Source organism: Tachysurus vachellii, chromosome 6 (genome assembly GCF_030014155.1).
Source record: "Tachysurus vachellii isolate PV-2020 chromosome 6, HZAU_Pvac_v1, whole genome shotgun sequence".
In the NCBI taxonomy this organism is placed as follows: Eukaryota; Metazoa; Chordata; class Actinopteri; order Siluriformes; family Bagridae; genus Tachysurus; species Tachysurus vachellii.
In genome coordinates this window covers 31,379,236-31,523,414 of record NC_083465.1, presented here as the reverse complement: position 1 = coordinate 31,523,414, position 144,179 = coordinate 31,379,236, and the positions used below count along the sequence as shown (strand labels likewise).

General features: G+C 40.3%; 3 protein-coding genes across 4 annotated transcripts; 1 reads left to right on the top strand and 2 right to left on the bottom strand.

The window, feature by feature from the left end:
* Positions 1–40,956: 40,956 nt before the first annotated feature.
* Positions 40,957–64,821, bottom strand: cxxc4 (CXXC finger 4). Of its 2 annotated transcripts, none has more exons than XM_060873285.1 (3): positions 64,570–64,821; positions 62,117–63,039; positions 40,957–42,876 (listed from the first exon to the last, which is right to left on the bottom strand). In XM_060873285.1, exons 2-3 carry the CDS (start codon positions 62,933–62,935, stop codon positions 42,832–42,834), a joined length of 864 nt encoding a protein of 287 aa, XP_060729268.1. In that variant the 5' UTR covers positions 62,936–63,039; positions 64,570–64,821; the 3' UTR covers positions 40,957–42,831. The 2 variants fall into 2 exon arrangements, with proteins under 2 accessions (XP_060729268.1, XP_060729267.1); XM_060873284.1 differs by having other exon boundaries at positions 64,574–64,821.
* Positions 64,822–88,216: 23,395 nt separating this feature from the next.
* On the top strand, positions 88,217–111,797 carry tet2 (tet methylcytosine dioxygenase 2). The gene is made up of 10 exons (XM_060873278.1): positions 88,217–88,639; positions 100,584–103,370; positions 103,561–103,651; positions 103,745–103,838; positions 103,939–104,147; positions 104,379–104,529; positions 104,636–104,725; positions 104,887–105,024; positions 106,401–106,752; positions 106,898–111,797. The coding sequence occupies exons 2-10, from the start codon at positions 100,628–100,630 to the stop codon at positions 108,286–108,288; spliced, it is 5,259 nt and encodes a 1,752-aa protein (XP_060729261.1). The 5' UTR covers positions 88,217–88,639; positions 100,584–100,627; the 3' UTR covers positions 108,289–111,797.
* Positions 111,798–111,961: 164 nt separating this feature from the next.
* On the bottom strand, positions 111,962–117,641 carry ppa2 (inorganic pyrophosphatase 2). Its single transcript, XM_060873279.1, has 12 exons — positions 117,435–117,641; positions 115,882–115,946; positions 115,065–115,109; positions 114,879–114,932; positions 114,571–114,690; positions 114,384–114,470; positions 113,721–113,847; positions 113,522–113,649; positions 112,835–112,920; positions 112,676–112,745; positions 112,499–112,538; positions 111,962–112,401 (listed from the first exon to the last, which is right to left on the bottom strand). The coding sequence occupies exons 1-12, from the start codon at positions 117,604–117,606 to the stop codon at positions 112,373–112,375; spliced, it is 1,023 nt and encodes a 340-aa protein (XP_060729262.1). The 5' UTR covers positions 117,607–117,641; the 3' UTR covers positions 111,962–112,372.
* Between the last annotated feature and the right edge of the window lie 26,538 nt (positions 117,642–144,179).

Genomic DNA, 144,179 nt, shown 5'->3' with positions numbered 1-144,179 from the left:
CTCAATTGCGATTTATCTTGAGCTAAACTCCAACTCCTTACCCTTTGACACCTTTATTAATTTGTTTTCCCAGTGCCCGCTGCTAGCTGGTTAGCACCGGTTCCGCTAGTACACACTACACTCTAACTCCCTATTTTTTTTACACAGGGCGAACACATCTGCAATACTTCTTAAAACCTAGAATAACCGCGCGATATACATTTTGATATCGTTACATCCTATTTATTTGTTTTCCCAGCGTCCGCCTCTAGCCGGCTAGCATAACTAGCCTGTTAGCCGAGTATCGCTAGTACACCTTTCACACCAATTATCTCTGTTGCTCTTAATATATAACACCATGTCGGTTACGTCTCTGCCTTTGAGTGCAGGTGAGGACACGTTCGAGCTGCACTCGGTGAAACTGGAGCTGGAGGCTGTGGAGAAGCAGATCCGCGACCTACAGGTGAAGCAGGCCGAGCTGCGGGAGCGGAAAGCATCGCTGGAAGCCCCCCGGTCTCAGGTAAACATTTACATTTACATTTACATTTACAGCATTTGGCAGACGCCCTTATCCAGAGCGACGTACATAAGTGCTTAAATCTCTAACATTGAATACATTAATGCTGGATCACTAAGTTACATACTTAAGATACCATGAGTTTAAAACATTTGTTCAAAGTTACAATGAAAGTGTCAAAGGTGTGTTTTTTTTTTTTTTTTTTTTTTTTTAAATGCAAAAGATAATGAAAGTGCTAGTTGAAGTGTTTCCTGAATAAGTAGGTCTTCAACCGCCGCTTGAAAATAGCCAGTGACTCAGCTGTCCGGACCTCTAGGGGAAGTTCGTTCCACCACCTTGGTGCCAGTACAGAGAAGAGTCTTGTAGTATATTTGCCTCTTACCCTGAGAGATGGTGGAACCAGTCGAGCAGTGCTGGTAGATCGGAGGGTGCGGGGTGCAGTGCGAGGAGTGATGAGGGCTTTGAGGTAAGAGGGAGCTGGTCCATTTTTGGCTTTGTAGGCCAGCATCAGTGTTTTGAATCTGATGCGTGCAGCTACCGGAAGCCAGTGGAGGGATCGCAGCAGCGGGGTGGTATGAGAGAACTTTGGCAGGTTGAAAACAAGCCGGGCAGCTGCATTTTGGATCATTTGCAGAGGACGGATTGCGTTCATAGGTAGACCTGCCAGCAGTGCATTGCAGTAATCCAGTCTAGAAATGACAAGAGACTGAACAAGTACCTGAGCAGCCTGTGTGGACAGAAATGGTCGAATCCTTCTAATGTTGTAGAGAAGAAACCGACATGAGCGAGTCACATTAGCAACATGAGAGGAAAAGGACAGTTGATTGTCCATGGTTACCCCAAGGTTGCGAGCTGTGGCTGAAGGGGAGATCAGATCGTTGTGCAAGGATATAGCAAGATCATGACCTGGGGATGAATCACCTGGGATGAAGAGCAGCTCAGTTTTGCTAGGATTAAGCTTTAACTGATGAGCAGTCATCCATGATGAAATTTCTGCCAGACATGCAGAGATCCGGTCAGAAGCTGTGGCATCTGCGGGTGGGAAAGAGAAGATAAGTTGTGTATCATCAGCATAGCAGTGGTAAGAGAACCCATGTGAGGAAATAACTTCACCAAGAGAGTGAGTATACAGGGAGAAAAGAAGAGGACCAAGTACTGAGCCTTGTGGGACGCCAGTGGAGAGTCTGCGTGGAGCAGATGTCACTCCCCTCCATGTTACCTGATATGAGCGTCCTTCCAGGTAGGAAGCGAACCATTCCCAAGCTGATCCGCATATCCCAAGACTCCTGAGGGTGGCTAAGAGAGTCTTATGGTTGACCGTATCAAACGCTGCTGAAAGGTCAAGGAGGATAAGGACAGATGAGAGATTGGCTGATCTAGCAGCATGTAGTTTCTCAGAGACATCTAAAAGGGCTGTCTCTGTGGAATGAGCTGCTTTAAAGCCAGACTGGTTGGGGTCTTGGAGGTTGTTCTGTGAGAGATAGACAGACAGTTGATTAAAGACAATGCGTTCAAGAATTTTTGAAAGAAACGAGAGAAGTGATACCGGTCTGTAGTTACTGATGTCTGATGGATCCAGAGCAGGTTTCTTCAGGATGGGAATAACCCTTGCTCTCTTGAAGGTAGTTGGTACCTGACCAGATGCTATGGATCTATTGGTGATAGTTGTAATGAAGGGCAGAAGGTCTTGCGAGATGGTCTGCAGCAAAGTGGAAGGGAGTGGATCCAATGGGCAGGTGGTAGGATTGCAAGACTGGATGAGTTTTAGAATCTCTTCTGCTGTTACAGTTGAGAAATGTGACAACAAAGGTGTAGGGGAGTCCATACTCTGAGATGTAAGTGCAGTCGGGGCTGAAGTGAAGGTCCGGCAGATTTCCTCAATCTTCTCCTGGTAGAAAGAAGCAAAGTCTTCTGCAGTCAGGGAGGATGAAGAAGGTGGAGCCGGGGGGTTGAGCAGAGAAGAGATGATGTTGTGGAATTTCCGAGGGTCATGTGAGGAAGCTTCAAGCTTTTCCTTGTAGAAGGAAGTCTTGGCAGAAGTCACATCTGAGGAGAACTTGGCCATGAGTGTTCGGTAAGAATCAAGATCTGCATCAAGTTGTGATTTCTTCCACTTTCTCTCTGATGATCTTAGCTCTCTTCGATTGTTGCGCAGCACATCTGAAAGCCAAGGAGCAGAACAAGAAGTTTTCTTGGGTTTAGTGGACATAGGGCAGAGGAAGTCCATAGTTGAGGAAAGAGATGAGAGGAAAGTATCTGTGGCCGAGTCCAAGGGCAGTGAGGAAAAAGACTCAGGATCAGGAAGGGAAGAAAGAGTGCCAGAAGCTACAGAAGAAGGGGAGACAGAGTAAAGGTTGCGGCGGGTTAGAGCGAGGGGGTGAGAGGTAGTTTTAGGTAGGGTAGGGAGAGTGATGGTAAAGGATACCAGGTGATGATCAGAGACGTGTAGTGGGGTAGCAGTCACGTCTGTAGCTGGAGAAGGACGGGTGAAAACCAGGTCCAGCACATTGCCTCCTTTGTGTGTGGGGATGTAGCTGTTGAGTGTGAGTGTGAATGAGTCAAGAAGAGACAGGAGGGAAGAAGAATGTAGCTTGTCAGAGGGGAGGTTGAAGTCACCAAGCACTGTCAGGGGGGAGCTATCAGAAGGGAAAGCACTAAGCAGTGTGTCCATTTCTTCCAAGAAGTCACCTAGGGGACCAGGAGGGCGGTAAACAACAATGATAACAAGGTTAATTGGAGAGGTAACTGAAATGGCATGGAATTCAAAAGAGGAGATGGTTAAATGAGACAAGAGGAGAGGTGTAAAGCACCATTTCTTTGACAGCAATAAACCTGTACCACCACCCCTGCCTGTTTCTCGTGGTGAGTGAGAGAAAGCATAGGCAGAGGATAAAGCAGCTGGTGTAGCAGTGTTCTGTGGGGATATCCAGGTCTCTGTTAGCGCAAGAAAATCAAAGGAGTAATGGGAAGTTAAAGCAGAGATAAAATCAGCTTTTTTCACAGCAGACTGGCAATTCCAGAGCCCACCTACCACCACTGTAAACTCCCGGCATTTAATTACTACTCCTTCCACCTCTACTCCGTGTGTTTCTCTGTCCAGGCCCAACGCACCCAGGAAGTGGCCTGGCCAGGGGCAGTTCACTCCAGCGCCGGGGCGCCGCGGATCCTGGGTGCAGCAGCGGAGGACACGTGCCAGGCCCCGGTCGAGGACCTCTCCCCCTCCACCACCGCCGGTCTTCGAGATCCCCACCCGGAACCACTTCGCCCCCCTTCGTGAGACGGACCGCGACACTGTGATCATCAGAGACTCCATCGTCCGCCACGTCCGTGCTACTGTGGCTAAAGGTAAGGCTCGCACTCACTGCTTACCTGGTGCCCGTGTTCTTGATGTCACTGCACAGGTACCTGTGTTCTTGATGTCGCTGCACAGGTACCTAGGGTCGTGAGCAGAAACACCGGAGCTGTGGTTCTTCACGCAGGCTCGAACGACACCAGCCTGAGGCAGTCGGAGATCCTGAAGAGAGACTTCAAGACCCTGGTGGAGACGGTTCGCAGCAGAGCGCCCACGGCGAGGATCATCGTGTCCGGACCACTTCCAACGTACCAGCGAGGAATTGAAAGGTTTAGTAGACTTTTTGCTTTTAATGAATGGCTTCAGTCATGGTGTCCGGCTCAGAGTCTACACTTTATTGATAACTGGAATGTTTTCTGGGAGCGTCCTAGGCTGTTCCGCGCTGACGGCCTGCACCCCAGCAGAGTTGGAGCGGAGATCCTCTCGGACCACATCTCCAGGGCGCTGCACACCTTCTGACTGGTAAACTACGCCTTAAATTTAAATTTCAATAGCCATCCTTCACCTCAACACATCGATACAAATGCACACATACCTCTCCCCATAGAAACTGTGTCTGTTCCCCAAGTAGTGAGATTAAAAAGTAATTATGTAAGACGTTCTCGAAATAATCTTACTGTAATTAGACCAGAAAAATGCCAAAGAAACAAACAAAAACAGTTCCTAAAATTTGGGCTTCTGAACATTAGATCACTTGCACCCAAAGCACTTATCATAAATGAAATAATCTCAGACAATAGCCTTACTGCATTCTGCCTCACCGGAACCTGGATTAAACCAAATGACTACATCGGTCTAAATGAGTCTACACCATCAGGTTATATCTATAAACACGAGCCTCGTCAGACTGGTCGTGGAGGTGGTGTCGCCACTATCTTTAATGATTGCCTTACTGTTACCCAGAGAACACAGTATAGATTTAAGTCTTTTGAAGTGCTTGTCCTTAATGTTACACTATCGCACACGCACACGAAAAAATCCCTGATGTCTCTTGTGCTAGCGACCGTGTATAGACCACCAGGGCCCTACACCGATTTTCTTAGAGAATTCACAGATTTTCTTTCTGACCTACTGGTTAGCTTTGATAAAGCATTAATTGTAGGAGATTTTAACATTCATGTTAACGACACAAATGATGCGCTAGGACCCACATTCATGGACTTACTAAACTCACTTGGGCTTAAACAAAACGTCACTAGAGCAACTCACCGTCGTAATCATACGCTAGATTTAATAATATCACACAGAATAGATGTCACTGATATAGATATCATTCCTCAAAGTGATGATATCACAGACCATTATCTCATAATGTACACACTACCTGTAGAACAGGCTAACTGCGTTTCACCACATTATAGTTTCGGTAGAACTATTATTCCGACCACTAAAGATAGATTCACAAATAACCTGCCTGATCTGTCTGGACTTCTTGCTGCACCCTTAAACACAGACGATCTAGATGAAATTACTAACAGCATAGGCGCTATATTCACTAGCACACTAGACACTGTTGCCCCAATCAGATTACAGAAGGTTAGGGATAAAACGCTTGCACCATGGTATAATAGTCATACTCACACCCTCAAGAGAGAGACCCGTAACCTCGAGCGAAAGTGGAGAAAAACTAAATTAGAGATTTTTAGAATTTTATATAAGGAAAGTATGTCCAGCTATAGACAGGCTCTAAAAGCAGCCAGGGCTGAGCCCCTGAGCAAACTCATAGAAAATAATCAGAACAATCCCAGGTTTTTATTTAGCACAGTGGCTAGACTAACAAAAAAGCAAAAATCTGAACACACAATTCCATCACAGTTCAGTAGTGACAATTTTATGAGATTCTTCACTGATAAAATCGAAAGTATCAGGAATAAAATAGGTGACGCTCAACATATGAGAGCAACTAGCATCCCGGTCTCACCTAAGGTTCTAAACACACAACTACATTGCTTTACAAGTACAGGTCAGGAAGAGTTAGTTAAACTTATTACTACAGCTAAATCAACAACTAAACTAAATCAACAACTAACTAAACAACATTCCAACTAAATTACTGAAAGAAGTGTTATATAAAGCCGGTGAGCCTCTTCTTAATATTATTAACTCCTCGTTATCTTTAGGTCACGTCCCTAAATCCTTCAAGTTGGCAGTTATTAGGCCACTCATTAAGAAACCTAATTTAGATCCTAATGGACTTTCAAATTACAGACCGATTTCACACCTTCCGTTTATGTCTAAAATACTAGAAAAGGTTGTGTCTGTTCAACTGAGCTCCTTCTTACAGGAGAACAATATCTTTGAAGAGTTTCAGTCAGGTTTCAGGCCCCATCATAGCACAGAAACTGCACTTGTTAAAGTTACAAATGACTTGTTCTTAGCTTCGGACAAAGACTGTATGTCACTATTAGTTCTACTTGACCTTAGTGCTGCATTCGACACTATAGATCACAACATTCTCCTAGATCGCTTACAAAATTACACAGGTATTCATGGACAGGCTTTAAGTTGGTTTAGATCCTACCTGTCTGATCGATACCATTTTGTAGAATTAAATGGTGAATCCTCCAGTTTATTACCAGTTAATTATGGGGTCCCTCAAGGATCAGTTCTAGGACCTCTGCTTTTCTCGATATACATGCTTCCTTTGGGAACATTATTAGAAGGCATGGGATTAGCTTCCATTGCTATGCTGACGACACACAGTTATACATCTCATCAAAACCAGATGAAATAACTAAATTGTCGAAATTAACTCAATGCCTTAGAGAGATAAAAGACTGGATGAGCTGTAACTTTCTGTTGTTAAACTCTGATAAGACAGAAACACTACTTATAGGCCCAAAAACTAGTACACAGAAACTCTCACAACTTAATTTCCAATTAGAGGGATGTACTGTTACTTGTAGCTCGACAGTGAAAGACCTGGGTGTTATATTAGACAGTAACTTGTCTTTTGAAAATCACGTCGCCCAAACCACAAAAACAGCCTTCTTCCACCTTAGAAATATTGCCAAGCTGAGAAACATCCTGTCTGTATCTGATGCTGAGAAGCTAGTTCATGCTTTCATGACCTCTAGACTGGACTATTGTAATGCATTACTAGGTGGTTGTCCTGCATCTTTAATAAATAGGCTACAGTTAGTCCAAAATGCAGCGGCCAGAGTTCTCACTAGGACAAGAAAGTATGACCATAATATAACGTTAAGTTTAGAATTGATTACAAACTGCTGCTACTTACGTACAAGGCTCTTAATGGTTTTGCTCCCATGTATCTAACTAGTCTTCTAACACGTTACAATCCTTCACGCTCTCTGAGATCACAAAACTCAGGACTCCTGGTAGTCCCCAGAATATCTAAGTCTACTAAAGGCGGAAGAGCGTTTTCTTATTTAGCTCCCAAACTTTGGAATAGTCTTCCTGATAGTGTTCGGGGCTCAGACACACTTTCACAGTTTAAATGTAGATTGAAAACTCATCTCTTTAGTCAGGCGTACACATAATACATCCCATAAATATTGTGCACTATCACACTAGACTTGCACATTCTTATGAACAGCAGATAGGTTAATCCCTCTGCACTGCTCTTCTCTTCTCTTTTTCTACCCATGCTGAGACACCCATGCTATGATCGTCTTCCGTGCGTTGAAATTTTTGGACCTCCACTGAGACAAGGCTGACTCTGTGAGAACCCTGAGACATCTACAGATCTACCGGCTCCAGTTGGACTCTGTGATACTTGTATATTTGTAACCACACCATCTAGTGTCACCCATATGAGGATGGGTTCCCCTTGAGTCTGGTTCCTCTCAAGGTTTTTTCCTTTACCAATCTAAGGGAGTTTTTCCTTGCCACTGTTGCCTGAGCCCCTCAGACTTGCTCATTGGGGACAAATACACATACACACATACATACATACATACACACTGTGAACTGTATATATCTTGAATTTTTATTATATTAATTCTTTATACTTCTCCTTATGTTTATCTTTTGTTCTGTTTTTATGTTCTGTAAAGCTGCTTTGTGACAATGTCCATTGTAAAAAGCGCTATACAAATAAACTTGAATTGAATTGAATTGAACTTGAATTGAATACTTCAAAAGGGAGTGAAATGGACCTTCAATCTTCCCTATGGTGCTCATTATGGAGGGATATGGGAGAGGGATATGGGAGAGATTCGCATGGGCAAGAAAATGTTACTGTCTGTAACCAGCCATCAACCTTTGGATGATGAAGGCCTTCAAACAGTGATGTGCGAAATTGAGGACATTCTAAATAGCCATCCACTTACAACAATCTCTGACAATCCAAATGATTTAGAGCCGCTAACACCCAATCATCTTTTACAGCTTAAGTTTCAGCCTGTGTTACCTCCAGGGTTGTTTGTAAAGGAAGATTTGTATGTCAGACACCGCTGGAGGCAAGTGCAGTACATTGCCGATCTGTTCTGGAAGCGCTGGGTCAAAGAATATCTACCTCTTCTGCAGACGCGGCAAAAGTTGGCCCGCGTCAGACGCAACTTCCAACAAGGAGACATTGTACTGGTAGCAGATGTCGCCGCACCACGAGGATCATGCATGTTAGCCCGAGTCACTGAAGCCCTCCCTGATTCTCAAGGCTTGTTTCGCAGTGTGCGACTTCAAACCCAATCAAGCCAACTTCAGAGACCCGTCAGCAAGATCTCCTTGCTGGTAGAAGGCCAGCAACCTAAAGTTGACTAGGCCAATGTGGATTTGCGCACATGCATACACTCACACACATGCATACACTGATTATTTGCATACGATAAATTGTAATTTGTAAATAGATCATGGCTCTTTAGAGAATTTGCATTTGATTTGATTAATAGCTTGCTTCCCACGGTAGCTATAAAGGGCGGGATATGTAAGAGCCATTTTTTTGGTTAAAGGTAAAATACGTACCAATACGTGCTATAATAATACGTAATACGTGCTATACGTGCTATAGGAGCACCCATACCCTTTATTTGATACTTTTATTTTGAATAGGACTTTTAGTTTGATGGAGCTTAAGATGGCCTTAAAGTTAAGATGGCCGCCGTTCACCCTGTAGTGTAATCTAGAGCAGTGGTCTTCACTATTTTTTTCATGTGAGCCACACTGATAGGACAAAGTCAATAGGAGAGCCACTTTCACCGCAAAGTATGCCAAGTTATTCAGTCTTAAATAGCTTATCTGCTTAAATACAATGTACAATATTGCAATACAATAATTACTCGAGTTGCGGATGATGCATGCTCCCCATCAGTTACCTCTTTTGTCACTGTCACATTGCTTTTTTTGCTGTTCATTTTGTGCACGGGATTGTTTGATAAAAAATCGATCCATTTTTTAGTCCATATGTAAAGTAAACACAAGTTGTTAACTAGCATGAAACACAAACTAGCTTCTGGCAGGCCGCCAAATACTGGCTATTGCGCAGAACGCAGTGAGTCAGTGATGAGTCAAATAATATATATAAATATACATTATTATTTGTAATAGAGCACATTAGTTTTTATATGCTTCCCTGATTGTTTTTAATGTTATTTAAATGAAAAATACATTTTAACCACATGATCATATCATCGTATTATTTACTGCCATGCGAGCCGCATATTAAAGCTTGGCGAGCCGCAGGAGGCTCGCGAGCCACGCAATGAGTAACACTGATCTAGAGATCAAAGGAAAGACGTGGAGGCATATAGTTCTTTACAAGCCTTTTGGAGATATTTTAGTTTATTTTGATCTCTCATTGGATATACTTTGTACCACTTTAACCATTTTGCCTGCTAATCATTTCTAAGCTATTGGAGCATCCTTGTTTATTCATGTTTGCCTGCCTGCCTGCCTGCCTACCTGCCTATCTGCTATCTGCTATCCTACCCGCCTGTCTACCATCCATCCATATCACCCCTTCGAAGGTACAATTTATAATTTATTTGAAAGCTTGTCAAAGGACTGACTAATGTCAAACACATTTGAAATATGACATAACAAACTGCCTTTCCACTTTTCATCCACTTCAAAGCCTTCCTGACTTCATCCTTTCTAATCTTATCTACTTTCTGTTCCACAGAGTTCACCCCTTCTACTCTTTTTTTCCCTCTCATTTTCCTCATTCATCAGCTCCTCAAAGTATTCCTTCCATCTCCTCTGTACACTCTCCTCACTTGTGAGCACCCTTCCATCTCTATCCTTAATAATTCTAACTTGCTGCACATCCTTCCCATCTCGATCTCTCTGCCTAGCTAAGCTGTACAAGTGCTTCTCTCCTTCTTGTGTCTAACCAAGTGTACAACTCGTAATATGCCTTCTGCTTGGCCTTAGACACCTCCCTCTTCACGCTGCACTGTAACTCCTTGTATTCTTGTCTATGTTCTTCAGTCCTGTCCATGTCCCACTTCTTGGTTAATCTCTTTCTCTGGATACTATCCTGAACTTCCTCATTCCACCTCCAAGTCTCCTTATATTTTTTCCTCCTTATCTCAGCACCTTTCTCCCTGTCTCCCTAATCACAACTGCTGTAGTTTCCCAGTCATCTGGCAGCACTACCTGACCACCCAGAGCCTGCCTCAACAACTGTCTAAATTCCTCACAACATTCCTCCTTTTTCAGCTTCCACCACTTTCACCATTTTCTTCTCTATCTTTGACCTCTTTGTCTTACAGACCATCAGAGTCATCCTACACACCACCAGCCTATGCTGTCTGGCTACACTCTCTCCCACTACCACTTTACAGTCACTAATCTCTTTCAGATTGCCTCTTCTACATAGGATTTATAGTCTACCTGTGTTCTCCTACCTCCACTCTTGTAAGTCACTCTATGTTCCTCCCTCTTCTGAAAATAAGTGTTAACCACAACCATGTCCATCCTCTTAGCAAAGTCAACTACCATCTGTCCTTCAAGGTTCCTTTCCTTAACTCCAAACTTGCCCATCACCTCCTCATCACCTGTGTTCCCCTCACCAACATGTCCATTAAAATCCGCTCCTATCACCACTCTCTCACCCGTGGGAATACTCTCCATCACCTCATCTAATTCCACTCCAGAATCTCTCTTTCTCCACTAACTCACAACCTACCTGTGGGGCATAACCACTAACAACATTCAACATCACCCCTTCAATCTCTAACTTCAGACTCATCACCCTGTCTGACACTCTCTTCACCTCCAGAACATTCCTCACAAACTCCTCCTTCAGGACCACACTTACCCCATTTCTCTTACTATCCACACCATAATAAAACAGCTTGAATCCTGCTCCTATTCTATGAGCCTTGCTACCCTTCTACCTGGTCTCCTGTACACACAGTATATCCACCTTCCTTCTCTCCATCATATCAGCCAGCTCTCTACATTTCCCTGTCATAGTACCAACATTCAGAGTTCCTATTCTTAGTCCTACACTCTTACCTTTCCTCTTCTCCCTCTATCTGTGCACTCTCCTCCCTCCTCTACTTCTTCGACCAACAGTAGCCCAATTTCCACCGGCGCCCTGTAGGTCAACGGCACCGATGGCAGTTGTTAACCCGGGCCTCAACCGATCCGGTATGAAATTCGTACGGATGATTCACATAGTTAAATTTGGCAATGTTTTCAATGGATACCCTCTCTATTTATCCCGGCTTGAGACCGGCACAGAAGTCACTGGACTGTGACCCCCATGGCTAGATTCTGCTGAAACAGTTCTACACTGCCATAATTGAATCCATCCTCTGCACCTCAATTACTGTTTGGTTCAGCTCAGCTACCCAATCTGACCTCAGAAGACTACAGAGGGTAGTCCGGACTGCTGAGCGAACCATTGGCACAACTCTCCCCACTGTCTAAGATCTGTACTTCCCCAGAGTGTGCAAAAGGGCAAAGACAATCACTCTGGACTCCTCACATCCAGAACACTCCCTCTTTGAACTGTTGCCATCTGGTTGACGCTACAGAGCCCTGAGCACCACAACTGCAGACACAGAAACAGTTTCTTCCCTCAGGCAATCCATCTGATGAACACTTAACATACGTGGAACACACAACACTATTCTTACACATTATTTACTTTAAACACATACTATTTATATTTCAATTCCACATTTCACACTCGTACATTTGTACATACAAATTGTATATTTTGTATATGTCATTCTGTTACACTGTGGAGCTTCTGTCACTAAAACAAATTCCTCACATGTGAAAACATACCTGGCAATAAAGCTCTTTCTGATTCTGATTCTGATTTCTGGTTTGTTGTTGGGAAAACACCTTACAGTCCTGGTAGGTACAGTATTCTCCACACAGAAGTTGATATAGTCAGTAATACAGACTGTTAGATTGTCAATATCCTCCCCATGAGGATTGCACAATTCCTCCCACATAGTTGTTTCAAAACAGTCTTTCAGAGCCTCACTGGTCTCACCATGTCCTCACTGTGCGGGAGGCAGCTGGTTGCCTGCATGCAAGGGGTTTGTACACAGGTTGAAGATAATCCAGGTTGTGATCCGATGTTCCCAAGGGGGGAGGGATGCTGAAGTGTAAGCCTCCTTTGAGTTTACATAAAATAAATCCACTGTTTTATTGTCTCTGGTGTGGCATGAAAAATACTGGGTGAATGTGGGCAGAGTGGTGGATGGAGAGGCATGATTAAAATCTCCAGAGATAATGAGAAGGGTGTTTGGGCTCTGTGTTAACAGTCTGTTAACAAAAGAATGCAGGACATCGCATGCTGATTTACCGTCAGCAGAGTGGGAAATACATACGCAGCTATCTCAATAACATGCGAGAATTCCCTGGGCAGATAGTACGCCCTAATGCTAGCGGCTAACAGCTCAATGTCCTTACAGCAGATCTGTTCTTTAATAGTTATATGACTAGATTTACACCATCTAATATTCACAAAAACTGCCAGTCCTCCTCGCTTTCTCTTACCGCTCTCCATCATTCTGTCTATGCGCAGTAATAGAAATCCATCCAGAGCCACGGACGTATCCAGTGTTAGCTCGGTTAGCCATGACTCCGTGAACAGCATGATGCTACACTCCCGGAATTCCCTCTGATGCCGGGTAAGAGCCGCTAGCTTGTCCATTTTGTTGGGTAAAGATCTGACATTTCCCATAAATATGGACTGAAGAGTTGGTCTGTAACGTCCCTTTTAGTCCGACACAGAGCCCAAGCACGGTTCTCCTGTCATCTCCTTCTTAGCTCGCTGGGAATATCCAGTTTTTTCTGCAGTATCATCGCCGTGTTGCAGAATGCTAACAGCTGATCCCTGGTGTAAACAATAGGACCGCGGCTGTGAACAGAGTTTCCAGACACAACTGTGAATAAAGTCCAAAAAAGCAGGAAAAGTAGAGCATACTCGGTGACTTTGTTTATGTCCATTGTGCAGTTTACAATTACCCACATATTCACTGAAAATGAAAAAACACAAAGTGCCGGAACACTATAAAATAAATATAAAGAGTACAAACATAAAGTGAGCTGCTGCAACAGGCTGCCACTTGGGCAGTAGTGATGGCCAGTTCGTGAACGAATCGTTCTTTTGAACCAGTTCTTTTTAGTGAACTGGATGAACTGGTTCACCAAATCGGACTGATTCATTCTAAACAGTTCGCGTCTTGAGTCAGCGCTGATCCACAAGTTACTAAAGTTACTCACTTTCGGTCATGCCTGACAGTCGGTCCGACTCTAAATAAACTAATATCCCGGAGTATATGTAACTCCTGTACACTGAACTGAGACATGTTGTGCTGAGAGAACTGTGAGCTCGAGCTTTTGATACTGTGCATGCGTGAATTTCTGAACCGATACAGCGAATCATCAGTACAGAACTGAGAACTGCTTGTTTCGGACGCGTCCGAGAACCGATGAGCTGTTGATACTGCGCATGCTTGAATAACTGAACTGATACAGTGAATCATCAGTACACTGAACTGAGAACTGTTTGTTTCGGACGCGTCCGAGAACCAATGAGCTGTTGATACAGCGAATCATCAGTACACTGAACTGAGAACTGTTTGTTTCGGACGCGTCCGAAAACCAATGAGCTGTTGATACTTCGCATGCTTGAATCGCTGAACTGATACAGCGAGTCATCAGTACACTGAACTGAAAACTGTTTGTTTCGGATGCGTCCGACATACTGAGAACCGATTAGCTGTTGATACTGCGCATGCGTGAACCTTCAGAGCAAATTATACATATTGGGACTAGTCATAACTAGTCATAGGCTATTAAACATTTTTATAAAAAAAAAAAAAAAATCATACAACTGTTCACTCAATATGTCAGTTAATTTTACTCTTGACCATTGTGCAGGTTAGTCTGTATTTTTATATGCCGCACGTTTGCACATCAATGCCTGTACTGGGTGTTTTAGTTGCAAAACTTAAATGTAAGAAACGTATTCAACTTCAAGTTATGATTACAAAGAACTTTTCGAATGTGTTAAATTGATTGTATTAATATCTGCCAGCAGCGGGATGATGGAATTTGTGTCATTACATCATTGTGAATGACGTAATTACGTCAGGACATAAAAGAACTGGTGAACTGGATTTTTGAACTGGTTCATTAAATCGAACTGTCCGAAAGAACCGGTTCGCGAAAAAAGAACTGAACTTCCCATCACTATTGGGCAGCGCCAAGCTACATCATATCTCAGGAGGCAGACTTCCTGTCGAAGCAGGTGTGGAGGCCTGGGGTGTGGCATCTCCAACCCCACGTGGTGAATTTGGTGAATTTGGCGAATTTGGCAGATTTCAGCCAGGCAGAAGTGGATCTGTTTGCCTCCAAGGAGTCGACCCACTGCCCTCTGTGGTTTTACCTCTCTCATCCAGCCCCTTTGGGCCTGGATGCCTTGGATGGATGTGGCCTTTCCCCGGTAGCTCTGCTAAGTACTAACCAGAGTGTGCGACAACTGAGTCAACCTTCTCCTAGTTGCTTCTCATTGGCACTCTTGAGTTTCGTTCATCTGAGTTGACAGAGAAAATACTGATTGGTAGGGCTCCCTCTACTAGGAAGCTATATGCTCTGAAGTGGAGGCTTTTTCACCTCTGGTGTGATTAATGCTGTCAGGATTCAGTTCACTGGCCGGTCAGTACAGTGCTGGAGTGCCCCGGGCTTCCGCTCGTGCTTCCTTCAGACAAATAGAAGCTGGAGTAATGTGACCTTATAGATGCCCTTATATGGACTTAGTGCCATGTAACACTTTGTCAAGTGTCCTTCCCGAGCCAATAAATTGGCATGTGTGCACACAGAGATTCAGACAGAAACATTCACATAGCATCCGTCCTGAAGCCGCTTCTCGTTCCCTTCTCAGTGACCCAGGTTACGTACGGAACCTGGTGTAGTTTTTTGTCTTTAGATCATGAAAAAGCATGCTTCTTCATCAATCTCTGCAGGGGGAGGGCATTATCAGTGGGAGGAAGGAACACTTCCAAACACCACTACTAACAACATTGGAAGATGCCTCTAACAAAGCATTGTATGAAACCTCTGTCAAAGTTGTGTATTGAGGTTCCCTGTCAGAGCAAAAAGTCACACCAGTCAGGAATGTTGGTGAAGGCTCTTCCCCAGGATGTTTGAGGTTCAGGGGTGGTTTTAACATCTTCTTTGTTATTTTCTTTACACCTGTGCTTTCACTGTTGTTTTCAAAGTCTGGAAGATCCTAAATGTTAATTAAACAGAATATTTAAAAGTAAAAATCCCTGTCTTACTATCTCTTTGTTACTCTCTTTCTGTCTGTCTGTCTGTCTGTCTGTCTTTCTCTCTATATGTTATATCATGTCTGTCTCTCTCTATGTTATATATGCTTTAGTCTTACACACTCTATTTAGCAGCTCAGCATTTAGCAGCACACAGAATAACATGTACTCCAGCACTCTGTGTTGCATTTTGATTTATTTCTTTTATATTGTTCACAATGATTTCTCCCGTAATGAAACCGTGACACGGTTTAAAGGATAATCAGACCAAGAGCCACACCTGCAACACTTCACACAAAGCTGATTGTTTAAAAAGGAGGAAATCTAATCTGACTGGCGCATCAGGTCTGAGAATGAACTTTAGTGCTGAGCATTTATTATTTTTATTCAGGAGGTTTTAATCGCACACATAACACTTTCTATCAAGGGCAATTAAGGGCTCTCTCTCTCTCTTTCTCTCTCTCCCACATCAACTGATCGGACTTTAATGTGTTACAGGAGTCTAAGTATCTAGGTCATGCTTTCCACTTACCCATCTCACACACAAACACACTCAGAGTTGTATCTCAATAGATGATGGAGTTGCAGGATTCTGCACTTCTGCGGTTCCATGCTAATCCCTCACACCACTAACACACTTCACTAACTCTACAAACTGCTGTGTGCGCACGCGCACGCCTGTTTGTGTGTGTGGGCACATGTGAGTGTGTGTCTGTCTGTGTGTGTGTTTGTCTGTGTGTGTGTCTGTGTGTGTGTGTGTATTTGTGTGTGTCTGTGTGTTTGTGTGTGTGTGTAAGCGTGTTTGTGTGTGTTTGCGTGTGTGTGTGTGTGTGTGTGTGCACTGTTACATTTTGAAACCTTGTATTTAAATAAGCACCAACTTGCTAATGGTTGAAACAAAACTCTTTACTCTAATAAGAAATCATTATAAGTTGATTTTATTACAAACTCTATTCTCTGTAGAATCTCCATCTCATCTCTGTTTTCGTTCTCAATGATCCCTGTTCTGTAAAAATAATTGACATGAACACAGCAGCATGACTGTAAGAGTGTCAGAAACAGAAACGAAAACATTATTGACGTATTATTTTCTATTATAATATTTTAATAATCCAAATATAAGATTATTAAACTGACTATTTCTAAATATATTTTACACATTTTCCATCTTGTCTTGTTTTATTGACAGATAGTTTTCTAGAGAGAAGAGAAATAAGCTGCCAAGAAAACATAGATCATTTAAAGGAAATTTATAAGAACAGGGTGACTTCTGTTTTTATTTATAATCGTCTCAGAAAAATGTATAAATTTCCCCATATTCATGATATTTTCAGTCTGTAAAATGTCGCAGCAGTGAAAGGCTACAGCCAGTGTGTTTCCCTTGAGTCTCAGTTGAGAGATGTGTGTATGGTGTGATGGAGTCTTCAGTGTCAGCACTGTCTAGCAGACAGCGGTGAAGCTGGAAGTTTACGTTTTCTACATCTTCAGGACAGAGCAGTTTAGACTTTGCAATAACTGTAATGATGCCGTCTTTATTAAATAAAACCTATAGGAAGATGAGTAAACCTGAATAGAGTTTATGAAAAGAAATTCACAGAAGGATGTACTGGAGCTCAAGCTTTTGTTTAATTAATTAATTCATTTATTGTTTTATTCATGAAATATTTACTCCTCAATAACTCAGATCTCTGATTCTTCTCATGTAATTGCTACGGTGATGAACAGTGTTTGATTGCTTCTGAAAATATAAAGTTCTAACCGAGACATTCGGAGGGCTGAAATAGGAGATATGTTCACTGAAGTTTTCTTTCATATCAAACTGAAGCCATGGGTGAATGTACTGCTGTGGAAGCGTTTCCTTCTACCTGAGAACAAAAGGGTCTTCTGTTTGCTTGAAAAAGCGTCAAACCTCCAACAACCCACTACAACACTTCTAGGCTGTTACTAAGCTGCTATTGGTTATCAGCTGTTATTGGTTTAATCACTGTAGAAGCTGACTGACAGCAGCCTCCAGTGACACATCAGTAACTTCTTGCCCTCTGCCAGACCTTTTCAGAGACAGTTTTGAGAAGGTTTGTTTTGTTTGTTTGAATTAAGTGAGCAGTTTAATTTAAGTGGTTATGTTTTGTTTTTATAATAGCACTTTACATTAACACTTCTGACTAACGAATAATGACTAAAAGCAGAACTGAACAGACACACTGGGTTTCAGATTGATGCAGAGAATAAACAGAAACTTTTTTGTGCTTTCCTTTTCAAACATTCTGTTTTCAGTTCTCGATTCTTTCTTTCTTTCTTTCTTTCTTTCTTTCTTTCTTTCTTGCTTTCTTTCTACAGTTTATATAAAAACTGAAAAACAGGACATAAGACAGAAGCAGGAGCAGGTTTAGGATAAGGATGAGCTGTGGTGAAGACAGGATGCCTCAGCGCTGTGACTTTGCTTTGAAGATGAACTGATTGCATCGTGTCCTCGTTCGTGGTGCCATCAGAGCTGAACAATATCACTTCTTTTGTGATTGCACATATGCTCTGATTGTGTAATGCTAGGCTGCGTTTATAACTACAGGAAGATGTTAGCAAGTCGCTATCAGTGAGTGTAGACGTGGACAACATCATTGAGGTAATGAGAAAGTGGTAGAAGTTTAGTATGAACACAACCTCAAAATGCCCACATTCAGCATTACCTGCTGGGTTCTGGACTGTGATTGGTCAGAAGGAGAACCTGAAAATAACAGGTTCATATTTATTCACTCATTCTAATATTTTTATTAAACTCCATATAACCAGATTAAAAATGTGTATTATCTTTAACATGGTGAAAATTTTTTTTTGTATTATGTGGTGAAGGAATCTCCAGTGTGAGCTCTGTGTCTCAGTCAGAGGTGAAGCTAAAACTCTTCAGAACAGTTTACACTTCTTTGTGTTTCTCAGTAACACAACAAGCTAAGATTTTTCTCTTATTAACTTGAAGAGAGAGAATAAAGAGAGACTACTGAGGGGATGAGGGACTTTTTTTTACCAACATTAAACTATAATTATTAACTATAAAATGTGTTGTACTTTAACAAATAATAAAAAAAAAGAAACATTAAAATAAAAATAGTAAAGTGTTAGTAAAGTGTTATGGTGTGACAGTAATAAAACACTTGTTGATATGAGGTTCACCTTTAATTTTACAGTAACTCCACATTTAAATTTTATTTACTAGCTGAAACACACATACACACACAAACACACACACACACATCTATGTATGTGTATATGTGTGTGTTGCTGTGTCTTAAAATCAATATTTTTGTCAACATATCTGTCTGTCTTCCTGTCTCTGAGTTAGATAAGCATAACAGAAGGATTTCACCATCACCATCACCTAATCAACACCAATCACAACCCAACTTTATCAGTTGTGTGTGTGTGTGTGTGTGTGTGTGTGCGTGTGTGTGTGTCTCTGGGGATTATGAATGTATGCATAAACCTTCTCATTCATCAATTACCCAGAATTCCCCAGTCTGTGTCAGGATGAGCTGGAGAGACTGATGCACACTGAGAGCACCGTGGCAACGGAAAAGAGATAACCAATCAATCACCAGGGTAAGCAGTCAATCTAACATGCAGGAGCTGGCAGGAGGATCCCCACTGACACACACATATACACACACACTGAAAAATATACATTATAGAAAGGTCTGTTAATATGCTAATCCATTAAACCTGTAAATAAACATTATTGATATTAACAGTAGGGTATATGGGTGTACAAATTCCTTCCTGTACCTTATTGTATCTCTGTATCTTTTCTTAGTGTAATAAAGTTCTTAAATATGAAGACAGCAAATTAATGCTGAGAAACTGGCTCCAATGAAGGATGCTTGATCACCTGATGATCACCTCACATCTTCTTTGAAAAGGTGACACAGCATGTTACGACCTATGTTGTTGTATTTGGTATGTGTTTGTTTTCTTTTCTCTTTTTTTCTTCTGTCGTGCTCTAATAGGTCGCCCGATGATTTCCTCTCTCTCTATTGGCGGTTCAGAAGAGGCTTGTTCCTTATAAGGGCTCTTCCGGTGTTCAACATGGAGCTCATTTCTGGTTCGGCTGCGTTTGGGTAGAGAGCTCCGGGATCCCTCCTCCGGGCGATGATCAAACTTGTTATTCCCCCAGTGAAAATGTGCCTTTTGAACAACTTGTTGATCCTCTACTTTTGTCCTTAAAGTGATTCCTCAAGCACGTGGAGCGTAGGGGTGTCCAGCCTATTTATTTTGATATCTTGGTTTGTACTCTGTTTTTCGTTAGGGAGTTAGGGAAGTTAAATGTATTTTATTTTGTGTTCATTTAGGTCACTTAGCCCCTTTCTCCTTTTGCTTTTGAGAGTTGTTTTGTTTGTTGTTTTGGCCTTTGGTCACCCCGAAGAGATGCTCCTTTTCACCTGTCACATTTATCCTTAATAAATCTAACCCTATCGCTTGATTGGTTTGGTGAATGTGTCTGATTATCGGCCGGAGTGATTTATAACTGGGATCCCACTATTTCAACCTAGTAGGTCGATATACATGGAATTTAGTATAGAAGCGTTTAGACAGGCTCCTTCACGAGAAGTCCTGGAGTCGTGTCGAAAAACTGATTTGTTTTTAATCTCTGATTTTTATGACATTTCTCTGTCACGGACTGCTAAGAAAAACGTAGTGCGGGATGTAATTGATGCGGCATTGGTACGAAGCGGTATTCTATACCCTAAGCCTAATTCTGATGCGGCAGGTGACGAAGTTAACATCGATGCTCCGGGGTCTGGTCCTATGATGCGTTCACTTAGCGGTGTGAATTCAGAGGATTTGAAATTAGCGATCCAGTTAAAGCAGTTAGATCTGGAGATTAAACATCAGGAGCACACTACTCAGCTGCTGCGTTTTAGGCAATGCGAATTAGAGATGCAATCCGGCCGTGTATCAGTAGGCTCAGTTAAGGCTCACGTTGCTACACCTTCTAATGTCGATACTCCTCCACCTTTTGTGCCTTTGTCTGGAACTTCTAGTAGGTCTGATGATTTTGATGTTAGTCGCCATCTTACTCTTGTGCCTACATTTAGGGATAATGAAGTGGATTCATATTTCGGCGCTTTTGAACGTATAGCGGCGGCACTGCGTTGGCCGAGAGAAGTTTGGCCTCTCATGATACAGTGTAAATTATCTGGAAAAGCTCAGGAGGTCTGTTCAACCTTGTCTGTTGGGGACAGCTTGGATTATGATAAACTTAAAGGCGCTGTGTTAAAGGCTTACGAGCTAGTGCCGGAAGCATACCGGCAAAAGTTTCGTTCTCATGTTAAAATTGCCAGTCAAACTTATGTGGAGTACGCTCGGGAAAAAGGCGTGCTTTTTGATAAGTGGTGTAATTCCAGTAAAGTCGCTAACTTTGAACAACTTCGTGAGTTGATTTTGGTCGAAGATTTTAAGAATTCATTGTCGGACAAAATTGTTATTTATTTGAATGAAAAGAAAGTCTCGACCCTAGCTGAGGCAGCTGTTTGTGCAGATGAGTTTACTTTGACTCACAAAAGTGCGTTTGTTGCACGGTGAGAATTATGTTCTTCTATGTCCCTAGAGAAGAGTGCTAAAACTTTGAAATGGCCTAAACTAGTAACACCCGTTGTAGCTCGTGAATGTTTTTACTGCCATGAGCTTGGTCACTTGATAGCGGCATGTCCCTCATTGAAAAAGAAGAATAAAGGGAAGATCACTAAAAGTGTTGGTCTTGTCCAGAAAGTTTGTGAGCAACCTAGGTTGGATATTGACGCAGTATATGATCCATTTTTGTGTCAGGGGATGATTTCTCTTAGTGGACCTGAAGGTTTAGTTCCCGTAACCATGTTACGTGATACAGGGGCTAATCAATCATTTGTGTTAGCCAGTGCACTGCCATTTTCTGAAAAAAGTTATTGTGGTTCTGATGTCCTTATTCAAGGGATTGAGTTAGGTGTGTTGAAAGTACCGTTACATAATGTGTACATTCGATCCGGTTTAGTAACAGGCTTTGTAAGGTTGGCAGTGCGTCATGCACTGCCTGTGAGTGGTATTGCCTTAATCGTAGGTAATGATTTAGCTGGTGAAAAGGTACTTCCAGTTCCTGAGTTTGTTGAAAATCCTGTGTATGATTCTGTTACTTCCGGTGAGTTAGCGTCAGAATTCCCCTCCGTTTTTACTGCGTGTGTAGTTACGCGCGCTCAAGCGCGTAAGTTTAGTGATGCTATCAATATTTTGGGATTCCTTTCTGGCAACTGACGATAGAGTTGAAGGTGAAGGTTCTGTTCTGAAATCTAAGCTGCCCGTACTTAAGTCGCTGTCTATGAGTGGTGGTGCTAAAACGGAATCAGAGTGGCCGTTGTCCGTTGATAAGGCTCTGATTTCCGTTAAACAGAAGGAAGATCCTTCTTTATTGCGTTGCAGAATTGTTGCGGTATTATTGACGGGCATTGAAAATAAACCAGTGGGTTATTTTTGGGACGGCGACGTGTTAAAGAGAAAGTGGACTCCTTTAAGGTCGGATGGTTTGGGTTGGGATACTGTCTACCAACTGGTTGTACCTAAATGCTTACGCAACCAGGTTTTGAGTGTGGCTCATGATAATGTCGCTGGACATTTAGGCATTACTAAAACGTACCAACGAATTTTGCGTTATTTTTTCTGGCCTGGTATTAAGTCTGACGTGGTGCAGTATTGTCGTTCGTGCCACGTATGCCAGGTCGTAGGAAAACCTAACCAAGTAATTCAGCCCGCACCACTTAAACCTATCCCTGTGTTGGGAGAGCCCTTTGCGCGAGTAATTTTGGACTGTGTTGGGCCGTTACCGCGAACAAGGTCTGGACACGTTTATCTGCTTACGCTTATGTGCACGACTACACGCTATCCGGAGGCGGTACCGTTACGTACATTAAAAGCGAAGGCAGTGGTGAAAGCTTTAGTTATGTTCTTTTCTACCTTTGGTTTCCCTCGAGTGGTCCAAACGGATCAGGGAACTAATTTCATGTCTCGCCTGTTTAAACAAGTGCTTTCCCAACTGAAAATCCAGCATGTTATATCAAGTGCTTACCATCCTGAGACCCAAGGAGCTTTGGAGAGGTTCCATCAAACTTTAAAGTCCATGTTGAGTAAATATTGTGTTGAATCAGGAAAAAACTGGGACGAAGGGCTGCCTTTACTTTTGTTTGCTGTCCGTGAATCCGTTCAGGAGTCGTTGGGATTTAGCCCAGCTGAACTGGTTTTTGGACATACAGTGAGGGGACCGCTCAAAATGCTGAAAGAGAACTGGTTGTCTGAGCAACAATCTGAGTGTAATTTGTTGGATTATGTCAGTTCTTTTCGAGAACGTTTGCATAATGCTTGTGAATTAGCTCAGACTGCTTTGAGTGGTACGCAGTCAAAAATGAAAAAGCGTTTTGATAAGAAAGCTGTTGCTTGTTCATTTTCTGAGGGTGATAAAGTTTTGGTTCTATTGCCAGTTCTGGGTGCTGCATTGCAAGCTAAGTTCTCTGGACCGTACGTCATTGATAAGAAGTTGAGTGACACTAATTATGTTGTTCGAACCCCTGATCGCCAGAGGAAAACTAGCGTGTGTCATGTAAACATGCTGACGCGTTATGTTAATCGTGAGGAAGACCTAGAGTCAAAAAGCTCTGGTATCATTCCTGTAGCTTCAGTTGTGGCTGTTTCTGACAGTAGTGTTGACGTCGATGAAGATGGGCTGAGCTTGCATAATACCCTAGTTTCAGGTGGTAGACTGAATAACTCCAAGGTTTTGGAGCGTTTAGATCCTTATTTGATACATCTATCCACCCCTCAGAAAGCGGACATAATAAAGCTGATAAATTCTTTCCTAGGATTGTTCTCAGATGTTCCCACTCGCACTCAAGTCCTGGAACATGATATTGGTGTAGGTGATCACCCACCCATTAAGCAAGGGGCTTACAGAGTGAACCCTGCTAAACGTAAGATTATGGAGTCTGAGGTAAGGTACCTTATTGATAATGGACTCGCAGTCCCTAGCTCTAGCGCCTGGAGTTCACCGTCCTTATTAGTTCCGAAATCTGACGGCACACAACGATTTTGCACGGATTACCGAAAAGTGAATGCCGTGACGAAACCAGATTAATTTCCCCTCCCGTTAATGGAGGATTGCATTGATAGGGTAGGCTCTACATGCTTCGTGACAAAATTAGACCTTCTAAAGGGATATTGGGAAGTTCCCTTGACGGAGCGTGGGACCGAAATATCTGCTTTTGTTACGCCGGATGATTTTCTGAATTATAAGGTTATGGCGTTTGGGTTGCGTAACGCTCCGGCTACATTTCAGCGCTTGATGAGTAAAGTGCTGAATGGGGTTCAAAACTGTAAAGCTTATTTAGACGACATTGTTGTTTATTCGAATACGTGGGAGGAGCACCTAACCACTTTGGGGGTGGTGTTTGATCGATTGTTTAAGGCATCTCTCACTCTTAATTTAGTTAAGTGTGAATTCGGCAAAGCCACGGTTACCTATCTAGGGAAACAAGTTGGGCAGGGGCAAGTCCGACCTGTCGCTTTGAAAGTGCAAGCTATTGCAGATTTTGCAGCACCCCGTACGAAACGTGAACTTAGAAGATATTTAGGAATGACTGGGTATTACCGAGGATTTTTAAAAAATCCTTTTTTAAAGGATTTTTTACAAAAATTTGTAAAAATTTCTCAGATGTTGTGTTGCCTCTAACTAATATGCTACGTATTTCACAAAACTTTGAGTGGACTGATGAGTGTCAAACTGCATTTGATTCTGTTAAAACACTCTTGTGTAGTGCCCCGGCCTTGGCTGCTCCAAGGTACGAGTGTTCTTTTAAACTGGATGTTGATGCGAGTATGACTGGAGCCGGTGCTGTCTTGCTGCAGGATGATGAAAATGGAGTTGAGCATCCTGTTGGGTATTTCTCAAAGAAGTTTTTGAAACACCAATTAAATTACAGTACCATTGAAAAGGAGGCGTTGGCCTTGCTACTGGCTTTACAGTATTTTGAGGTATATATTGGTTCTAGCTCTCTTCCTGTGAGTGTATTCACCGATCATAACCCATTAATCTTCTTGTCCCGTATGAAGAACTCTAATCAACGGATTATGCAATGGTCCCTCTTTGTCCAGGATTTTAACCTGGAAATTCGTTATAAAAAGGGCAAAGATAATGTGCTTGCTGATGCATTGTCGCGGTCGTTTAAGTTTGAGTAAATCTACAATACGTAGATTCATTGGGTGTGGGAGTGTTACGACCTACGTTGTTGTATTTGGTATGTGTTTGTTTTCTTTTCTCTTTTTTTCTTCTGTCGTGCTCTAATAGGTCGCCCGATGATTTCCTCTCTCTCTATTGGCGGTTCAGAAGAGGCTTGTTCCTTCTAAGGGCGCTTCCGGCGTTCAACATGGAGCTCATTTTTGATTCGGCTGCGTTTGGGTAGAGAGCTCCGGGATCCCTCCTCCGGGCGATGATCAAACTTGTTATTCCCCCAGTGAAAATGTGCCTTTTGAACAACTTGTTGATCCTGTACTTTTGTCCTTAAAGTGATTCCTCAAGCACGTGGAGCGTAGGGGTGTCCAGCCTATTTATTTTGATATCTTGGTTTGTACTCTGTTTTTCGTTAGGGAGTTAGGGAAGTTAAATGTATTTTATTTTGTGTTCATTTAGGTCACTTAGCCCCTTTCTCCTTTTGCTTTTGAGAGTTGTTTTGTTTGTTGTTTTGGCCTTTGGTCACCCCGAAGAGATGCTCCTTTTCACCTGTCACATTTATCCTTAATAAATCTAACCCTATCGCTTGATTGGTTTGGTGAATGTGTCTGATTATCGGCCGGAGTGATTTATAACTGGGATCCCACTATTTCAACCTCGTTCCCTTATTACGCCTTTCGGAGGTTCCGATTTCCCCTAGACTAGGGGCGTAATACAGCAATTGACAGCTGACATGATTTTACAGTCTTAAAGGAAACCAGTGTTTAAAATAAGGATCACACATTTCCTGTACAAGTGCAACGCATTTCCTGTATGAGATTCCCACAATCCCTGTAGATGGACCATACAGTTCTTAATGAGGTCACAATAACAAGGTTAATAAAAACTCTTCAATTTGCAAAACGTGTTTATTTGCCATACTTGTTGCAAAATACTCTATGGACCCCAAAACAAGTTGCACTGCTGCATTTCAGATCATTTGCAAAGGATGATTTGAGTTCATAGGTAGACCTGCCAGCAGAGAGATGCAGTAGTCCAGTCTTGAAATGACAAGAGACTAAACAAACACCCGAGCAGCCTATGTGTATAAAAATGGCTGAATCCTTCTGATGTTGTAAAGAAACTGACATGAATGTGTCACATTAGCAAACATGTGAGTGAATTAGTTGATTGTACAAGCTTACCCCAAAGGTTGCAGTGGCCAAAGGGGAGATCAGATTTTTTTGTAGTCATTGCAGTATCCTGACCGATCCTGACCTGGAGATGAATCAGCTGGGACTGTCATCCATGAAGATATGTACACCTATATGCTGCATAGGATGTGAAGAACCCTTGCTCTCTTGAGAGGTAGTTGGTACATGACCAGATGTTAGGGATCCATTGATGATTGTGGTTCTGAAGGGCCTCTGAAGGAGGTCTTGAGAGATGGTCTACAGCATAGTGGAAGGGATTCAGTGGGCAGGTGGTAGGATTGCAAGAATGGATGAGTTGTAAAAAGTCTTCAGCAGACATGAAGGACGAAGCAGGTGGAACCAGCAGGTTGAGTAGTGAGTAGTTAACACAGTTCATGTACAAAGGATCACACAGTTCCTTTTCAGGAACCATGCAGTTTGTCAGGACTCAGCCCGGACTTTGGCCACGTGTTCTTGTTTATGTTCCCTGTCATGTGTCTGCCTCGCCCTTGTGTCTGCCTCGCCCAAGGCAGTTTGAGTGCTGGTTCGGAGCCTAATTTAAAATCAGTTCTTTCTTTTTCAACACCTTTTTCAACGGCTCTGAAGCAGGAAAAGTGGTTCTTAAGTAGTACCAAAACATTGCTGGTCTAGACTTAAGAACCACTTGCATCAGAGGCTGAGGGTGGGGTTACTGTGACCAACAAGACAAAAAAGAACGTTGTTAGTGCAATTTGTAAATCAGCAGCAGCAAAATACAATGGACATGAAAGCTAAACAACAGTGGTCCGTAGAAGAAATCAACTGACTGCTCGGCAGAAGTCCTGAAGAAGTTGGATTGAGCTTCGAGAACAAAACCTGTCTTACAACAAATTCAGCGTGAGATGGCTGCAACGGAGTTATCTCAAATAAAGTTAAATAAAGTTATAAAAAGGAATATAGAGACCAAAAAAAGGACCTTGGTCGAAGCAGCAGTGGTTGGCCACGTTGTAACCCACATTTTGATGTCCTCGACTCTGTCCTCGGCGACAGACCAGCCTGCCAGGTGACCGGGGCACTGAACTCCGCAACAGTGATCATCGATCGAATGGTGAATGATTTGCTTGAGCAAAGTCACACTGATCATGTTAAGTTCTATGTTACACTGCTTTTGTCCCTGGCCAGATGTTTGGCTAGGTACTAGCTTCTCGGATCATTCTCGGAGAATTTACAATGCTGCTAGCTAGGCTATGCTAGCTAGGATAGCAGTAGCTGTGATTTCATTGTATAAAGTATCTCTGAATGTTGCATAAGGTGTAGTGGACAATAATGTTATAAAGCAATGTTGTCTTGTGTTTTTTTTTTAAGAATTGTCCACCATCAATGACGGTGATGACAACATTTAGTTACCACCACCACTGGGCTGCAGCTCTCCCTCACTGCCGAGTAGCAGCTCTGGAGATACTTGTCCATCATCTTCAGCACAGGACAAACGTGGTAAGACTTGCAAAGAAATGTCACACCATACATCACACAACATTGACATACACGTACTATCAGGTGCAAAAATAATGTTTAGTTTGTTTCTTCATTTATCTTCAGGACCATTACGTTGTTTTGCTATGTATCATTCATCAAATTAGATTACAGTACACAAGGCAAAGCAAAAGTAATGTATAGAAAAAGCATAAGTTTAAAACAATAAATATAACATTAGCTTGGTCATTTACTATTTAATTCTTACATGATGACCTTCTATGAGATGTGAGCACAAGATGAAGTGCAGTGATATAGTATGATGCTATAGTTCAGTAATATAACATATAGTATTAGATACCTGTCACAGATAATATTTTATCACTGTTTAGCAGATGCAAGTTTTTGAATTGATTATCACACACTGATGATCTGTCTTTTGCTATTCTTGATGTACAGGAAAAAAGAAGAGAGACAAGGAAATGGACAATGCATTGCTGCAAGAAATGAGAGCGGACACACGTTCCCTGCTTGGATTCATGTGGCACATGGTGAACGTCATGGAGGCACAACTGCAGAAATAATTGTCGCCACTGTTTCTGTTTATTGTTGTTTATTGTTTTTTAAAGTTTGTCTTTTTATTTACAATCTTTTTTTAAATGCACATTTAATGCACTTTACATGTTTGCAAAGTTTTATAAAAAAAATTTATTAGCTATGCTTTTGAAAATAAACACATTTTTTAAATTTTTTACAAATGTCTGGTTGTGTTTCTTTAAGCAATGGATGGGAATATAATACAATTTATGACAGTTTGCATGTCCTCAAACACAACTGGTACTATTACAAAAATTAACACTGATGTGGTACAAAGCATTTTAAAGAATCACTCCTCTGTTAAAATGCATCATTAATGTAGCTCTAATGTCAGCCCCTTCTGCATTACCATGCTCGGGTACTGCCTGAACAGGAGGCTGAATGTTTACAGTCCTGTCTGTGTGCTCTTCAGTGAAATTATTACCGTGTTCCTCACAAATTTTATGGAACACACAACAGGTCAGTGCCATTTTCTTGCTCAGTTCCAGCTTGGAGTCATTTCTTTTTAGGAGGCACCACCATCATTCTTTTAATCTCTCAAAACACATCTCCACAAACGACAGGCTCAGCCTGTAATTCTAGGTGTATTGTTCAGGGTTCATTCTGCCAGTATCTGAAAAGAGCTTTATCAGCTAATTCTGCATGGGGTATTCAGGATCACCTATCAGGTAATAGCCAACATCATAGCCAGATATGGTCACTTTAGTTTGCCCTAGTAATTCCCCATCACTTAGGACCACCAGAGAGTGCTCAGATAGTGGGTATGCCCACATTGCAGGTGTCCTAAACCTTGCCTTCAACTGCAAGATTGCCTTTAAGATAAAAATCGGTTGCATGTTTAATTTTCTGTAATGGGGCATTTACCATTACATATTACATTACATATCCATTACATATTACAATTAGATATACAGGGCAGTATAAATACAAACTATTTGACATGAATTTGCAATGGTTCATTAATGTATCTATATAGAAGTACCACTTTACAGGCAGGTATACATTATTTTATGTATGAATAAAGATAGGGTGGCTGTATATAACTTTTTGTTAGGATGTCTATTCAGATATTCAGATTTGTTTGTAAGGTTTTGACATTTACATACACTGCCTTCACATTACTTGCTGAAAACCATGTATTAATGTAAATTTGGTCATTTTTAATATAAAAACAGTGTGATGTTTTGTTGTTAATTGAACTATCCAACAGTATATACAGTAGCTACAATAGGAGTACAATGCAACATAGACTACACATTAAAGGAGCATTAATATTAATCCAGAAACAAAATATAATATGCTAAAACAGGGAGATTGGACCTATTTGTCTGCAGATTAAGTACCTTTGGATTCAATACTGTACATACCCTTTGCTTATGCTACAGACATTTACTTAAATATGATTTACTTCCACTGAAGTATTTCTACAGTAAGTAATGTAAGTAAAGTAAGTTTTGATAATGTACCTTAAGTATACTAATATTTAATACATTTTTAATTTACCGCAATATGATAAATTATTGCCCTGCAATGGGTTGGCACTCCGTCCAGTGTGTATCCTGCCTTGATGCCCGATGACGCCTGAGATAGGCACAGGCTCCCCGTGACCCGAAGTAGTTCGGATAAGCGGTAGAAAATGAGTGAGTGAGTGAGAGAGTGATAAATTATCAGCACACATGATAGTAGGTAGCTACATGCTAAAGCTAATTTTGTTCTATGTTAATGTTAAATAATGTTATATACTTACCATTATTCTCGATTGCAACCTCTGTTTATACAAATTATGTCGAGCTGCATGTACATGTTGGATTCGCCGCATTCAGATGCCAATGTAGGTTTGCAACGCCAGTTAACAGTACAGCAACATATGCCATTGTAAAACTTGGCTCTGTGATGGCTGTCTAGCCCATGGAAAGGCAAACCAGTTCTTAGAAGTCTCGCAAGTGGAACCAACTTCGAACCAGCACCAGCACTATCTCTGAACCAGCACCCAGTTCTTCTGGTGGAAACGGGGAATCCAAGATTAACACAGTTCCTGGACAAAGGCAACACAATACCTGTATGAGGGCAACACTTCCTTTTTGATAATGACACAGTTCCACAGTCAGCAAACTTGAGAGAACATGTGAGCATGGTAAGCATCCGAACATCCGAGTTCACCAAACAAAGAGCAACATAGAATTTGTTTACGGAGCTCACAGTTCTTGTATGGAAGCAATGCTATACCTGTATAATGGTAACTTTGGTCCTGTTTAAGGTACACACAGTTCCTGTAAAAGGATGTAGCAATTTGCAACTGCTATAGGCTAAACACATAAATGCAGGAAATCAGGGAAATGAAAAAGTGCTCTTTTATTTAAATTCTTTAAGATGGAGAGAGTTAAAAAGTGTTTAGGTGGAGGTGAGCAGTGCTGTCTTTTGCAGGGTGCTCTCTGGTAGTGTCTTCCAGGCAAGGCTGAGCTGGGTAGAGCAGGTTTGTGAATAGTTGCCCTCAGTGGGCCTCAGTCAGCCCCAAATGGCACTTCTTGATTAACCAGGAGTAGTTTCAGTCTCCCTTAAGGTGTGAATTCTGGACAAGGTTTACTCATCTCAATTTTAGGTTCTCTATTTTTAAGTATCCCTAAAACCTCTAACGCATTGTAAATAAGTGTCTAGTACTGTTTTGATCTATTCTACCAAAGCATATTTTAAATCTCACTCTTGGTTGACTGCAAATATGTGCCTCAAACCCATCTCTGTAGTTACCTCTTACTGTCGAAGGTGCTCTCATCCACAGAGCAGAGGTCACAAAGAGTCTCTGAGACTCTGAGTCTCAAACAGTGGTGGTTAGGTGGGCTCTGGAATTGCCAGTCTGCCATAAGGAAAGCTGATTTTATCTTGTCTTTAGCTTCCCACTACTCCTTTGACTTTCTTGCGCTAACATTCATTCATTCATTCATCTTCTACCGCTTATCCGAACTACCTCGGGTCACGGGGAGCCTGTGCCTATCTCAGGCGTCATCGGGCATCAAGGCAGGATACACCCTGGACAGAGTGCCAACCCATCGCAGGGCTCTTGCACTAACAGAGACCTGGATATCCCTACAAATCACTGCTACACCAACTGCTATATCCTCTGCCTATGCTTTCTCTCACTCACCATGAGAAACAGGCAGGGGTGGTGGTACAGGTGTACTGTTGTCAAGGAGAAGACATTTCACACCTCTCCTCTTTTCTCATTTAACCATCTCCTCTTTTGTATTTCATGCCATTTCAGTTACCTCTCCAATCAACCTTGACATCATTGTTGTCTACCGACCCCCTGATCCCCTAGGAGACTTCCTAGAAAAAATGGACACACTGCTCAGTTCTGTCCCTTCTGACAGCACCTCTCTGACAGTACTTGGCAAATTCAACCTCCCCTCTGACAAACTTCAATCTTGATTATTATATGACTGCTACCCCACTTCACATCTCTGATCATCACCTGGTATCCTTTACCATCTTTCTTTCCTCAACCATGGACTTTCTCTGAACTCTGTCCACTATACCCAAGAAGACTTCTTGTTCTGCTCCTTGAATTTCAGATGTGTTGCACAGCAATCAAAGAGAGATAGGATCATCTGAGAGGAAGTGGAAGAAATCACTTGATGCAGATCTTGACTCTTACCATACACTCCAGGCCAAGTTATTTTCAGACGTGACTTCTGCCTTCCTTCTACAAGGAAAAGCTTGAAGCTTCAGCACAAGACCCTCATAAGCCTTCTCTTCTCTACTCAATCCCCTGGCTACACCTGCTTCATCCTCCCTGACTGAGGAAGACTTTGCTTCTTTTTACCACAAGAATATTGAGAAAATCTGCAGGACATTTACTTCTGCCCTGACTGCACCTACATCTCACAGTCAGGATTCCCCTACTCATTTGTTGTCACATTTCTCAACCGTAGAAGCAGAAGAGATTTTACAAATCATCTATTTTAAAATCCTACCACCTGCCCATTGGATCCACTCCCTTCCACTATGCTCCAGACCATCTCGCAAGACCTTCTGACCTTCATAACCACGATCATCAATGGATCCCTAACATCTGTTTATGTACCAACTACCTTCAAGAGAGCAAGGGTTATTCCCATCCAGAAGAAACCTACTCTGGATCCATCAGACATCAGTAACTACAGACTTCTTTCTTTTCTTTCAAAAATTCTTGAACACTTTGCCTATAATCAATGATCTGTATATCTTTCACAGAACAACCCCCAAGATCGCAAACAGTTTGGCTTTAAAGCAGCACAGTCAACAGAGACAGCCCTTTTGGATGTCTCTGAGAAACTACATGCTGCTAGATCCGCCAAGTTGTCATCTGTCCTCATCTTCCACAACCATTCAGCAGCATTTGATATGGTCAACCACAAGACACTCGTGTCCACCCTTGGGAGTCTTGGGATTTGCAAGGGAATTGTTTGCTTCCTACCTGGAAGGTTGCTCATATCAGGAAACATGGAGGGAAGTTTTTTACGTCTGTCCGGTATTCAAGCATAAAAGGAATGGAATTAAGTATAAAAATATAACCAAAAGGAGGTAGATGAATAAAAAAGTAACTATATAAAATATATAAAAAATATATGTGAAAAGTATATGTATATACATAGATGCGTATGTTAGATCTTTGCATATACATAAATATCAATAAATGCATGTGGTTTTAGTGATTGTCCTTAAAGTGTCCATGTGCAGTATGGTGTGGTATAAAGTAGTGCTGTGCTGTGCAAGTCAAGAGTTAAAGTTACAGTCCAGACTTAAAGTGTCATAGTGCAAAAAATGGTTGTGCAGAAAAAATGAAAATGGAAAGAGAGGTCCAGTACTAGATCCTGGGTGTTTCCTGGTTTAAACTCTAATGGCCTGCGGGAAGAAGCTTCTCCTCATTCGATCTGTGTTTCAAGGATCAGAAGCATTTCCCTGAATGCAACAAAGAAAAGAGTCCATTCTTGGGATGGCTGAGGTCCTTTACAACCTTGCATGGTGCTGTTCCCGAACCAGGAAGTAATGCTACCCATCAGGAAGCTCTCAATGGTGCAGGTGTAGAAAGTCTTTAGCACCTGAGAGGGTAGTTTGAAGTCCCTTAAGCATCTCAGATGGGACAGACGCTGCCAGGCCTTCTTCAGCACCCTCAGCCAGGTTACCTGCACCTGTGCATTTGGTGTGTTGGAGTAAAGAGCATGTAGAGAACTGTGATTCAGAGAATGTGATGTGATGTGATGAACTGTGATGTAGAGAACTGTGACACGCCTTCCTGTGTGATGTGAACATTTAGGTACTGGAAACTGTTGATGTCCCGTTGATGTTTAGCGGTTGGTATGACTGCTCCTACTTCGTGTTGAAGTCCACTATCAACTCCTTAGTCTTGCTGATGTCCAGAAGAAGATTATTCTCCTGGCACCATCTCTCCAGGTTTTTAGTCTCCTCTAGGTAGGCTGTCTCATCATTGTTGGAGATCAGGCCAACCACAACAGTGTCATCAGCAAACTTGATGATGGTGGTGGAGTTGGAAGTGACCACACAGTCATATGTGTACAATGAGTACAGCAGGGGGCTCAGATCACAACCCTGGGGAGCTCCAGTGCTGAGGGTGAGGGTGGATGAGGTGTGTTTGCCCACACGTACGGCTTGTGGTCTGTCTGTCAGGAAGCTGGAGATCCATTGACACAGTGGCAGGCTGAGTCCCAGGACCTCCAACTTGAACATGGAGGGAATTATCGTGTTGAATGCTGAACTGTAGTTCACAAACGGCATTTTTGCATAATTCCCTTTTCTGCAGTCCTGGTGGCTCATCGTAGTGTGGAGAAGATCCAGTGTGTCTGGTAGTGATGCAGTGATGAAGTCTCTGACCAGTTTTTCAAAGCACTTCATCACTACTGAGGTCAGGGCTACAGGGCGTTAATTGTTGTGGCAGGCAGGCTGGGGTTTCTTTGGGACAGGAACAATGGTGGACTGTTAAAGCATGAGGGGACAACAGACTGTTCCAGTGAGGCAGCATGGGTCAATGTTTTTCAGAGCAAGTAGTTCCTCAGTGGCAATATGTAAGCTCCTGGGTCACTGCCTGAACTGCTGCTGAAGGCTTGCTTTGAAAATTTGCTTAAGCATAGGGTCCATCTCAGTATTTTGTGGAGGGTCTCTATTTATTCCCAAATTCTCCACCAATTTAGTACCTCGCAACGTAATCATGGCTGAACAAAGACACTCAAGAAAAATTCTCTTTAAAGTCTTTAAAGTTTTTAAAGGGTGCTCTGTGGTAATGGCTTCTAAGCAGGGCTGAGCAGCGATGAGGCAGGACACATGAGGCAGCTTTGAGTGGTGCAGCAGATTTGGGCAGTGTTGTCTTCACTGTCTTCATCAGGTTCTGAAAAGCAGAGGCTAGTGTGTGCTACAAACTACTGTATAATTCTCTCCCTGATTCTCAGTGACAGTGAAGAGGCTTTGTTGTGACTCTGATTGGCTGTCAGCTATGAGCGCTTATGCCACCCTGCCTTGCAACCATGTCCTCTCCTGCTTGCCACAACAATAGGGTGCTAAAGTAAAGTTGTCCTTTCGGCACTCTGGTGTTGTTCATACAAGAAGCAAGTGGATGAAAGTGTGTGCTCCAACATCAAGGAGGGCAACACTGTTACTGTGTGAGGGCAAAACAACAAAGTTTACAAAAACACTTTTACAAAAAAATCAGAAGAGATGTCATTATTACTGCAAAAATACTTGGACCTTAAAAATTGCCATTCTTTATTTAATTATTATTTTTATTGTTGTTTTTGTTGTTGACCTTAATTATCAGCTGTTTCTTTGAGCTTTGGACCCGATACATATACAACACACACAGGACATATAAAAAACCAATATGTATTCAGAGGGCAGCACATCGTCCTAACTTCCTGTGAGTGTGTGAGGGTCTTGCTAGTTTCAGAGATTACTCTGTGTGTGTGCGTGTGTGCATGTGTCTGTGTGTGTGTATGTGTGATTGCGATGCTCAGTCTGTCACACCGCATCAGCGGTTTGCTGATTACTTCCAGCTCGTCTCCTTCGTCAGGAAATGATTCTGACACACATTTCACACACACACACACACACACACACACACACACACACACACACACACACACACAGCTCTCCTCACATCAATATGCGCAGTGTGGAAAAACGACAGGCAGGAAATAAATAATGAAAAAGGACGAGTGAGCATTTCTCTCGTTTTCTCCCCTTTTTCTATCTTTCTTTTACTATTTAATATCTACAGTTTTCTGCCCATCAGCATCTGTCTTACCCTCACTAACCTCAGAAAGCTTTACTGCCATTCAAAATTAAAACGTTAATAAAATGAATATAAAATTAGACGAAATTTATAATATAAGTCAATACCACTACCCCCAATTATAATAATACTAATAATACTAATAGTCATGGAAGAAGAAGTCAGAGTATACCTCCCTTTCTAATAAACAACGTTCTTCTGTGAACCATGTTATTTTTCCACAGAATATTCAATAATGTGTGTGTGTGTGTGTGTGTGTGTGTGTGTGTGATTTATTTATTTGCACCTTCATAATATGATAATGATATGAGCAATTGAATACAATATAATTAAGGCTACTTAGCAATCGAATAATGTGTGTATGTGTGTGTTTGTATGTGTGTGTGTGTGGGTGGGTGTGTGTGTGCTTGTGTTGATATTTGTGTGCTTTTCCTTTTGTTCAGAGGAAACTAAAGATCTGGATCAAAACACTGGAGGTTTGTGGTGGAAACACAGTAGAGCACAGTTCCTATATTTAGTCTAACCACTCACTTACAACTTCTGACTTGACACAATAACTACTTGTATTTAACTCCGCCCCAAATCTATATGATCACAATCAGCCTCCAAGATAACTGAGAAAAAGCTCTCAAGTGTTTGGTCAGGAAAAATTAAATCCATGTTCTCTAGTCCTCTATTTCTGTTCTCCGTGGTTTTTTTTTTTTAAATCTTTTTCCATTCTGGAAATAATGTTTATGGATTGTGCTTCAGAGCCGATGCCCACCTGCGCTCGGTCCTGACTGATAGTTGGATTATTGAAGGTGATTGGTGGAGGAACTGAACATCAGGGATACAGCAGTAACAGTGAGGTTGGTGATGTCAACCACTGTGAGTCACTGTGAGTGTAATTGGAACTGAACAGACTGGTAACCAATAGAGATATGCTCATTTTAATAGAATGGATTGTTGGTTTCCATCATTGGCTACTGGAGGCTGATTTACACTTACATCTGAACGTATATTAATATATGATGTATACTTATTTCTATGGCGTGGATAACAACAGGGTTTACCACAAAACTGCTGAGTGTTTAATATGATGCTCCCTGACAATAACAATCTCCCTCTTTTCAGTGAGGAACCAGAGCTGGATAAATGGTTCAGGTTGCTCGCACTATATTATTGACACCTGGCTGTGTGACATGACTACCAGGAGTTGAGCCTTCAGCTAACAACGAAACGGTTTGCAGTCTAACATTCACAGCATCACAGCCAGGCGAAGAAACTATGAGTACACTGAAACATCTCCACCCACATCTCCAACCCTCTGCCTACACCCCTCCAGCTCCAACTCCACCTATACCTCTTCACCCCCACCTCCTCACTTACACATCTTCACCTACACCTCTCCACCTACACCTCTACCTCTCCACCTCCACCTATGCCTACACCTCTCCACCTACACATACAACAGAGCAAGATACATCTACACCTCAACATCTACACCTCTCCACCTACATCGCTCCACCTACACCTCTCCACCTACACCTCTCCACTTACACCTACACCTCTCCACCTACACCTCTCCACTTACACCAACACCTCTCCACCTACACCTCTTCACTTACACCTACACCTCTCTACCTACACCTCTCCACTTACAACTAAATCTCTCTACCTACACCTCTCACCTACACCTAAACCCCTCTACCTACACCTCTCCAAAACCAGGTGATCATAAGTTGGTGATGGGGCATTCAATAGGATGATGGCACTGTATCATTATCTTCCTTCAAGAAGGTTCATATGGCACACGTGCCGAGCCTCAAGCTGCTAAACTATACAGTACAATGGAGTGCAGGGAATCTAGGATTCTCCACAAAACAGCTCATTATAAGATAACGGAGGACACACACTGCTGGCATTGCAGCAGGTCTATGGCATCTTTTTTAAGATACATTCATCATTTATATCCTGAATTTATAGATTTCTGTAAAGCTGCTTTGTGAAAATATCCATTGTTAAAAGTGCTGTATGAATAAAGCCGAATTGATTTGAACACTCTGACTGTCAGAGCTTTCCCAGAGGAAAGGTGTACCACTCTGCTGTCGTGTTACAGTGAAGCTGGAAAGTGGAAAGGTATTTTTTCAGTAAATTCTTACAAAGAAAATCGTCCTGGTGGTCTGAAGCATAAAGTGGTAGAACATCGGATACACCCTGGGCATCTACGTCACTGTGAGCATGTGCATGTTTGTGTGTGTGCATGCGTGTGTGTGCTTGTGTGTGCGTTTGTGTGTGTGCATGCGTGTGTGCTTGTGTGTGCGTTTGTGTGTTTGCATGCGTGTGTGTGGAGGATTAGTGTCTCTGATGTGCTTTAATCTGAGTGTATGGTGCATTATCGCACCTTGTTCTTTCTCTCGCTCTCTCTCGCTCTCTCTCTCTCTCTCTCTTTTCTCCTTTGCTTCCCTCTCTTCCTTTTCTCGCCTTGAATAATTCTTCCTATTTTTAATATCTTCACTTTTCCCATTTTATCTCTCATTTTTTGTCCTCTGATCCTCTTTTACACCTCTAATTTATTTTTTAAGTATTTAATTTATTATTTTTTAGCCTTAACTCTTTAGATTTTCTTTCTCTCACTCCTCACCTCTTCTGTTCTTAACGGTATCGTTAAAAACACCCCGAAATGTGTAGAAATGTATATATGAGAGGGTGGTGATGATGGGGGATTAGTGTTTCTGGTGTGCTTTGGAATGGGGATGAATGTTTGTACGACGTTAAATCCTGACATTAAAGATCTTATAGTAAAGTCTGTCCATTTGGCAGCCATCTTGGTGTCTTGGCTCCCAGGAAATTATTTCAGTGCATCGAGACCAGGAGAATATCTGCTTTTGGGAAAAGACCCAAAAACCAAAAAAAGGATAATCAGAGTAGTACAACAGAAATGTGTTCACTTACTTTATCTACAGCATGTTCACTACATACAGTACATTAGGACAAAAGTGAATGGCTTCTGAACAGAAACATGATCATAAAGAAGATGACGTGATTCTACTTTACATGGCTCCGGGTTCAGAAGAAGGTTCCACATAATTTCAGACTGAACTAGTTCCTGAAAATGTTCCCATTCAGTAGGTTAAGGCTATCAGAAGTTATTCATGCTGAGAAGCTACTAAACTGGTTCATGTCAGCTGATGTGTATACATTTTCAAATCTAATTTTTATTTGACACACACACATACAGAGTACAGACATGCAGTGAAATGATTTTTGCGTCTGTCCGGTATTCAAACATAAGGGATGCAATTTGGGATAAAAAATAAAACCAAAAGGAGGTAGATAAATAAAAAAGTATAAACTATGTAAAAAAAAAAAAAAAACTATATAAAATATGAAAATATGAAAATATAAGTGAAAAATAATGTGTATACATAAATATACATAAATGCATATGGTTTTAATGATTGTCCTTAAAGTGTCCATGTGCAGTGTGGTGTGTATAAAGTGTATAAAGTGGCACTGTGCTGTGCAAGTCAGAGATAAAGTGTCAGTCCAGAGTTAAAGTGTCATTGCAAAAAAGGTGTGCAGAAAAACAGTGAAGATGGAGGGAGAGGTCCAGTGCTAGATCCTGGGTGTTTCCTGGTTTAAACTCCGAATGGCCTGCAGGAAGAAGCTTCTCCTCATTCTCTCTGTGTTTGCTTTCAGGGAGCGAAAGCGTTTCCCTGAACACAACAAAGAAAATAGTCCATTGTTGGGATGCTGAGATCTTTTACAATCTTCCTGGCTCTGGTCCGGCACCGCGTGCTATAGATGTCCTGCAGGTCAGGGAGCTCAGTGTAGATGGTACGTTCAGCTGATCGCACCACCTTCTGGAGGGCTCGTCTGTCCTGCATGGTGCTGTTCCCGAATCAGGAAGTGATGCTACCCGTCAGGACTCTCTCAGTGGTGCAGGTGTAGAAAGACTTTAGCACCTGAGAGGGTAGTTTGAAGTCCCTTAAGCATCTCAGATGATACAGACGCTGCCGGGCCTTCTTCAGCACCCTCAGCCAGGTTACCTGCACCTGTGCGTTTGGTGTGTTGGAGTAAAGAGCATGTAGAGAACTGTGATTCAGACACAAGTTCCTCAATCACAAATGCAACTGAGCCTGCTGTGGGAACTCACTCATCCTTCTAGAGTCATGATGAGTGATACATGGGCCTGTTAGCGATCACTGCAGCACAAAGAGTACTAGTACTACTGAGTAGTTGAACTACCTGCATCTATCTATCTATCTATCTATCTATCTATCTATCTATATAATCTATCTGTATATATAATATAAATTTGTTTTTCTTTCTATTTGTTTTTCTTTCTCTGATGCTCTTTCTATTAGTCTTCTCGTTCCCTTCACACCACACACCGCTCACACACAATCTTCACCCCCATACACACACCACTCATAAACTCATTACCCCCAACACACACTCTTCACACACAACCCCACACACCACTTACACACTCAAACCCACATATCCCTCAGACACACTCTTCACTCCCCTCCACACACACATCTCACACACTTAACCCCACACACCACTCACAAACACATTTCACCCCACACACACCACGCACACACTCTTAACCCCAACCACACTCTTCACCCCACACATACCACTCACACACACATTTCACCCCACACACCCCTCACACCCTCTTCTCTGCACACATCCCTCACACACACACTTCACCCCACACCCTTTACACATTCTTCACCGCACACACCCCTCACACACACATTTCACCACACACACAAAAAGTAGGTCTTCACTCGGCGTTTGAAGACATCCAGTGACTCAGCTGTTCGGCCCTCTAGGGGAAGTTCATTCCACCACCATGTGAGGGTGCGAGGTGCAGTGTGAGGATTGATGAGAGCTTTGAGGTAAGAGGGAGCTGGTCCATTTTTGGCTTTGTAGACAAGCATCAGTGTTTAAACGTGTTCAGCTACAGGAGCCAGTGGAGGAGCACAGCAGTGTGGTGGTGTGGAGATCTTAGGACATTATAGAACATTATGGATCATTTACAGAGGACAAACTGTGTTCATATGTAGACCTGACAGAGAGAGCTGCAGTAGTCCAGTGCTGAGATCCTGAGACTGAATCCTTCTGATGTTGTAGAGAAGAAACCGACATGAGCAAGTCACATTAGCAACATGCGAGGAAAAGGCCAGTTGAGTGTCCAGTTACAGATGAATGTTCACACACACTCTTTACTCCACACATTCCTCACACACACTCTTTATCCCTGCAATTTATGTTGAACTTGTAGAAGTGTGTTACTGTACTTAGTTCTTAGTTCTGTGGTTTTATGAATCTCTGTGTTCTGGAGGAACCTTTTTCATTTCACTGTGTACCGCACCAGCTGTATATGACAATTAAAGCTTCCACACTCTTGGCACACGCACACACAAACACACACACACGCACACACAAACACACACACACACACACACAAACACACACACACACACGCACACACAAACACACACACACACGCACACACAAACACACACACACGCACACGCACACACAAACACACACACGCACACACAAACACACACACACACACACAAACATAAACACACATGGTTTGTGATTGTAATGTTTAATTTTACATGTGAGAATAAAAATTACATCAAATTATTTGTTCCAACTTTTTTTGGTCTTTTTTCCTTTCATTTGAACACATAAAAGCATCACAACGACAATATACAAACTCAGTAATCTTTAAACCCAAAACACAGATACACATGCAACAGCAGGGCATTAGAGCTAGCATTAGCACTAGCGAGATACATTGGTCACGTTTTTAACACCATAATTTTAGTTTCTGGGGTTTACGTGAATACAGATCTGATCTGTTATACCAGACAAGTTTAACCTTTTAAATCATTCATAAATATCTTTTAACTTTAGCCAGCTTGGAAACACAAAATAATCTGACAGAATTTCTTTGAGGAATTTTTAAATCATGATAAAAGGTCGTAACATTAAGTGCTAACATTAGCCAGCTAGCTATAATGAGCTGATCTGGCAGAGATTCTGAGAGGAAATTTAAGCTCTAGAGTTACTGTTTTCTTTTTCTCTCTTCATTACACTTGGTGGTGAGAGCTAGTAGATATTTTAGCAATTTAGAAATGTAACTTTAATTGATTCACTTGTGCCTCAAACCTACAGAAGTTCAGAGAAACTGTGTGTAATTATAAAGTATTCTGCCCAGGTATTGCAAGTCAGGTGATTAGTTGTGAACGTCTAGCTACTCTGTGTAACAAGACCTTGATCTATAAAGCAATAAATGAGCTAGACGTTTAGTTTCTACACTAATAACTTTAATAAAAATTACTATTCAATTTAATTTTATTTCATTTTGTAACCCATTTTGCTAACTTCATCTCAGAATAGATGAAACTTTAGCTGCTAATTAACTTCAAAGTGAGGATCCCTGGGCAGAGAAATACATAATAAATACACAGCCTTCCTTTACTCCTGTACAGCACATTGTTACTAATTAATTTCACCCAAAACAATCAAGTATCCAGTGTTTTTCCAAAAATCAAGACATTTCACATCACAAATTAAAAATTACAACACGTTGTTAGCAAGACAATATGCCCTGCATAACATCAGAACAATGAAAAATTAAAGGAAAAAGTACAGAACTGTTATTGGCTGTGTCTCTCATCCCGGTGCGTAAAATCAACTGAAACTCTGAAGAATTTCGTTTTCTGATTATTGCTGCAGGTCTGGCGTACAATCGCATTTCCTCCTTCTGTATCGTCCGACAGCAGTTTGTCGAGGCGACTGATCGTATCTGTGTGTGATATCATATATATGACATCATTACACTCATTCGATAAGGTCAAATGACAATAGTGGGATGCTTTAAGTAGATCATGAATGATCATCCTCTACCTCTGATCAGAACTGGTTTATTCCAATCATAGGTAGAAAGATGGATGGAGAGATGCAAGGATGTGCACACAGAGAGATGGACAGAGACAGATAGAGAAGATAGAAGGACAGATAGACAGATGAACAGACAGACAGATTGTATCTGATCCTCCCCAATCTCTTCAGGAGTGGTTTATTCTAGCTTCATAGATGACCTCCTGTTGTTGAATGTCCTTCAGTCACCTCGACTCACAGCTCCAAGACATTCAGCATGATCACACCATCCTCTGTGTGAATGGTATATTCCAGGTAAATTGTATATTCCAATTGCATGGTTTATTCCAGGTGCTGATTGTCTATAACTTAGCATACGTAGCTTGATCAGCTACGACACTGAACACGCAGAGACAATGAAAATGTTGCTAATTACACAAGAAATAATCAAATTACATAGTTAAACCTTCTCTTGTCCACCCTCCCTCTCCCTCTCCCTCTCTCTCTCGTCTCTTTTCCTTCTTTCTGTCTCTTGTTTCTGTGATTTTTGTTGTTGTTCAGGTGAGGTTTGGTTTCAGTTCCATGTTCTGGAGCTTCTAAATCCACTTTTTTGAGTCTGTTATTGAGTAATGTGGCATGATGCTGTGTTTCTTTGGCACTAGAAGAACCATCGAAACGCCTCTCCGCTGCTCACCGGCGTCCTCTAGAGGAAGAGCAGAGAAAACAGGAAGTGACATTAGGAAAAATAAATGCACATTACAGTAGTTAATGGAGATGGAGGAGAAACGTCACTGCTTTTCCGAGTGACAGTTCCGTTAGAGTCTGTTACTAAAAGCGCAGACTGTCCTGTGTTCATACTGGCAAGTGACAAAGCTGTACTTTTCGACGTATAATTGACACTGTGCTGCGATTTTAGCAAGAAATTTACTTTTTATCATTTTTATGCAAATTAGGAAACAAGCTATTAGGAGACAAACGTTTGTCCTGAATGATTCCTCAGACGGATCGTTTCTTTAGGATAAGTTTCATTTAAACATGGTACGTGGTTAGACGTAGTTGTCTTAACGTGGGTTCAACATCTACTGTCATATACAAGCTCTCACTAAATAAGTGTAAATTGTATAGTGAGCTGCAGGCTGTATGTTTTAGCTTTTATCAGGACAGGCCACACCTACAAGAGACAAACAGCAAGCTGTGTGAGAGACTCCTGCTAGTGTGAACAAGAGACAGGAGGTTCTCAGGAACCTGGAATGACGCAACCACCTTTGTGCCGGTGTGCAACATCGTAGAACACAAACAATAATTGTGTGCAAAGATCCCTGCTTTTAGTCATCACTGGAATTAGGAACAGTTTGTCGATGTACTCGTCTGTGCCTGGACTCAAATCAAAGATCAGCGATTACACATCTTTTTAATGTAAATGTTCTTGAGGAGCGTCTGCTGTCCCTGTAAAGGAGATGTTACTATAGAAACCATAAGGTATCAGAGCGAGTGTATTATTATAAACCTGTGCTACAGTCAGAGCTGTAAGACGTGACATCCAACCAGAATCTAGAACTTCACCTCTTTCTCTTTCAGTTACATTAACATTAAATAATATCAGTTTTCAAAATATACCTGTCAAAAATGATCTAATTACCTTTAATCTACAGCTATTTTATTTGTATTTGTAGGTTGGGAATTTATTTAAATATTAAAATACAATATTTAAAGAAAACACACACACAGAACTGGACATATGGCCTTTTTTTTTGAGAAAAGCAGAGTTAAAGTAACGCGTTAGACGGTTTTTGACAGATGCCTATAAACTGTCCCCAAAAGCGGTGTTTATGTCCTCATTTCAGTGCGGTGAGCTCTGATTACAATCCTGACTGCAGCTCCGTCTGTGTTTAATTCAATCTGCTGAAGACTGGAGGAGCTCTGACACGCCAAAATAATAATTACTGCGCGGGAGCCGTGAATTCCCAACGAGCCACAATGAGCCGTTTAATTACGGCGTCTCCATTCGTGCCGGAGACGAACGGTGCTCGCCGGCTCAATAATCGCCGCTAAAGAAGAGAAATCGCTGCTCTCCGAACTCATTTGGCAGTCGGGACACAAAATAGCGAAGTTCCTGGCCAATTAGCGCCCCGGGGGATTAGAGCGGCGCTGACGGGGATTACTGAGTGCTGATTGGGAGCGGGATCGCTGTAACGTCTCTGAACGCTGATGGAAATCTAAACGCAAAAAAAAAGAAAAAACCCAGAGACACAAAAGAACAGAATCACGGCATTTAAAATGAAAGGATGGCTGCATTCCTGTGACAGTGTGAGCGCTAGAGAGGATTTAAAGGATCTCACCGCATATGATTTACATTTATACACCAAATACACACCTGAGAGAAGGATAGAAGTTAAATAAATAAATAAAATAATAATAATAATAATAATAATAATAATAATATCAGCAGTAATCTGGAATGTTGGGATCTGAGCTCACATCCTGCTGTAAACACTGATGTTTAACATTTTGGAATAAAGTTCTTCTAGTATTTCTGACATAATGTACAGGAAGATGAGCTTCATATTCACAAAGCACACTGATCAATCTGCACACACTGTAATGAGTCTGAGGTGTATGTGCGTGTGCGTGTATGTGTGTGTATTGGTGTGTGTGTGTGTATTGGTGTGTGCGCTTTGTTAAGCTCTGCAGTATCGATCATATTCAGTCTTCCTGGTCAACACTTTTTTCTTGTTGCAGAACACAACACAAGAAAGCTCAATTAACACACACACACACACACACACACACACATGAACACATTCGAGCCATCACCATCTCTCTATCATCACTGCTGAGAGAGAAGATGTCGATAAGGAGACAGAGAGAGAGAAACATGAGGGGTAGCCAGTGTAGAGATAAAGGCAGATAAAGAGAGAGTGAGACAGATATAGACAGAGACATATAGACAGTGAGACAGCTGGTGGAAGGACAGTAAGGTGTTGTCTCTAATCAGTGAGTCTCAGCCTTGTCTCATTCCACATCCTCCTTATGCCCTCTCGTCCCCGCATCAGACCTGCAGCATCCTGAATCAATCCGGCTGATTGAGACCTGTGTGTGTGTGTGCGCGCATTGGGGTCCTGACAGCCATTGACACTGATTGTGGGTGGCAGGTGCGCTTAATGGCGAGGCTTCGCATGTCCCACACTGATTGAGAAGCATGTGTATGTGTGTGTGTAAGGGGTGGACAGATGCTGCTGACTCATAATCAAGCTCTAATCTGAGAACACACACACACACACATACACACACACACACACACACACAGATCTGTTTATTAAATGTTGTTTTATATAGTAGCTACTGATAATATCACTTCACTTTAGCTATTTAGCTGTTTATGTTAATTACGAACATCAACAACACAAGCTCACAAGTTATTATAATCGGCTGGTCTTACACTGTTAAATAGGTGTGTGTATAGTTATTGTACTATTGTATTAATTAAGGAATACAAACTAGCAGAATTGTTATTAACCGCGTGACTCATTCCAGCCAATGGAATGGTTTTAAAACAATGCCATCCAGACATAAGCCCATTACGTCATCATTCAACTCTCTTCCTCTGAGTAATATCTGCCAAATCAGACGGGTCTAATTACCCACAATCCCTCAGGAGAGACGTTTTATTCTCCTGTCTGAAAATGCAGAGTTGAATAACCTACTGCAGGAAAAAGACAAGGAGAGAAAGAGAGAAGAGAGAAAGAGAGAGAGTGGTTAAGCATCTTAAATGCCCCCCCCCTCTTATTTCTCTCTCTCTCACTCTTTCACTCTCTGAGTGCCATTCTTTCTTCTAATGTCTCTTTCTTCATAGAAGTCAGAAAAAGGACAAAAAGAGGCATCATACAAAGTCTGAATAAAAGAGACGGCCAGAGGGAGGATGCAGCAGCACAGAGAGAGTGTAAAGAGGTATGGTATTGTTATTCCAAAGTACCTGTCTCTCTCTCTGTGTCTCTCTCTGTCTTTGTTGTTTCTGATTTAATAATGGTTTAAAGCATTTGCAATATTTATCACTTTAAAAAGAAAAATAATCATTACATTTCACTTTATCAAGTGTCTATTTGATTTCCAAACAAATTAAATGCACAAATACCTGAGCTAACCAAGAGTATGACAGGACTAATCAAGAGACAGAACCCTAATGACCAGGACTAACTAAAAGTCAGAACCCTAATGACCAGGACTAACCAGGCATCAGAACCTTAATGACCAGGTTTAACCAAGACTCTAAGCCTTAATGACCAGGACAAACCAAGAGTCAGAACTGTAAAGACCTCGGTGTTATTAGATATTAAACAGCAACTTGTCTTTTTATCATCTCTACACTGGCTACCTGTTAAGTTTAGAATTGATTACAAACTGCTGTTACTTACGTACAAGGCTCTTAATGGTTTAGCTCCCATGTATCTAACTAGTCTTCTAACACGTTACAATCCTTCACGCTCTCTGAGATCACAAAAATCAGGACTTCTGCTAGTTCCCAGAATATCTAAGTCTACTAAAGGCGGTAGAGCGTTTTCTTATTTAGCTCCCAAACTCTGGAATAGTCTTCCTGATAGTGTTCGGGGCTCAGACACACTTTCCCAGTTTAAATGTAGATTAAAAACTCATCTCTTTAGTCAGACGTACACATAATACATCCCATAATATTGTGCACTATTACATCAGACCAAATGCACATTATCATCTAGTACTTGTTAATATTATGAACAGCAGATATGTTAATTCCTCTCTACTGCTTCTCTCTTTCTACCATCTCGAGGCTTCCAGACATTGTACCAGCTCTGATCGTCTTCTGTGTGATGGAGATTTTGGACCTCCACTGAGACGAGGGCGACTCTGTGAGAATCCTGAGACATCTAGAGATCTACCAGCTCCAGTTAGACTCTGCTATACTAAAGAGGAGTGAACTCCATGTGATCTTTTACATCACTACAACATTTATCAGACTGTATATTTATAATCACACCCCCAGTGTCACCCCTTTGAGTCTGGTTCCTCTCAAGGTTCCTTCCTTTACCATCTAAGGGAGTTTTTCCTCCCCACAGTCACCTGAGTCACCTCAGACTTGTTCATTGGGGATAAATTGAACACAATGTGTGAACCAAATCTATCTAATACTGATCTTGAATTTTGTATTATATTAATCTTTATATTATTCTTTATATTAACCCTTTGTTCTATGTTTATGTTCTGTAAAGCTGCTTTGAGACAATGTTAATAGTTAAAAGCGCTACAGGTATACAAATAAACTTGAAATTTTTAATTAAAGACCAGGATTAATCAAAATTCTATGATATTTATCTGTTTGTTAATAATATATAGATATTCCACTAATAATAATGGTAGTAATAATAGTACAAATAAATACAATTTAAATAATAGAATAATTCATTAAAAAAAAATCTCTCTTTCTCTCACTGACTCTCAGAGAGGATATAAGGATGTTGCTCGTTATACTCCTCATCCCTCCGTCACCCTCACACACTCATTATTTATTAACTTATGGACTGAGATTCAGGACGCCTTCCACAACCGCAGCACAGAGCTTTGGAGGAGATTCTGACAAGCCTTTTTTTTTCAAATAAATAAATAATCTCTCTCTATGTCCTTTTCTGTCTCCCGCACCCTCCTTTTCTGTTCTGTCGCTCCTGTTTTCTCTTTTTCAACCCATCTCTGCCTCCATGTCATAATTACAAACACATTTCGCACAAATTTTCTCAAGTACGCTGTAAGGTCAGCCAATCCGTCTGTGTTTTAATCCACAGCTTTCCTCAATCCTCTGCCATGACAAAAGGCCCTCTGTTGTGAATTAAAATGTCTTCAGGCCAAAAACATTATCTTGCTGAGACGCAGTATAGGTACGGAGAAATATAAAAGAGGAAAAAGATGCCTGAGAGATTTTTAAATGCAGACATAATTATGGGTATAATTAAAGGCTTTACCTAAAGGAGTTAATGTTGCAAACTCTAGCACCTCCCCCATGATAACTCCACTCCCACATCATAACTCCTCCCCTTTCCATATTTAAGTAAGTAATAAACATTTGTGTTGCTGTGTTTCGTAGAAATAGTGGTGTTATGAAGCAGAGTTACTCTTACCACCACAGCTGTGATTATTTTCCACTAATTGCACATCCCCATGTCTTTTATTCCTCCTATACCACAACAGTTGTAAACTTTACAATTGTAAACATTACAATTAGTTATTAAAGAATATAATAAACAAAATGTTTACAATACACAACACTAAACATTCATAAATTTAGACATACACTAAAGCAGCTTGGACTCTCAATTTTGCAACAGGATCCCAGACAATGCGAGCGATCCGGTCAGTGCTGTGAGAGCTGGCAGGCGGCCAATACATCCAGCGCTAGAAAAAAATAAGTTCAGTGTGTGTGCTGGTCCCTAACTGATGGGTTATATATCGCCTGTCAGTCGATTCCGCAGGAATATCGTGGCGTCGCTGAGCTCGACGCTGGACGGTGTAGTAATCCATCACAGGCACACTGGGAGAGAAATCTCATCTCAGCACGGTGAGCCAAGGCTGAACCCCACACACACTCGCTCATCTATTCACTCCGCAGGTGATTACTTTAGCTTTGCAGCGTCTTGAAAGCACCGCAATCTAAAACATCCAGGGAACCGTAATGATTAGAAGCATTTATTTTCAATAAATCGACTTTCCTGGACTGCTGAGGAGCACAGGAGGTGATTGTGGAGCTGAGATTTTGACCTGGATTAGCCGCTCATGTTTTTAGAACCCTGCATCTCTGCTGATGAAACCACACAGGAAATTCATCAAATTTGTCAGGAAACTTCCTGTACAGCTCTGGTTTAATACCACGCAAGCTCAAACCCTTAAACCATTTTAGAGCAGTGATACAATCTATAGTCCTGGCTACGGATTGATTTCTCTCCATTAACACTTCTGACTCCACTAATTATCTGCTCATTAGGACCATTTAACGAGATGAGATGTTTGAAAGCAGGGAAAAGCTGCCGTGGTTTAGAGCAGCAGGTAACCTCAAATTCCCCCCCAGTGCCCTACTCAGTGCCACTCTAATGGCCCACTGAATGCCCTCTAAGTGCCCTTGGTGTTCATGCTTTATTTTTCTGCTCAGTGTTATTCAAAAGCTCTCCTAGTTCTTTCCTACTGTCCCCTAAATAGCCTCTGAATGGCCTGTAGTGACGTTTAAAAGCCTTCTGATGCCCTACCCATGACCTCTATGTACCCTTGGAATCAACTGCCACCTGTCTTTTTGAGTTTTTAAGTGCCCTTTCAGTGCCCTCTTACTGCCCTTAGTGCCTTCATTGGCCTCCCACTCATAGAAGCATTCACTAGACAGTGCTGTGAGGATGTCGGCCAGTTGGGCGATTAAACGAAAAGACTGAAGTAAATCCTTCATTAGGAAATAAACCTGTGCAGAACAGTGACCCAGCAGCATGTCTGAGTCACCAAGTCTCCTTGGTTTTAAGTCTGCTGTTTGAATCTCAGACCAAAACCCTAACTTGTACTTATTTTTGTAAGCAGTAGAACGTGGAGGAAAACCTCAGTGATGCTGCTGTAGACATCCCATCCTCTATCCAAATGAAGTGTGCAGAGTGACGCTGAACTTCTTCCCTGCTGCACGCTCTAAGGTTCAATATCAGAGATCTCAGATTTGTTCATGTTAAAAATGTAATGTCCATAACTATTGCTGATATGCAGATTTATTATTTTGCATTTTCACTGCATTGTGTATGTCTGTTAACTGAAATCTGATGCTTTTGTTGCTGCAAATCAAACTGACTATAAATTTGTTGTTGTGCAAATCCTTTCCAATGCAGCCATGTACATTGCCCTTCACCAGTCCTTATGTGACCTGTAAATACCCCATCTCCTCCTTGTTAAAAATGTGCTCATGTTCCCCATCTTCACATTTGACCTTGTGTCACAAAGCTGTATTTAAATATCACTGAGACGCTCAGGACACTGAATAATACCATATCATGTAATATACATAGAATAATTATACCTCCGGAGGGGCTTTAATCTGCAGCACTCCTACACAGACCTGTTACTGAACCTGCACCACAATTTAGAGTCCCATCAGCATACATGAATATGTAAATATATTACAAGACTGTTAGACTTCAACATTGATGGACGCAGAAAAGTTTTCTCCTTCACTTTTACCTCTGCAAGAGGTTCTGTGAATATAGTAAAAAAAATTGATAAAGGTGATATTTTTGTTTTAATCACACATTACTGTAATCACTTGTTACAGCGACTTACATTATATCATTTTTATTCAGCTGAGCTATTGAGGGTTAAGGGACTTGCTCAGGGGCCCAACAGTGGCAGCTCAGTGGACTGGGGATGGGACTCACAACCTTCTGATTGGTAGCCCAACACCTTAACCACTAGGCTACAACATGCCACATGAAGGTCTCTGAATACTGCAAGATTCATATCCATGGTAAATTTTACAAATTCCAGTAGAGCTTGAAGTGCAATATTTCATGTTTTTACAGAAACATGTGGTGATTAGAAGGCTGTAAAACAGAAAACTGTACATGCTAACGTTAGCTAATACGCCACCATTCAAATCTGACAAAGTGGATAGCTTCTCTGCTTGAGACTTAGCTTTTGATTTGATCCATTTCTAATATAAAACTCCCATTTATTTTGTTACAGAATTATGTTAGTTTAAGGTTGCATCTACTCCGTCCAGGGTGTATCCTGCCTTGATGCCCAATGACGCCTGAGATAGGCACAGGCTCCCCGTGACCCGAGGTAGTTCGGATAAGCGGTAGAAGATGAATGAATGAATGAATGAATAAGGTTGCATCTTTTTGATGAGCACCTGATATTCCACAGAATGTTTTAATTTCAATAAATTTTTTTATTATTATTGTTAATTCGATGAATATAACCATGTCCATCCAGTCCTTTTTGATGTTTCTCCTCTTCAGAATCCTTTTTTGCTCAAACACCTTTTTAGAAATTCACCCCACACCAAACACCCCCCCTCCCCTCCCCCAACCTCGGGGTATATGAGGTGGAAAAGGCTGACTACCTGCGCTGCGTTGGCGTAGCGTAGCACGCTAATCGAGCGTGGTGAGCAGATTGCCTGCTCTCTGAAATGTTAAATCAAAATGCAAAGCAGCAGCAGCGGGTTCGCCTCGCTCCTCTCGACAGATTCTGCAGCATATGTGTGGGAGCTGCCGTTTTCTCGGGGGCCTAAATTGGAAGCGCTGATATTTTAAGGTAATAAGCACCAGCGCTGGTGTTCGGCACAGCTCACAGCTCGTCTGTGTGGACACGGACACACACACACACACACACACACACACACACACACACACACTGTGTAATCTGGGTTTCTCTTTCTGGCCCCATGTGTACAGTCAGGTCAGTAACGCTGCTCAGATATTAATGATGTCAGGAATGTTATTTCCACAGAGACTGCATTGAAGTTTTCATGCATGGATTTAAAAATAAAAGACTCTAGTTGATTTTGCACTTTCTCTTTTCACATGAACTAAAATGTTTCTTTCTCCACTGATTTAAATTGTATTTTGTATTTTTTTTGTATTGTATTTCACTAAATCCAATGAGTATAAATCTCTTTATACCCTTTCTATAACGACATGCTAACAGTGAGGTTGTAGTAAGTATATATGCTTTAAATACATTTGTAAGAGCTTGTTTTCGGGTTGTTTTTGGTGGATGCTTCATTCATAAAAAAGAAGAGATGACAAACTGTCTATGGCTCACTGAATGTAAACTTTAATCCTGTTGTAATAGTTATGTGTGGAAAAGCAGGTTTGTTTTGGGTTGTTCTCCAAAGCACTTTGAGACTAAATATCCAGTGCCCCAAAAAACACATCTTTATATACATAATAATGATCAGAATTTGATAGTTGGTGGACCTGGGATTCAAACTTAAGACCTTCCGAATAGTAATCTAACAGCTTAGCCACTTGGCTACTGTAACCCAACAACTACTAACTGGTAAGTAAATATTTCTTAGCAGTGAGAACTGAAAAACAAATGCTTTATGATTAAAGTTTGAGATTTATCCCAGCCTCACAATTCTACTTCAGTGTGATAAAGACAATAGTAAATAGTCAAACGGAGGTCAGTCCTGTTCGTTATGTTCGTCAGTCTTGTTCAGTCATGTTCGTTACTGCAGATATTTTAGAGATAAAATTCAATTCTGCCCCAACATACTGCCCTTAAACTCTCACACCTGCCCCGTATCTGGACTTAATGAATGCTATCTCACTCAGACACTAATGAAGAAGAGATGTGCTCATTAGGAGCTGCTCTTACTGAGTGAATGGATAGATACAAAAAAAAAATCTGACTGTTAGAAAGCACTGACTCTGGTGACTCTCAAGGCAGGATACACCCTGGACGGAGTGCCAACCCAACGCAGGGCATACACACACTCTCATTCACTCAGGCACTCACACACTACAGACAATTTTCCAGAGATGCCAATCAACCTACCATGCATGTCTTTGGACAGGGGGAGGAAACTGGAGTACCCGGCGGAAACCCCCGAGGCACGTGGAGAACATGAAACTCCACACACACAAGGTGGAGGCGGGAATCGAACCCACAACCCTGGAGGTGTGAGGCTTACAGAAAACTTCACCACATCATTCATACTTTTAATCCAATTATTATCAGTGGAGAGTTCATTATAGACGTCCTGGTGATATAGAAACAGCAAAGTATTTGAACAAGTGTTTTGATACAATTAAATACAATTAATATAAACCTGTGATTCTCAGCTGAACTTCTGCCTTCTTACCACATGTTTGCACTCTGTTGTGTCATTCATCTGGCTCTCAGATCATTCTTACTAAACAACTAAACCTAGATGGCGGAGGAAAAAAACACAGAAGATAAAAAAGTTGCTAGCTAAAGTTAAAGACAGAACCAGAATTGTGCTTGGACCCCTAAGCATCGCTGTTACTGGTGAATTTTCCTCAGATGTATTAAAGGATAAATGATTAAGTAATTATGATGACATTGCAGATGGATCAGTGTAATAAACACAAATCAAATTCAATATTTAGTTTTTACACAAACGCAAGCAGTGCAGCAACGCCTCTAGTCCAACATCATGAGGACTGTGTGCGTTAACAGAGAAGATCTCAGTTTTAAATTCTATTTCTGTGGTACAGTACGTAATACAGCCTTGAAGCTCGGTGTCGTGTTTTTTTTTCCCAAACAGTGTCTCTGTAATGACAAGATACCTTTTAACTTCCCAGCCAGAGCCGCCATCAATTATTCACACACGTCTGTTTAAAATTTAAAGTGCAGCACATTAGCGTTCACCGCACTGCACTTTCACACCGTCCAATTCCCTTTCACGCCCGAGATGGAGTCGTTAGATCAGAACCGCTCTGAGGACACAACAGCATTGATTAAACACCACCACCAATAATAATAATAATAATAATAATAATAATAATAATAATAATAATAATAATGATGTATATTCGATCTCTATATTAAATAATAAAACTCTTGTTATCACATTAGGCTACTTTTTTATATCATGAGGCAGTAAAATTAATAATTATATCCTTGCTTTAGATTCAATTTTATTGCAAACTTTCCATAAATTTAACTAAATTTATTTTGTTTTCATAAATTATTTGATATTCGTCTCTCCACATTTAGATCAAACAGCTTCAGGGTCATATTCAGGATGTGGGAGGAAGAGGAACGTTCCTGATGTTCAGAGTCACTCCACATTCAGATTATTACCTGTGTGTGTGTGTGTGTGTGTGTGAGATGGAGTTTTACATTCAGATCACTGGCTTCATACACAAACACTCACCTTCACACCTGAGAAAAAGTTCAGTGATAGAAAATACTGACTGAAAAAAGAAAAGTGTTTATAATATTGTATTATTTATATAATATCATATGGGGGGGGGGGGTGGCTGCATGGTGGCTTAGTGGTTATCACGTTCGCCTCACACGTCCAGGGTTGGGGGTTCGATTCCCGCCTCCACCTTGTGTGTGTGGAGTTTGCATGTTCTCCCCGTGCGTCAGGGGTTTCCTCCGGGTACTCCGGTTTCCTCCCCCAATCCAAAGACATGAATGTTTGGTTGATTGGCATCTCTGGAAATGTGAGTGTGTCTGTGTGCCCTGCGATGGGTTGGCACTCCATCCAGGGTGTATCCTGCCTTGATGCCCGATGACGCCTGAGATAGGCACAGGCTCCCCGTGACCCGAGGTAGTTCGGATAAGCGGTAGAAGGTGAGTGAGTGAATATCATATTATAGCAAATGCAAGACAAAATTTAAAAATAGGAAAGTAAAAGTCAAATGTGGTGATAGATCTGTGACGATGAGAAATCTAATAGAAGGTTAAAAGAATAATATGATCTCATCTGTGATCACTCACATTTATCATTTTATCCTTAAATAAATAAATCTCTGTCTCTGATTAAGGCAGGTCTCCTCTGTGTGAAAAAAACAACACTTTTGTGTGGACTTCAAAGGGAATTGTTTTAATTTATACATTTAATACATTTTTAATACAGTTTATATTTCTGTATTTAATTGAATACCATTTCATGAGACACGCCCCGTTTCATCGAAACTCCGCCCCCTCTTAAATCTCTGCACGGCTCTGAGTGCTGCTGTGTGACTTCGCTCGCAATACCACTGTATTTTAATGTTTTAGGAAGAAACTAAATTTGTTATTATTTTAATTAGAAAATTTAGTTAGAATGAAAAAATATGTGAAAATATATGAATTTTAATGCATCAAGTGACAAAAGGTTTAAGCAACACATTTGATCTACGTTGTGCAAATGAACCTTAAGCTTTTTAGTTAAATGTAAACAATATTTTATAAAATTTCTTTTTGAATTTTGTGTTTTCAGCTGTGAGGCTGCTGAATATCACAGGGTTTTATTTTCAGTTAATCTCAAAAAATTTCTCAGACTAGAAGAGGACTAAAAATAATAGGGAGGGAAAGTCGAGGGGCGGTTTGTGTCTCGTCAGTGCCAAAGCGTGAGATTGGCATAATTAAGCAATCTCACATCGTCTTGACAGGAGCTTAAGGTTGGCCTTTAGGTCTGAGACACGTTACGCGACCCGGATATTTGTTTTTCTCTCTCTCTCTCAATTGTCGGTTAGATTAGCCTGCAAGTTTAGAACGTGAATAAATCCACCAATCGGCACATCTAAGGCTGCCTGTCCCTCAGGCCTGCCTTTCTTTCCTTCCTTTTTTTATCGCCCTCCCTCCTGTCTTTTTTCTCCTTGCTTTCCTCGTCTCCCCCGCTGAGATTGGCTGCTAGCGTGCAGCGTTATCTCCAGGGAAGCAAAGGTTGAGGAGGAAGAGGGAGGAGGAAGAGCGGGACTGGAAGGCCACACATTCGTCCTTATCTATTCTGAGCACACCTAAAACAAATTAGTGCTGCCTGCGGACGCTTATTCGGCTCCTCCGCTCTCATTAAAGCCACCGCTCTTCAAGGTCCTGTCACCAACCGTTTATTTATTTATTTAAAAAAAAAAAAAAGCTCATAGCTGTGAGAGCGCTGTACAATGGCACCGTGACCTTTTCATTACAACGTGCTCCCAGTGTGAGCACAAAAGCACCGAGCATCTCCCACGTCACCCATTCAACCGCCTGACATCAGCAAATCCTACAGTGCTCGTTAATTGTACTCTGTTTTTCAGCATCGGGAGATTTCTTTTCCTGTTTCCGTCCTTGCCCGGCAGTGTCACTCTGTCAATCGGATCACAAACCCTACCGTTCCTGGACTGTCAAGGCCATGCCATCACTTATTGTATTAGCAATGCTATTGTGCATTGAGTATTTTTCCTGCTTTCAAAAAATCTGAATTTTTCCTCCTGTGGAAAAATCTGAGGTGCAGAGAAATGAGAGGGAAAAATGTCTGAATATGAATGTTACAGTCATATTATACATCTACACACTGCTGAGTTCTGGACGTCAGGTGTTGATTAATTCTCTCTAACAGCAGCTCTGACTGTAGATCAGGTTTATATTAATGTACTGATTCTGATATGGTTTCCATAGTAACAGCTCCTTCATAAGGAGATGTGTGTGTATGATGTAGTGAAGGAGTCTCCAGTGTCAGTGCTGTGTATCAGTCAGAGGTGAAGCTGGACAGTGGAATTTACACTTCTTTACTGTTTCTCAGAGATTTACTCTTATTAACTTCAAGACAATTGAAGAAAGAAGAATTTTTAAGGCTCCACACAGGCCAAACCCTTTGATCTACACAAGTGTGTGTACACGGTGTGTGTTTAATTTATTCCACAAAATCCTCATCAGAGTCAGCAGCAGACATCAGAACACAGGTAGCTTTAGTTAAACAGAATAATCTATAATCATAAACTGGGAAAATAAGTGAAAATCAAACCAGGAAGAAGGAGATTTAGGATGCTCGTGGCTCAGCCATGCCAGTGGAGCATCAGTGTGTAAAGTTATAAAGCACTAATGCAAAACACACGGGAACTGTGACACAAAGCAGGAACCGTTAGCTAAAGCAGTTACTTTAATATCCTGCAGCTGTACAGGAGACCCTCAGGGGCGTGTCCTCGGACCACTTTTTTCACTATAAAACACCGCTGTGAACACAGAGGTGAGGGATCCACTCACACAGAAGTGATCTACATCATGTTTGAAGTCTCTGGCGTCTCCAAGATCAGTGGCAGCAGCAGTGTAATACCTACTGTCAGGATGTAGCCCGGACTTTTTAACATGTTTTTTGTTTACGTTTTGTGTTCACGTGTCTGCCCCACCCTTGTCTGATTACTTCCTGTTCCTTATGTGTCTAACTGTCTTCCTTATTTATTCGTGTCTTGTTTTTTGAGTTTTCTTTTCCACAATGTTTCCCGGTTTTGTTTGTGTTCTGTTTTTATTTAATAATTCATGTGTTTTTAGCTATCCCCGCAGCGGGGTCTAAATTTTATCCACAAAGACACCTCCGTTTCTCTGACAACCTACACTGAACACTCCATAATCACTTCACACACCGTCCCTTCAGCAGCTGCACTTTCTTTTATATTTTATACCAAAATTCATTCTTTCCTCCAAAGAGTCAGCTGTGTATTTCATCCTGCCGTACTCTTCCTCTGTCGTCGAGGGGAAGTCGTGGCCTAATGGTTCTAGAGTTTGACTCATGACTCATAAGGTTGAGGGTTCGAGTCTCAGGCCGGCAATACCACGACTGAGGTGCCCTTGAGCAAGGCACCGAACCCCCCAACTGCTCCCCGGGCGCCGCAGCATAAATGGCTGCCCACTGCTCCGGGTGTGTGTTCACGGTGTGTGTGTGTTCACTGCTGTGTGTGTGTTCACTGCTGTGTGTGTGTTCACTGCTGTGTGTGTGAACTTTGGATGTGTTAAACGCAGAGAACGAATTCTGAGTATGGGTCACCGTACTTAGCCGTATGTCACGTCACTTGTTGAGTGTTTCTGTTTTCATGCTGCTGACTTTTACCTGGTCTGAGTTTCACCTGAGCTTCTGATCATCAGTGGTCTCGAACGCTGCCTCGGCACTCATCTAAAATTCACCAATGAAAGGACAGCAAACTCAGGGCACAGTGACACCAGTGAAGGAGTTAAGTAAAGGAAACCTGCTGAGACATCTCATCAACTCAGACTCACCAAACAATGTCTGTTAGCTTTAGCTGCTACACTCACCAGTTTTGTTCCTGAAATTGTTCTTGTGTACTTGGTTCTGCTGTTCTGTTGTGTTTTGGTGTCACTGTTGAGTTCCTGAATTTAAAATCAGGTTTGGAAATGTTGACAAATTTACTTCCTGCTGATAGACACTGCTGTACCTTTCAGATCTCTCGTATAAATAGAATTGCTTGTAATCTTACAGCCGGAGATCCTTAGAGTTCGCTTCTCAGTTGTCCTCCTCCTGCTGATCCAGTTAATGAATCGTTGATCATAAACATTAAGAACAGGACCAAAACAGAACAGGTTCGGAAAATTTTGATGGTTTGAGGGTTGTTTTGTAGTCCGTTGCTATGTCGACACTATAGTGATAAAGATGTCAGCTGTGTTAAGAAGCCGAGCTGCTATCACGATATTGTGAAACGTTAATGTCGACTGTTTAAGTGGCTTGTTTGTGTGTGGGAGGTGAATGCAAATCAAGCCCTTGGAAAAATGCACTAAATCTTCACCCTGACACATACACACACACACACACACACACACACACACACACACACACAGACAGACATATGTAGAGATCTGGTTATTAGACATGCTGTAAGTTTCCCTCTCATTTCTTAAACATTATTTCTCTCGAGTGTTTGAACCTCAGTGCTCTGCACATTCTAATCCTATTTTAGAAGGATTTTTAAAGGACCTTTAATTAACTTTAATTAACTGTGATGTTGATTATTTTATTGTTGAAGCTCACTCAAATATTTAATGATTCATCAGTTAATTTTAACGAAAATAAAACGGAAGCACTAAACACTCTGTAACGCTGTTAGGAATTTAGTAGGAGGGATTTTATTCCTTAGTTACTGTGGCAAATAATTAAATTTATATAATTATTAAAAGACAACAACATACATTTTTATCATCTGAAAGACAAGAAAGTTCCTTTTCTCTCTAAAGTGACAATCAATCTCATCTTGTCATGTTCCCATAGAAACACAAAAAAGTGTAAACTCTGCTGTCCTGAAGATGTGGAGAACTTCATGTCCCAGCTTCACCTCTGACTGATACACAGCACTGACACTGGAGACTCCTTCACTACATCATACACACACATCTCCTTATGAAGGAGCTGTTACTATGGAAACCATATCAGAGTCAGTACATTAATATAAACCTGATCTACAGTCAGAGCTGCTGTTAGAGAGAAATAATCAACACCTGACGTCCAATCAGAGTCCAGAACACACAGCAGCTCAACACATAAAAACACTAGACCCCAACAGAGCCACATAAGTAGAACAAAACCAACAGGATGCAGTAGAGAAACCACACATTCCATTAAACTACCACAACAGACCATTACAGACCATCAGGAACCTATCAGAACCCATTAGAAGCTTAAATGATTACAGTTCATATTATTCTCAGCATAGTAGAACCTTGGTAAACATTCACTAGCTAGATATCAAACAAACCAGCTCACACAATTATTTATTTCTATGTTTGTAATGCTAGCATTAATCACTACACACGGGCTAGATGTTAATATCAAGCTATAACAGCTCCATTCTTTAAATACTCCTGCTAGCTGTACACAATACCACTAAATAGTTATTTAGATTTGATTAACATGTGCTAATGACGTGTGATGTAATGCTATGTGTGATGTAATGCTAGATCACTAACTATATTTACTACATATTAGCTAGCTGTTAAAATTAACACACTACAGCTCCTTAGCTAGACACTTAATGCTAAACTTTGCTAACAGATGTCTAATTAAAATGTATGTCAAACAATCGGATATCTGCAATGCATTTTGGGATGTCCTTCTCTATCCTCTTAATACATGACCATGTAGTATGGCTAAGAATGCTAATGCTAATGCTATTCTCTGATTGCTAATCAGAGGAGCGAGTGAGTCTGTGCATCCACACTCGGGTTTGAATCAGAGTTTTTTCCTCTTACAAGGGAATTAATTTCTCCTTAAACAGTGGAGTGAAATTCAAATCAGAATCTTTACTCACAGTCTGAAATCGGAGAACTGATTTACTCTAATTCTGCTTTAATTTAGAGCGCTAATGCAGAACCCAGGAGGACTGACCTGTGTCCTTCATCTCTCTCTCTCTCTCTCTCTCTCTCTCTCTCTCTCTGTCTCTCTCTCTCTGTTTGTCTCTCCCTCTGTCTCTCTCTCTGTTTCTCTCTCTGTTTCTTGGTCTCTGTCTCTCTCTCTGTATCTTTCTCTCTGTTTGTCTCTCCCTCTGTTTCTCTCTCTCTCTCTCTCTCTCTCTCTCTCTCTATGTCTGTTTCTGTTTATTTCTCTGTCTTTTATAAATAAGGTCACACTCTGTGTAAGCTTCACTAAACTATTTTATCTTTATTTCTTCTCAACATTATAATTTATAACTTTACATCCTGTTGTGTAAAATCACTAAACTCTACAGGACCAGTTTATAAAGTGTGCATAACTGTTGTGTCAAAGTGTTATAAAGTACAGCAGTAAAGCTGCAGAAACACATGATGAAGGAAAAGCACACTGTGCTAATCTAATCTAATCAAATCTAATCTAATCTAATCTAATCTAACACATAAATCAGATGGATCAGTGTGTTATTTAGATTGTGTTCATGGACAAATAGATGAACATATTGATTTAATTAATAGTTTTAAGTTTTTATTTTTATCACATTTTTGTCTTCAGTTATATATTTTATTAAGAATTTGTTCATTTGGAGGTAAAATGTGTGTCAGTAAATCTCCCTATCTGCGTGTTTACTGCAGCAGTGCATCACGGGATACCGATCATCACGAAGCGGCATCTGTAATTGGTTAAAATGGCCGAGTGCAGAGAGGAAAACCGCTTCCCAGCTCCGACCTGGACATCAGCCAACAACCTCGGCTTTTTTTCTCCAGCTGAATTCCAGTCTCAGGCTGACTGGCAGCAATTACTGCGTCTGAGCCAAAGTTACGCTCAAACACACACACACACACACACACACACACACCCCTAATTACTGCCAATTAGACGAGGCGTGCAGAGAGAAAAGAGAAGCTGCAGGGACGTTCAGGCTCAAGGGGAGGGGTGAAGGGGGGTATTGGGTAAGTGTGTGGAAGGGGGCAGGGGTAAAGGGGGTTACAAGGCTTTAGATACGTGACTGAAAGAAAGAGGTTACTGAGGGAGATAATGAGAAATGATAAACAAGTCTCAGAATGAAGGTTCAGCGGCATGCAACTCCAACCACAAACCTCCACCTGCTGCTGCTCCACACACTCATTATCGTTCACAGTAACATAACTGCAGTAGGATTAGTAATAAAAAACAGTATTAATAAGATTCACTTTATGTTCATGAGTAAAAGAAACCTTTGCTGTAACTCAGAGAGACAGTGAGGGACGATGGTGTGACAAAGTAAAAGATAGCATGAAAATTCTGTTTAATTTCATTTTCTCTGTACAGAACCTTTAAGAGCGGACTCATAGCAGCTCGACAGGAATATATCGATTCAGAAGATTAATTCTACATTTTAAATTTAAATTGATCCCTATGACAATGTCAGAGATAAATATGTGAGTAATAATATTTTTATTAGAAGTAGTAGTATTATTACTTTTGTTGTTGTATTAGTTATAATATCATTACTGTTATTATTATTACCGGTGAAATATTAGTCCTTCTGTGTCACGATAACTAGCTAACCTCTGTTGTATTATTTAGCTAGGCTAGTTTGGTTAGCTAACAACCTCCAGTAACAGCCCCTCGAGTAGGTTACCTTATGCACTGCTAATGCTAATGTCTCACAGTGGCTACGTTTCTTTAACAGAACAACAGATCCGCTTTACTTTACTCCTCAGCAAAAATGTTTTAAAGTAAAGACACTTAGATACAACTAATTATTATTTTTTTTTTAATATTAATGCTTTAATCAAAAAAGTCTTCTGTTTAAACCAGAGAAACAGCAAATAATGTTATGGATCAGTGACCAAAACATTTCTATGATTTTCAACCTTAATTCTTAATATAATTCTTCATAATAATTATTTTATTTGCTAGCAAAAAGCAGGAACTACACAAAGTGCCTAAATCTCTTTTATCAAAAACAGATAATAGAACAGTTCATAATCTTAATGACAAACACACCGATCTTTACTTATACTTTTGTGTAAATAAAAACGACGACCCAGACTCTTCCAGTTTTGTATTTAAACCTGAATCATCTCAGAGGGTTTAGTCTTACCTCAAGTGATGAGCCTGGTTTCTTCTTCAGCTCTTCACATTTGCGGAATTTGCAGATCTGGTGTCCAGTCTTGCGGTTTCGGCAGCTGCTACAGACACCGCAGTTAATGAGCCGCCTGCAGGGGGCGCACACTCCACAGCGCTTCCTCTTTTTTTTGGCGGCGTTTCCTCCGGACACAGGAGAAGAAATGTGATTACTGTGATTACTGTTATGCTGCTGGCAGTCTGCCAGGTTGGCGATCTGAAAGGCGCTGTCTGTGACGGCAGATGCAGAGGCAGGAGAGTGCAGTGCTGTCATAACGATGACCCCGGGAGGTAAAGAAATGCCCCCCAGAGCTGGGAGTGCAGAGAATGTCGGGTTTATTATTTCCGCTTCAGCACCACCGCCGCACTTCAGCTTGTTGACGCAGTCCCCCGCTAACGGCCTGCAGTGCTCCGATGATAACGTAGACAGGAAGTTACTGTTTGCCATCTGCAAGGTCTCGGGTTTCCCGGGCCGCTGAGACGAGTCGCTCCTGGTTCTGTTTGGGTGGATTGGTGCTGACTTGCGTCCCCAGAGCACAGCATTGTCACAGTTCCACGGCGATACACCGATCCGTGCACTGGGGAAGATGGGTGTGGTGATGCGGGCGATCTTGGCACTCTGTGGAAATGCTCCATTTGTTTTGTAAAAGTTTGCAAAAGAGCGATAACGTTCAATTTCTGCGTTGTAATCCAACAGCTGGTTTAATCCGGCTTCCTGAAGGGCATCCTTTTGTAACAGAGACACATCTGCGTTAGCGCCGCTCTCAATGCAGAGCCCACTGTTTATGTTTGACATGGCCGCTCGTTGGTTTTGGCGCTGAGGTAGAGAGTCGGTCCTTTTTCAACAATAAACTCCTCCGAGACTAATGCCTTGGCATCCTGCGATTATTCCACTGGACACTGAAATAAGAACACAATAATTACACATATGTCACAAAGCCATCCGCCACTTCACTCCTCCAACATTCTCTCGTGTTACGAAGAGGTTGTGAGTGACTGCAGCCTACGACATGAAGACAAAACAAAAACCTGTGCTGCTTCACTACTGCACTGCTCCATAACTGATTTCTACAAAGAAAGAACAAAAAGACTGCGATGATAATGACAATAACGGAAAGTGGCATGAACTCAAAAAAATATCCAGTCATAACAAAGTGAACATGTTTACACACAGAAATGTGTTACATGTGTTTTAATGTTAATGTACACACAAACTCCGAACACAAGGAAAATGTGAAGAAAAGAAGAAAAACAAAGAAAGTCAAGATTTTTGATGTCAAAGAACAGGTTTTTGTCAAACAGGGTTCATACTGTAAAAAACTGTGATGAACCGATTCAGATGTTATTGTGATGTCAGAAACATTTACTAACTTAGTGACAGCTTGAGATCCATCATAAGAAAACAGTGTGATGTGATTCTATTTCTGTTATTATGTTATAATCATGTGATATGAAACGTTATTATGGGAGAAGCTGGCAGATAGTACGCTTAATTTGCACAGGTCCCTCCATCGTGTGTGTGTGTGTGTGTGTGTGTGTGTGTGTGTCTGATTGAGATGGAGGAAGTGTGCATTTCATCCTCCCCCCTCCCTCCCCCCTCTCTGGCTGCGTCTCATTTCCACCGATAAAAGCGCGTTAAACACATTTCCCCCCGCTTACGTTACCTTCCTCCGGCTGCTCGCGCTTTTTAATTAACCGAGCTACGGCGTCACGAATCGCTTCCGTGCTCGGGGCAACGGGCTATAAACACACACACACACACACACACACACAGAGAGAGAGAGAGAGAGAGAGAGAGAGAGAGAGAGAGAGAGAGAGAGCAGCCTGGGTGGGCTCAGAACTCTGTTCTAGTTTTTAGTATTTAGCGACACAATATATTCATTGAACGTCTACAACATTCCCACTTACGGGGAAGAAGTGAGATGTAGATAAGAAAGAGAGAAACATAAGAGGAGGGAAAGCAGCAGAAGAGGAGAGAGAGAGAGAGAGAGAGAGAGAGAGAGAGAGAGAGAGAGAGAGAGAGAGAGAGAGAGCGAAAGTAGCAGTGAAGGGTTCTTCAGTTCCTCTGTGAGAAGTGGTAAGATGTTCCTCTTACAGAACCACTTTATACAGCTGAGAACCTTTAATGTAAGCCAGGGTCACTGAGAGATTAATAACACACACACACACACATATACACACATACACACACACACAGAGAGAGAGAGAGAGAGAGACACACAGAGAGAGACAGAGAGAGAGAGAGAGTGAGAGAGAGAGAGAGAGAGAGAGAGAGAGAGAGACAGAGAGAGAGAGAGAGAGAGAGAGAGAGAGACAGAGACAGAGAGAGAGGGTGAGAGAGTGCAGCGTGTGAAACTGAGAGAAAGAAATAGAAACAAGAACAAAAATATATTACTATAGACTATTAAAAAGCGCTCGCGCATCACGTACCTACCAAAATGTGTGTAAGTGAGAGAGAGAGAGAGAGAGAGAGAGAGAGAGAGAGAGAGAGAGAGAGAGAGAGAGAAAGTCCGGACTCCAGTTAGCGGCTCATGATGGACAGATGAAGGAGAAAAGCACAGGACAGAAGCGCCATCCTCCCGCTATGAGACAAATCCAACAAGAAAAAGAAAATAAAGAAAAGAAGAAAAAACGCCTTAAAGCCGAAAACGAGAGAAAAATAAAGAACTATGGCGGCGCGAGCTCGTGCCTGTCTGTCTGTCTGCCTGCCGCGCGCGGCCGTGAATAAAAGCGGCACAACCGAGATGTGTGTGTGTGTGTGTGTGTGTGTCTGATCGGTGCGCGCGGAGCCGCAGAAGCTGCGATGCGGACACCTACTGATCACCCGCCGTAACTCTCTCTTTCACTCACACACACACACACACACTTTTCTCTTGAACTTTTTCCTTCTCTCTCTCTCTCTCTCTCTCTCTCTCTCTCTCTCTCTCTCTCTCTCTCTCTTGTAAGCCTGTTATCGTTTATTCACATATTTTATTATTTAGAAAAGGTTATATTTTATAACTTTCTTTTAAAGCAGCTACTTCTACTAGATAAACGACACACACACACAATGCTGAAAGTGTCACTTGCTAATTCCGTAGTTGTTGAAAAACATTTATTGTGTTGTTTTTTTTTTATATAATATACATGTAGTATTAATGTTTATTTAGTTGTGTGTTTTTGTATTTTACTCTTTTGGTTAAAATGACAATAAAAAGCTTCTTGACTCTTGACTTGACTCAACACAAACATGCTGACTGCATTCAATCTAATTATTAATTTGTTATTTAACAGATTTTAATTAGTATTTAGTTATGAAATATCGGTAGAAGTGTATTGTTTATCAGCTCATACTATTAACATTCACTCATTCATTTTCTACCGCTTATCCGAACTATCTCGGGTCACGGGGAGCCTGTGCCTATCTCAGGCGTCATCGGGCATCAAGGCAGGATACACCCTGGACGGAGTGCCAACCCATCACAGGGCACACACACACTCTCATTCACTCACGCAATCACAGACTACGGACAATTTTGAGATGCCAATCATCTTGAGATGGCAATCAACAGAGATGCCAATCAACCTACCATGCATGTCTTTGGACCGGGGGGAGGAAACCGGAGTACCCGGAGGAAACCGCCGAGGCACGGGGAGAACATGCAAATTCCACACACACAAGGCAGAGGTGGGAATCGAACCCCCAACCCTGGAGGTGTGAGGCCAACGTGCTAACCACTAAGCCACCATGCCTCCACTACTAATATTATTTACTGAATATATTTTATTAAAAATAATTGATTAAAAATGTCTGCCTGTACTAGTCAGACTTTATTTTGAATTAAGAAATAAATTGCAGTCAAAAGAAACATGAGTGCAAGGCAGAAAAGTTCATGTTCATCCTCCCCGTGAACACTTCACTCTCAGAAAACAAGATACTAAACCCTGCACTTATCACTAGGATCTTCTATATCTTTAGTAATCTTCAGTGTTGAAAATGAACCTTTTGTCAGGACCCAGGGACATTTCAAGACCCCACAAAATTGTCAGAATCTTTGGAAACTTTCTTTGCAGAGTTTCAGAAACCTTTTTATTTTAGTTATGTATTTAGAAAATGAGAAACATTTTCATGACCCTTCAAACTTTTTAGGAATTCAGGAACTGATCAGAACCTCAAGTATGTGAAGAATATTTTCAGGACCCAAACAAATGTTTCTGTGGGATTACATTACAGGAACCATGTGATGCAATGGAAAACAATCTTCTCCTGCATGCCTTGGATACCATGAATGATCTGCAACCTAGATGAGCAAAATAGTCACATTATGAGTGAAACTTCTTCTGGGCCCAGAGAGCATGCTATCTGATGATAAAGGGGTGCTGAAGTCATAAAAATGTTTATAGTACTAGGGATTAGAAATTAGGAGTTTTGGCTGCACTAATCCTGTCAGACAGACTGAGGAAATTCAAGACCATTGTTACTTTCCCCAGAAGAGGTCAGCAAAGATCATCCCAAGATCAGTATCAGTATCAGTATATCACAGAGGAACCCAGAGGAACTTCTAGGCCACAATACTTTACTCCAATACTTTACTCTTTTACTTTATTCCAATAGTAATGATGTGGAAGGATCTGAAGTGTAGTTTTGAACAATAGATCTTCTAAGCTGCTCTGGCTGCTGCTGGGTGAGTATGGAAACATGCCCTATTGAACCTGCTTAAACATGGAGATATTAGAAACGATGCTACTAGGTAAAGCAGGATAAGAATAAAAAATATTCTTCTTCCCCTATTCTCTATATTATACACTGTATAAGAGACAAGGAGAGAGAGACAGAAAAAGACAGAGACAGACAGAGAGAGACAGAGATATCTTAGAGAAAGTCCAGAAGAGGCAAACAAACAACAAGAGAGGAAGAGTGACAAGACAAGAGTGACATGAAAACTGAGAGGGGAGACAGAAAGGCTGACAGACAGGCACACTGACAGAGACCAGGCGGCCAGATAGAATATAGCGAGACAGTGTACGGTGAATCAACCTTGGACTGTTTATTTAAAAGCGTGCCTCATTTCCTTTCTGTTTTCTTACACATCTAGCACATTAGCTATTAGCCTATCCACGCTCTCCCTGTCTGGCTCTGCCATGCTTCACTAATTGGAGTGTGTACACACTTCCTAACAGAGCAGCACTCTATCTCTCTCTCTCTCTCTCTCTCTCTCACACACACACACACACACACACACACACACACACACTGCTGTATGTGTAAAATTATAACGTACCATCATATATTTTTACCTTCAACACTTATCAATACAGCAAAATAAAAGTCATATACTTTGACAAAGGAAAGTAAGTACATTCGATTTTCAACTAGTTACAGTAGAGAGAATGCTGTTACTGTTGCTAAGCAACCAGGAAGAAGAAAAACCGTGAAAGCCAAGTGTAGGCTAGCTACTGACTGAGGATAACGATGTAGGGTGCAACCTTATACAGCTTATACAGGTAGTCAGAGAAAGGAGAAAGAACATCAAAATTTACTTCAAACGTGTTGCTAAATTTGTTTAAATTAATTTAAAGTATAGTTATAGATGACTGCTTAGGTGAATAGTTATAGATGACTGCTTACCAGCTATGTAATTAGGTTAATGAATGGTTCAAACCTTTGAGGTACTGAACAGGACCAGGTCATTAATGGTGCTATGGTGACAAAACCATCCACGGCTTCTGGTTGGGAAACGTTCTGATATTCAACCTCTCACTGGAGCAGTCTGTTGTCCCCTCATGCTTCAAACAGTCCACCATTGTTCCTGTCCCAAAGAAACCCCAGGCCTCCTGCTTCAACAATTACTGCCCTGTAGCCCTGACCTCAGTAGTGATGAAGTGCTTCAAAAGACTGGTCAGAGACTTCATCACTGCAAACACACTGGGTCCACTACAGTTCACATACCGCCAGAACTGCTCTATTGAGGAAGCCATTGCTCATCATCTCCACACCACGATGAGCCACCTGGACTGCAGAAAAGGGAATTATGCAAAAATGCTGTTTGTGGACTACAGTTCAGCGTTCAACACCATAATTCCCTCCACGCTCACCTCTAAGTTGGAGGTCCTGGGACTCAGCCTGCCGATGTGTCAATGGATCTCCAACTTCCTGACAGACAGACCACAAACCGCATGGGTGGGCAAACACACCTCATCCACCCTCACCCTCAGCACTGGAGATCCCCAGGGTTGTGTTCTGAGCCCACTGGTGTACTCACTGTACACATATGACTGTGTGTCCACTTCCTACCCCACCACCATCATCAAGTTTGCTGAAGACACTGTTGTGGTGGGCCTGATCTCCAACAACGACGAGACGGCCTAACTACAGGAGACTAAAACCCTGGAGAGACGGTGCCAGGAGAACAATCTTCTCCTGAACGTCATCAAGACTAAGGAGTTGATAGTGGACTTCAGCACGAAGCAGGAGCGGTCATACCAACCTCTAAACATCAACGGGACCCCAGTGAAGAGAGTGGACAGTTTCCGGTACCTAGGTGTTCACATCACTCAGGACCTGTCTTGGTCCTGTCACATCAACACCCTGGTGAAGAAGGCCCGGCAGCGTCTGTACCATCTGAGATGCTAAAGGGACTTCAAACTACCCTCTCAGGTGCTGAAGACTTTCTACACCTGCACCATTAAGAGTGTCGTGACGGGTAGCATTACTTCCTGGTTCGGGAACAGCACCATGCAGGACAGGCGAGCCCTCCAGAGGGTGGTGCGGTCAGCTGAACGTACCATCCACACCGAGCTCCCTGACCTGCAGGACATCTACAGCACACTAGGGCCAGGAAGATTGTAAAGGATCTCAGCCATTCCAACAATGGACTCTTTTTTTTGTTGCGTTCAGGGAAAAGCTTTCGCTCCTTGTAAGCAAACAAAGAGCGAATGAGGACAAGCTTCTTCCCGCAGGCCATTCAGAGTTTAAACCAGGAAACACTCAGGATCTAGTTCAGGACAACTATCTTTTTGCACTATGACACTTTAACTCTGGACTTGCACAGCACAGTGCCACTTTATACACACCATACTGCACATGGACACTTTAAGGACAATTACAAAATCACTTTTAATTTTGTATGCCAATATCCTTTCACATATATTTTCATATATTTTATATAGTTTATACTTTTTAATTTATCTACCTCCTTTGTTTTTATTTTTATCCTTAATTCCATTCCTTTCTATGTTTGAATACCGGACAGATATAAAAAGCATTTCACTGCATGTTGTACTCTGTATGTATGTGTATGTGACAAATAAAATTTGATTTGATTTGAGTTGTAGGATTCATGAATTCCCCTCGAAACAAAGCTAAAACTCAAGCCAAATACACTTTAGGAGACATTCCCAAAGACATGCCCAGAGACATGCCCAAAAGCAAAGTGAACAAATACAAATGAGAAAGGTAAAAAGGAAGAAGCATAGAGAAGCTAAACGGGAAAGGAAAGAGGAAAAAAAGCAACTGATGTTTGCTAAAAAACTTCTGAAAGTAGAAAACTTGGTTACAGAAATGAAACAATTGAATATGAATTAAATACAATTACAATTACAATTGCCATAAATGCTACTGCAAGATTGCAGAGGATCAGACGCTCTACCTAGACAGCTGGAAGAAGATTTCAACTGACTAAAAAGATTTATGCGATAATAAGTTTTATTTATCAGAAGTTCAAGAAAGCTCTGTTCACTATTATTTACATTTATATGTACCCTTTTTTCTATAATTGAAATATATATTTTAAATGTTGAATGTGGCTAGAAGAAAATAGAACAAGCTGTTCCATATAACTACAGGAGGTTGTAAGCCTCGCTGATGTAAATCTCTGTTGTGCAAGATATAACGTGTTGCATAGGCACTGCGATGGCACATGCATTGCATGAATAAGGGAAATAGATAACCTTAATAGACACCGGGGCCTATCACTCTTTTTCAAAAGCCTGTGCACAGTCCTAGATAGTGCCAGGCAAATGCAAGGCACATGCCAGGCAAATGCATGGGAAGTGCAGGGCAGATACTCCGCAAGTGCCAAGCCCAAAAAAATATATATAAAGCTTGCTGTATTGAATAACGGGTGTACATTCTACTATAGGCAAGCTTATGCTTAGTTACTGTACTACATTTGCATTGCTTAAGTATTGTGCATCAGAGAACAAATGCAGGCTAACACTTGGATAGTGTTTCTTGGTTTGTTACTATCTTTGCATTTTAATTACTTTTACTTATGCTAGAATTGTTTGATTATTTGAAGGAGATTTCATTTGTAATTTTATTTTACTTTCTTTACATATATTACATACACCTATTTGTATTACATTGCTTTAAATAAAAACAAGGCCTCCCATTGTGAGGACCCTGAAAAGACAAGAAGGTCTAAGTCTGACTCCTTCATCGAAAGTTCAAACAATAGACTTGGTAGAAGAACTTGAAGAGGATCCTTTGAAGACGCTGAGGCTTCGAAGGACAACCCACTCCAAGGTAAGACCAGTCTGATTTATACTGCCATGATAGCTGCTTACTTGTGCAAAACATAGGACGCACTCCTTAGTGGGTCTGTCGAAGCTTTGTTTAGGCAGGCCAGGAACATTTGTTCATGCCTGCCTAAGCACAATTACTTTACACAATTGCTTTTGTTTATGTCATGAGGTTCCTGGAGTCCTGGGGCAACAAAAGACTGAACAAATTTCATTATCTTCTTCTCTTTTGGCTTTTCCAAATATGAGTCTGCAAATAGTTTGGCTAGTGTTCTTGAGGACTACCGCTTCAAAGAAGAGGATAGTCATGCCGTAGTTGTAGATAATGTTCATTCATCTTCAGGAAAATATTAAGCTGATGATTATGGAGGGGGAAGAAACTGGAAGAAACTCAATTAAACATAGGGAGAGCTCTCAATTAAAGATTTTCAGAGCTCAGGATAAAACTGGGAACCTTGAATATGTGATGTGGACAGGAAAGGTTAAAAAAATAAACAAGGAAAGTGTCACTTAATCAATGCAGCTCTGTCAGTGAGGCAAGGCTTGGCAGTGGGAGGTGATTTCTAGGAGGCCTGTTGGTCATCAGCAAGCTTAAGGAGTAGTGTCCTCCATTTGTACCTGAAACAAGAAGTCGTAAAGGGAGAAGAACCATTGAGTCACTCTGGCATTTGAGTCTTTTGCCCTGGCCATCCATGGTCCATTACTAGAGTGAAGTGGCAACCCATGAGGTAGTTTTTTGAGCTCCTACATGGCACATTATATTGCCAGGGCATCCAGTCCAACCGCAGAGTAAAGTTTACCAGCTGGAAATAGCTTCCAGCTAATTTATAGGACTGGGTTTTCCTCCCCTTCGATGACCAGTGATAGGACTCTGTGTAGCATCTGTGTGCACGGGGGATGGGAGCTGAAGGTGGGGTTGCAAAGTTCAGGCATGCTAGTTTGGACCTCTTTGAGTTATTGGAATGCCTGCTCTGTCATGTATGTTCTCTTCAGCCATCTGGTTGTCTTTTCCTTGTAAGGTCTGAGGGGGGGAAGCTATAGAAGAAAAGCATGAATCTATGTTAGTATCCTGCTAACCTCACAAAGGCACCTGTTTTTTGTGACAAGGTGGGGGTATCCACGGACCGCTTTTGCCGTCTTCTCCTGGGGCATAAAGAGGCTTTGACTGATGCAATACCCCAGGTACTTTGCCTTCCGGAGAGCTTCCAAGACCTCTCCCAGGTGCTGAAGGTGGTCAGACCAGGTCGAGGATTGACAATTGCATTTACCAGCTAGGTGGCATAGAAGCAGTGTGATCATAGGGAAATATCTATAAGCCTCTGGAACATCACGGCCACTTAATATAGAGCAAACAGGAGGACCCGATACTACCAGTGGGTCATTTCCATTTTTGAAGGTGGAATGCTACCTGCTAGTATCTGTTGGTCAGATCTAGGGTGGATATAAATAGGGCCCAAACAAGTCTCTACACAGGACATTGACACGGGAGAAGGGGTAGCTGGCAAATACCGAAACCTGGTTGAGCCTGTGGAAGTCATTGCATAGACAGAGGTAGCCGTCAGGCTTCGGCACAATCACGATTCTGCTTCTATGGTGTGCAAGACGGGGCCCGATACGGCCGCAACTTGACCAACACTCCTGGAGATGGTTAGCCCTAGAGAGGACCAGAAGATGTAAGTGTACTGGTCCACCACCTCTGTCAGCTGTTTATGCTGGGATGGAGTCCCCTCTTTCAGCCCCTCTTTGGACCAAGGTTTGCTCCATGGGACCTGTTGGGGTAATAGCAAGCGCAGATACCACAGGAGCCAGTTTTCTCCAACGTTTAAGCAAATTAATGTGATATATTGAGATGTCTGTTCAGGCGGTAGTTAACTGGCTTTAACTTCTAAAGGTAAACAGGCTCTGCCACTTTGTGAGGAACCTGTAGGCTGCATTTCAGATAAGGAGTAGTACTTGATGTCCAGGGACAAATTCTCTTGTTTATGCTGACTGGTTGTATATGTGTTGCTGTTCCTGCTGGGTGGCTTCCATTTGGTTCTTGACAGGAGTCACCTTGTTGATCACCAATTGAAAAGCAGTGCAAATGGTTTGAAGAAAGTTGATTCTTGGTGTGTTTCTTGGATGACAAACAGGACATATGGCAGGAGGAGGTCTCAATTCCTCCATTCCTCGTCCACAACTAGCAGGTTGCATGCTTGGCAACACTGCTCCATGTGCTGGTAGAGCAAGCTGTTATGAACCAGGAAGTAAGTGGTGGTAGGGTTGCGACCCGGATGCACTTTTTCCACCTCAATCTCCAACACATGTTTCCAGCAGTGCCTAAACCTATTGCCTGTGCTGCTGGCGGGGTCTCCTGGTCACCATGCCGGCAGGGAACCCAGTCCAGTCTTTACCTAAGACTAGGGGAACAAGAAGGTCAGAGATTAGCCCTACATGAAGTGACCACTCACCTTTCTGATTGCTTATGGTTGGGACCTTGCAGACATCACCCTGGAGACTGATAAGTTCCCTGCTGACTTTACTGTGTGGCCTAGTTATTTTCACATCCACTGTGGGGCCTCTAGGGGCCAAGGGTGCCTGTAGGGCACACCACGTGATCCAGTGCTTGCTGATGCTGGGGTGTGAGGGCATATCAGGCTCAGTTGGCATGGGCTTGTCTCGTATGGGGTCCCCAGTGGGGTGGATCTCCAAAAACTCTTTCCAGCTGGCAACACGCTTGAAGGTTTGGAGGTAGGTTTCAATGTTGTCTTCATTGCTCAATTTTGGGAGAGCATTTTGAGGCTGCGTTTCATAAGATGCTAAAACACCTGTTCTATTGGTGAATCAGAAACTGGTGCTGTGTGCGAGGCAGAACACATACGGAACAGGATCAATTTAAGGTCAAGAAGAGAGGTCTATTATCATCAACTTCAGTGAAATATGCATGATCAGTTAGCCAGCTTAGAATATTTTAAAGGTCAGCAAAAAAAAGTGTCACATTCAAAATTTTAGGACAGTGTCTGCACACCTCCATGCAGCTTCCTCTTCTCCAAAATGGTAAAGAGTTGTCTGCTCTGTTTTGGTTGCCCATTGCGATTCTGGCATGCTTTTTCTGTCTCGTCCTGCTGCCATGTGCTCACTGGCTATCCAAAACACATGTGGTGCCGAAATGGCTCTGTCCATTCAGCACCAATTCAATTCAAGTTTATTTGTGTTGCGCTTTTTACAATTGACATTGTCTCAAAGCGACTTTACAGAACATAAACATAGAACAAAACGTTAATATAAAGAATAATGTAAAGATTAATATAATACAAAATTCAAGATTAATATTAGATATATTTAGTTCACAATGTGTATGTATTTGTCCCCAATGAGCAAGTCTGAAGTGACTAATGGTGGTAGCGGAGGAAGTGCTAATCCGTCTTTTAAAGGCACATACATATATACATACGTACATTACATACATACATACATACATACAATTGTATAATATTATTTATTTTATTTTATGTTTCTTATATTTTGTAAAGCTGCTTTGAGACAATGACCATTGTTAAAAGTGCTATGTAAATGTGAATTGAATTTCTCTGGTGTTCTGTGGATGAATGCGTGATGAAGATCTGAGATTGAAGAAAGGCGATCCTCTTCCTATAGCCATGGAACTTAGCTTGAAATTGTAACAGTGCCATCTGCAGTACAGGAGTACCAGCAGATTAAAATGATGTGATAATTCGGATATTTCATTAAAGCATATCGATATAGTTAATAAAACCATAACCGCATATCACAAATTATCATGTGATATTAGTGTACTTGTGAGTCGGAGAAGAGGTACGACAAAATATTGTAATAGAGAATCTATGTGTGTGTGTGTGTGTGAGAGAGACTAAGGGGCTGCACTACGGTGATATAATGAGAAGACTCTGCCTCCTTTTTTTCCTGTGGAGCGGCAATTAATTGCGAGGGCGATGATGGCGGGTCATTACCACTCGGTTCCTCCAGGAGCGCCGCAGGGCGCCACGGACACACTCACTCTCTCTCTCACACACACACACTCACACTCACACTCTCTCTCTCTCACACACACACACACACACACACTCACACTCACACACTCACTCTCACACACACACACACTCACTCTCACACACACACTTACACATTCACTCTCACACACACACACTCTCTTTGTGAGACGAGGGCGGCTTCGGCTTTTCAATTAGCAGATGGAAATTGCACTTCCGACTCCCTGCTTCGCCCTCCTCCTCCTCCTTGCCTTGAATTTTCCATGCGTGTAAAACCTCCTGACATCTCAGGATTATAGAAGCTCTGCTCCGTATTAATGTGACTTTAACCTCCACCGCCATCCTTACGGATATATTGCAGCTCATTTGGATGATAATGCATCTCACTACTGTTCACAATATTGCCAACATTCAGAACACAAACTGATCTATTTGCAATGATGATTTATAAAGACATTTATAACGTATAAAAGAAAACCTTTTAAATGATAATGTCACATGTTGAATACAGTTTATGGAATTATGTTATTATGTTTGTATAATTAAGACTTTTTAATGTTTTAATGTACTTTTTTTAAATTTAGCCCAAATATTTAGTAATAAATTGTGTGATGAATATATCCTATCTAACTTATACTGATTATAACACAGTAACCCTTTAAGTGCAGTGAAATCTTTCTGCTTTTCTTCAGCTTTGTTTCTGTTTCCTTCACATCATCCAGCTCTGAGGTCTTTTCTGTTTTTCTTTGTGTTACATGTTTCTATCAGTTCCATCTCAATCCAGTGTACACATTGCCCCCTAGTGATCCATTATAAAACAACAGTAAAAATAGATATTGAGATCATAGAAATGGCATCAAATAGAATACAGATGAAAGAATAAATAATTTGTGTTTATAAATAAGTAAAATTAAAATAATGTAAAATAGTATTAAGATTCAAAATAGAATATAAACTAAAGTGTTATAAAGTTTGATGGGTCATTTAATGTCACCCTCTTTGTTATTAAAAACAGCTTGAACCAGATGTTAGTCACAGTTTTCTGCTCAGTCAGTCATTTATCCTGTTCTTCTCTCTAAATCTCCTGTTAAGGAGTTGTCTTTTCTTAAGTTCATACTGACCCTCAGACAAAACCACTCCTGTGCCTGTCACTGTCCCTGTCTCTTTCACTGTCACTGTCCCTTTCACCGTCCCTGTGACTGTCCCTGTCACTGTCCCTGTTCCTGTCCCAGATTCTTCCACATTCATTTAACTAACCCGAGTTCTATATCCTTTACTCAAACTTCTGAATAAACTCTTTGTCTCTGTCACTTTCGGGATCACTCAAGATCATGAGGACCCAAGAATCTCTCCACTCATCCCTAACAACGTTGATAAAGAAAGGTGTGTGTGTGTTTGAAAGAGAGAGAGAGAGAGAGAGAGAGAGAGAGAGAGAGAGAGAGAGAGAGAGAGAGTATTTAAGAAAAAAATGAAAAAATAATTAATGAGAGGCAGACGATCTGAACTCATTTTACACAAATTACAAAGCACCACCAGGGGGCAGTGTAAGTGTGCACCCCCACAACACACCACAAGATGTCAGAGTTACTGCAATTAACATCATAATAAAGTTGTTATTGTGCAGAGCAAAATATATAGCAAAAACAAAAACAACAACAACAAAAACAACAACAACAACAACAATAATAATAATAATAATAATAATAATAATAATTACAAACTGTTTTGAGTAACATGTACTTTTCTTTAGCCTCTGGAGATCAGCAGAATCATACAGATGTAAAAAAAAATATAAATAACTCACAGCGCTTTACAAATTGTTGCATGCATATATATATATATATATATATATATATATATATATATATATATATATATATATATATATACACACACTGAAGTTGATTATTTTCTTATAACTGCACACCAAGTGTTTTATTGAAATCAAGTCAAGTCAAGAAGCTTTTATTGTCTTTTCAACCATATATAGCTGTCCTCACTATCCACTGCAGAGACTTAGGTTTAGAGTCTGATGAATTAGCATAACAGAGATGTGATCTGAGTAGCCGAGGTGGGGGCGGGGCTCTGCACGGCAGGGGGCGGGGCCCCACACGATACGCGTTTGTGTAAACAATATCCAGCGTGTTTTCCCCTCTCATTGCAAAGTACACATACTGATAGAATGTCAGTAAAAAATTTAGGGGTGAAATTTGATGCACATTTAACATTTGTTCCCCATGTTCGGAACACTGTAAAAACATCATTCTTTCATTTAAAAAACATTACCAAATTGCGTCCTATGCTGTCACTCCCGGTGGCTGTAAAGTTAATTAATATCTTTGTGTTCTCTCGTATTGATTATTGTAATGCTTTGCTGGTCGGGGTCTCAAACGTTACCCTAAATAAATTACAGCTGGTTCAAAGTTCAGCCCCCGAATCCTGACTGGAACCAGGACAAGGGATCACATCACTCCAGTCCTGGAGTCCTTACATTGGCTCCCTGTCAGATTTTGGGTGGATTTTAAAGTTCTTATGCTTACCTACAAAGCTTTGGATGGTTTGGATCCTCACTACCTTACTGAGCTTTTAGCCCCCTACACACCTGTGTGTGCTCTCTGCTCTTCGGAAACTGGCCTTTTAATCATCCCACATACCCGTTTAATATCTCTGGGTGAAAGGGCATTTTGTTCTGTAGCTCCAAGACTCTGGTATTCCTGCCTGTTCGGATTAGGCATGCAGGATCCCTTAGTGTCTTTAAATCCTCCCTTAAAGCTTATTTCTTTAGGGTAGATTTTAGTTAAAATTGATTTTTTAACTTATTTGTTTTGATAGTATGTTCTTATTTGCCGTGTTTTTATATCTTACTTATTTTAACATATTATTTTTATAATTGTATGTTTCCTTTGAGCTGCTACTTTTAAAGGTGCTATAGAAAATAAAGTTTATTATTATTATTATTATTAGTAGTAGTAGTAGTAGTAGTAGTAGTAGCAGTAGTAGTATTTGTATTATTATTATTAAAATTTTGGGAGCACTGATTTGAGATTTGCAAGATTGAAATCTCCAGTGATGATAAACAGTCAGTCGGGGTAAACATTCTGTAGATCGCTATTAGCCCCATATAGTTCACATAGAGCCTCTTTAGCATTAGCGCTGGGGGGGATGGAAACGCCGACAATGAACACTGTGGTGAATTCCTGTGGTAAATAAAATGGCTTGCATCTAACAGTCACAAACTCCACTAGCGATGAGCAGTAACTAGAAACAAGCACAGAGTTCTTACACCATTCTGTGTTGATGTAAACACACACCACAGAGCTGCATTTCTGTCGGCACAAAACGAGGTGACCCATCTAGCTGAATGACGGCGTCCAGAACACTGTCGCTGAGCCATGTTACCATGAAAACAAAGACACAGCAGATTCTAAACTCTCGCCGTGTAGAGCGTTCGAGTCGGATGTAGTCCAGTTTATTGTCCATGGAGCAAACACTAGAAAGTACCACAGCAATTTACCAACTAATACATTTGATGTTTTTATTAAGGAATGGTACACATATTTTTATCTGTTACTATTTACATTTACTGTTCTGTAAACAGGTTCATTTCTTGCTAATGCTAATAAGACAAAAAAAAAAAACCCATAAAATATAAATGTCATTTTGTCATGTAACATTGTCATAGAAAAGCAAAGAAGTGTAAACTCTTCTGTCCTGAAGATGTGGAGAACTTCATGTCCCAGCTTCACCTCTGACTGCTTCAACACAGCACTGACAATGGAGACTCCTTCACTACATCATACACACACATCTCCTTATGAAGGAGCTGTTACTATGGAAACCATATCAGAGCCAGTACATTAATATAAACCTGATCTACAGTCAGAGCTGCTGTTAGAGAGAATTAATCAACACCTGACATCCAATCAGAGACCAGAACACACAGCAGCTCTAGGGGTAAAAAATAATCTATTAAATGCAGGTGACCACTAGAGGACAGTGTTAATAATAAAATATAAACATGTTTCCATTACTTTTTCTTCCTCACGTTAGTTTATAGATCTAGTTTCACCAAAATTAAACAAATGTTCATTTGTTGTGTGTGTGTGTGATGTGGTACAGAGTTTCAGTGTGATAGCTTCTTTTTCAAATTTGCTGATGATAAATAAAGCATTATGGATTATTTTTAATTTTCTGTTCAGTTAATCTCTCATGCACTCACTCACTGTTTTTTGCCTGTTTTTGTATTCCAGGACGCTTCACACACATGATCTTTGACCTTTCTGGTCATCGAGATTAGCTTATTGGCTGATTACTGACAGGTGAGCAGAGGGGGGTATTTTCACTCCCTCTTTTCTCCAGAACAAAGAGTTTATAGAGCACAGAGGGCAGTGAGGTCATCACCTCTCAGGCTTGATTAAACACAAACCCTCTCTCTCTCTCTGTCTCTCTCTGTCTCTCTTACAGCTGTGAGAGAAATGAGGGCAGAATGATTTTATTCCACTTCCACATTGTGTGACTTCATCAGCTTCCACCGATTAACACAAACAGCGTGATGATAAGGAACTAAACTTCTCAGCCTCGTTTATCTGAGTTTAATGTTTCTGTTGACGTGTGGATGTGGAAAAGTGAATGACTTCAGACTAACAGAATACATGTTGAACTTAATCCTGAGATCAAATTCAGTCAAATAAGAAAGTCTTAAAAAAGAAGGATCGATACCCCCTGATAGATAAACAAAGACCACACCTATATTTGTTTACATGATAGATATTTGTGTGTCAGATGTTTGTATCTCCTTAAATAGGAATTTGGCAAACAAAGTTTTTTTCCCATTAAATCTACAAACAAGAAAAATCAATAAATTTTAAAATCTTAAAATTGTGTTTGTGTCCGTGCGTGTGTTTGTTTGTGAGTGTTTGTGTGTTTGTTTGTGTGTGTGTGTGTGTGTGTGTGCTAGGCAAATGCACCTACTGAAATTGTTTTTACAATCATGATAAAATGAAAATTTATTAGCAGAAACATTAATCAGTCAGAACCTGATTTTCTTCAAAACATTTTACATTTCTTCAGTTTATGCTGGAATCAACTTTCAGTAAAAACACACACACACACACGCACACACACACACAGAGGGGTCAGGGGAACAGGTGACCATAGCACATGCTCTAGCCCTGAGGCTCTTTGTGTGTGTGTGTGTGTGTGTTAGTATATAATAGGCAGAGTGTGAATAAAGCCCTGTAAAGCTCTGTAAATGCCCCAGCAGGGTCCTGCTTCGTGCATGTGGGAAAGAGAGAGCTCTGAAGTGGAGTACAGTCACAAAGTGGGTGTGGCCAGAAAGAAGAGACTCTCAAAGAAGGTGGGGCCAAAATTAACTTACAAAATTAAATAAGGAAAATTAAATCTGCGTTCGACCCATTGTGACTAAAAGTAGGTGGAGCTTTGTACAACTTTACAGTATAACTCCACCCATTGCTGGGGCAGTTACAGAGCTTTACAGAGCTTTATTCACATACTGCCTATTACTTGTTTTATTTTATATGTAAATAAAGAATTAATAATGTATGGGGTGGGTTGCATCAGGAAAGGCATCCGGTGTAAAACGGTGTAAAAATCAAGTATGGGATCATAAACCAGAATTCCACACCGAATCGGTCGAGACCCGGGTTACCAACAACCGCCACAGGTACTGTTGGCCAGCAGGTTACTTGTGGAATTTGTGCTACTTGATGGGCAAAAAAGAGGGGAAAGGCATCCTCAGAGGCAGCAGGAGAGGAGGAAGGGTAGGAGTGTGGAGGTGGGTGGAGGCCAGTGTGGACATGCTTTGTGTCCGAGACCAAGTGGAAGGGGAGTAAGGCCAGGAGCATCTGAGGTGGGTTCAAACTGTTCTACCATAGTGCAGATGGAAAGTGAAATGGTGTAGGGGTAAATCCTGAAGGAGGAGTATATTAAGAGTGCAGCAGAAGTGAAGAGAGTGAAGATTGTGAAACTGGAAATTAAAGGAGTGTTGATAAAAGTCATCACTCCCATAAGTGGGGTGCGTGATTTAGAAGACAGAAGATTTTTGGAATGAGTTAGATGTGGTGGAAAGTATACCCAAGGAAGATAGAGTGGTGATTGGAACAGATTTCAATAGCCATTTTGGTGAAGGGACAGGTATCTGGACAGAGGAAGGAAGACAAAGAGATTTGGTCGTGGGATAAGGAAGTACAGGAAAGCATAATAAGAAAGACGCTGACAAAAAAGTATTGGGACAGGCACGGAGATGAAGAAAGTAGACAGGAGTACAAGGAGATGTGGCACAAGTTGAAGAGAAATGTAAAAAAGTCTTGGAGAGCTGTATTAGAAACTGGATACTGAGGAAGGAGAAAAGCACTTGGTGATTGGCTACTCAGAGAGACCGAGCTGGAAGAGGGGTCTGATGCAGCTTATGGTGATCAAGGAACGGAAATGTGCTGACAAGCAAGGAGAGTGTGTTTAGAAGTTTAACAAAATCTTGGAAATTAAGAGGATGCCTGAGGAGTGGAGAAGAAGTGTACTGGTACAAATTTTTAAGAATAATAGCGATGTGCAGACCAGCAGTAACATCGTGAAGGCTGAGAGAAGAGTTGAGGATCTGTGAGCAACAATATGGTTTCATGCCAAGGAAGATCTCCAGAGATGCTATATTGCTTTGATAGTGTTGAAGAAGTATAGAGAAAGTTGCATTGTGTGTTCATGGATTTAGAGAAATCGTACAACAGGCTACTGAACGAGGAGAACTGGTATTGTATGAGGAAGTCAGGGGTGACAGAGATGTTTGTGAGAGTGATGTAGGATTGGTGGAATAGATGCAGGAGGGATTGGATCAAGGATGATGGACAACGGTGATGGACAGGTTGACGGACACAAGACTCCATGGACTGTGATGTTTGTGGATGACACTGTGATATGTAGTAAGAGTAGGGAAGAGGATGAGATGAGCCTGGACAAGGGGAACGAAAGTCAGTAGGAACAAGACATAGTACATGCATGTGAATAAGAAGGAAGACAGCGCAATGGTGTAGAGGTGAGGAAGGTGGGGTCAATTGTCCAAAGTAATGGAGAGTTTGAAGAGAAGTGAAGAAGAGAGTGGAGGCTGGGTGGGCGAAGTTTGAAAGAGTGACGCGATAGAAACGTGTCTGCGAGAGTGAAAAGGAAAATCTATAAGAATGTGGTGAGACCAGCTATGTTAAGGAAGATGCAGAGGACAAGATGGAGAAAAATGATCCGCTGTGGCGACTCCTAAGGAAAGAAGAAGATTAATTAATATAATTAAATAATTAGATAAAAAGAACAATTAATATAATTAAAAAATCATTTATATTCATAATTTGTTTTCTATATTAATTTTTTATTTTTATTATATTTTTTCATCATGTATCATTGTTCAAAACATTATATTTTTATTATAAAATTATTAAATATTTTGCATCATTAGACTTTTTTGTTTATTACTTAATCACTCTGTACCCAACTAAGCTAATAAAGTTAACTAGCATTACTGGCTTTTAGTCTTTCTCTAATAACACACACTATTTACATGCTAACATGTAATGTTAGCTCTCCTGCTAACTTCCTCACAGACTTTCAGCTAAACTCTCATGTGAGTCAGGATCTTTGTTTCTGATCCTATTCTGATGCTAACAGGTCATGATTTATTTTCTCTAGTCCCTGTGTGATGATAATTACTTACAGTGTAATAAACAGTAGTCAGTGGTGTGTATTGGGCTAATTGAAGTCATGGGGGAGGGAAGGTCTATCTGATCTCTCTCACTATCTGAGGCTAACTGTTAGCTCGCTAATGAGCCGTGGTGAGGCGTGGGGTGGTGGGGGGGTGTTAAATGAAGGTGGAAGTGTGAGGAGCAACAGATTGCATCATCACATCTCACCTCACAGGTGAAAGGATTTCACACCTTCTTCACATGGACACTGAGGAGGATTAAAGCTAATTGTTATTGTAGAGGTGGTTAACACACACACACACAGTGTTAATGACAGACAAAAACACAATGTTAATGACACACAGTCTTAATGACACACACAAACACACAAACACTGTTCATGACACACACACAAACTGTTAATGACACACACATAAACATACACACACACAGTTAATGACACACACACACACACAATTAATGACACACACACAAACAGTGTTAATGGCACACAAAAACACACACACAGAGACAGTGTTAATCACACACACATACACCCAAACACACACACACACTGTCAATGACACACACACACAATGTTAATGACACACACAAACCCACACAGTGTTAGTGACACACACAAACACACACACATAGAGACAGTGTTAATCACACACACATACACACAAACACACAAACAGTTAATGACACACACACAGAGGCAGTGTCAATGACAAACACACACACACAACATTAATGACACACACAAACACACACACACAATGTTAATGACACACACACAATGTTAAAGACACACAAAACGTTAATGACACACACACAATGTTAATGACACACACACAACGTTAATGACACACACAAACACACACAGTGTTAATGACACACAAACACACACAAATACACACATGCAAGCACCCACACACACAGAGTTAATGACACACACAAACACACACACATAGAGACAGTGTTAAACACACACATATACACACAAACACACACACTGTTAATGACACACACAGACAGTGTCAATGACACACACACAACGTTAATGACACACACATATACACACACAGTGTTAATGACACACACACACATGCGCACACAAACACACACACACACACACACACACACACACACACACACACACACACACACACACAGTGTTAATTTAAAAGGGTTTTCAAATTTTCAAAATTTAAAATTTTCTTCTTCCAGATTTAAAGCAGGGAGTGAACACACGTCAGCTCTCGGGGTGGTCACAGCAGCCTGGGGCAATTCATTCAGACAAGAACCACCTGTTCTACTACTGGGGTGGAATGGGGGAGGGGCATTGCTGCCGTTCACTTACTCTTATTATATGAAGACAAATATTTTAGCCTTTAATAATGAAAAATAATAAAGGGGTATTTGAGGGGAGATAATTTTAAAGCTTAGGTTAAAACTTCAATCAACTCACATTAAATATTTTATTCTGTTCAAGTTTAGATACACAGTGTGAATGTTTTAGATGATTCCTGGTCATGCTGTAGTGAGTGTGTAGTGAGTGTGTGAAGATGGTCCAGAAATCAGCTGGTGCTGAAACACACACACACACACACACACACACACACACACACACAGATGTAGCTGTGTTTGCCAGAGAAAAATGATTCGCTGTGGCGACCCATAAGGTAAGAAGAAGAAGAAGAAGAAGAAGAAGAAGAAGAAGAAGAAGAAGAAGAAGAAGAATAAGAATTAATATAATTAGATAAAAAGAACAATTAATATAATTAAAAAATCATTCATATTCATAAATTGTTTTCTATATAAATTTTTTTATATATAATAAACACACACACACACTCACACACAAACACACACAAACACACACACTCACTCACACAAACACACACAAACTCACCAACACACACAAACTCACACACACACACAAAAAAAAAAGGATGAGGAGATGTAGCGGTGTTTGCCATCTTTGATTGGTGGATTTTAGAGTGTTGTAGCAGCACTCACTCAGATATGGATGTCAATCACAAACACACTGATTTCAACCTCCACTGTGTTTTTTTCTCAGTGACACTAAATCCCATCACATCACAACAATCAGACCAAACATCCTCCACTTCAAACCTGACTTCAGTCTAAGATCATCACGTTATTAGAATCAGATAATGACATTAACTCCAGCTTGAATTACTTCGCACATTATTTCAGATGTAACTCAGACTGGACTTCACATGCTCTCATCCTCTGGAGGAAATAGTGAGGAATCTTTATTCTAACTTGTAAATTCTCTCCTTCTAATTAATATATTTGTTCATTCCTGTTTCTTAGGTTATTATATTATTATCACATAACGTCAGCATTATTGTTAGACATCAGCGTGATATTCTACTGATCCTGTACTGATGTGGTGAAAAGAGAAACTCAGATACACGCAGCTTCACTGTTTAAACTCCAGATATTCTGAAACTTAATTCTTATTCAGAGCTGAAATTAATGTTTGTTTGTTTTCTCTGTTAGAATTTGTTGTGTTTTTCCCCACATGAAAGCAGCATTCACTGTGGACTACATTAAATAGAATTTATTTTTATTGTGTTATGAACAGAGAAAGTGAACATAATTTCTGCTTATTGATACAAATGTATTAATAGTATTAATAACAGCTAAGTGAGTTTAGATTTCTCTGTTAGTTTTTTCCTAACATGGTTCTGTGTGACTAAAATAAACAAATGAACAAATAACTACGGTGGCTGAGAAGTGCAAAACAAATTAACAAATCCCAAAACACATTATACCACCTGGAAGCGGTTGGTATAGTTTGTGAATGGAAACTTACCATCATCGGACGAGACACCTTTCATTCACCTGTATATCTTTAATGACAGTCGTCTTGTCCAATGATCGGTATTTGTTCATTTGTTTATTTTACCTACCGCTTCCGGGTTGTCTGAATCGGTGCACAAAACACATTAACAAATCAGAAAACACAACGACATTTCAGACAACCCGGAAGAGGTTGGTATAGTTTGTGAATGGAAACTTACCGATCATTGGACAAGACACCTGTCACTCAAGGTATATATGAACAGTCTGCCACAAGGAAAAGTTGGAATGGATGGATGGAATGGATTACTGTGGATTAATTCTGTTATTTTCTTATATTTAAACGGAGAACTTTAAACATTACACATAAGATTACATACCTGTATATCTTGAGTGACAGGTGTCTTGTCCAATGTTTCCATTAAGTAAGTAAGTAAGTTTCCATTATGTAAGTTTCCATTCAAAAACAATACACTACCGTTTCCGGGTTGTCTGACTTGTCCTTGTGTTTTGGGATTTGTTAATGTGTTTTGGGATTTGTTAATGTGTTTTCGGGTTTTGTTAATTTGTTTTCGGATTTGTTAACGTGTTTTCGGATTTTGTAACGTGTTTTCGGGTTTTGTTCATTTGTTTTGGGATTTGTTAATGTGTTTTGGGATTTGTTCATGTGTTTTTGGAATTGTTAATGTGTTTTGGGATTTGTTAACGTGTTTTCGGATTTGGTAACGTGTTTTCGGATTTGTTAACGTGTTTTCGGATTTGTTAATGTATTTTCGGATTTGTTAATTTGTTTTCGGATTTGTTAATGTGTTTTGGGATTTGTTAATTTGTTTTTGGATTTGTTAATGGGTTTCGGATTTGTTAATGTGTTTTCGGAATTGTTAATTTGTTTTCGGATTTGTTAATGTGTATTCAGATTTGTTAACGTGTTTTCGGATTTGTTAATGTGTTTTCGGGTTTTGTTCATTTGTTTTCGGATTTGTTAACGTGTTTTCGGAATTGTTAACATGTTTTTGGATTTGTTAACGTGTTTTCGGGTTTTGTTAATTTGTTTTCGGATTTGTTAATGTGTTTTTGGATTTGTTAACGTGTTTTCAGATTTGTTAACGTGTTTTGCACTTCTCGGCCACCGTAAATAACAGACTAAATAATCTGCTCTGTAATGAAGTGCACTACTTAAGGTCACTTGGAGTGAAGTGCACTCTGTTATAAAAACCTTATTAGCATTATGGCTGAAGTTTTCTCCTTGTTCTTCTTTACACAGCTCTGAGAGAGACGCCAGTGAGAAGGGATTGTATTTTCCATAATCAGTTCCACGTGTGAGTTTCGCTCTGATGAAAACTCGGCTTGTCTTCAAACGAGACCTCGCTGGAGCTTCACTTCATTCCGGATGCTGAGAGCTTTTTATTTTCTTTCATGTTTAGGCTTTACTTCGGTCCATCATTTTATTTAATTATTTATTCTGTATCTCTGAACGTCTCTCAATAAATGTGTGTGTGTATGTTATTAGACTGTAATTGAATGTTGACCATCATTCTGTGAAATCCCACAATGCACCAGGATAATCACTGAAGCAGGAACAGGACATTAATGCTCACTTTCTAGCGAACATTTGGACATATTTAAGTAGAACAATGAGTATGTGAGTATGTATGTTTGTAATGTACTATATAGATTTAAAATTATGCACACAGTAGAGTGTAGTTTTTCATTATTATTGCTCTTGTCGCTAACACTGGGATTTACACCTAGATGTAATATACTTTTTTAACTTTCATATTAGTTTAGGTTTTGTATGTAGAACCGTGTTGAAATATTCTGTGTAACTTTCTTACATCAGTGAATAGATCAAAAGTCAGCAAAAAATCTGTGTGTGTGTGTGTGTTAGAAACAAGACTGTGTGCATGAAAAACAATTAATGTCTTTATTTTATTGCAGTCTGTTTCATGGCAGGGGGGTGGCTTAGTGGTTAGCACGTTCGCCTCACACCTCCAGGGTCGGGGGTTCGATTCCCGCCTCCGCCTTGTGTGTGTGGAGTTTGCATGTTCTCCCCGTGCCTCGGGGGTTTCCTCCGGGTACTCCGGTTTCCTCCCCCGGTCCAAAGACATGCATGGTAGGTTGATTGGCATCTCTGGAAAATTGTCCATAGTGTGTGATTCCGTGAGTGAATGAGAGTGTGTGTGTGTGTGCCCTGTGATGGGTTGGCACTCCGTCCAGGGTGTATCCTGCCTTGATGCCCGATGACGCCTGAGATAGGCACAGGCTCCCCGTGACCCGAGGTAGCTCGGATAAGCGGTAGAAAATGAATGAGTGAGTGAGAGAGTGTTTCATGGAAGGAGAACATAAGTACAGGTCTAGTTCTCGTTTCTGGTTTATTTTGTGAGTCATTTAATTTCTGGTTTATGAAAATCTCTTTCAGATCAAATAATAGTTTTCTTTTAACTATAATAAATAATAACTCTTACTAGCAACAAGAGCCTTTTTTCAGTTCCAACACGCTTGCCAAAGTTTAATATAGAACACAAAATGGAAGACGATGATATAAAATTTAAAGATGAAATGGACTAGAGAGGAAATGAAACGAGTCTCCTCATGAGTTTGAGTTTTAAAGCCACTTCCTGTTACGTTTCAGATGTTGAAATTCTCCAAAACTGGTCTCAGAAAATAAGACAATGCCACACGGTTGGAAATTTAATGTGCACTATTGTTAAGTGGTGGGTGTAGTTACGTTTAGTAGTGGAATAATAGGGACAAAAGAGAGAGAGAGAGAGAGAGAGAGAGAGAGAGAGAGTCTTCACTATTACTGAGTCACTCCATTTCCTGGCTGCAGTTGGGGGATGGTGTGTGTGTGTGTGTGTGTGTGTGTGTGTGTGTGTGTGTGTGTGTGTGTGCGTGTGTGTGCTTGTGTGTGAAACTAACTATATGTGTGTGTTCTCAGTCTGACTTCAGCACTGAGGGATTCCCCCTCCTCCACCAAGCTGTACAATCCACTCCATTGCTTCCATGCAGCCTAAGAAGTGTGCACTATTGTGTACAGCTAAAAAAAGAGGGAGGGAGCGAGGGAAGGAGGGAACGAGGGAGAAGAAGCTCGGCCCTTTGTGTGCTGGAGGTTCAGCCGAGATATAGACAGAGATATTTCTGCTGTTTGTACCCTCTTCAGCCACCTTCACCCTGACACACACTTTAAACACTCAAACACTCTCACTCACATGCTGGTGCACGGATGCAGGCGTCGACGACGTGCTCTGGGTTGCGTGAGTGCATGTGTGCGTCTGAGCATGTGTGCGTCTGAGCGTGTGTGTGTGTGTGTGTGTGTGTGTGTGATGAGAGCGGACGTCAGAGCGGCCCATGAATATTGATACGGAGGACAGTCTCTTTTATCGAGGACAGAAGGAAGCAAAATGGCGGCCCTGTAGGACCTGGTTAGGATCTAGAACGCTTTCACGGCACACGGTGGGAGTGAGGGGAAAAAAGGTGAGAAGGAACCGGTTCCTCTTCATATATTACTTTATGTTTCTGCCTCACGATATCTGTCTAGCTAGAAAAAGAGCCGGGAGGAGATCAGATCATATTTTAAACAACATGGCTGACATTTCTGTTTCTGTCTGTCTGTCTGTCTGTGAGTCTGTGAGTCTCAGGCTGCTTTTGGGCTCACTCAATCACTCACACACACACACACACACACTCGCTCTCTCTTTTCCTTTGTGGAAACTCCTCTGCTTTAGGAATGTGTGTGTAGTGTGTGACCTTTGAAAGGCTGCTGCTGAGCTTTTATTTACCAAACACACTGTGAGAGGCTAAAGCACAAAATCCAGTTCTATACCCACACTTGTTTATTTGGTTATGTACATATACACTACGTAGGGATTTTCATAGCTCATGAGTCATGTATATAACATGTTTTGTCTGATCTTATGAGCTGTGCTCGTGTTTATAGAGGATTTAAATTTACAGAAATAAATGTTGAAACATACACAAAGTTCCGGCATGTTTCAGTGTCTGTGTGTGTTGGTGTGTGTGTCTTTGTTGTTGTGTATGTCCAGAATTCTGGAATGCAGAGTGACAGGAAAACACAAAAAGGCCAGAGAGGGAAAAACATAGGGACTACAGGGGTAAATGAGTAGACTAATGAAACCTTAACCCACTGGTCCATCAGCCAGAGAGTGGTTTAAATTAGAGCACACTGAGTGTGTGTGTGTGTTTGTGTGCATTACATGTAATACATTACATGTAATAACATATTTATTAGACACACAAAAACAAAAACTTCTATTATTGCACTTTGTATTGTATTTATAGTGTATTAGTGAAATATGTATTGTATTTACAGTGTATTAGTGCACTATGCAGTGTGTTCATAGTACTGTATATTAGTGCAATATGTATTGTGTTTATAGTGTATTAGTGCACTATATAGTGTAATAATAGTGTATTATTGCACTATGTAGTGTAATAATAGCGTGTTAGTGAACTATGCAGTGTGTTTATAGTGTGTTATTGCACTATGTAGTGTATTTATAGTTTATTAGGGCATTATGTAGTGTATGTATAGTGTATTAGTGCACTATGTAGTGTGTTTATAATGTATTATTTCACTATGCAGTGTAATAATAGTGTATTAGTGCACAATCTAGTGTATGTATAGTGTATTAGTGCACTATGTAGTGTGTTTATAGTGTATTAGTGCAATATGTATTGTATTTATAGTGTATTAGTGCACTATGCAGTGTGTTTATAGTGTATTAGCGCAATATGTATTGTATATATAGTGTATTAGTGCACTATATAGTGTAATAATAGTGTATTAGTGTATTACGTAGTGTAATAATAGCGTGTTAGTGAACTTTGTAGTGTGTTTATAGTGTATTATTGCACTATGTAGTGTATTTACAGTTTATTAGGGCATTATGTTGTGTATTAATAGTGTATTAGTGCACTATTTAGTGTAATAATAGTGTATTAGTGCATTATGCAGTGTGATTATTGTGCATTAGTGCACTATGAAGTGTATTAATAATGTATTATTGCACTATAAAGTGTGTTTATAGTGTATTAGTGCACTATGCAGTGTATTAATAATGTATTATTGCACAATGCAGTGAGTTTATAGTGTGTTAGTGCACTATGCAGTGTATTAATAGTGTATTAGTGCAATATGTAGTGTGTGTATAGTGTGTTAGTGCACAATGTAGTGCATTTATAGTGTATTAGTGCACTATGTAGTGTGTTTATAATGTATTATTTCACTATGTAGAGTAATAATAGTGTATTAGTGCACTATGAAGCATATTTATAATGTATTAGTGTACTACGCAGTGTATTAATAGCTTATTAATGCACTATGCAGTGTTTTTATAGTGTGTTAGTGCACAATGCAGTGTATTTATAGTGTATTAGTGCATTATGCAGTGTATTAATAGTGTATTAGTGCACTATGTAGTGTTTTTATTGTCTTTTAGTGCAATATGCACTATACTTAGTGTTTTAATATATGTAGTGTATTTTTTGTGTACTAGTTCACAATGTGGCATGTTTACAGTGTATTAGTGCACATTGTAGTGTGTTTATAGTGTATTAGTGCGCTATGTATTGTGCTTATAGTGTATTAGTGCACTATGCAGTGTGTTTATAAATTCAAATTCAATTCAAATTCAAATTTATTTGTATAGCGCTTTTAACAATTGACATTGTCTAAAAGCAGATTTACAGAACAAACGTAAAACAAAAGGTTAATATAAAGATTAATATAATAGCGTAATAGTGTAATAGTTTATAGCATATAAGTCACCCTGCAGTGTGTTAATAGTATAAAAGTGCATTATGCAGTGTATTTATAGTGTACTAGTGCAATATATATACATTATATATATAGTGAATTAGTGCTCTATTGAGCATGTTTATATTGTATTAGTACACAATGTAGTGTATTTATAGTGTATTAGTGCACTATGTAGAGTCTTTATAGGGGATTTGGTGTATTGATAGTGTATTAGTGCACTATGTATTGTATTGATAGTGTATTGGTGCACTATGCAGTGTGTTTATAGTGTATTTGTGTACTATTTAATGTAACTATAGTGTATTAGCACACTATGTTTTGTGTTTATAGTGTATTAGTGCACTATGTAGTGTGTTTATAGTGTATTAATGCACTATGTAATGTGTTTATAGTGTTTTAGTGCACCATGTAGCGTACTTATAGCGTATTAATGCACAATGTAGTGTGTTTATAGTGTATTAGTGCACTATTTATTGTATATATAGTGTATTAGTGCTCTATGTAGTGTGTTTATAGGGTATCAGTGGACTATGCAGTGTGTTTATAGCATTTTAGTGCATGATGCAGTGTGTTTATAGCGTATACTATACTATGTAGATAGTGTACTAGTGCACTATGTATTGTAATTATAGTGTATTAGTGCACTCTGCAGTGTCTTTATATTGTATTAGTGCACTGTGTAGCATATTTATAATGTATTAGTGCACTATGCAGTGCATTAATAGCATATTAGTGCACTATGCAGTGTGTTTATAGTTTAAAAGTGCATTTTCTGTTCCATAAAGGTTAGTTTATTGGTGCACTATGCATTGTTTATAGTGTATTTGTGCACTATTTAATGTAATTATAGTGCATTAGTGCACCAAGTAGTGTGTTTATAGTGTATTAGTGCACTATGCAGTGTGTTTATAGTGTATTTGTGCACTATGTATTCTATTAATAGTGTATCAGTGCACTATGCAGTGTGTTTATAGTGTACTAGTGCAATATGTATTGTATTTATAGTGTATTACTGCACTCTGCAGTGTCTTTATATTGTATTGGTGCACTATGTAGCATATTTATAATGTATTAGTGCACTATGCAGTGTGTTTATAGTTTAAAAGTGCGTTTTTCTGTGCACTTATAGTTTATTGGTGCACTATGCAGTGTTTATAGTGTATTTGTGCACTATTTAATGTAATTATAGTGCATTAGTGTGTTTATAGTGAATTACTGTATTATGCAGTGTGTTTATAGTGTATTAGTGCACCATGCAGTGTGTTTATAGTGTATTAGTGCACCATGCAGTGTGTTTATAGTGTATTATTGCACTATGTAGTATATTAATAGTGTATTAGTGTACTATGCAGTGTTTTTATAGTGTACTAGTGCACTATGCATTGTATATATAGTGAATTAGTGCTCTATTTAGCGTGTGTATATTGTATTAGTGCACTACAGTATGTACCGTATTTATAATGTATTAGTGCACTATGCAGTGTATTAATATTGTATTAATGCACTATGCAATGTCTTTATAGGGGATTTTGTGCACTGTGTGTCATATTTATAGTGTATTATGCACTATGCAGTGTGTTTATGGTCTATTAGTGAATTATGTAATCTGTTTATAGTCTATTAGTGCACTGTGCAGTGTGTTCATATGTATTAGTACACTATGTACTGTGTTTAGTGCGTATTATTGCACTATGTATTGTATTTATAGTGTATTAGTGCGCTATGTAGTGTGGTTATAGTGTTATAGTACATTATGTTGACTATTTATAGTGCATTAGTGCATTAGATACATGGGAGCCATAATATTAAGAGCCTTGTACGTAAGTAGCAGCAGTTTGTAATCAATTCTAAACTTAACAGGTAGCCAGTATAGAGATGATAAAATTGGGGTTATATGGTCATACTTTCTTGTCCTAGTGAGAACTCTGGCAGCTGCATTTTGGACTAACTGTAGCCTATTTATTAAAGATGCAGGACAACCACCTAGTAATGCATTAGTGAATTAGTTAAGTATAATAAATGATGTATACTGTATAGTGTAAAAAGAGCTTTAGCTTTAAACCAGTGCATGTGAAGTGTAGTTTATACAGTATTGCTGCATTATGTGTATATGTATTACTGTGTGTGTTTCACTGACACGTTAGCATTTGCATATCAGAATTTGCATATTAATGAGCTGTTGTAATATGAAAGCTTTTCCCATTTGAGTATTGAGCTTTGTGTATTCCACCACTGTGCTTTACAATAACAGCCTAATGAGGCGTTGTTACTGCAAAGATAACAAATCACATTGCTGCTTCAATGAGCTATGGCTAATGCTAAGATAACCCAATAAAAAGAGCAGTAGGAGTGTCACCTTTATGGCATTCTAATTCACTATTCTTCATCACCATCATGAGCAGACAAATCTGATCTCAAGATTAAAAAGGATTATATTTATTGGACTAATTATCATGATGATAACATAATCCTGCCCATATCTGTCACCTGACCACATCTACAGGGTGTGTGTGTGTTGATGCTGTCAAACAGGTTAGGATTAATTCCTCAGCTGCCACACCCTCTTACACACACACACACACACACACACACACACACACACACACACACACACACACACACACACACACACACACACACACACACACTGCATTCTGAATATGGAATACTAAAGTGTACGAAATGCTGTAGTACATAGTACAGCAATACTCTAGTTTATGGAATACTGTAGTGTTTGAAATTCTACGGTTTATAGAATTCTGAAAAGGCAAAAAAATATAAAAAAACAGACTGGACCAAACATAACACACAGGTACAAGTACAGGTGCAGCAAAGACACAGCTTTAAAAAGATTGAGTGTGTGGATTGAGCTTATCTAGATAAGTGCCAGGTAAACTGAGTCCAGGTCTGTTTGTAATCAGTAACATGGTGTTTTTTAGTACATGGTCGCCCAATGTGTGGACTGTAAGGTGTTCTGGGAGATGGAGCTCCATACTGAGTCACCCAGGAATGTGTCTGGTGTAATGACACAGGTTCAGAAAATGCAGTTTGGTTGATGTTACAGTGATAAACTCATCAAGACAGTCTGTGGGAAATGAGTTCTTTCGGTCATTTCCAAAAAGTAAAAGGCATATGGAATACCATATTCCCATGTTAGCTAGCTGGCCATATCCTCATATCAACACTATAATCATAAATAAAAAGCCAGCTTCATCTGGAAATCATCAGAAATTCATGGGAAAGCATGAGGAATTGCAAGTTGGTTGATCCAGGGATGGTTTATTGTGTGTGTGTGTGTGTGTGTGTGTGAGAGAGAGTGTGAGTGAGAGAGAGAGAGAGAGAGAGAGAGAGCGAGAGAGAGAGTGTGTGTGTGTGTGTGTGTGCATGCACATGGCTTTTGTGTTGACAAACACAATTCCAGAATTCCATGGGTCATAATTTGCTCACGCCAAGAAAAGCAACATCTCTCACTTCGCCATTAATATGCGAATAATAATAATAATGACACACAAAGGGGTAATTATCATATCAGATCAATTGTGTTTTAGATTATGTGTCAGAACTCACACTTACACACACACGTTTTTTGAGTGTTTCCTTGAAAATGTGTTACTGACTCCCAGATACAGGTGGATACTCCCTGCATGTACTCTGAATGTATGTTGGTTGTGTGTGTGTGTAACTCTCTAAGAACAGCAGTGTGTCAGTTCTCAAAGGCAGTGACACATCACACACCTCATCTCCACTGTTCCAGCCCTCCTCCATCCAGCAAAACACACTCAACACTACATCACATTAATAAACGTCTCCTCAGTTTGTTGTTTCATACCAAAAGCATCAGTATGTGGAGCTTTAATTTCTGTGTGTTTCTGCACTGGTTTAATAAATGTAACGTCCTGTAACTATTAAAAACATGTTAATGCTGTACATGATCACATGATGCTGGTTAATCCAGTGAGATCTTTACGTCTACACTCTGTGACAGTTAGAACATTCACCATGTTTAGGATTTTAACTGAACACACTTAAATATTGTCCATGTGCTGTTGTGCAATACAGACACACACTGCACACTACATAGAGAAAATATCTGCTCTGTGTGCTGTCTGTGTTTAGTGAGTGTGGCACAGGGCTGATGTAGTCTGGGGTAAAAAGAGGAACTCTGAGCTGAATAAAGAATAATGACATTTTAATAAGAATAATCTGTTTCAGGTTTATATACAGAGAACTATATATGAGGATAACAGTTAATAGCCCACAAGTGCTAATAAAACAGGAACTCAAACAAAGCAAACCGTTTGGAACTCCATAAAAAAAGTGTTTTAACTTTTTATTATAAAAAAAAACACTGAACTTTAAGAAAGTGCTCTATTAGGATTAGTGGTTCGATGATTAGTAGTTTAGGACACAGCAGCTGTACAGCATCCCTCAGATCAAATAACACATCATATCCCAGAAACAGGACAGTCAGTCAGTCAGTCAGTCAGTCAGTCACACACACACACACACACACACACAAGGCTCTTAACCCTCAATTGCTCAGTTGTATAAAATCAAAGACTGCTAAATGTAATGCAGTCATACTAATTAGTAAAGTATTGAGTTGAAAAGCAGAGTACAGTTGTCATGGTAACGGGTAAGGTAACATGCCCAACATGTAGTGTTTGATAAATAGTTTGCATAGCTACTAATTCATACAGCAGTTTAGAGAGCAGCACATTCATTCTGTCCCTGTGTCTGTGTCCCAAATTGTATAGAACCAAATGACACAGTGTACTATATGTTCTGCATTAATTACACACACTATGTAGTGGAGTAGTGTGCAGTTTAAAGTGGAGATGATGAATGTATAATGTGTGCTAATGTCTGAAAGGTTGTGTTTTAAATCACATTAACTGATTTTAGCTTACTGTTTAGAAAAGTCGTATTACAATATGGGACAGAACCTATGATCTTGATACACCAAAGAAGATTGTGGTTTAGGACGGAGCCAGAGGCAAACTTTCTTGAGATGTTCGCTAACACCATGCTGAGTATTATAGCACTGTACCACTGTAAGCACTGCACTATTTACTCACTATATTATGTATTACAGAAGTGTGTGGTTTGGGAAGTCCATGGCTGTGTTTAGAAATTATGAAGACATGTTCCAAACCACAATACTACCCTACTAAATACTACAGCAGGTTTAAAGACAGACTGCGGTTTGAGACAGAGCCGCAGGTGAGCTTTGGTGTGGTGGCTGAAAGTGCTGCAAGTTAACAAGCACCTTATAATAAATAATACACCAAACAAGCTGGTATGATATGAACTTTATATTTAGTGTACACATTGGTTTGGGACAGAGCCTGTCTCTGTTCAGCCTGTGTGTGTATAAACTCAGTCTATATGACATACAGGCTCTAATGAAACAGTGGTCTGTGAACACACACAGTGCAGCATGTCATCTGATATCACGGCAACGACCCCCACACAAAAACAATCCATTTCCTCTATGTCTATCCCCCATTTCCTCCTCCTTCCCTTTGTGTAGTCACTATATAAAGTGACCAGGACTTAGCAAGTGTATTACTTTCATGCAGCACTGTTGTCATGGTAACCACTTTATTTATGAATGGCCATCTACACTCATCATTTGAGAGACAGAGAGAGATAAACAGGAGGAGTGAACTGGATCTGTTTAATTATATGATTGACAGAGAAAGCTCTCTGTATACACTGTGTCGCTCTCAGCCAATCAGAACATGCTGCACTGATCTCAGCTAATCAGAACACACCATACTGCTCTCAGCCAATCAGAAAACACCATCTTGCTCTCAGCCAATCAGAACACACTGCACTGATCTCAGCCAATCAGAACACACCATACTGCTCTCAGCTAATCAGAACACACTGCACTGATCTCAGCCAATCAGAACACACCATACTGCTCTCAGCCAATCAGAACACACTGCACTGATCTCAGCCAATCAGAACACACCATACTGCTCTCAGCCAATCAGAACACACCATACTGCTCTCAGCCAATCAGAACACACCATTTTGCTTTCAGCCAATCAGAACACACCATTTTGCTTTCAGCCAATCAGAACACACCATTTTGCTTTCAGCCAATCAGAACACACTGTTCTACACAGTTTTGTATTAATTTAATTACACATCTAAAGTAAATGTTAACGTTCTGGATAGTTACTGTGTTACTGTGTCTTTCTACTTTTTAATCTAAATCAGACAAGTTTAACCATCTGACTGGTGAGAGGTCACATGATCAATGAAATAAACTATTGCCCTGCTAACTATTAACTTCACACACACACGCACACATTCACACACACAAACTCACACACACATTCACATTCACACACACACACAAACTCACACACATACACACACAAAAACTCAAACAGACACTCACACACACACTCACTCTCACACTCATATGTGTGTCTTGTAACTTAAATAACTCCATCACATTTTAACTGCAGCTGCTGTGGTGCGTGTGTATGTTAAAACACTCACTGGAGTGTGTGTCCAGCCCTTCCCTCAGGCTCAAGAACTGTTACACACACACACACACACACACACACACACACTGCAGTAATATTGAAAATAGTAAACATAAAGTTCTTGATATTTCTGACTTCATAGTAAAGCTACAGGACACAGTTCCTATTGTCGATCATTGCTAGCTCTGTGTGTGTGTGTGTGTCAGCTGCTTTGTTATCCATTCTAAGAGATATTTGTCTGGGTGGTGGTGGTGTGTGTGTGTGTGTGTGTATGTGTGTGTGTGAGCTGCTCAGCACTGCTCAGCTGCCACTAAACCCCGGAGCGGAGTGTTATGATCACTCTGACAGTAATCTTTGATATTCTCTCTCTCTCTCTCTCTCTCACACACACACACACACAAACACACACACAGGCAGACATAGTGATATAAACAGCGTAGTGTTCACAGAGTACTGAGGATGTCATCATGAACTGCAGCAAGGCTTACTGGTGTTGAATTATTCACACAGTGTGTACCGAAGTGTGTGTATTACCCATAATGCACTGCATATGACCAGTGAGTCTTTATTTCAGGGTAAAGAGTAAGAACTTTCTAAGTAAGTATCTGATGTTTGTAGTGTGACAATACTGTGACAGGCACAAACCATTCTGGAATTTTCCAGTTTAATTATATTCCTAAACACTCAAATATTCAACAATGAGGTCCAGAGATGTTAGTGTAATTGTGAAAGGTTACAGAGTGTTGAATTAGTGAGCAGGTTCTCGTTTCACTTCTTTACAGAAACCTTGAGCTACAAACAGCTGGAACTAATTTCACACAGCTCAGTCTGGTGTGTGTTAGTGCCTCAGCAGCCTCTTTGTATCGTACTCTGTACTCTGAAGTGGATTCCTTCATATGTACTCGTCACACAGACATAGGGCTTTTGATCACGGTTGCTGAAGTAAGAGTTTGTGCCCTCTGGGTATTCATATGCATGCATTCTGCCTTAAGGAGTGCACTAAAAACAACTCATCTCAGTTCCAGAGACGTATGGTCTCAATATTATTGCTCTCAAAGTCTTCTTCCAGTGAATTGTGAGACCTTCACAATGTCCTGGAGAGGTTGTTGGTGATGTCACTGACTTGTTTTTTTTTTTTTTTTAAATTAATTAATTATTATTATTATTTTTTTTAAACTGGGGGCGTGGGGGCGGGGTCTTCACAGCTCTCACATCGTCCTCAGTTGCTGTTGTCTTTGGTGTATAGCTCAAACATATCATCCCGGTGGTTTTGGAGGTGACTGTAGTGAAACACTGTATAGATTTTTAATACTCTGTTGATATTGCATAGAATTATTTAGTTCTTATAAGAAGTAATACGATTATGCAGTATAGGGTATTGATGCAGAACCTACAGAACATTACAACTGGTTACATACTCTATCTGAATAGCATTAATATTGTGTTTGTATAGAATTATCATATCTGAAATATCAGTAGCAATAATACAGCCATATTACACCTCAGTGTTATTACCACACCTAACTGTCTCTTAAGCTCTGCCCATGTTGACCTTGGGACTCTGTGTGTGGAACAGATGCAGCATTCAGAGTGTTAATATTAATTCTGCACCAATACCCACTATAGATGTAATGCACACAATCACACGGGATACAATCACAGAGTTTTGTTGTAACAAGCTAGCTAGATAACACACTGTTGGTCTATCATAATGCCTAGTATGTAGTATAAAAGACGTTCATTTAACATTTTAATTTTTAACTGCAGAAATGTAATGGTTAAACAGTTACAAAAGATTTAGGCCTTGTATTGTAGCTACAATTGTTACCAAGGTAATCAAACATCAGGCTAACTGCAAATCATCAATGCTAGCATTCTATATTCAACATAAAGCTACAGAGATGTGGCAGGTGATAAAGTGGAGCAGACAGAGAGAAGAGAGATGCTACAACATTGACAGATCACTGTGCCGAGCCTCGGAACGCTAATTATTTTGCAGATGTCGTGGAAGTGGTGTACATTAATAATCACGTGTGCGAGAGACTGACATTAATGCCATTGGTGGATGATTTGTTCGTCTGCTTTCAGTAATGCACAGGAATAAAGGGGGAAAGGAGCAAACACACACACACACTCTCTGGTGTGCATGCATGTGTCTGTGTGTGTGTAAGTGTGTATAGTAGTAATGTATCAAGATTACTGCTACTACACAAAGTCACATGACCACAGACACAATTTAGCGAGGCAAACACTGACTGAATGGTGTTATTGTTAATGTGGATTCATTTATTATTTCTGTTGTCTGTAATGTTTTATTACATGCTTTATTTATTTATCAAGTATATATCTATCTATATATTTATCAGTTTATTGTTATGATATATATAAAAATATATATAACTATATATCATAACAATAAACTACAAATAAAGTCTGATAGCATGATAGTACACCATCCTAAACCACATGATCTTTTATATTCTCCAAAATAAAACAAACAAACAAACAAAAAAACGTCATCTGTTCTAATAGGACTTCCTGATCAGGTGGTTACTTTGGGTGTTTCTGAAAATGCAAAGTATGCCAAGAATGTGGTCTGAGCCTTATATTTTTATTTTGGAGACCCTTTAAAGACTTTTGTGAAGTTCTCTGTGAGAGAGAGAGAGAGAGAGAGAGAGAGAGAGAGAGAGAGAAAGAGAAAGAAAGAGAGAGAGAGAGAGAGAAAGAGAGAGCTAAAGAGAAAGAAAGAGAAAGAGAGAGAGAGAGAGAGAGCTAAATAGCATAAGAAGCACATGTCTGCAGGCACAGAAGCAGTGTGTTCACGTACATCAAGTGAAAAGGACTGGAATTATCTGAGGGCAGTGTGTTGTGTTATAAGTGTATGAGTGTGAAATCGTTTCTACTGTACTGGCAAGTCTAAATCTGTGCTGGTTACACAATCATCCCAAATGAAGTCATGACACACCCTTCACTGATAAACACACTACAGGGGTGTGATGAAACTGTGTAGTTTGTATTGTTTTGTATGCTGCCCCATGATCCTTGAGATTAAATAGCTCCTCATGCAGTACACAAGTGCATGGATTAGCAGATGACAGATGAGCAGATACTGATGTATGCTTTCTTTTTGCAGGAAGCAGAGACGGCAGCCTTTTGAATGGACTCAAAGCAGGCCAGATGGAAACAGAACAAGCCAGGCATGAGACGGAAGAAAGTCTGATACACACACAGCATAGTGCCATCCACCAGGTACCTACAAAGCTGCAGAATGGAAACCAGTCATCCGACACTAGCCCACAGCAACTTAACGGGGAAACCAGTTGGAGCAACTTCAAGCCAATGAAACGACACCGGGACAACTGTTCTAGTCCAGTAACCATGTACGATCAGGGCCTGTATAAGATAAATGGTGAAGTGAAGCACGCACTAAACGAACAGTCATTAGTGGCCCTTCCCCAACCCAAAAAGCTCTGTGTTAATTCAGAGACAACTAGCCCATGGCAGCAGAAAGAGACAGACACAGAAGGATGTTTAGACATAATGCCTGGCCTGAGGAAGCCTGTACCAGACACAGAAAACTGTAATTTTTCCAATGAGAACATCTTCTCATTATCAAGGAACAAGCAGGTGCCAATGCCGAATGGTGCTGCAGTAACTCCACCTTCAGTGGAAGGTCCTGCTGGTGACCTCTTTGAGAAAACTCAGTCTCAGTATTATCAAAACCATATGTCCACAACACAAGACACCAGCAATCTACATGAGCAGGCTATCTTTACACCTTCAGTTACCTCAGGCTGTTCTATTTTGGCTCAGATGCCTGCTTCTGAGCCATTTGCGAAAACACCATCAGAAGTGCATGGAAGCAATGACTATGACCCAGAGTTCATGGTGAATGGGTACTCTGGGAATTTTAGTGCAGAGCAGCAGCATCAACCTCTGCATTACCCTCTCACTGACCTTCAAGTTCTGGAAAATCAACCACAATGTGATTTAGGAAAACAGCCAAGGATTTCCTCAACAGTTAGCATCAGTGACAGTTCACAAGCTCAAAATGTCACAGACAGTTTTGCCACAAACACAGTGGGTTTAAGCATATCTTGCCCAACAACAGTTATGGCTAAAACTGCTGGCACATTCAGTTCAGTCAAAAACTCAGCCACTGATCAGGAGCCCAGCACTGTTACAGGCCAGCAGCACTTACAATATGAGATGCAACAGCACCAGTCAGATGTTTCCTGCTCAGTTGATGGCAGCCCGCAGGACAATGGAGTCTCTACTCCTCCTCCTGTGGAAATTCAGGCAGCTCCAAAAAATCAGTGTAATGAGCTGGAACACAAACCACTCCTCCATGATCATGGAGGGAATGTGTCTTCTGACACTCAGCTGGACTGGATCAATTTGAACTCTACTCCAAATTCACAACACCAAGCCAATCAGGCACACATGTGGAAGGGCTTCCCTTCGAATGAAAACACAGACAGACTGATCCAGGTTGATCTGCTTAATACTGACACCTCACGTAGTTTTCAGATGCAGACAGACTTCTCCAAACAGCAAGAGGGTCACATGCAAAATGGCTATAAGCTTCCTGCACAACCTCAGCCTAATACTGTTACAGAGTGCCAGACTCAAATGCCTAAAACTCCATCTGATATGCACACCCACCCCAACAAGCAGATCAACAATGTCCAGTATACAAATAAGCAGTTTTTCCTCCCAGTGAAACAAGGGCATTTATGCAAAAATGATCAAAACCTAGGGCAGGTCCTACCTCCTGACTTTGTGCATCAGTTACCTTCACGGTCCCACCAGCAATATGAAGCCCACCACCAGCAAGCCAGCACCATCATGCATCATGATGCACAGGGTCTCAAAATGGTGTTACAAAATGATGCTCAGGGTCAGGTGAATTCCCAAATCCCACACAAACACAGCATGGAAGGATACACACAGGCAGAAATATCATCTCCAACATACAAACAAACTAACACAACAGTGCAAAACGGAACCAACGTATCTTCACAACCGAGCCTCCCTTTGCCCAATCAGCATAACTCGCAGCCTTCACCTAATGGCATATCATCCATGTTTAGTTTTGATGAAGCATCAGAGATGCAAAAGCAGTCTCAGAGACGATATACCCCATCTCCAAGTGCCCAAAATTCTCAGCAGCTTGTCAACCATATGCTGCCCAGAAACATGGACTTTGAGAACATACAGCATACACAATTGCAACCTCAACTACCAGATGGTACCCATGGTAGACAGGTGCCAGCACAGATGTTTCCCAAAGCTGAATCACGGGAATCCTGCTCTCAATTCCAGAGAGGATCCCTTCCAAGCCCGGGTCCACAAGGGGACTTTCAGAGGCATGCAGCCTTGCGAATGCATCTACTACAAAAGCAGGATAGGCCGGGCTACCTCCAGAGCCCCAACATGATCAGACCTGACCTGCAGCATGTTAAACGTGAGAATGACCCAAGATTCGAGGACCCAATCCATATGCCACCACCACAAATGCAGCATCAGGTTCAAGACCTTATGGGAGGCATTCCGGAGAGAGTAAAACAGGAAAGGACATTTTCAACCTGCTCACAGAGCCAGCATAAGAGCATTCTGGCCACCATGGAGAAGCAGTTACAACAGTACCAGCCTTCTCCTGTGTTTGAGCGGAGGTCTTTAGCCATCAAGTCCCCCAATAAGGTGAAGGTGGAGATGGCTGGAGGTGTGGCAGTGATATCTACCAATATTGAAGGAAGTAAGGGGGATCAGTGTAAACCTCCTGCTTCTACTCCCAAAAAAGAGCCAGGCCTGCAGTGCTTTCTGGAGTCACCCATGAAACTGTTAGATACTCCCATCAAAAACCTGTTGGATACACCCATTAAAACTCAATATGAGATTCCTCCATGCCATTGTTTTGGTAAGGCTTAATTAGTATAAATCATACAACTATCTTTCTTACCTATCTATCTATCTATCTATCTATCTGACTGTCTATCTATAACAAGTCATAAGAATTTGATCAACAGTGTTGCCATTTGATAAAGAATGTAAAAAAAAGATCAGCTTTCGATACTTATTCTATTAAATCTTTTATTCTGTTTGTGTAGAGCAAATCAGTGAAAAGGATGAAGGCCCATACTACACTCATCTGGGAGCAGCACCAAATATCAAGGGTATCCGAGAAAAGATGGAGAAGAGGTGAGGCTTCCTCTTCAAATTCTTCACCAACATGGCATGTTATCTAGCTACTTGTATCTTTGCAAATGTTTTAAAAAATGTAATATTTTTAAGGTCTGGTCTGACTGGCAGTGCTATTAGGATTGAGAAAGTGGTATATACAGGCAAAGAAGGCAAGAGCACGCAGGGTTGCCCCATTGCTAAATGGGTAAGTTGGGTTTCCATGTGTGCAAGCTGTGCCACTAAAACCTTCCAACAGAACTAGCACACTTACTTAAGTTATTTTTGCATGTGTTTGTGCCATGAAGGTAATACGTCGAGCCAATGTGGATGAGAAGCTCTTGGTGCTGGTACGAGAGCGGGCTGGTCACTCTTGTGAAACATCATGCATTGTAGTAGTAATAGTGATATGGGACGGAATATCAACGACCATGGCCGACCGTCTCTACATGGAACTTAGTGATACACTGACGAAGCATGGTGCCCTGACTAATCGCAGATGTGCACACAATGAAGAGTAAGGACAATTTAATAATTTTACCATACAACATTTGAGTAGTGGTCACTGTTATCTTCTTCCTAGAGATCTAGTTTAACAAACCTCTGCAGGAAGGTAACTCTCCAGGAGGAGCAAAAATTATTTTACACTATATTACACTGCAGTAAGACTATAGACGTTTTCTTAGATTAATCTTCTTATTTACTCATATTGTGTATACATTATTGCACTCTACATCATCTTTATTAGGAGAACATGTGCATGTCAGGGTCGAGACAATGATGCCTGCGGGGCTTCCTTTTCCTTTGGATGCTCCTGGAGTATGTACTACAATGGCTGCAAGTTTGCCAGAAGTAAAATCCCAAGGAAATTTAAATTACTTGGAGATGATCCCATAGAGGTATGACAAATCTTTCCAGCCAATCAGAGGCAGATAGAAATTTAAAAAAATTTTAGATTTTTAAGGTATTTTTGGGATCAACAAAAATCATTTCATTATTTCACAGGAGGAAAAACTGGAGAGAAATCTTCAGGCCCTTGCTACTTCCATGGCTCCATTGTATAAACAAATGGCACCTGATGCTTATAGCAACCAGGTACATCATGACTAATCAAATAGTAATTTAAGCATGGCTTGATAGTACAGTGGGTCCCATTTGAAAAATTTCATATCACTTTTTTCTGATAGAAATAATTACAATGGATTCAGATATTTTTATATATTTGTTTGTTTGTATATTTCTGTATATTTTTCCAGGTGGAGCATGAACACAGAGCTCCAGACTGCCGGCTGGGTCTCAAAGAAGGCCGTCCATTTTCTGGAGTCACAGCTTGTCTAGACTTCTGTGCCCATGCCCACAGAGATCTCCACAACATGGCAGGGGGTAGTACTGTGGTAAGTTGAGTGGATTATGAGAAATATTTAAAATATAATAATTAATTGCACTTTTCATTCTGAATAGGAAATGCAACAAACCTGATAGTGAACACTGTGCCGTCCACGGCACACACGCCCCCTGAGCCGAGGCTGCATCTTCATCTTCATTGTAGCTTTTAAGCATTAAATCTTCTAAATATACGGTTATGTTTTATATTGTTTGAAAGCTTAGACTCTCAGGATTTTATTAAACACAAAGCATAATATGATTCATAGCAGTCATAAAAATGTAATCACGTTGATAGTCACCTGAACTAGGCGACGCCATTTCAGTTTGTTTACTTACATTTAAACGCTTCCCTTTCTTCACTGGGGTAATGTTTAAAAAAAACAAATATTTTTCATAAATCCCCAAGAGTCCAAGGAATTGGAATATCTAAGCCTTTTAATCCAAAACGCTTTGCTCGCCTCACAATAATTACGTTTCTGACCGAAAACTGTAAACAGTTGTTCACTTCCGTCCATTCTTTCGGCTCTCACTTCTCATTGGAGGCTTAGAAAACTACAATTCTGTGTCAGATTTGTAGTCCAGACTCTTAGGAATGAAACAAGCCCTCACATGAGCCAATCGGTGCTCGTAGAGCAGAGATAGACAGCTTAGAAGCCAATGATGGCTCTCCATTCTATTCGGAACACCCTCCGTTTGTTTGGCAGTTGTTCCAGCCAGTAGCAATTTCATGATCCGGGACCCTGATATCTCTTTAGCCAATAAGGAGGCGATTGGCGTTCTGGCAAGGGCGGGGTGCCAGCTAGAGCCCTGTGAAAACAGTCATGACGCAATTCTCGAGCTATATTGCGCAATCCTAGAGCACACACACAGACTTCCTGTGTTTTTTGAGCAGATACTACTGCCTAGCGGTCTAGTCAAAGGGGTTAAAAGGTTATAGGCCTTTCAAACTCTTGTTTACTCTTGTAAACAAGGTTTATTTTGGGCAAAAAAACAAAGTTTGTCTTTAGTTCCCGACGTGTTTACAGTAGTGTTTTTTAGTCAGTTTACAGTAAAATGATTTGGGCTGAAACCCTCCATTCTAGTCTCTGTAACTCTGTGTCAGTAAGGCCTAGAATCACCCTGACACTTGTATCAGAAACTAGCGATTGTCTTCTTTCCAATGAGACCAGGCACACACCCCTGAGTGTCAAAGTATGTGGGAACTGTACCACTTTTTAGTTGGGTATGTCATTTAGGCGAAAATCATGAAATCATGAAATCGAGGTTTTAATGAATAGTCATAATGAGTTATATTGAATGCTATGATTTCAAAATGGAAAATTAATATCGCTGAACTTCATTTCTTCAATCTTTAGTCTCAGTGTTCTTTTTCTTGTCATGTTAGGTCTGTACACTAACACGAGAGGACAATCGTGAGATTGGAAAAATTCCTGAAGATGAGCAACTGCATGTGCTGCCATTGTACAAGGCTTCATCCACTGATGAGTTTGGCAGTGCAGAGGCCCAACTGGAAAAAACGAGAACTGGAGCCATCCAGGTGCTTAGCACATTCCGGCGGCAGGTCCGTATGCTAGCAGAGCCAGCAAAGTCCTGCCGGCAGAGGAAACTAGAAGGCAAAAAAGGTGGTGCTAACAAAACCTCTAATGTCAGCAATTCCAAGGTAGACATCAACCAGCTGTCAAAGCAACAGAAACAAAGCTCTTGTGACAATGTGGATCATAACACACCTGCAGCAGGTACCAAAAAGGCTATTTTTTTATAGTTTAAAAGCATGGACAGTATAATTGAGCATACCTGTACACCTGTCTCTCTGAAAACTACTATATGCATGATAGGTACATAGATCATAATGTTTTATGAAAACCTTTGTGTTTACAACAGGTGCACATCTGTGTCACATGGGTGCCCCTCTTCTGCCTGGTCAGAACCCTATAGCTGCCCAGAACCAACTTCAACAACAGAATCAGCAGTCAAAACCTAGCACTTCTCAGTCTTTTTCAAATTCAACATCTTCTGTTAATTACTCAAGGTACCTCAACACACCAGGACCCTTCCAGAGCACTTCTAAACCATCTAATATGTTTCCTCAGTCTCCCAGCTCAGCCAGCCCTTATCATTCCCCTTTACCAGTTGCCAATTCCTACATGAATGGGTCAAACCCACCAAGCCCTTACTCTGGAGCACTAACTTCTAACAACCTCTATCCAGGATATCAGTGCAATGGAAGTATTCGCTTGGAAAACTACAACCCTTACTATTCCAATCCAAAGCACCTGGACATGTACAGACAGCAAAGACCATCTCTGTACCCTGACCAACAATTCAACCCTCAGCAGCACTATGGCATGACTTACCCACCACGCTATGGGGAGCCAGTCCTCCCCATCAATGGATATGGCAATTGTAACATGAGACCAAACATGCACCCCATGGGACACTATCCAGGATACAGCTCAAATGGGGTACCTAATGCCCAGTTTCTAGATGTTATCTCCAGACCTTTAGGTCACCCAGGCATGGACTATGCAGCTGCAAATAAAACTAGTCAGTTTGGCAGATACCCCATTCCCTATTTGGCTCAGAATCTTTTGTTACCCCAAAACATGGACCCACTACATATGCAAAAGCCAGAGATGAACCTCCATGCTGCAAACAGTTTCCCTCAAGTGCTTCCTTCTGTAGGCAGGGAAGGCATGAACCCCACCCAAACTCCAAGTATGAGTCTGCCTAATGGAAACATCCCACCCTCTTTTGTCAAACAAGAGCCAGGAATCTCAATGCCTGCAACTCAAGAGGAGGAGGAGGATGTGTGGTCAGACAATGAGCACAACTTTCTGGATCCAGAGATCGGTGGTGTAGCAGTGGCACCCAGCCATGGGTCAATTCTCATTGAGTGCGCAAAGCGCGAGATGCATGCAACCACGCCACTCAAGAAACCTAATCGCACCCACCCTACCCGAATCTCTCTGGTTTTCTACCAGCATAAGAACCTGAATGAGGCTAAGCATGGGCTAGCATTATGGGAGGCCAAGATGGCAGAAAAAGCACGTGAGAAAGAGGAGGATGCTGAAAAGCATGGCACAGATGGGACACCCACCAAGAGTGGTGGCAAGAGGGTCAAGAAAGAACAACCAGAACCTTCTGAGCCACCATACAAACGTTTTGTCCAGATGCTTGCTGAAAAGTCACTGTCCTTCACTACCAACACTTATGTCAGCTCAGCTCCCTATGCCTTTACTAAGGTCACTGGGCCTTACAGCCACTTCCTGTAGGGATCTGATTAGGTTTACATCATCCTCAAACAGGGAAAAAGTGTCGGAATTGTGACAAGGTGCTAAAATATTGCTTTTCAGACCTCAGTGCCACTGGCTGTAACCCAGAGACCCATAGAAGATTCTGTGAGGCAATCAAAGCCTGATCCACACTATGGGAAAATGCAAAATCTACAATAGATCAACTAAAGGTAAAAAGGTTTAGCTTTACTGGTTGACCCATAAAATGTATTTATTTATTGCATTGTTACACTGTTCTTCTTCTTTGGTGCTTCACAACATCTGGATGTCCATTACTGGGGAATTAATGGCTTTAATTTTACAGTTTTTGGACCTAAAGGAAAAATTCTGGTGTAACACACTGATATGGTGGCTAATCATGTTCACGGTGCTAAGTGAAGAGAGTGTTGAATAGAAAAAAAAAACTAGTAGTTTACCTCTCAAGTACTAAGCAATTATTTTTATGATTGGTAGCAATTACAGGAACCTTTTTTGTTAGTGTTTTTAAAGCACTTTTAATTAGAGGGGTATGATTGGTTCACCCTCTGATAATTATTTACAGGATTTCATTCAGTTTTGGGTATCAAGCAAATCCTGCAAAATTGCTATTATTATTATATATTTTTTAACAAGTTCATATTCACCTGGTGCTTCTATGGTTTCACAGTCCACTATGTCTTTTATATTTACTGTATATTGAGCCATTGTCAACATGAATTTTCGTGAATTTTTTTAAAGACAAAGCACAGGAATAGGCGAAAGAATCCTGCTACGCAAATGTCAGCAGTGAGTTTTAGAAACATTTGCATCAGGTTTGGGTTTGTTTTTGTTTTTAGCAATTTCATCATATCCTTATTGAACAGGGTCTAGTGCCACCTTTTGGTCATTTTCAGTTTCCAAGGCAGCTGGCTTGCTGTAAAGGGGATCCTTTGATTACTGTAATCTAGTTGTATGATAAAAACGGTAAGATTTGTACAGTAAATTAATTTCTCTCTTTTTTCCTAAAATGATTTTAGATTTTAGTACTGTAAAAGAGAGTAAAATTCTTGTGGGTTATTTGTAAAATGGTGCTACTTGGTGCTACTAAAAACGTATAATGTGAGAATCTCTATTGGTGGTGAGAGGATTTATGAATGATGTACAGAACCTAGTTGTCATATACCTCAAAACATTTTTGGCAATAGGATTACTATACCAAGGTGTCTTCATTTTCTTTTTCCCATTTCTTTATTTGTATTTAAAAATAAGAATTTCACAAGCGTTTAGGTCAGTGCAAAGCTTTGCTCACTTACATTCATCACACTTGATCTACTAGAGGGTGTTACTTGAACTACAAACTTCAAAATTTCTATATAAAATAAAAGAATCAGGGATATTTCTGCTAATTCACACATCACCTTGTCATCTCCTCTCATTCAGGGATTAATTTTTGCATCCTGAATCCCATGTACATAGTTCAAAAACACACACACACACACACACACAAACAAGTTAAAAATAAAATAAATAATGAATTCACATTTTTCTACTTATGTTTTTGTGGATAGTTTTTAGAAGTACAATAATATGCACTGAGTTGACTAAAGGGAAAGTATGGCTTCATCAAAAATGAAAAAATTCAGACACACATCCTCAGTGCATGTGTATAAGTAAATATATTCTACATTTATTTATAACCACTGAACTTTTATTTTAATGCATTTTATCTCCCTCTCTCCAAGTTTAATGTCACCAAGCAAAAATCTTTTTCTGAAAGCACTTCAATTATTTTTCAGAAAATTATGAATTCAAATCATTTATTTGAATGAAAAGTAAACAAGGAAACTGTAAGCAAATTAACAAAATGGTATAATAATCTGTCTTCAATGCAAAGAGCACAAATTATTTTTTAATTACTTTTTACTTAAACGCAGCTACTTAAAAACATGGTATAAGTAACCGATAGCAGTAGGCAGATTTAACCCTTTCAGTCAAAAGCCAGCATTTATTAAGTGTAAATGAATTTATTTAACAACCTCAGAGACACAGAGTGTAACGGAGGTCAGAGTTACTCAGATAAAAGGTCTTCATAACCTTTAATTGTAATGATCATCAGAAGCTCATCTTGAAAATGAATGTCGCTGAACTACAAGAGGACATTTTTCTTACATTTATCAGCTGTGCTGCAGCATTTATTTCAAACATTTGGTTCGATCCACTCAGATGCTTGATGACAAAAGTCTGAGCACACTGTGGATAAAAAAACAGGGAAAAAAAAAATCTTGAAAATTGAAAACAAAAAGTAAATGTTGAATATTGTGAACTGCTTTGTACAAAACTGCTCTGTACTGAAGCATGTGATCAGGTGACAGTCTGATGAATCTGATCTGAAATGGATCACAAGTTTTTCACACAAACAGTCTGAGTCCGAGCGGCTCGAGTCCGAGCAGTAATTAATAGACTCGTGTTTCTCTTGTTAATATCTCAGAGTCCAAGTTTCACTGCTGATAAAATCATGTGTAATAAAGAAATGAGGAATAAAAAAGGAAGCACAGTCATCAGTGCGCTCAGACCTTCGGTTCACTGCGTGTGGATGTTTCGTCACATCATCATGAATTGTTTGTTTTAGGAAAGTCTGGAAACTGTCATTCTATCTACATTAAAAATGTATTTTAATTCTTGCTCTGTTATTTCTATGTTTTATCTGTTACACAGTGACATGACCACAAAAACCAGGCCTTATATAATTCGATAAATCTTTTGGGTTTAGAAAACACAAATATGGCTGAAAGGGTTAAACATCACACAGATCATCACCAAGCCTCAGATCACAACAGCAGCCTAAGCTTTAACAGTGAATAAACAATATAATGCTCCCTACGCAGGGTCCCTACTCCCGAGTGGACGATACGTAGAGGTAGTATCCATGGTAACGATAACGATCATTGCGAGGTTCGGCACAGAACCTATAAAATATTATTTGATGGACAAAAAGAAGACTCCGATAGAGAAATCTGCAGCACCTGATGATTCTGTAGATGATTGAAAGGTTTTGTAAATAAATCTTAGATTTTTCAATGTACAGAATACAACCTGATTAGCAGGTTAATAGAAAAGAAGAATAAAAGGATAAAATGAAAAAAAATGTTAACTAGGTGATTGATTAGCGGGTGAAAAGCATAGCCATACTTGAAGTCATACTTGTTCTGTGTGGAGTCTTTACTTGACTTGAAGGACGTTCAGACGGAGCGCGTGCTACGCTAGCATGTGTTGGTTTTTTTTGTTTGTTTGTTTTTTTAATGTAGACACTAAATGGGTTTTTTATTTTTTTTTTAAACATTTCTGTCTCTATCCTGTTTTCTTGTTTCCTAAAAGTTTGGTATGCTTCAAAATAAAGGATGGATATGAATACTGTAAGTAATGTAATGTACTGAAGTACTGAATGCAGTTTATTTGAAAGCTGTTTATTATATCATTCCTGATTGCCAAGATGTGGGTGTTTTTAATAAAATTTATATTTATTTCATGCATTTCAAACATTGTGCTGTTTTTGATTTATTTACTCCGACTTTATAATTCCGTCATCATCGATACGCACCGTGTGCCTGTAAACATACAGGTTTCACTTCACTTTCTTATCCACGATTCCAGTCTACAATCATATGATTAAAAATAAAAATAAATGAAGCGATAGTAAAGTGCACATTTATAGTGTATTTATTTAACAAAAACAATAATAAAGTCACACCCCAAACTCCACCCACTTAATACGGTTCTGTATGAAAAAATAAATATTCTTTTTGTGTGATGTGTCTTAAAAAAATAATTTCTAAAGTAAATTGTACAATTTAAAGTAAAGTGTGACGGCACAGAGACAGATCAGTACAACAGGTTGGGGTTTGATGTATTTCTCCGGTATCAGTAAAGGTCAAACTTCAGTTTGCTAAAGTAGTAAAAAAAATCAGCTATTAATCATTGAAGGGACACCGAATGAATTTATAAGTGAGGTGATTAATAATTCTGAACGACTAATGAAGTGCAGCTGATGTGCGTCTCTGTACAAACTGTAGTACAGTAGAGCGGGTCAGTGGACAGAGCCGCAGGGTCACTGGGACAGGAAATGCCACTTATCCACTGTGTGAGAAACATAAATGATTATTTGCATATTTTCTGGAGGAAAATTCACAAACAAACAAACAAAAAAAAACAAGCAAACAAATAAATAAATAACCTTCTGCAGGAAGCGGCAGACCCTCTCCGTACTCTGGAGCCTGCAACAGCAGCACATTATGTATGTATTGTGAGTATTGCAATGTATATATGTACTGACAGCTGATGTCATAATGAGAGTTACAGCGCCACACGCTGGCCCGTTATGACCTCTGTTATAGACGTGATAATGACTCACAGCTCTGACTACGGCAACAGCGTCGGCGTCGCTGCACTGAAACGGGCTTCCGCAGACCGAGGAGTTCTGACTGAGTAAACACAGAGTGAAGGTTTACACTGAACGAGGGATTACTTCATCTCACAACGGGCTCGGTGGTGTCACCAGGACGAGACTCACCACACGATCTCTCCACATTTCGTCTGTTTCTGCACCAGAGCTTTCCAATAGCTGTGTGTGGATTTAATCACCTCTACAGCAAAGTCCTGTAACACACACCGTGATTAACCACAGACACTCATCAGTATATAGTACTGAGTTTCCTTTATTTACATAAGTTTACTCATTAACTTGATGTCTAACACACATCATTGTATACAGAATAATATTCTTGGTAAAATCTGTTCTTTTTAAAATAAACATTCTGCATGAAATGTTTTTCTATTAAATACTGAAACTTTCCATGAATGTTATTTAAGGTTTATAAAATTAAAGAAAGGATCAAGCAACGGTTCCTACAGCAGATTCCACACTGCTAATAAAGGAGTCTCCTGTGTCTGTCGCACATCTTCAGGACCCTCAGAGTTCACACTATATCGTATATATTTTTGTCCTATTAACTTGAGCAAAGAGAATAAAGTGAGTCTGGTGATGGACCCCGTGTTGCTCTAACAGAAGTGACAACATGAACTAACTCCTTTTACATAGAATAAAAGCAACTGTAAACAGATGAGACGTTTGTCATGTCGTTCTTTAATGAACATTATTATAAATGGTGAAATTACTGTGGAATAAGAGGAGTAAAGCACTTGTGAGTGTTTATGTTATTATTTCCTAAGATAACGATTTATCTGCACCTTAACTTACCTGGTCCTTGAATTGTGCGTTAAAGGCGAACTGGTTCTCCGGTTTCCCGTCAGGTATTTTATATTTTCTAAACCAATCCACCGTCGCCTCCAGGTGACCGGGTCTGTTCACCCGAACATCCTGAATACCTGAAAATAAAGCGATAAATTAAATATCACTTCATCAGTGAGATTATTATATCAGAGGAGCTTGAACTGACTGTGAAGTTTATTAGCATCAGGATCGTCAGTGTTGATGGCGATGACTTTCCAGTCTGTCTCTCCTTCATCAATCAGAGCCAGAATACCAAGCACCTTCACCTGGATCACCTGACCAGTAGAGCATACCTGCAACACACACACACACACACACACACACACACACACACTTTAATACCCAAACGGTACCACAATGAAATCCTCTGAGCCATGTCAGACCTTACACAGTGCACCCTGGGTTTAAATCCAGTCCACAACGACTGGGTTGATGATTTTGGCCTCCACTGACCACATCACTCATTATTTTTGCTAGAATATTTTGTTCTTGGAGATCACGTGTGATTTAGTGACGTGACGTGACATACAGTTAAGTACGGTGACCCATACTCAGAATTCGTTCTCAGCATTTTACCCATCCAAAGTGCACACACACAGCAGTGAACACACACACACACCGTGAACGCACACCCGGAGCAGTGACCATTTATGCTGCGGCGCCCGGGGAGCAGTTGGGGGGGTTCGGTGCCTTGCTCAAGGAAACCTCAGTCGTGGCCGGCCTGAGACTCCTTAGGGTTACGAGTCAGACTCTCTAACCATTAGGCCACGACTTCCCCCTAAGTTTAAATGTTTATTCATTCACTCTTATCATAATTCACATTTCTCACCGTGGTGCCGATGTCACAGACGTCTATGGGGTCGTTGTCTCCACAGCAGCTGGTGTCTTTATCTGTGTGATTGGGATCCTCCCAGGTCTACTCCAACCCCAACAAAAATAATACCATAGTGAGCTTTAAAAAAATAAACCTGTAAGACTGTATTTCTCCTCTGCGGCGACGACAGACGTAAACACACCTGAGGCAGCGCGCCATAGTTCCAGATGTAGCCTTTATGTGGAAAAATGTTGGCCACATATCGGAGTTTGCCTTTTTTCACGTCCTGTTTAATGGGGTTCAGCGTTTCCTTCGTGGCTATCTGCAACCACACAGCGTATAAACCACAACCTTGTGAAATATCTCCACTACAGAACAGTAGTGTGTCTGTGTGATCGTAGAGGAGAATTAAGTTTACGTTACAAATGAGGAGACAATCATTTACACAGCTAACAAAACATTTACAACTCAACCAATAGTTTCTGATTTAAAGTCCAACCACACACACACCTCCATCTTGGCATTGGACCAGCGAGGAACCTCCACAACCATATTGAAGAGAATCTGAAAAGAGGTGAACAAAATAATGAAACGTTTTAGCATCAAGATCGTTTTTGTAATTCGAAACCAATAATATTACACAAAAACATGATGTCGGTGGAATTAAATGGAACCTTCAGAAAAGAGAATAATCACCTCTCTGTCAGGGCGTTTCTGTTTCTTCGCTGGTACGTCGTCCGTCTGGTATATGAACACAAATTATAGACATAAATCATACAAAATGTTCCATGACTTCAGGAATTTGATCTCTCTGTAACCAAGTTGATTATTTTCCTATAATATCACAAACACTTTAAGCCTCTTATACCATATAACTTAAAGACAAATCTTCATACTTTCTATGTATTTATAGTTACAGAAAGACTGTGTACTAACAGCCAGGGAACAGACTGACCAAGGGGAACAGCAGAAAAAGTGAGAGAGTTGTGAAGAAAATCCCCAAAATAACAGTCTGTGACTTCAACACAGGAAGAAGACTTCGAGATCAGAAATATAGAGACCAAAACATCCACAGTAAGTCTCGGACATAAAGAGATTAGACACAGTTCTGAAAGAAAGATAAATCTTTACCAAAGTGTGGAGGAAGAAATTCTCTGCTCAAAGAAGAACTACTGAAAGAAGCTGTGCTACAAATCCGGAAAAGCATCAGAGAAGAAGAATGTACCAGTTGGGTCTCAGCGAGTCACCGTTTTTACGCTACGAATATTTGTTCCAATACTTTTGCAGACAACCCAAACACTGGGTGGTCTGACACCAAAGGTACAATGTTCTGTTGTTTAACAAATCTAGAATATCAGGAAATAAAAGGCACATGTGAAAATAAAAAAGAATGAAACTTGGATCGTATTCATTGTTTGATCTCAAACTCAAATGTATAAAGCAAAAACAAAACAGACACTAGACACTTTTATCAGTGTACAATAGTACATTTTACATCACAAACAGAACTAACCTGTTGATGGGGTGCATAGAGCGGGATGTCATGGAACGGAGAAATGTATTTCCCATGTGAGGTTTCTGTTGAGTAACAGGAATTACATTTATGAAACATCTACATAAGTGTGTTCTTCTTAAACACTAGTAACTCAGTGGTTTGTGAATTTAAGTTTTAGGAAAGATGAATAAAAACAGGATACAAAGAATGTCATGAACAGGAGATCTACAGGAGACCTACAGGAGACCTACAAGAGATCTACAGGAGACCAGGAGATCTACAGGAGACCTACTGTACAGGAGACCAGGAGATCTACAAGAGATCTACAAGAGACCTACAGGAGATCTACAAGAGACCTACAAGAGATCTACAAGAGACCTACAAGAGATCTACAAGAGACCTACAGGAGATCTACAAGAGACCTACAAGAGATCTACAAGAGATCTACAACAGACCTACAGGAGATCTACAAGAGACCTACAGGGTTATCTACAGGAGACCTACAGGAGATCTACAAGAGACCTACAGGGTTATCTACAGGAGATCTACAGGAGAGCTACAGGAGATCTACAAGAGGCCTACAGGAGCAGTACTGAGGCCTCACTAATACATGTCTGGATATTTTTAAAAACATTTTTTTTTTTCCGAACACATTTCTAAGAGGGAAAAAACATTTCAAAAGCCTTTTCAGTCCTGCACATGACAGCTGTGTGTGTTGTGTGTGTGATGAACGTGACCCCTATCTCTGTTTAACACAGCAGCTGCAGGTTAACGCTCTCTGCTCTGATTTTCTATTTGATTCTACGTTCACACATTCATTAATAAAGAGACAGAACAGTAGGTGCATTTTATTCACGTGGAACTTTGGGATTTTTCCCCTTCAGCTCTTTAGATCTGTGTGTGTGTGTGTATATAGGAGTGTGTATATGTATGTATGTATGTATGTATGTATGTAAGTATGTATATGTATGTAGGGGTGTGTGTGTGTGTATGTATGTAGGGGTGTGTGTATGTATGTAGGGGTGTGTGTATGTATGTATGTAGGGGTGTGTGTGTGTATGTATGTAGGGGTGTGTGTGTGTATGTATGTAGGGGTGTGTGTATGTATGTAGGGGTGTGTGTATGTATGTATGTAGGGGTGTGTGTGTGTGTATATGTATGTAGGGGTGTGTGTGTATATGTATGTAGGGGTGTGTGTGTATATGTATGTAGGGGTGTGTGTGTATATGTATGTAGGGGTGTGTGTATATGTATGTAGGGGTGTGTGTATATGTATGTAGGGGTGTGTGTGTGTTTGGACTTTTAATTGAATACGATATTTGTGAAAGCAGAGTGTATAACAATATTTCCACACTGTGAAGCACGGTAATGCGCATGCGCGATAAAGCTACGCGCATGCGTTTTTGTTAAATATTAAGATACATGTTTATTACGAGTGTCTTGTGTAGCCTCGACCCACATAAAGCCCCGGCCAGAGTGTAAACCTCCCAAATAAACGACCTACTAGCGGCTAATAGCTAACAGCTAATAGCTAACAGCTAGCGGCTAGCGGCTAATCTGCAATAACTTACTAAAGTAAATCCGGTATTCCGGTGAGTTCGGCCTGCCTCTCTCCTCCGTCAGGTAATGAAACATTTTTTTGTAAGAAGCGGCCTTGGAGAAAGTCTCCCGGGTGTGTGGAGGATGATGAGGGAGGAATGAAGGACAGCAGCCCGCAACAGAGCGGAAGAACAGACGCATCATTTTAGATCCAGCTCTGGGCTGCTACAATCCTCCTGCTCCACAGCGCCCTCTTCAGTCCGGTCACTAAACTCACACTACACAATGTAGAGAAGGGTAAAACCTTCAGCACTAACTCAGTCTGATTTCATATGAGTACAATCTTAGCTTTACAGAGCCAGCTTACTCTTCATCATCATCATCATCATTATTATTATTATTATTATTATTATTATTATTATTATTATTATTATTATTATTATTATTGTCACAGCATTGTCACAGCAGTGGAGTCATTCAGATTCCTGGGAACCACAATCTCCCAGGACCTGAAGTGGGATATTCACATTGACTCCATTGTGATAAAGGCTCAGCAGAGGTTGTACTTCCTTTGCCAGCTGAGGAAGTTCAACCTGCCACAGGATCTGCTGAAACAGTTCTACACTGCTATCATCAAATCCATCCTCTGCACTTCAGTGACTGTTTGGTTTAGCTCAGCCACCCAATCCGACCTCAGGAGACTACAGAGAGTAGTCCAGACTGCTGAGCGAATCATTGGCACAACTCTCCCCACTCTCCAAGACCTGTACTTTTCCAGAGTGAGCAAAAGGGCAAAAGAAAATCACTCTGGACCCCTCACATCCAGCACACTTACTCTTTGAACTGTTGCCATCTGGCCAACGCTACAGAGCCCTGAGCACCAAAACGACCAGATATAGGAACAGTTTCTTCCCTCAGGCAATCCAACTGATGAACACTTAACATACATCTGATGAACACCTAACATACACAGAACAAACCTTATTCTTACATTGTCTACAAGTACGCATTTATATTTTATTTTGCACATCTATATTTGAATTTGCACATCTTTACTTCAATTTGCACACTTATATTTCAATTTGCACATACAACTGTCTATTATTTATGTGTTCATTTCTTTATTTCATTGCCTATATGTTTACACTGTGGAGCTCCTGTACTAGAAAAAATTCCTCGTATGTGAAAACATACCTGGCAATAAAGACCTTTCTGATTCTGATCTGATTCTGATTCTGATTATATGTGCTATTTTCACGGGTCACAGTTTTTGACATACAGCCATGAAGTTGGGTACCAGTGTTGATCCCATACAGGAATAATGTGCTTGTGTTCACATTTACATTTACAGCATTTGGCAGACGTCCTTATCCAGAGCGACGTACATAAGTGCTCTCTCATTGGATACATTAGTTCTGGCTCACTAGGTTACATACTTAAGATGCCATGATTTTAAAACATTGTTCAAAGTTACAATAAAAAAGTTTGAGTTTTTTTTTAATGAATGCAGAAGATAGGGAAAGAAGTGCTAGTTGAAGTGTTTCCTGAATAAGTAGGTCTTCAACCACCATTTGAAAATATCCAGTGACTCAGCTGTCCGGACCTCTAGGGGAAGTTCATTCCACCACCTTGGTGCCAGAACAGAAAAGAGTCTTGTAGTAAACTTGCCTCTTACCGAGAGATGGTGGGACCAGTCGAGCAGTGCTGGTAGATCGGAGGGTGCTGGGTGCAGTGTGAGGAGTGATGAGGGCTTTGAGGTAAGAGGGAGCTGGACAATTTTCGGCTTTGTAGGCCAGCATCAGTGTTTGAATCTGATGCGTGCAGCTACCGGAAGCCAGTGGAGTAGGCAGGTTGAAAACAAGCCGTGCAGCTGCATTTTGGATTATTTGCAGAGGACGGATTTAAAATAAAAAAATCTAATTTTATTTGTCACACACACATACAGAGTACGACATGCAGTGAAATGCTTTTTGCATCTGTTTCGTATTCAAACATAAGGAATGCAATTTGGGATAAAAATTATAACCAAAAGGAGATGGATAAATAGAGTATAAACTATATAAAAAAAAATATAGAAAATATGAAAATATAAGTGAAAAAGAATGTATATACATAAATATACATAAATGCATATGGTTTTTAATTATTGTCCTTAAAGTGTCCATGTGCAGTATGGTGTATAAAGTGTAAAGTGTATAAAGTGGTACTGTGCTGTGCAAGTCCAGAGTTAAAGTGACAGTCCAGAGTTAAAGTGGCATAGTGCAAAAAAGGTGTGCAGAAAAACAGTGTAGATGGAGGGAGAGGTCCAGATGTAGATCCTGGGTGTTTCCTGGTTTAAACACCGAATGTCCTGCGGGAAGAAGCTTCTCCTCATTCTGTGTTTGCTTTCAAGGAGCTAAAGCGTTTTCCTGAACGCAACAAAGAAAAGAGTCCATTGTTGGGATGCTGAGATCTTTTACAATCTTCCTGGTCCTGGTCCGGCACTGCGTGCTGTAGATGTCCTGCAGGTCAGGGAGCTCAGTGTGGATGGTACGTTCAGCTGACCACACCACCCTCTGGAGGGCTTGCCTGTCCTGTATGGTGCTGTTCCCGAACCAGGAAGTGATGCTACAGCAGTGCATTGCAGTAATCCAGTTTTGAAATGACAAGAGACTGAACAAGTACCTGAGCAGCCTGTGTGGACAAAAATGGCCGAATCCTTCTAATGTTGTAGAGAAGAAAGCGACATGAGCGAGTCACATTAGCAACATGAGAGGAAAAGTACAGTTGATTGTCCATGGTTACCCCAAGGTTGCAAGCTGTGGCTGAAGGGGAGATCAGATCGTTGTGCAGGGATATAGTCATGACCTGGGGATGAATCACCTGGGATGAACAGCAGTTCAGTTTTGCTGGGATTGAGCTTTAACTGATGAGCAGTCATCCATGATGATATTTCTGCCAGACATGCTGAGATCTGATCAGAAGCTGTGGTATCTGAGGGTGGGAAAGAGATGATAAGTTGTATCATCAGCATAGCAGTGGTAAGAGAACCTGTGTGAGGAAATAACTTCACCAAGAGAGTGAGTATACAGGGAGAAAAGAAGAGGACCAAGTACTGAGCCCTGTGGGACACGAGTAGAGAGTCTGCATGGAGCAGCTGTCACTCCCCTCCATGTTACCTCATATTTTTTTTTATGATGGTTCGCTTCCAGGAAGGAAGCGAACCATTCCCAAGCTGATCCACAAATCCCAAGACTCCTGAGACTCGCTGCTGAAAGGTCAAAGAGGATAAGGACGGATGACAATTTGGCTGATCTAGCAGCATGTAGTTTCTCAGAGACATCCAAAAGGGCTGTCTCTGTGGAATGAGCTGCTTTAAAGGCAGACTGTTGGGATCTTGGAGGTTGTTTTGTGAGAGATAGACAGACAGTTCGTTATAAACAATGCATTTAAGAATTTTTAAAAGAAACAATAGAAGTGATACCAGTCTGTAGTTACTGATGTCTGATGAATCCAGAGCAGGTTTCTTTAGGATTGGAATAACCCTTGCTCTCTTGAAAGTAGTTGGTACTTGACCAGATGCTATTGATCTATTGATGATAGTGGTAATGAAGGGCAGAAGGTCCTGCGAGATGGTCTGGAGCATAGTGGAGGGGAGTGAATCCAGTGGGCAGGTGGTAGGATTGCAAGACTGGATGAGTTGTAAAATCACTTCTGCTGATACAGTTGAAAAATGCGACAACGAAGGAGTGGGGAATCCATACTGTGTGTGAGATGTAAGTGCAGTTGGAGCAGAAGTGAAGGTCCTGCAGATTTCCGTAAATCTCATCGTACAAAGAAGCAAAGTCTTCTGCAGTCAGGGAGGATGAAGAAGGTGGAGCCGAGGGGTTGAGTAGAAAAGAGATGATGTTGTGGAGCTTCCGAGGGTCTTGTGAGGAAGCTTCCTTGTAGAAGGAAGTCTTGGCAGAAGTCACATCTGAGGAGAACTTGGCCAGGAATGTACGGTAAGAATCAATATCTGCATCGATTTGTGATTTCTTCCACTTTCTCTCTGATGATCTTAGCTGTCTTCGATTGTTGCGCAGCACATCTGAAAGCCAAGGAGCAGAACAAGAAGTTTTCTTGGGTTTAGTGGACAGAGGGCAGAGAAAGTCCATAGTTGAGGAAAGTGATGAGAGGATCTGTATCTGAAAATATCTGTGGCTGAGTCCAAGTGTAGTGAGGAAAAAGTCTCAGGATCAGGAAGAGAAGAAAGAGTGCCAGAAGCTACAGAAGAAGGGGAGACAGAGTGAAGGTTGCGGTGGGTAAGAGTGAGGGGGTGAGAGGTAGTTTTAGGTAGGATAGGGAGAGTGATGGTGAAGGATACCAGGTGAGGATCGGAGATATTTAGTGGGGTAGCAGTCACGTCTGTAGCTGGAGAAGGACGGGTGAAAACGGATGGATGGAAAAAGGATGGGTGTGTTTCCAGGTCTGCACATCAAAGCTCCAACGTGTGATTCTTTTGAAAATTGTGTAAATATTATACTGCTACTATTTTTTCAGCCTTTCTTAAAATAAAGTGGTTTAGATCCACCTACTAATAACCTAGGAACTGCCTTGCTACAGCCCTGCAATCATCATCTAGTAGAAAACTACCACTAAATATGTAGCAATCACCTAGCAACACAATTAACAACCAGCTGAAATAGCATAGCTATTTGCAATGTTCCCATGGCAACCACCAGGAATCCACCATATTCTTGAAATATATACACTGATTAGAAGGTCAGGGTTCAAGCCCCAGCACTGCCAAGCTGCTCCCATTGAGCTCCTGATCAAGGTCCTTAACCCTCTCTGCTCCAAAGTGCTGTATCATGCCTGACCCTGTGCTCTGACCTCAATGTCCAAAGCTGGGATATGTGAAGATAGAATTTCACTGTGCTGTAATGTAGATGTGCCAAAAACAAAGGCTCCTTTCTTCTTCTTCTTCTTCTTCTTCTTCTTCACTTTCCCTTTGATCACTTAAGGCTTTTTCCCTTTTAAATTTAAAAAACCTTTTTTTCAGTTGCAATACAAAGGATGATTATTTGAATTATTAAACATTAAAATCATCACAGGTGTTGATTATGTTCCAAAAAATCCTCAAAATCTGGAAAGTACCAAATCTTACAAGGAAAGTAAAAGGGAAAAGAAAATCGTAAAATTCTAATTTTTATTACAATGCGCCTGAGCCTTAGTTTTAACTGCAGGTTTGTTTACTGCTTTACCTGATTTTGGCTGCAGTCAGGGACTCTGCCTTTGTGCACTGGACTATCTCATTAAACGCACTTTGAGTATGCATTTGTATCCTGAGCACTTTACATAATGCCATTAAAGCACTCAGTGACCGAGATTCTAAGAGAGATGACGCAGCACAGCAGTATGCATCTGTTCAAATAAAATGACGATCAGGTTATTTTTAGACGTTTCTGCTCATTTTAAACTTTAATTGATTTTGTTTTTTAGTGTGTTATTTTGCTTCCTTCTTAAAATAAATTATCTTAAGACACGGAACAACTAAAGTGTGTGTGTGTTTGTGTGTGTGTGTGTGTGTGTATATGTGTGTCCACCCTCGGGAGTCTTGGTACTGTATTTGCGGATCAGTTTGGGAATTTGCTTCCTACCTGAAAGGACGCTCATATCAGGTAACATGGAGGGGAGTGACATCTGCTCCACACAGACTCTCCACTGGTGTCCCACAGGACTCAGTACTTGGTCCTCTTCTTTTCTCCCTGTATACTCACTCTCTTGGTGAAGGTATTTCCTCACATGGGTTCTCTTACCACTGCTATGCTGATGATACACAACCTATCTTCTCTTTCCCACACTCAGATACCACAGCTTCTGATCGGATCTCAGCATGTCTGGCAGAAATATCATCATGGATGACTGCTCATCAGTTAAAGCTCAATCCTAGCAAAACTGCTGATCATCAGGTGATTCATCCCCAGGTCATGACGTTGCTATATCCCTACACAACGATCTGATCTCCCCCTTCAGCCACAGCTCGCAGCCTTGGGGTAACCATGGACACTCAACTGTCCTTTTCCTTACGTGTTGCCTATGTGACTCGCTCATGTCGGTTTCTTCTCTACAACATTAAAAGGATTCTACCATTTTTGTCCACACAGGCTTCTCAGGTACTTGTTCAATCTCTTGTCATTTCAAGACTGGATTACTGCCGGCAGGTATTCAATTTGTAATGCAATTCGTCCTCTGCAAATTCACTCTTGTAGACACTGGTAAGGCTGTGTGAGATGAAGATTGGAGAGTACCATCACTTTGAGTTCTATCAGCTCCTCCTCTTAGGTTTTCTCTGATTTGGGACACTGTCTTCTCCAGCTGTCTGTCCTGTTCTGGACTGTATTGTGATGATTCTCTGCTCTGCCCCCTGTCCCTCCCCTGCTCATCCCCCAGGCTCAGGTCTACACTGCTGCTTGTCCCTGCCCCCTCCCTGTGTGTAACTGTCACTCCCCCTCCCTGTGTGTAACCGTCCCTCCCCCTCCTGGTGTGTAACTGTCCCTCCCCCTCCCTGTGTGTAATGCTTCCTGCTGCTGCTGCTGACCAACTTTGCAGTTGCTGCTGCTGCAGATTTCATTTTCCAACAGGACTTGGCACCTGCACACAGTGCCAAAACTACCAGTACCTGTTTTAAGGACCATGGTGTCCCTGTTCTTAATTGGCCAGCAAACTCGCCTGACCTTAACCCCATAGAAAATCTGTGGGGTATTGTGAAGAGGAAGATGCGATATGCCAGACCCAACAATGCAGAAGAGCTGAAGGACACTATCAGAGCAACCTGGGCTCTCATAACACCTGAGCAGTGCCACAGACTGATCAACTCCATGCCATGCCTTCTGTAAGCATTCTCTGTTTAAAGTCCTCTATATATGGGTACTTTTTTTGTATGAACCTTACCATGAAGCTTTGGTTTAGTATACATATACATGTTTAAACATTGTGGTTTGTTGGGTGGATCACTGACCCAAAACTGCCTACAGAAGATAGAATGTTAGTCTGTTTTCCTGTAGTGGGAAAAAGACACTGCATGTTTTGATAATGATAAACAAGTATATTCAAAGAAAAAGGGTTTTATCATGTAGGTATATATGGATTTGTGTTTAAAGTGACATGACATACAGCTAAGTACGGTGACCCATACTCAGAATTCGTTCTCTGCATTTAACCCATCCAAAGTGCACACACACAGCAGTGAACACACACACACCGTGAACACACACCCGGAGCAGTGGGCAGCCATTTATGCTGCGGAGCCCGGGGAGCAGTTGGGGGGGGTTCAGTGCCTTGCTCAAGGTCACCTCAGTCGTGGTATTGCCGGGGTGCCCTTGTAGGAATTAGAGCAATAAAATAACAGATTCTTTACCAATTATTAAATAATCATTCATGTAATTAATTATTTACATTTTTTTCTTTATTTGTACTCCATTTTTCATTGACATCTACAACAAAAAATGACATTGTATAATTAATTGACTTCTATTTAAAAGCTTTTTACACTTGAAGGTGGTGGTGGTCAAACCTTCAATCCTATTTCCGTAGCAGCAACTGTAAAAAGCAATAATTCTAAGAAATAAAGTCCATCAGCACTGCCAGTGCATTCAGGTTCTTCCTCAAATCAGTCAAAAATACCAAACCCAAAACACCAACAAATATCCGTGTTATGCCCAGATATCATCAGTAAATTATATGTCATCAGTATATGATGACTGGAAATATATATACAACGACAAAAAGGTTGTTGAGTGAACTGGCTACTGATAAAATTGATGTTACTAGCATTTGCATTCTAGCTACTTGTTGCTTTAAATATGGAAGAATTTTATTGTAATCCTTTCCTCCAAAACACACAGCCATGTCAGAAAGCAGACAACTCGGTCGGTTAAAGTACTACTTAAGAAGGCTAAAACATTACACACACTAGGTCCTCAAGCTTAAAGTGATTCATGCACTACAAAAAAAGTGTGGAAATCAAGACAATGATAAAGATTCAGATATTAGTCATGTTGTTATTTACAACTGCAGTAATGTTTTACTCCTCCTTATTAAACACCACTCCATCTGGTTGCTTTCTCCATGTCACAGTGATGTTCTCAGCCATTCCATAATCCTTCAGTTTCTGCTTGAGCTGAAGAACAGAACATGACTTTAGTTAGTGAATGATGCAGGATGAGAATCTATGGTGAGATTTGTAAAAATGCTACATAAGATGTATTATGATTAGACTACAGTCTGTTCATGTCTCAGTGTGATGAAGGCTCGAGGTCTGGCTGCAGTAATGAGAAGGTGACTGTACGTTGAGTGAAGATGAAACCCACCTTCTCCTCAATAGCTGTCATTATTGTAGGATCATTCACATCCTGACTGGACTTCAGCTTCATTCTTATGGTCTTCTTCTGTGTTGGGAATACTGGAGGGAGAAACAGAAACAAACAGTAAACTAACACTACATTCAGAAATCAACTTAAATTAGTTTAATATGAGACTGAATTTAATTTAAACTCACAGTAACAGAAGAAAGGCAGTTTGTTTGAGCACTGTTCTACATCAGCCAGACCACCATATAAATAGACACAACTTTTATTCTTCAGATAATCATCAGCGTTTCCAGGCCACCAATTAATGACGGACACATTGGTGGTCTGGTCTGTCCAATACCAGGGGTCTCTTATGAGGCCAAACCAAGTCCAACCCCAATAGAACTGTACAATTGAGTTTTCTGTTGCATTTCTGGCACTCGCCAGGTCTGTATGATACTGCCTACAGTAGCTCTGAGCATCATACCACGTCTTATACTGATTGATTAAAACGTACCTCTCAGTAGCATTCTCCCTGTCTGTGAGAAAAACACATGATTACAATGTACTCATGAATATTCAAGTTAGTCATTATAAAATGTTAACTCTTAGTTTATCAGCAATAATCAAAGATGGGAATGGAGCAAGTAGGTATTATTTTTACTAAATAAAAATAACTTATGTATGGAGGGGGCACGGTGGCTTAGTGGTTAGCACGTTCGCCTCACACCTCCAGGGTCGGGGTTCGATTCCCGCCTCCACCTTGTGTGTGTGGAGTTTGCATGTTCTCCCCGTGCCTCGGGGGTTTCCTCCGGGTACTCCGGTTTCCTCCCCCGGTCCAAAGACATGCATGGTAGGTTGATTGGCATCTCTGGAAAATTGTCCCTAGTGTGTGATTGCGTGCGTGAATGTGTGTGTGCCCTGCGATGGGTTGGCACTCCGTCCAGGGTGTATCCTGCCTTGATGCCCGATGACGCCTGAGATAGGCACAGGCTCCCCGTGACCCGAGGTAGTTCGGATAAGCGGTAGAAGATGAATGAATGAATGAACTTATGTATGTAGAATTTTTAATTACTTGAATAATCTATAGCATATAGAACAATAGATTTTCATTATGTTTCTGTAACAGCACTAAAATTGCCTCATTACAAATACCACAAAATTTGTATTGTTAAGCATAAATATTTAGTGGGCAAAAATGATCATGTAATGTGGAGATAATATAAAAAGGTGTATACTCTTTTTGTTTTGCCAATCAGATAGATTTAAATAGCAGCTAATATAGAAGAAAATGGCAACCCTAAGTATACGCTTGTACTCCTAAGTCGCGAAAGTGCATCGTAATTTTTAAATGTTTGTGATATTGGTGACATTTTTCTAATGTCATGTACATGAATTTGATGATTTTCGTTCAAAGAACAACAGATTTGTGTGAAATAATTTTCTGCTTCGTAAAACTGCTGCTGAAACAGTGACTATGCTAGAGCAAGCTTTTCACGAGCAGTGTGCACTTGTCACAGGTGATGGTATATTTTCAACAGCAGTTTTAACACAAAATAAATAATAAAGCAACACCAACAATGAAAATAATAATTAAACTAAATTCAGCATAAATTATTTGCTTTATAACGTCTGCAAGTGGCACAAGCATAGATCAGGAAACCATGAACATGGGAACAAGAAATAAGGTTCACAGAAAATTTAACAAGACTTTGAACAATGAAACACAAAATAATAAATACACAGACTGATCAAGGGAAGAACTGAAAAGAGTTGAGTGATAATGACACATTAGAAGGACAAAGAAAGACAGGACAATGGAGGAGGCCAGACATGAGCCAAAAGCTCCAGAAACTCTTCTGTTTACACTGACAGCCATCATGTAGACTGAGAGCTGCACTAAATACCAGTGACCACACCCTCTCAGATACGCTGATCTGAATATTCTTTACCAAATTCATCTACAAAAGTTGTCACACATTTATATTATTTTATTATTTATAAAAGAGATATTTAAATAAAAATGAAGCAGTGTTCCAGAACTAATATAGAACAATAATTCATATTATTACTCACCATCGAAACACAAAAAAGTTAACAACCATTTACATGGTGCATCAAGCCATTTTCCATAATATGTGAAGACGCACATCTCATCTCCATACAAGTTGTTAGGGTCCCCCACTAGCCAGGATGTAAAATCGTTGAGTGACTCATTTTTGAAGCTCCAGTACCAGCTGTTGATGTTAGTGTACAGTCCAATCCAAGCAGAGGAATAGAACAGTTGTGTCCACCCTGCAGTCTGAAGATTGAGCAGCTCTTCATTAGTTTTGATGACAGCCAGGTCAGTGTATGTGGCTCGGCAGTAAGCCCGAGCATCGCTCCATGTTTTCCCCTCCTTCATAAGGTAGTACTTAGGAGAAAGAGACAGGACGAGGGGAAGGACTCCTGTGAAGTTTTAAAGTTTAAAGTTAAACTTGTGTAAAATCCTGTAGCATATATGGCATTATTTTACTGTTGTTACAACCGATCATCCATTGCAACATGAATTAAAAAAATGAAAGCAAAAACAATTGTATTATATATTTTTTTATTTATTAATGAATTAATTTATTTTTAACCAAGCCTTGTCTGGGTTTATTCCCAGTATTAAAATGGCATTTTATTTGATCACTAAACCATAATTCAGGTCTTAATGGGTTAAAGTATGTAATTATTTACATACAATCATGGAAAAATTAAGCACACTCTCCATTCTATTTTTTTAATTAGTGCTTATATAACAAGCATCCATGATCCGTACCACTTTCTATGAACAAAAAAATAACCTCAAGTGACAACAAAAACCACAAGAGATTTCAATACGTATTCATTTTTCTCCCAAAAAAGAAAACAAACCTTTTAAAATTGGACATTTTAGAGATTCCAATCAATCTGTACTGCATTGCATGTAGTAGTCACATGGCTGATAGTGACTGATATGTGGAGGGAGTTGTGTAAGGTGATCTGTGAGGCTGTGGGATGAGGTGTGGTTAATGGTAGTGAGATGAGCAGAGGAGAAGTGGTGTACATTTCAGTGTGGAAAAAAAGGGGTTGATCTTGGGGGAGACTGGGGGTGATGTGCAGTGACCTGCTTCATGCCAGCCTACACCTCCTTTGCACTGTTCTCCTGAAGCCTGTCTTCCAGCTTCCTTGCTCATCTTTATCAGTCTCAGCTTCAAATCATTCTGCTCCCTCTTTATCTATTTTTTGCCATTCTGCCTGAAAACAGCTTATATTTAATCAGTAGTTCCTCCAGGTCCACAGTGACCCAGGGTAACAAGAAAACATCTCACCCCCCTGACTACATTTAGCATATTTATATAACTGTATAGAACATATTTCGTCAATCACCCTAATGATTTACACATAAGGTGTTTTTGATTGCACTATGTGGATATCACACACACACACAACCACACACACATTTATGAGATTTTTTCTCACCTGTAAAAAGCAGGAGTACATACAGACAGTGCATCACTGGCATATTGCTGGAAAACTCACTATGAAATAAAAAAATGTGATTAACACCTAACTGACAGACTGCATCCTTCCATCAACACTGATAACTGTGTCTTATAATTATTAATAATAATAACACAATATCATGTCAAATCACAGGTAGAGGCATTTAAACGGTCATGCTATGGTGACCATATATGATTAAAATCATCAATAATAGAGTGAATAATACATGTCAAGAGTTCCAGAGGAATAATCTCTGATAACAGAGTGGCAACCTTTTAATGGATGGAGGCCTATTGCTAATCTATGACATCAGTAAATTCTTTCTGGCAGCAAAACCCAATAAGTTAAAAAGTATTTATTAGAGATAAGCATACAAGGAAAACCCAGCGCTGGCATAAAATTGCCTTTGTACAATTGCCTAAAAGTAGGGGTTACATTAATACCCAGATAAACAAAACCCTCAGAACATTTAAAGGGAAAGAAGGGTAAGGGAAAGAAAAGGGAAAGAAAGATCAGCACATCATCCACATATAGGGGAATTTTGTGCTGCCTACCTCCCAAGAACACCCCATGCACTGCCGCATCCTCTCTTATCCTGTGAGCAAATAGCTTGATCAGCAGGAAGAGGGGGCAGTTCTGTCTGGTACCCCAAAATAACAGAAAATGATCAGAACTGAGACCATTAGTAATGACTGCTGCAAAGGTTCCTTATATAGTATTTTTTAAAAATTAAATTTAAATTACTCCCTAAGCCCAATTTTTAATAAGGTACAGAATAAATAAGGCCATTAAACAGAATCAAAAGCCTTCTCCGCATCTAGGGACAGAATATTAAATTAAAACTAATATTATGGGAAAGTTTCGTTATATTTTTTAGCCTCCTAACGTTGTGAGGGATGCTTCTGCTTTAAAACCTGTCTGGTCTTCATTTATAATAAATTGTAGAACCTTTTCCAATCTTAGTGCTAAGATTTTAGAGAGCAATTTTAAAATCTTAATGAGCACCTTTTTTTTAGATAAGAGAAATGTTTGATTCGCGAAGTGAAGGGGTATCCTGTCGACCACAAATGAATGATTAAGCCTGGCTAAGAAAGGGCCAAATAGTATGTGCCCAAATTCTTTAACCAGTTCACATGGAAGGCCATCTGGCCCAGGTGATTTACCAGATTTTACACTGTGCTATCTCACAGTGCTATCTCTACATAGCTATCTCTATTTTGATAGGAGCATTAAGAAATTCCTTCTGTTCCTCAGAAACAACAGGACAATCAAAAAATTATACCATAGGATCATATGTTAGAGAAGGGTAATTAGGCTGATATAATGAAAAAATAAAATAGTTTAAAAGATATTATTTATAACATGAGAATCAAAAGACTGCACTCCCTAAGAATGACTATAGAAGTAAGGTATTGCGAGTAAGATTTGGACTTTGTCAGGTGGCCTAGGTATTTACTACGTTTCCCAACCCATTCATAACCCATTCATACAATTCTCAGTTTAAGATATTTTTGTCTATTAATTTAGCATTTACAGATAGCCCAGCTTCCTTAGAAATCAATCATTTAGATAGATAATAGTAGCAATGTTTCTGTTTTCCTAATTTTTTTTTTCAGTGCGATATGAAATAGAGATGCCTTTTACGTATGATTTTTAAGGTCTCCCAGAGAAGTGAATGGTTATCTGCAAATGCCAAATTAAGACAAAAATATCTTAAACTCAGAATTAAAGTGAAAGAGAAATGGATCTTCCTTGAGCAATGAAATATTGAATCTCCATCATCCAGTTGGTCTCACAAACCCCTTCACATGGACATCTAGTATAACTGTAGCATGAAGAGAAAGAATTATATCTCCTGTATAACAACCAGAGATCATTTGCATCAGAGCCTTAAGAGCGAAAAATTAATCAATCCTAGAGTTGTATCTATGAGGTTTAGAGAAATAAGTGAATTTCTTCAGATACAGATTGAGAGTATGCTAAAGCTTGGTTCAGCTCATACGGCAACAAGGAAATCAAGTATTGGAGGTGGAGCCATTATTGTCTATAAACTGTGAAACTGCAGCCGCCGCCTCGAACACTTGAAGTGTTTGCAATAGTTACTTGTAGCTGGGCCGGATAAAGCATCGCATAGCATCACCCATATCTCAAAGTCGCTGTTTAATTGCACTGAACTCTTTACACCTCTGTATCACTGAAACAGAGAAATTCTGGTAAAATAACACCTTGCTGCCCTCCTAACGCAAATCTTGCACATAAAGGAAGGCAACATCAGTCCCATCCACTTCCTCACGAACCTCTGTTCTCTAAGTCGTCTCTGTGCTTATTGAGCATAGCAACTTGTTTTTCGAGGGTAAATATGTGGGCTCACAGAACTTCTGAATTCTCAATTGCTACTGTCTCTAATTGTTTAGTGTGAATTTGCACTATTTCTGCTAATTTGTCATCTATTGCTCTAAAAATTTCATTAACTTTTGCAAGTGTTGGGCTAAGTTTGGACTATTATCACCAGCTGAGCTACACTCGGGCTCCTTGGCTGCTGCATCCATGAGTGAATCCTTTTTCTTAATTTTCCCTTGCATGTCTTGATGACAATAAAGCTTGGCTGGCATCAAAACTCCTACATTTTAATCATAAAAAGACAGAGCTGATGTTGTGTGGCCCAAGTGGCTCCTGTAAGTCTCCCCCTGTTGACCTGGTTCCCCAGGCATCGCATGTTAGACCAATGATAACTAATCTTGGCTTTAAATGGACGCAGATATTAAATTTAATATAAAAATTGGTGCAGTGGTGAATTGGTGCAATAAATTGAATTGAATTGAATGGGTAAATTAACGGGAATAGTCCGTGAGCTCCTTCATCACAGCAAAAAAGTACAAAAAGATTGTATACAATTATGAAGAAACAAAATGAATCACACAATATAAAGGCTACACTTTTCTATAACCCTTCTTATTTTAATAATGGGGAAAATTAGGTTTAAGAGACAAAATTGTATTAAGGAAAAAAAATTAGAATTGATTGTATCAATTGTAGAATTGATATTTCTCTTCAAAGTCACCGTGTCTGCAATATAATTTATACAGAAAGCTGAGTTTTACTCAGTTTTTAATAATTTCAATTCAAAGAGAAACTTTAAATTCATTATAAAAATACATATTTCAAAATGTCAATCACACATCAGATCATTTCATAGTCACCTCAATGCACACGATAAAGATCATCCACTTTACTGTGAATTTTTAAAGTAATAGTTTATTAAATTCATAGTCATTGCAATTAAAGCATTTTAATCCATTGTTAAATATGTTCACAATAAAAACTGATTAAAAATACTCCAGTAAAATGACTCTCATCTTAGACATGTTACCACAGAAAGATGGCTAGAGATGTTCTTAGTATCTGTAGCCTTTAAAACTGCAATTGCTTCAAACATTTTTGCACTTGCTATCATTGAACAATTAATAAGATCTGTTTGATCAAAAGACTTTACATTAAAACTGTAATGAATTGAGAAATGACTTATGCGTTGACTTAAAGTTGCTTATACGTTAATATTAACATAATTGCTAATAAAATTATGCCTTTGCAAAAATGTCCACATTTAAAAGCAAAAAATAATAATTATAATTTAATTAAATAGATAAATATAAATATGTTTATATATGGTTACCATGTGTTGTGTCTACCAGTTTTTGTTTTTGTTTTATTTTTATAAACTATCAAAACGTATATATCAAAATATGAAAAAAGTAATTATCCCAACTTAATTTTATTAAATGTTAATAAATAAACTCTCAGAGTAGAATATTGAATAAAGTACCTGAAATTTGAAGGAGGCAGATTATCAGTCTTGCAACACTAACACACCTCACTTCTGAGAGCTTCTTTTAGTATCTTCAAGAATGAGCAGGCTATTTGTGTTCCATCAGGCTAGATGTCTACTACTATGCAAACTTCTTGTGCATATTTACGTACCCTAAACAGGATTACTGACACTCAAAGTGGATGGAAATTGCAATAGATCCCAACCAGGCAGATAAGAAGGCGACTGGAGCCTGCAACTACAAAACAAGTCAGGTTTGTGTTTAGTGTCCAATTATATAGAGAAGGATTTAGATAAGTTTATATAGATAATTTGATGTATGGGGAAAAGATTATTTAACTGTTCAGTGGCACCCTCAAGGCCATGGCTGCTGACATTCCAGAGTTCAGAGAGAAGTTCATGGACAAATCTTTTACAAAGCTTTGTAGAAATCATAGAACAGAGGACACACAGCAGTAGATCTGTTCACATTTTCCATCTCTAGCTTTCTGAACAACAATAAACACTTTTGTAAGAATGTGTTTAACCACATGCCTTGGAAATAAGTTTATTTTCTGAAAATAAGTAAAATGGAGTGAAGAAATGTTCCTGTACATGTTTCCAAATACATACAGTTCCATTTTGGTTGAATTTTACATTAAAGTATTACTTCTTATAGTCAGGTACTGGTTAATGGTATCAACTGCATGTATTTTATATATACTATAATGTATTATAATATATTTATAGCATCTGCATAATGATGTATAATGAACAGATGTTACAATAAAAAAGAAATCTGAAATGTTTCTCAGTTCAATATTTTATTAATTCTTTTAAATACTAAAGCTGAAGACTGCCCTGTTACGTCAGACTTGGTCTACGACATGCAGCAATTCAGCATCCATGCAAAGTGCCTAGACAAAATACTTATCAGACTAGCAAACAATCTCGCGTTTGCATTTGTTTGCTAGACAGTAGTTACTTTATACACTGTTTATATACGCTTTTCATCTCTATTATCCTGCATTAGAGATTTTACCCTTTTTTTTTTACCATTTTTGCATGTGTTGTTTAAATACTTTGTTATTGTTATTATTGCAGTTAAACAGTAATAACAGTGTGTAATTATGGTGACTGGTTCACTGGGAGCAGCTTTGATTGTAAAGTCTAATAGCAGCAGGGAGAAAAGAGCGTCTGTGTCGCTGCTTCAGACACTTAGGATGTAACAGTCTGTCACTGAAGGAGCTGCTCAGAGCTGACACCGTTTCATACAGGGGGTGAGATTCTCCAGCAATGATGATAGTTTAGCTACCATCCTCCTTTCTCCCACCTCCTGTACAGTGTCCAGAGGAATCCCCAGGACTGAGCTGGACTTCCTGATCAGCTTGTCCAGTCTCTTCCTTTCTTCAGTAGAGATGCTGCTGCACCAGCAGACCACACCATAGAATATGGCTGAGGCCACCACAGAGTCAACAAAGGTCTTCAGTAGCTCTCCCTGCACTCCAAAAGACCTTAGACTCCTCAGCAGAAAGAGTCTGCTCTGTCCTTTCTTATAGATTGCAGAGAGAAATATTTAGATAGTAGAGTGAAATGAAAATATAGTGATTTATCTGATATATTATCTGCCCCTAAAGGTGTAGTGAAGCTATTGCAATATGCTGGATATATATAATCAGCCCTTTACAGCAGTATGTAAATAAGTAATGTGAAGTGATGTCCATGTTGTATTTCTTTTCGTGTTTTTGTTACTTTTCCTGCTTGTGTAATTTCCACTGTTTATTTTATACTTATGTTTCATATGTTCTGAAGTTTCTCTGTGCTTTGCTTAACGATTTTGTGAAGTCTGCTTTTGTGTTTGGAGTCCTGACTGTACATAATTGTAAATTACTGCCCAAATGAGACCTGTTATCCCAGCTGGAGAGGCAAAGTAAGAAGTAAAGGCGAAAGAAAAGGAAATTCATAACATCAGAAACTAGGATTATCACAGGCAAAATGAGGTTGGTGTCAAACAAAATGGATGTTTACTGGTGATGGGCTCGGTACAGAGTGAAAATGAGTTGTCCTGTAATCCAGAGCAAACAACGAGGAACATAAATAGCATGAAGTGACCTCAATAATGATAATAGCAAGATTTTGGCACCACACTCAGAAACATTAATGCGCTGTCTGCTGCACTATCTGCTGGAAATACAAGCCTTGAAGACACCCAACTCTAGGCCTGAATCTAAATAAAATTCTCTTTGCTGGAGTAATCAGGGAGGACTGGAGAAATACAGAGAAACTATTTCTCTCAGGGACATGAACTCTCAGAAAAATTACTGCTCTGATTCTTGGCACTCATGACATTGCAGTACCCCCTCCCCTTGGAATGCCTGTGGGATGCTCCTATGAGCATCCTATGGCCTTCTGTCAGACCCTATTTTTTCAGTTGCTAGAATCCCAAGCTCATCCTCCTCCTTGGCAAAGATGGAAGGAGGGTTGCCAAACTGGTATTCAAAAGCACAATGCTCAAGGCTGAGTGCCACAGTGAGTTATGTGCATACTCAACCCACATTAGGTGTTTTGCCCATGTTGAAGGTGGCCAGACAAATAGGCCATTCTGAAGCAGAAACTGAAGGACCTGGAAAAAAATGTACCACATGCTCCATTAGGAAGTTGCTGGAAACTAAGATGTTGTTAAAGTAGATGAATGCATTGTGGTTCAATTTCTCTTGAAGGTACTTGTTTTTAATGTACTGGAAAACTGCAGGAGCAGTCATTAGACTAAAGGGCATCACAAGGTGCTTGTAATGGCCTGAGGGTGTGATGAAGGTGGTCTAGGAGCCGGATATTTGGGTGTTAGGTTTATTAAGAAACACACAGACTTTGTTGATGCAGTTGAGTTGTGTTGGTGGAGTTGTTTTCCTCATGCTTAGGGGTTTGCTCCAAGTGTTCTGCTTTCCTCACCCAGTCCAAAGAGAAACATTTTAAGCTGATATCTCTATCTCTTTGACCTGTATTTAAGTCCTCTGCCTAATATTACTGAACATAGAAATCCTCAGAAATATTTCAAAGGTTCAAAATTTCCTCAATGTTTCTTCATATTAAAGCTGAAGACAGGACACTTAATGTATTTGTAAAATTTGTAATCTAATCTGTAATGTCAGGCTTGCTTGAAAGAAATGGCACCTTATACACACTGTATACACTTTATACAGCTCTAGCTTATGCACTAGCAGACATAACACTAGCACTAGCAGCAACACCATGTCTGCACCAACCACACAGAGAACTAGATAATATGTGCTGAATAGTAAGTGGACTCCAGGAGCTACAGCAATATTTGAAGCAAAAAAAATAAATAATAAATTATTTGCATTTGTCCAGCAGGTGGCGGTGAAAAACAAAATACTAGCTACAGGTTTATTTCTGGGGGGCTAAAGTCATGTGTACATTTTTTGCATAAGCCAAAACAAAGAAAAATCTCCACTGGCTTTTCCCCCATACCTGTCTGTGTATGTCGATCACCTGTTAAGTGCAGAGCACATTCCCAACATTTGCATGGAGTGAAAGCCACAAAACTCACCAAAAGGAAATACAAAGACAAAGAAAGGTTTTCAGCACAGAGGAGTTAACACTTCTTTGTAAACCACAACAATGATAAACAGATTTTTAACATCTAATTATTATTATGACAAACTGAGCATGTTCTTCACCCTGAAAAAAGAAACAGGGGCATAAATAATAATAATAATAATAATAATAATAATAATAATAATAATAATAATAATGATAATAATAATGATAATAATAATTATCATTATTATTATCATTATTATTGACAAACTCTACTAATGTAGTTTATTTTTAGCAGTTTTGTTTTATTTTATTAATATTAGTGTATTGCTATTTTTATTATATTTAAGCTATTTTATTACATATTTAAAGGTGCTCTTGGAGCTGAGACTTCAGTGATCATGACAATATTCTCTTTAAATGGCCTTAGAGTAAATAATGTGTCTCTCGTTCTCATACAGCAGTGCAATGTAAAAACTCTAGTGCAGTGTAATAGATCTGTATAGAGTGTATAAAGAGGACATTTTATTTAGATAAAAGAAGTTAACAGAAGACAAATAATGAACTGCAGTGTGGTGAGTATTGTCTGTGAGTCTGATGAGTAATTTGTATAAGTGCTTTGAATGGATGCTGTACTGCAGATAACCATGTCTTAGGTCATGTCTAGGGGGCACAGTGGCTTAGTGGTTAGCACGTTCGCCTCACACCTCCAGGGTTCGCCTCACACCTCCACCTTGTGTGTGTGGAGTTTGCATGTTCTCCCCGTGCCTCGGGGGTTTCCTCCGGGTACACCGGTTTCCTCCCCCGGTCCAAAGACATGCATGGTAGGTTGATTGGCATCTCTGGAAAATTGTCCGTAGTGTGTGATTGTGTGAGTGAATGAGAGTGTGTGTGTGCCCTGCGATGGGTTGGCACTCCGTCCAGGGTGTATCCTGCCTTGATGCCCGATGACGCCTGAGATAGGCACAGGCTCCCCGTGACCCGAGGTAGTTCGGATAAGTGGTAGAAGATGAGTGAGTGATGTCATGTCTAACATAACAGGGTAAAGTTAAGGAACAAGCTTTCTGTTTCAGCTTTAAGCTGTAAAATATAAACATGTGAAATATTTGTGGAACGATAGTTAACTGTTGAATATTTTCATTATATCATACTAATATATATATAATAAACCTTTAGACTTCTTCGAGCAGAATATTTTCTGTACTATCAAGGTGTAGAAAAGAAATGAGATTGATGAGATTTCAGTTTTTCTTTATTTAAGTTCTACAAGAGATAAAATCCATAGCAAAAGCTCCCAAGTAAAGTTCTGATGATCTTCTTCATACATTCATATTTTCAGTAACAAAGGAATCAAAATGCATTAAAGTAGTAAAGTCTGTCAAAGTTTTTGCATCTGTCTGATGTTCTCAGGACACTCTACAAAACTAAATAAATATTCTAGATCATATAGAGGGCTGTTGGTACAGAGAATTACAGGTAATGCAGGTAAAATATGTATTGAACACGTCACCATTTTACTCAGTAAATAAATTTTAAGTGCTGTTGACATGAGATTTTCACCAGATGTCTGTAACAACCCAAGCAATCCATCAAACAAAGTTAGCTAGTCGGTTTAGTTTTGGTTCCTTTCTGTCGTTTCAAATGTTTTTAAAGGTGCTGTTGAAATGAAATGCTTACTGAAATTTATTTAATACTTCGTACAAAAGCCTTTGTTGGTAATGTTTAGTTCTTTCCATATATTTTCTATTTCTATTTTCTGTCCTGCTCAAGTCAGGCAGCGTCATTTACTTTCTCTGAAACAAATGTGTGAATGGGATCATTGTCTTGCTGAAATGTCCATCCTTGTTTCATCGTCATCATCCTGGTAGATGGCAGCAGATTTTTTAAGAAAGTCTTGGTACAATTTTCTATTCATCCTTCCTTCAATTATATGAAGTGTGCAATATTCTATGCATAAAAACAGTCCCACATCATGATGGTCTCACTTCCAAACTTCACTGTTGGTCTGGTGATTTCGAGGTGATGTGCAGTGCCATCTGAACTCCAAACATGGGGTGTATTATGGTAGAGTTCATATTTGCTCTCACTTGACCAGACTATATTCTCCCAGAATTTCACAGGTTTCTCTAAATGTTGTGCAACAAGTTTCAACATGCTTTTTCTGTCACCTGGTCGTGGCCGGTTTATGGTAAAATGATGTTTTTTCTACTTCTGGATAATTTCCCCAACATTACTCACTGGAACATTCAGACATTTACAAATCATTCTGTAAACAATGCAGTCAGTATGTTTTGCAATAATAAGGTTGTGAAGGTCCTGAGAGAGCTATTTTCTTTTACCCATCATGAGATGTTTCTTGTGTGACTCCTTGGTAATAAGACACCTTTTTATAGGCCATCAGTTGGGACTGAATCAGCTGATATTAATTTACACTGATAAGTGGAAGGATTGCTTTCTAATTACTGATAGATTTCAGCTGGTGTCTTAGCTTTCCATACATTTTTGCCCCTCTCGTTCTTCATGTTAACTTATTTTCTGAGCCAATTTTCCACCTGGTAAAAATTTCATGTCAACAGCACCTTTAAAAACATTTAAAACGACAGAAAGAAACCAAAACTAAACCGACTATCTATCTTACAGGCTAATGCAATGTTGTAATGTACGCTAAAGTTTTTGTTACAGCATTTACACAGAAATTGGTAACTCAGGGATCTTTTACTATTAAAAGTACTACATAAGAACTCTAAAATATTACACACACTCTGTGTCCTCAAACTAAAAGTAATCAGTGCACTACAGAATATACACTATTTAAGATTTAGAGATCACAAGTCTCCCTAGTGTTAGTCACTGCAGTAATGTTTTACTCCTCCTTGTGAAACACCACTCCATCTGGTTGCTTTCTCCATGTCACAGTGATGTTCTCAGCCATTCCATAATCCTTCAGTTTCTGCTTGAGCTGAAGAACAGAACATGACTTTAGTTAGTGAATGATGCAGGATGAGAATCTATGGTGAGATTTGTAAGAATGCTACATAAGATGTATTATGATTAGACTACAGTCTGTTCATGTCTCAGTGTGATGAAGGCTCGATGTCTGGCTGCAGTAATGAGAAGGTGACTGTACGTTGAGTGAAGATGAAACCCACCTTCTCCTCAATAGCTGTCATTATTGTAGGATCATTCACATCCTGACTGGACTTCAGCTTCATTCTTATGGTCTTCTTCTGTGTTGGGAATACTGGAGGGAGAAACAGAAACAAACAGTAAACTAACTACATTCAGAAATCAACTTAAATTAGTTTAATATGAGACTGAATTTAATTTAAACTCACCGTAACAGAAGAAAGGCAGTATGTTTGAGCACTGTTCTACATTAGCCTGAGCACCATATAAATAGACACAATTTTTATTCTTCAGATATTCATCATTGTTTCCACGCCACCAGTTAATAACGGACACATCAGTGGTCTGGTCTGTCCAATACCAGGGGTCTCTTATGAGGCCAATCCAAATTAAGGCCCCATAGTTCATTGCCCCAACAATTGAGTTTTCTGTTGCATTTCTTGCACTGGCCAGGTCTGTATGATACTGCCTACAGTAGCTCTGAGCATCATACCATGTTTTAGCCTGAGTAATTAAAATGTACCTTTCTGTAGCATTCTCCCTGTCTGTGAGAAAAACACATAATTAGATGGTGTTACATTTATAGCATTTAGCTGGTGCTCTAATCCAGAGAAAGCAGATTAAAATGTAAACATTAAGTTTCTCAATCATAATCAAAGGTGGGAAACAAGCAACTATGCATTATGTTTCTTTAACAACTCATTATAAAGATCACATAAAATTCTGTGTTCATAAGCATAAATATTTATATATAGCCACCAAATGTAAAACATTATCGCACTTTCCTCTGACTTTTGTGGCATTCTGATACATTTACATATCAAATCATATTAAATAATAGTTTTAGGTTGACCCCAACCTCTTGGCATTTACATTGTGGAAAAACACAGCTGTCATATTGAAGGTTTACACCACACTGTGCTAGTTTTGGAATTTGGTTGAGAATGTTAAAAGCTGGAAGTGTCTTATGTGTCATATAAAACAGTTTGATTCTGCAAAAATCTTTTAATAAATCTAGAATCTGAATTAAAATAAACAAATTTCTTAAAACATGTGCTAGCTATATATTGTCAAGCTTTGTGCCGAATGCATGTTTGGGACAACAGTGTCATCAGTACAAACAATGAATCCTAAAATCCTGAAAGTTTGTGAGTTGTGTTTTTTTTTGTATGATATTAATTTTTGTATAATATTAAACTTTTGTATGAATTAAACTTTTAGTTAGACTGTGGTGAGGAAAAACTCCCTTAGATGGAAGGAAGAAACTTTGAAAGGAACCACACTCAAAAGGAACCTCATCATTATTTGGGTGACACTGGAGGGTGTGATTATAAGCTGGTATAAACACAGTGTTATTATGAATAATGTCTTTTCTACAGTCATATACTGTCATACAGTCTGACAATTGTGTATTGATTAGGAGGTTGTTGTCCTCAGAGAGGAAATCTTCATGACACAGAACACAAGTGGAACTGGTACAATCTCTGGATGCCTCGGGAATTAGCATAGCTGCTGTTCATAATATTAACAAGAACTAGATAATAATGTGTATCTACTGGAGCACAAGATTATGGGATGTATTATGTGTACACCTGACAAAAGAGATATGTTTGTAATCTACATTTAATCTGGGAACGTCTGTCTGACCCCTGAACACTATCAGGAAGACTATTCCAAAGTTTGGGAGCTTCACTGGGGATTCAAACTCATGACTTTTCGTTCAGTAGTTCAAGACCTTAACCGCTAGGCTGTCCCATTATCACTATCAGTAGTGCTTGCTAATATTGTGAACAGCAGCTATGGAAAATCTTCTCAACTTGCTTCTCTTTTTCTGCCCATCCCGCAAACATCCAGAGATTGTGCAAGCTCCAGATGTGTTCCAGTTCATGAAGATTTCAGTCATTTCGAGTATTTGAAGACTTCGGCATGAAGGAATTGGTGTTGAATTATGGATGCAGATGAGGAGCTAATTTATACATTTATCAGGAAGTCCTGGTTACAAACAAAAAAAACTGCCATCTATTTTTTATGCTGATATTTCATTCATCCCCAAGAAGAACAAAGCCTCACAGGTCCACCATGAAAGCCACACCTAAGGATCTCTTTTTTTCTATCTTCACTCTCTTGGCAAAGTTATATCCTCTCATGGGTTCTCTTACCACTGCTATGCTGATGAAACCCAACGTATCCCCCCAAAAACAACGGCTTCTGCTCAGATCTCAGAATGTCTGGTGGACCTATCATCATGGATGATGGTTTATTAGATGAAACACAACCCCAGCTAAATCGAACTGCTGGTTATCACAAGCGATTCATCCCCAGATCAGGATCTTGCAAAATCCTACAAGAGGTATGTCTTCACTCATCATGTGAAGATAGAAACCAGAGAGAAATGGCAGAGGTTCAGCGCAGCTGACAGTGTGCAAAAAAGCTGCAGCACCAGAGTCAGCGTGGCTCATTTAGAGTGCAAGGCGGGGTTGCTGAATTCCCGCCAAAAGTGGGAAACCAATCAGGATCGCCTATGTGGCACTCACCCTCCAACTAGGAGACACAGCCAAGAGCCAGGCTCAGCAGCTAGAGGGAGGTAAGACGGAAAAGGATGGGATTACTAATTACCTTATTTTTCTCCACAGATTTGCCAGAAGAGGAAGCGCCGCCTGCCTGCTGAGCCTGAACCATGCTCCTAGGGTCGAACTCCTTCTCTCCTCCTATGCTTTGGAGAGGCCTGCACCTTTGCCTTTCTTTTTTTGGAACTGCACAGTCTCCTCCACTCCCCCTTTTTCACACCCTACATGACCAGGTTGTTCTAATAAACTCTCAATATTGAGACTTTCACCTAGCCCCATCTCTGTCTGCCTCTTTCCATGTCTGATTCCCTAGAGTGCCCTCCAATACGTACCTAGTACCATACCCTGAGAGATGGTGGGACCTGTCGAGCAGTGCTAGTATATCGGAGGGAGCAAGGTAAAGTGCTAGAAGTGAGAAAGGGCTGGTACATTTTTGGCTTTGCAGGCAAGCACCTGTTTTGAACCTGATGAGTGCAGCTAACGGAAGCCAGTGGAGGGAGCGCAGCAGTGGCGCGGTGTCCACGAGCTTAGGACAATTAAAAACAAGTTGTGCAGGTGCATTTCTGATCATTTACAGAGTCTGAATTCTCTGAATTGCAGCGGTAGACCTGACAGGAAAGAGTTGCAGTAGTCCTGTCTCAAAATGTCAAGAAACTGAACAGAATTCTTATCAGAGTCCCGATTGGTCCATTGGTCAAAATACAACAGGATTGATTCGTCTTAGAGTAATCCATAATTATGAACCAGGTACACAATCATAGATCAGAAAACCAGGAACATGTACTAGAGAACAATAAACAAGGCTCAGAAAATTACAATACATTTAACAAGACTTTGAACAATGAAACACAAGAGCTGAAATGAGGTGAGAGTGATAATGACACATGAGGAGGACAAGGGGAAGAGTTCAAACATGAACTAAAATACACATGGAAATATAAACAACCAAAAAATCATGAGAGACAAGGCTGTTCATGCTGACAGCCATCGTGTACACTGAGAGGTGCAGTAATTACTCATTAGAGCAACCTGCATTTCACCAGATATGTGAGTGTGTGTGTGAACATACTATACATTTCTGGTGATTTTTTTCCTTTTGATAGCAAATGATAATAATTACTGGAAAATGAGAATGAGCAAAATCTCCAATAAGAGAGAGTGATGCAAGCAGTTTCAGTAACCTGTGAACAGAATAGCGGCAATGCTGTATATATAAGAAAAAATTTGTTACTCACCATCAAAACACAAAAAATGTAACAACCAGCTACACGGGGCATCACACCATTTCGCTTCAACTATGAAGCCGCACCTCTCGTTTCCTAACAAGTTGTTAGGTTCCCCAGAGGCCCAGGAAGTAAAAGTTCCCACTGACTCATTTCCAAAGGTCCAGTACCATTTGTTGATATTAGTGTACATTCCAATCCAAGCATAGGATGAAAAGTATTGTTTCTGTGCTACACTCTGAAGATTGACCATCTCAGTGTTACTTTTGATGACAGCCAAGTCAGTGTAGTTGGCTTGACAGTAAGCTTGAGCATCGCTCCATGTTTTTCCCTCCTTGATCAGATAGTACTTACGAGATAGAGGCAGGACAAGGGAGACTCCTGTGGAGAATGTTTTTAAAGTTTAGCTTGTATTATGAATTTCCTTTCACAATTTGTTCACAAAATATGTAACCGTAACAGCCAAATCAACAGAATCCCTTCCTGCATGCCAGAGGGAGGTCTCACCAATATTCTACCACACTCTTTCTATTGCATGTTAGTCTTTTCTGTGTACTAGTCTATTCTGTGCTGTTTTTATCTTTGTTTTTTCACATTTTGCTCTAATTGGATGGATCTCTCATCCTCATCATTAAAATAACTATGCATGTACAAAATGAAAGCATATTTAATGTGT

Bases quoted from the DNA above. Each gene is read 5' to 3' on its own strand.
- cxxc4 (XM_060873285.1), bottom strand. From the start codon at position 62,935: ATGTCAAACATAAACAGTGGGCTCTGCATTGAGAGCGGCGCTAACGCA. The intron at 42,877-62,116 runs GTAAGACTAAAC...CTCTTCCTCTAG, and splicing joins AACCAGGCTCATCACTTGAG to AGGACGCCGGTGAGCAGCGG.
- tet2 (XM_060873278.1), top strand. From the start codon at position 100,628: ATGGAAACAGAACAAGCCAGGCATGAGACGGAAGAAAGTCTGATACAC. The intron at 103,839-103,938 runs GTAAGTTGGGTT...TGTGCCATGAAG, and splicing joins GTTGCCCCATTGCTAAATGG to GTAATACGTCGAGCCAATGT. The intron at 104,726-104,886 runs GTACATCATGAC...ATATTTTTCCAG, and splicing joins CTGATGCTTATAGCAACCAG to GTGGAGCATGAACACAGAGC.
- ppa2 (XM_060873279.1), bottom strand. From the start codon at position 117,606: ATGATGCGTCTGTTCTTCCGCTCTGTTGCGGGCTGCTGTCCTTCATTC. The intron at 115,110-115,881 runs GTTAGTTCTGTT...TTCATATACCAG, and splicing joins TCTATGCACCCCATCAACAG to ACGGACGACGTACCAGCGAA. The intron at 114,933-115,064 runs GTGATTATTCTC...ACCTCTTTTCAG, and splicing joins AGAAACGCCCTGACAGAGAG to ATTCTCTTCAATATGGTTGT.